Source organism: Nyctibius grandis, chromosome 3 (assembly GCF_013368605.1).
Source record: "Nyctibius grandis isolate bNycGra1 chromosome 3, bNycGra1.pri, whole genome shotgun sequence".
NCBI lineage: Eukaryota > Metazoa > Chordata > Aves > Nyctibiiformes > Nyctibiidae > Nyctibius > Nyctibius grandis.
The window spans coordinates 38,026,723-38,170,901 of NC_090660.1; the positions used below are offsets into that span (position 1 = coordinate 38,026,723).

The 144,179-nt window shown below is 37.9% G+C and overlaps 1 protein-coding gene and 1 non-coding gene across 3 annotated transcripts; both read right to left on the bottom strand.

The window, feature by feature from the left end:
* Positions 1-16,487: 16,487 nt before the first annotated feature.
* Positions 16,488-120,350, bottom strand: PTPN3 (protein tyrosine phosphatase non-receptor type 3). Of its 2 annotated transcripts, XM_068395956.1 has the most exons (26): positions 120,213-120,350; positions 107,609-107,716; positions 107,426-107,468; positions 106,273-106,351; positions 104,730-104,774; positions 103,749-103,801; positions 93,454-93,574; positions 88,145-88,232; positions 82,829-82,917; positions 77,497-77,560; positions 71,152-71,324; positions 63,201-63,335; positions 61,503-61,679; positions 49,465-49,488; positions 47,055-47,253; positions 46,014-46,091; positions 44,971-45,027; positions 39,824-39,980; positions 37,888-38,054; positions 34,958-35,048; positions 34,629-34,690; positions 33,578-33,724; positions 29,359-29,487; positions 22,814-22,959; positions 22,010-22,145; positions 16,488-18,039 (listed from the first exon to the last, which is right to left on the bottom strand). In XM_068395956.1, the coding sequence occupies exons 1-26, from the start codon at positions 120,348-120,350 to the stop codon at positions 17,962-17,964; spliced, it is 2,784 nt and encodes a 927-aa protein (XP_068252057.1). In that variant the 3' UTR covers positions 16,488-17,961. The 2 variants fall into 2 exon arrangements, with proteins under 2 accessions (XP_068252057.1, XP_068252056.1); XM_068395955.1 differs by lacking the exons at positions 61,503-61,679; positions 63,201-63,335; positions 77,497-77,560; ... (7 more) ...; positions 107,609-107,716; positions 120,213-120,350 and having other exon boundaries at positions 71,152-71,306.
* Positions 43,005-43,111, bottom strand: LOC137661676 (U6 spliceosomal RNA). Its single transcript, XR_011047899.1, has one exon. It is a non-coding gene; the product is annotated as a U6 spliceosomal RNA (small nuclear RNA).
* Positions 120,351-144,179: the final 23,829 nt, after the last annotated feature.

Here is a 144,179-nt window from a genome sequence, read left to right on the forward strand (position 1 = left end):
GTTTATCTTTATTTATTTATTTTACACTTGCTGGTTTGTATCCCTGGATATTCAGAGCGCACGAGCTGGCTCCCCACTGCGACACCAGCCCTACAAAGTATTTCTTTAAACTGCATGGTAAGAGTAAGGTTTACACGGCGCCCTGGGGTTCACAAACGCCACATGAATGTAAATACACATTTCTGCGCGCACATGAAAGCTCACTGCAGTGGCATTCAGAGCTGTTTTAAAAATAATTATCTGCATTAGTCATGGGGTTGAGCAAGGAAGGCTTTTATAAAGGCAGAGTTGTCAGCCTCCATCCACACATGGTGAAGCGTGGGGAGGTGCAGGCAGAGATCTAATCTATTAAACCGGTTGATAAATACCTTATACCATTCAGCATGAAAATGAGCTGTACAATGGATGTGAATTATCTTCTAATTTTATTAGACAGGACCTCACAGTACAATGTTACTGACAAGGCAGTAAAGCTTGGATTGAAACTCCCAAGAAGTCAGACCCTTTGCTGCACAACTGAACAAGGGAATTCAGTGCCTACTGTTGGTACCACAGGTCTTCAAGGGACATCTGCAATTTGTTTCATACAAAAAAAAATTTGTTCGCAAGCTGTTGGACATGAATACTCTACCTCCTCCTACAAGTTTTGCCCAATCTTCCCTCATGTAGATTAAAATCTCTTTAGCTAAAAAAACCCATATCCACCACAAATGAAACATTGCAACAAAAAGTACTTTTATCAAGATATTCATTATGACTACAGAAAAATTTTTTAAAAAAACTATACCCACTCAATCAACCTTTTATGCCTTTCCTAAAGGAAAACCATAAGCACAGATGAGCTGACTGGGATCTCCTGGGACACATCCAAACCACCCCAAAACACAACACAGGGCCACAAATCCAGGGGGCAGGAGTGGCCCATTACAGGTCACCAACGCCCTTGGGGTGATTTGCCAGCCGTTGCCCTCAATGGCTCCTTTGCACCTGCTTTAAACCATCTCCTCATGGAGAGCGGGGTGTCCAGGGACAGGGACACAGTGTGCCAGCCCCTGGGGCAGGGACCAGGCGGTCACTGTGCCAGGGGCTGGTGAGCAGCCTCTGAGTGCTGCAGCTGCCTGAGGAGGGACACAAGAGCCTGGGGAAGCTCAGGTGAGAGGCAGGAGGCTGAGAGACCTCAGGGATCCATGGGAGGAGAAACCTGGTGGGTGGCTGCAGGCTGTTCACTGCGAGGGAAAAGGAGAAAGGTGCCAGCTTACAGGCTGCTGCACCAGGCTGGGCAGGCAAGGCGCGAGTGGCAGGCGACATGAGTCACTTGCCATAAGTGATGGGGACATAACAGAGGAAGATGGGAACACCTGGAAGTTGTGGACTGTTGTCCAGAAATGTGGCTACTTGCAAGTTATCAAGAGACAGAAAATCGTCGGTTAGATTCCTCTCCTCTTAACCATCCCTGTCATGTTACCTTGGCTCAATGCACCAAGTTCCCCTCATCTGACTAAACCAAAAAACTGACAACCACTGGCCACTGAAAAAAAACAAACTGACCTCAGCTTTTTAATTGTTCCACCCCCAATAAATAAGAGAAAACTAACAAACCTTTTCAACAAAAACTCTAAATTATCTGCTTTTCCTTTAGCAACCACCTACAACACATGCACATAACTGGTGGCTGCATTGCAGACGCCATCTGTTCCAGCACAACAGCAACTCACCCACTTCTGCCCACTCGGCATGACCAGAATGTAACACTGCATGCTGTGTGCGCAGGGGAGGCACATGTGTTGTGAGTGATGGAGGAGAGCAAACTAGGATAAGGAAGGCACAATCACTGCTAGAGGGGGAACAGGGTGCAGCTGAGATGAACTCTCTCTTCAGGAGGATGCTGAGTTGGCTACTCTCAAGAAGAAGAAAAAGTTCATCCTGGATGGACCAAATGCTTCACTGTCTTGTAAACTGTTTAGTCCCGATGCCACCACCCAACCCTATTGCCTCCTTACCACCAGCTATAGCCAGTAATATAATTGTTTTTAGTGTGAAACTTCTCCGGTGCAGAACTCCACAGAATATTTTTCCACAAGTAGGGCATCCCGTGGAACATGCGGAAATCATTCTGGGAGGTGCCATCAGTGCTGGCATAGGCAGACGACCACAACTTTGCCTGCAGGTTCAGTTCCCTGATCTGACAGTTTTGCTCTGTGGCTGTGAGCAACACAGTCTCTGCACCTAATCTTACCCATTTGGAAAACAGATATAAATAACTGCATCTCACACTACTGTAAATCAAACTTTGCTTGGCAACAAGATACAAGATGTTCACAGTACCTTGTCCATGGGGGGGCTATACAAATATGCATTCTCTTTTGCAAAATTTCAGCTACTGCTACTTTCCGGCCCCCCACCCCATCAGGGAATGCAAGGAAGCTAGCAAGATCCTTGCATTAGGAAAGTAAATTTTTTTGTATGAACTTTTTAAACAATCAGCACAATTCCACCAAGGTCCGGTTTCCATGAAGCAATAGGATCACAGTGAGAACAAGTTTTTTGCCCAGGGTTTCAATTCTCTTTCCAGAAAGGGCTCTGCACTACGTGGGCTTCCTCTCAAGGCATGTTGCAATGCTTTACTTCCAGTTTCTATGACTTTCTTCTTTCTTGCTTGCTATACTGGGATAACCCAGCCTCCATGCAATACCATTCCCTTTGCACTTGGATGCTTCAGAAACGTGCTCAGTTCACATGGCTCAACTTCTGCTCCTAAAATGTCTGCTGAAATTATTTAGTTTCTGTTATTGAGCAGTAATTACAGAAGAGTACATTTACTTGTTTTCTGTTATTTAGCCTGACTAGAAGGAGGATGTCACACATCAGTTTCCTTATAAACCATCATTTGGTTGTGATCATGCACATGTAAACTGTTTTGTCTCTCCTCTGAATTAGCTTGAAAGCTCTCTGGAAGTGGGATTGCATTTAATACTTATTTGTACGGCATCGAGCTCCCTAATTGCATCAGATGATAAACTTGAATAATAATGGGTTTGATTAAGGAAACAAGACATGATACGTAAGTCAATCTGTTTAAATATATGCTGAATGCAATCATGGCTACATAAAGTATTTTATTTTTCCTATTCTCTGCCATCTAAACTCCCTCAAATACCAGGAAATCACTTTTTAAAGTTATTAGCCTTAAAAAAGTCCTCAATCTACATAACCTTGTAATGACAAAAAAGCAAAACAGTTTACACAGATGGCAATAAAGCAAGCAATATTCAGTTTTAATTGAACAAGTAAATCTATGCATGTGTTACAGCAATCTGCAAAAGCAAACACTAGCATATAAATAATAAAACCAGGTTAAATACAGATTTTTTCAATAGTTTGAATCAAGTTTTTACTTTACTACAAAGATTACTGTGGCACAGTAGAAAAAAGCACTCCTTATTTATATTACTTGTATTGCCACCTTCATTTTAGACTTCCTCTTTTAATTCTGTTTATGGTTGAGATGTCGAACAATTTATGCCTTCTCTGCCCTTTTTGGAGCTACTTTTGTTATTCATTGATATGTTCTATTTTTTATACATAAATGCACACATACACATATATATCTATATATACACCCCTTTCCTACCCACTTGATAGAGAAAGATACAGTATTTGAAAGTAATGCCAATTAAGCAAATCCTTAAGACTCCTCTTGTAATAGCGGTTGCTATGATGGGGTTTCTTAGTTATACAGCTCAGGAGCTTGAAACTATTTTCTCCTTTTTTAACCAGGCCAGTTCTGAGTACTCACTGCTGTATCTGTCAAGTTGAGTAACAGAAGATGGAAGAGGAAAATAATAATGTGACCTGCATGAGGCCATGAAAGAACAGACAGCTTTATAGGAGGGAAGAAACCTTTCCACACCAAAGGGGGCTCCGTATGGCTCTAGCACCCCCCCTGCCACAGGGACTGCAGCTGAATTGCCTGTTTTCCTTAGTAAAAATGTAAGGGAAATGCGGAGAAGGAAGAGAAGGAAGAAGCTCCTTGCAAATTGTCATCCTCCTGCTTCTGCAGAAGGTCTAATCACACTTTGGTCCTGTAGGTATTCTGTGTGGTATCCAGGCACTGTTCGGTCCTAACTTTACTTGAGCTGGAAGTTCTGCTTCTTCCTCAGTTCCTGCTTTAACCTTCAAAAGTAGGCACGTTACTTCACCGCATAAGGAAGAGCTCCTACAGAGAGGTGGTATATTCCCAGCTGCGTGCCTGAGACAGGTAGAGGCTCTTGCCCATGCTCTGACATTTCATTTGATGTAGCAGGCAGAGCTACAAAAGTAAAGTAATGGAGGTGCAATATCACAGTAAATTTATGGTGGGCAGTTCTTACAGAGCACAAAAATGACATTCTCTATTCAAAATGCAAGTGTCCTCACCAGTAAGATTTCTGAGGAACACTTAAGCAAAGAGAGCAGATTTTATTGTAATGATATTTCTTAAACTAAAAAGTAGGCATAGCAGTACAGGTGAAAATAGTATAGCTGTGACTCTTCTGAACAAAAAATGACACTTGTAGTCGGTCAAGATACAGCAACAAGTATCTTCAAAGGCAAAACGCATTTCAGGTTTTGGCATGTAACCAGAAGGCTGGAGTCACTACATCCTTTCAGGCTAAGTATTATACATAAGCAAGTTGGCTCCTTTTGAAACCAGTGAGCTTATGCTAACCTGGAATCTGTGTAAATGAATGCAAAGCTAAAGAGCTACACTATACTTACATACATTTGTATGAACATGCATGAGCAGAGCTATCCAGAGCAGAGCTGAGGAGCCACATACTCAAAAAGGACAACAAATTGGTTTGTAGTTTGCGAGGAGTAACATTCAGTATTTCACAGAATCACAGAATCACAGAATGTTAGGGATTGGAAGGGACCTCGAAAGATCATCTAGTCCAATCCCCCTGCCGGGGCAGGATTGCCTAGACCATATCACACAGGAACGCGTCCAGGCGGGTTTTGAATGTCTCCAGAGAAGGAGACTCCACAACCTCTCTGGGCAGCCTGTTCCAGTGTTCAGTCACCCTTACAGTAAAGAAGTTTTTCCTCAAATTTAAGTGGAACCTCCTGTGCTCCAGCTTGCACCCATTGCCCCTTGTCCTGTCAAGGGATGTCACTGAGAAGAGCCTGGCTCCATCCTCTTGACACTTGCCCTTTACATATTTATAAACATTAATGAGGTCACCCCTCAGTCTCCTCTTCTCTAAGCTAAAGAGACTCAGCTCCCTCAGCCTCTCCTCATAAGGGAGATGTTCCACTCCCTTAATCATCTTCGTGGCTCTGCGCTGGACTCTCTCTAGCAGTTCACCGTCCTTCTGGAACTGAGGGGCCCAGAACTGGACACAATACTCCAGATGCGGCCTCACCAGGGCAGAGTAGAGGGGGAGGAGAACCTCTCTTGACCTGCTAACCACACCCCTTCTAATACACCCCAGGATGCCATTGGCCTTCTTGGCCACAAGGGCACACTGCTGGCTCATGGTCATCCTGTTGTCCACTAGGACCCCCAGGTCCCTTTCCCCTACGCTGCTCTCCAACAGCTCTGTCCCCAACTTGTACTGGTACATGGGGTTGTTCTTGCCCAGATGCAGGACTCTACACTTGCCCTTGTTATATTTCATTAAATTTCTCCCCGCCCAACTCTCCAGCCTGTCCAGGTCTCTCTGAATGGCTGCGCAGCCTTCCGGCATCTCAGCCACTCCTCCCAGTTTGGTGTCATCAGCGAACTTGCTGACAGCGCACTCTAATCCCTCATCCAAGTCATTAATGAATATATTGAATAGAACTGGTCCCAGAACCGACCCTTGCGGAACTCCGCTAGACACAGACCTCCAACTGGACTCTGTCCCGCTGACCACTACTCTCTGGCTTCTTTCCTTCAGCCAGTTCACAATCCACCTCACTACCCGATCATCCAGACCACACTTCCTCAGTTTAGCTGCGAGGATGCTGTGGGAGACCGTGTCAAACGCTTTACTGAAATCGAGATAGACCACATCCACAGCTTTACCATCATCTATCCACCGGGTAACATCCTCATAAAAGGCTATCAAGTTGGTTGAGCAAGACTTCCCGTTGGTGAAGCCATGTTGACTGCCCCTAATGATCCCCCTATCCTTGATGTGCCTAGAGACAGCACCAAGAACAAGTTGCTCCATCACCTTTCCGGGGATGGAGGTGAGGCTGACCGGTCTATAGTTACCCGGGTCCTCCTTCCTGCCCTTTTTGAAGACTGGAGTGACATTCGCTTTCCTCCAGTCCTCAGGCACCTCTCCTGTTGCCCACGACTTAGCAAAGATGATGGAGAGTGGCCTAGCAATGACTTCCGCCAGCTCCCTCAGCACCCGCGGGTGCATCCCATCAGGGCCCATGGATTTATGGACATCCAGGTTGCTTAATTGGTCCCTGACCCAGCCCTCATCAACCAAGACAGATTCCTCCTCTATCCTGACTTCTTCTGAGGCCGCAGGGGTCCAGGGCTCCTCAGGACAGCCTCCAACAGTATAGACAGAGGCAAAGAAGGCATTCAGTAACTCCGCCTTCTTTTTATCCTCTGTCTCCAGGGCCCCCACCTCATTCATCAGTGGGCCTACATTGCCTCTAGTGTTGGCTTTACCTGCAATGTATTTGAAGAAGCCCTTTCTGTTGTCCTTGACCTCTCTTGCAAGGTTTAATTCCAAGGAGGCCTTAGCTTTCCTAGTTGCCTCCCTACATCCTCTGACAACAGACTTATATTCCTCCCAAGTGGCCAGCCCCTCCTTCCACGATCTGTACACCTTCTTCTTCCACTTGAGTTTGCCCAGCAGTTCCCTGTTCAACCATGCAGGTCTCCTGGTACCCTTCCTTGACTTCCTACCTGTTGGGATGCTCTGATCTTGAGCTCGGAAGAAGCAGTCCTTGAACGCTAACCAACTATCTTGGGCCCCCTTACCTTCTAGTACCCTGTCCCATGGGATTTCCCCTAGCAATTGCCTGAAAAGGCCAAAGTTGGCCCTCCTGAAGTTCAGGGTTGCGATTCTGCTAGCTATTCTGTTCCTGCCACATGAGATCCTGAACTCTACCATCTCATGGTCGCTACAACCAAGGCTGCCCTCAACCTTCACCTCTTCCACCAGACCCTCCTTGTTAGTGAGGATCAGATCCAGCAGCGCTCCTCTCCTAGTTGGCTCATCCACCATTTGCATCAGAAAGTTATCATCAATGCACTGGAGGAACCTCCTGGACTGAGGATGGCTGGCTGAGTAGGCCTCCCAGCAAATATCAGGGTAGTTGAAATCCCCCACAACCACCAGGCCCTGTAATTGAGAGACTGCTCTCAGCTGCCTGTAGAAGGCCTCATCACCCTCCTCATCCTGATCCGGTGGCCTGTAATAGACACCCACAACTGTATCACCCCTGCCAGCCTGCCCCTTAATTCGCACCCACAAACTCTCAACTCGCTCCTGATCTGCCTCTGGACAGAACTCAATACATTCTAGCTGCTCACTCACATAAAGAGCAACTCCACCACCTCTCCTTAGCGGCCTGTCTTTCCTGAACAGGACATAGCCATCCATGACCACATTCCAGTCATGCGAGGCATCCCACCAAGTCTCTGTAATTGCCACTAGATCATAGCCCCCCGACCGAACACGGATTTCTAACTCCTCCTGCTTATTCCCCATGCTGCGTGCATTGGTGTACAGGCATTTCAGGGAGCGAGCTGGGCACACCGATTTCATCCCAGATTCACCCCCTGATTTCACCCCAGGGGGATGGGGGGCCTCCTGGTCTACCTCAACACTAGAGCATTGCCCCAGTGGTGCAAGCCCAGCTACCACCCCATCCCCCTTCGAATCTAGTTTAAAGCTCTCCGAATGAGCCCTGCTAATTCCTGTCCCAGAACCCTTTTGCCCCTACGACATAAACCTTTCCCATGTATCACTGTCACGCCTGTTGTCTTATAAAACCAGCCATTATCAAAGAACCCAAAGCCCTGCCTGTAGCACCAGTCTCGTAGCCAGGCGTTAATAGAGAGAATCCTACTATTCCATCCCACGTCATCACCTGAAAATGGAAGGAGGGAGGAGAAAACAACTTGTGCCCCAGACTCTTTCACCAACCGTCCTAGGGCCTTGTAGTCTTTCTTCATCCCCCTCAGACTTTAAATGAGAATTTATCAGGTCTCAAACTCAGGGTGTTTGTACTGATACAGAAAGCTCTGAAGGCCAAAGTTAACCTTAAGCAGGACCAAACCCATTAGCAATCAATACTCCTACAGTATTCTGTAGGCTACATTGATGTATACAGTGCTGTTTTTCACAACCCCCCTTCATCTTGCTATTATGATCAGCATTAGTGATGCCCAAGTCCACACCACCATGTGTGCCAGTACAACCTGAGTGCACCCAAGACAACTGCCCATTATGCTTGAGAGACAGAGCTAGTGCTGAGGAAACTTCTTCCTATCAGTGCCAAATAATTTTTTTTAAATAGTAATTGATGCATGGAAGAACTAAAGGCTCCTGTTACGGACAACGTTGCATCTTCTGTGGGTGGATGTTAAACTCAATGAAACAGGAAAAATAAATCAAAATACCTCTGGTTTAAAATACAGGGTGTTGCACGTGTCTGAGCTCCCCAATAGCAGTGTCAGACTAATACACAAGATGGCACAGGACTTTACACAGAGTCTGGCCTTTTAGCATGCTCCAGTGAAATACTGATGTCCCTCATCCCTGGAGATGGACCTGGGAAACTGAACTGGCTCTGAACCCAGAGATCAGCAGCAGTTATCTCAGTCTCCCCAAACACCTTTCAGTTATTCTCACATGGTGCTTCTTTTTAACAAACTGAAAACTTTGAATTTTGTCATTCAAATGAAGAAACAAGCCTTCTTAGCAGATTAGCAGTTGCACATGCAACCATTGCCTATTTATTTTCTAGTACATGGAAATCAATTTGGTTACATTATACAAGGACTCATCAAAAAAGGAAGTTAATTCCAAATCAAGATGAAATCGGACATAATTTTTGTTAGTCAAAATATTTTGAGTATTGTAAGGAAGATAAGCTAAATTGGGTCACTGCTTGAAAAATTTTATATCACTGAAATATGGCATCAAAAAGCTATACATGAATATAATACGTGTATTGGGAAATGCCAGTTTGACATATACACCCAACTGTTAAGAATTCAAGCAAGACTGTCAAAATTCAGGTTCTCTCACCAGTGACTGACTGCACGTTAGGAGTCTTTGACATGAGTTACATAAAGACACCTCTTCCTCACTCCGGCTCCCTGGCAGAGCACCCCGTTCCTCTGTGGGGTTGCTGCTACCATAAGGATTTTAATGGATTGCCTTGTGTGTAGGAATGGAATACCTTGGTGCTTTGCATGAAGTCTGAAATCACCCTTAACACCAGGCACATTAAAGCCCTCTTTTCCCCACTAGCAATCAGTTGCACAAATCTTGACAATACAGCCATGGGCTTGGAGGTTACTTCTGCCTTATCTCCTCCTCCAAAAGGCTCTTCTGCACCCTAACCTGCTAACAAGCTGCGAAGACACTGGTGCATCTTTCTGTAAGCTGTTTCATAGTGATTTCCAGCAAAACCTTCATCTTGGTAGCTTTCTATGCACCTATAAGAGGTTCCAACCTGCATGCATATCCCATGTCCGAGCTGCCCAGATGGTTATTTTTGGCCTTGTACTTTCTTTCACCAGGATTTCATTGAGTTCATAGCTTCGTCATGGAGGATTATTGGCCTCAAGCTTAAAACGACTAATCAGTAGGCAGAGCAAAAAGTGTTTACTAACAACCATCCCAGTTCTTAACCAAATCCCAAACATATTTTAAGGTCAATGCTCTATCCATCTGGTAACACTGGATTCAGTCTTCAGTGTGTTTTCTAATTTGAAATTTATAAACTTGCATTTTACATACATATGTAAACAGAAATAATTCAAGAACAGCATCACTGGGCTCTGGTTTGTTGTGAAAACATGACAATCACTCTGGAGCAACAGAGGGTGCAGAAGACATGACTACTTGCACACCTCTGGGGAGTACCGTGAGGACATGGGAAATCCCAAAAGGAAGGGTGGTCTGCACATTTTATACATAGTAGCAAAAAAGAAAATCTGCACTCAAACAGTTGTTTATGGGGCCTTGTATGACATCAGTGCAAAGGCTTATTGGTCTAATTAATCAAGACAATCCTCTTTCATAATAATTGTTGCAAGTGAAATATTCCCAAGAATTTGTGGCTTACTTGGTTGCTTTACTTCTCCAGCAAGCTATTTATGAAGGAATTACACACTGTATGTATACGGAGCAGACACTTTCCATACGTGTTTGCTTGTTCAGATAAAATTCAAGCTGCAGCCATGTGTGATTTTTTTTTTAAAGGATTAAAATGGTCAGTAACTTTTTTATGCAACTCTTATTTTCTTCTTGAATAAAGTCACAGTAAAACCATATAGCCAAAAATGCTTTATTTCACCATTAGCCATATAACCAATAGGCATAAAATGGTGGCTTTAATGTTTTGTTCAAAACAGTTCCAAAACCCAAGAAAACTATACTGAAAACATTAACCAATACTTTATTCCTATAAAAATAAAAAAGAAAAATGATACATTCATTTCAAGAAGTGTCTACATTTTTAAACAATAAATTAAGCTTTGTAATATCAACATCAATTTACATTTCAAATGATTTAGAAGAAAAGTACAGCTTAGGATACAAAATAAACTCTTTCCCTACCTTCCAAATACATCAAATACATTCTTTTATTCCTTTAATGCACTGGCACCTAAGATCTCAGAAGAAAAAACTATAGAGTGCTACAGAAACAACCATTTAAAAAAAAAAAAAAGCCAGAGTCACTGAATGGATATTATCGTCCAAGCTTTTTCTACATCTCTGACAAAAACGCTAACTGAACGTATATGAAAATACAAACTTAGTCACTAGAATAGTGGAGTCTCTTGCAAAGCTTGCAAAAAACCCCAAAACCCAACTTTGGCTTTCCCAACTGTTATGTCGTTTATTCCAGTACTGTTAAGCACATTTTCACATCAGTTGTAATGAAGGTCAGTTTTAACCAATACGTCGTTTGTTATTATGAATGCCTGGCAGATTTTCAAAGCCTTGCTAGGACTGTCCCCAATATTTATCTTGTGTCTCTCTATTAAGGTTAGACAATGAAGTGTGAAAACCTAAATAAATTATGTTTAGTACTCACTGCACAGGTCACTGGAATATAAGCATTGATACTTGTCATTTATTTTGCAAAATCTGGATTTGAAATATATTTACATTTGAGCACATATACTAATTCCCAACCTAATTTCCACAGACAGTAATTGAATTTCTATTAAAAACTAGGAAAGCAACTGTTATACCAGGTTTTCATTCATGTGTGCGAAGCTCTGAATTAGAAGGGCACTGATCAAGAACAACTCAACTGCCACCATGCTAACCTGCTGCTTAATTGAAGCCAATGAAGCCCATGAAAATTAACACTGCTGGTCTGAGCTTTTTTTTCCTCCTAGAATGAACGTAGGGCTTCACTGTTCTTGCAAACTCATACAGATACACTTGATCTTACTTTAAACTAGACCGCTCAGGTTAGATAATACAAGTATAATACAAGTACAACACCACTAAGGTCAATACAGACTGCTGATTTATTGAGCAGGCTTTCAGTCTCTTCCCTAAGAAAGGAAGCCCTTTCTCCTTCCATCCTGCAGCAAGGACTTCTTGAACCAGGATTGCAACCAACCCTTTACAAGAAGTTGAAAAATTAATCATGCGGTTAGGTTGATGTTGACTTTTCTGTGCTTTAGTGGCCATACTGCTTGCTAGTTGAGAACTAGTTTGGTTTAAGACTACATAAGATGTAGCCACAGCAAAGGAGATAGTTCTAGCAGTTTGCCTTTTTTACAGAGAAACTATTTTTCCCTTGTAAAAGGTATAAGCATGTTTTGTAAAGATTTTGGTAAATAGTCCTTCCTTGCTTGAAGATTCAGATTTTTTTTTTTTTTTCAGAGCATCAATTCTAGCTTAGTACAAGAAGACTTCCTGATGCTTGGGTGAGAAAGCTCCAAAGACTGCCTATTTACAAAACGGTTATTCTGCAAAAAGCTGATAGAAATATGCTGCTAGACTGGTTTCAGTGTAACTGATGTTAGGTAATGGATTTAATAGACCTAGCAAAGCATATCTTTCCTCTTGGCATGCATGGCAACCTCAGTTACCCGGCCACATTTGAGTTCCATTTATGTTTCAGAAAAGGGCACCAAATGAAAACAGCCAAAATAATTTTCAGAAGGAAAAGATTTCAGTTTGTTTAATGTTACTTAAAAGCACAAAGCAGTAAATGAGGAAAAAGTCCAAGCTGAAATTATTTTCTGTGTCAGTTTGACAAAAATAAAATCCCATCAACATTACGGTTCTTTAGTAAAGAAATTGCTCCAAGAGAAATGATGCACTTAAAACATAGAAAAGTGTTCTGCAAAAGGAAAAAAAATCTTGAATTTCCTACCCCTACCTTATCTGTTAAAAACATTTTCATCTTCACAAAATTTTTTTAATAAAAAAACCCAGGTCTTCTCTGCCCTTACCAAAACATTTCCTACACGCTTTTTCAAAATATCTCTATGATTTTTGCCACTGTTAGCAGCACTGTTTAAATTCCTCAGAGAGGAGCTCAGTTCAGGCTGGTCTGAACAGCATGTTGCACCCTCAGCAGGTGTAAGTAACATCATATCTTAAGCAACAGCAACATCACTTAGCCTGCCTATGACAAAGCCAGCTTTACAGTTGTGGGAAACCTCAAAGTGTTTTTATGGTAAAAGGTAAAACAATGACAACTCAAGAAATGACATCATGAAAGCCAAGAAAACAAAAATTGAGCAACTCACAGTAAACTGAAGTGTTTCATTAATGTCTATTAAAATCAATGCTTTAATATTTTAAATAAGAATTTCATTAAAGATTCAAAACCTGCAGCTAAACTCAAAATAGCACACAACCTATGACTCTTATCCAAGTAGTCTGTAACAAAATTAGGAGAGTCAATAAAGGCACATTCTACTCCCCATTCCCAAAGCCACCTCTTGAGATGAATTTGTCTTTTAAAAAAAAAAAAAAAAAGACAATAGTTACTGGTCTCTTAACTACAGCCAAATTAAACAAATAGTGTCAACGGCCCACACAGTTTGCTTTTTCCTTCTTGGTCCTCAACAATTGCTCTTTATATCAGTGGTCAAATCAGACCACTACTGTCACAGGGTTATTCCGAGCCAAAAAATGGTTAAATCTATCAATATCATGCGCTACTCCTTCCTTTTCATTTGGAGAAACTTACTACTTCTTTTTAAAGATTACAAGTTTCAGTGATTGTGGATACTACTGTTTGAAGCTTGTACAGCTACCGAACAACTGGAACATTAAATATGTTAAAGTATACTAAAACCAAATCATATTGCATTAGATTGCTATAAACTGTTAATATAATCCTATTGTTAAAACAGTCATCTGAGATGGCTTAACACTATCAGTGTCAGAACTTAAATGCAAGAGAATCCATCTAATCAAAATATTATGTTTTATATAATGAATTAATCACTCACTTGGATTTCAACTGCCTTTGAACAAAGTATTTCATGACACAACTTTACCTTCTATACAGTTTCAGTTAATAAATGCTTTTAACCAAGTAGACTAATTGCAGGTTACCAATTAAAATACAAACATTTCCCAGAGCACATTCTTTCTGGAAAGGCTTTATGTGAAGGAGCAAAATAAACATGCACTTAAATGCTACATTTCAGGATATAACAATAAAGCCATTACCAGTGAAATGACTATGTTTAAATTTTAATTGATCAAATTTGAACCATGCGTGTCTATTTTCAACATTTTCAATCAATGGACCATTTATGCATTTAGTTTGACACATAAGAACACTATCTACAGGGAAGAATTTTTGTTGTAAAATAGTATCATAGAATGCTTGTAATAAAGCAAATGCATAGTTCATTAGACATTTCAGAGCTACAGTTCTTTTGAAACATATATATTTTTAACCAAGTATTGCATGTAGAAAAAAGGAGGGAAAAAAAGAGAACCAATTGTTAAAAAAATGAGCATATATGAAGAGCTATTGCTGAATTCTTAGGTACATTTTGATTACATATAATTTAGTACCAACACCTACAAGACAGGATTATTGACAGCAAAACCCTGGATTAAAAAATAGTTTTCGTGGTTTTTTTGTGTGGTTTTTTTTTTGTTTTGTTTTGTTTTTTTTAAACACCACCACTCTTCAAAGTTTGGTTGTATTTTAATGATTCATATTTCATACATCCTGTTACACAAAAGGCATTCATGGTTTATGGCACCATTTTTCTTACTTTCAATACATGGTAAGAACTGTCCCTCCCACCTCCGTCTCAGAAGTGTTCCCCTGTGATATTTCTGAAGACACTCTGAATAGGCATTTTAGTTACTTCTGTATCAAATATAAAGCCACTTAGTTAAAATTTGTTTAATTCTGAAGAATAAATGTTAGTGTATTTCACAGTGATGAAAACCTCAAAGGCTTATTACTCCTTCTTCACCCATCGTCATACTAGAAATTTTGAATAGTTATTGTCATGATCGCACAAGCATAGGCAAAATCGAGGTTAAACGGTTTATGAAGGTTATACAAAATCTTGACTTCACAGCATTTTCTGCTATTTGTCAATTGCTTGACAGTTAAAAATTTTACGTTAGGAGTTTTAACTCCCGCTGTACCCCCAACCCAAAAAATCAACTCTGTGCCTTTTTAAGCTCTTAATTCTTGTGGAAACAAAAGCCAGCATTAAGAAGATGTTTTCATAATTATGTTTTCGTTGCAAGATCAGATCTAAGGCACACATCATTCAGTGCAAAGTCATCACACACTAGAGAGAGAAGACAAAACCCCCTTCATTCTCCCCTACGGACCCCTACAGGTACATGTGCAAAACCCAGCAAGACTGAAATAAAGATGGACACAATGTACAAGATATTTGCGTAGTTAATATTTGCTCTATGGTTTACAAAAAAAAAAATCAAATATAATAGAGATTACTATATTTATAGCTTTGAGCAGTCCCTCAGTGGCCAGCAATTTCAAACGAGTTATTAAAATCCAAATAAGAGTTCACGAATGGTATTACCAAACCCATCCAAGTTTACCAGAACAAGAGCAGCATTTGTTGTCACAATACAACCATCATCATTTAAACACACACATACTAATGGAAGTCAAGCCTATACCATGTATGTTGAGACTGAAGTTATATATGGAGTAAATTTACAGTGTTTTGGTAAATACATATTCAACATGAAGAAACATAAATAGCAGTAGGAATATAGCAATAACCTTCAACACAAACAAACCATAAGTTTAATCAAGTACTTCCATAAAAGAAACAGATGTCACAAAGAGATGCTCTAAATATTTTCTTATTATTTATTTTCTTGCTTTTTTGCCTCCTTGCCTTTTTCACTTCTTGACAAACTACTAATTGCAAGTCATGCCAACTGCAAGGGATGACTTTGAGACCTGGGCACAACAAAACTTTAAAAAAAAAAAAAATTAAAAAAAAATGTTTTAGCAGAAAGGCACACACATAACAAAAGGGAGGCTTTTGTTACCTACCCACCCAGCAGGCAGATTCCTTAGTGCCCACTACTCCTCATGTGGGAAAGAGCCACTAGGTTTTCTAACTGCTCAATATTCTAACAGCAGCGGGCAGCCTGCGCTCATGCAACACTTTTCCAAGTGCATTTTTCAAAAAGGCTTCCCAAGAAACATGTGCACATCCAGTATCATTTTACATTTGGAGTCAGACAGATTGAGTGACCTGATGAAGTTTAGCAAGTTGAGGGTGAACTACAATTACTGTCTCTTTCCTTCCAATCTGTGCCCAATCAAAGAAGATAATGATCCAAAATTTTACAAAAACTTCAGCGAAAGTGAAATCTGGAATTCAGTATATAAGAATAAGAACAAACCTATGCACTTTTCAATCTAACAAAGCCAAGAAGCTTTCCTTGTTGCCAACTACCCTGCGTGTTCCAATTAACACTCTTCTGATCAATAAATAGTAACCAGGTATCTTCTTTACCTATAACTAATAATGTAATCTTGAAGAAAGGACCAAGACTACAGAAGACAAGAGTCGGCAATTTAGGACATCCTACATTCACTTTTCAGCTGTCTCCTGAGGAAAACACACAACCTTCTGGTAACAAGAGATGCATATTGTACAGATGCGGCAGTTTCTATAATGAAACTCCAGATATAAATGATAATATCCGTAATACAAATCATAATTCTAAAATATATCTGAATATGTGTGTGTATATATCTATCTCTAAAAAGAAAATTATCTCATTTTCTTTTATACACATATAAACATCTGGTTAATATGCCCCATAAAAATGTTTCCTTATTTAGGACTAATATTTTAAATAACCAAATTTTAAACAGTCCCTTAGAATATTTTTTTAAACACTACTCAGAAACGAAGAACTATCTCAGAGTATTCAAAAAGCACACACAAAATAAATTAACAGCATACAAATGTGGTTATATTGTTCAGAAAGTCCAATTCTCCCATTTGAAATGAAATGGAGACCAGTGTACCTTAGGGTGAATTATCCATCAATGTCCAAATTCATTCTCTCTTTCCATGTAAATCTTCGTGTGAATTTAGCTATGTTTCCATAAAGCAAGAAACATGGTAAATGCGCAGAACTCTTGCGAAAGGGAGTCGTGTTTCACTGTGTAAGAGCAGCTTTTGCTGAAGGGCAGCAAGTCAACATTTTATCACCATCTGAACACTAGCAACACCTGTGCCCTCGTAAGCTTCACACCTTGAATTAGCAGCAACATACTTGATGGGTTCAGTAGTAATTTTTCTTCCAGTATTGGATTACACTACTTTGAATATACAGTAGAAGTCTAGTACTTGTGTGCAACAATAATCCACATTTATCATCTGAGAACTCATAAATACACATGGAAACAAAGGTGAAAGAGAATTAAACCTCATTTTGAGTTAAAATGTTTTCACTCCACATACAGAAACAGCAGTGAAAAACACGTATAAAGGAGATGGACAGCAGAAACAGAAGAAAAAGAGTACAATAACTAAAACTATAAGTAGGTCATTATTAAAAGGGCAAGTTGCAATTAAAATTGATCAACAGAAGATGTACACTGTACCATCTGCATAAATGCTTAAATGCAGCATTATTTTGCACATCACATACAGTTGATGTGATTTCTAAGCAGCATATTATAACAGCTGGCATACTTACTAATAGATTTATGGTAACTGAATATTTAATTTCTCCAGCTCTTAATTTACAGTAGTTATGCATTAGCCTTTGAAGCTCTTTGTCAGCCTTTTAGAAGTCCGGGTTACATATCCATGACTATTTAGCGTCTTGATAAGAAAGTTACAAATATTCACCTTCAATGAACTTTCATACAATACAAAGATATTAAATATCTTCTTAAGCAGAATAATTTCAATACTATTAGTTTTCTTTTTGCATTTTCAAAATAAACACAAGGACCTTTGTAACTTCCAAAGTGAAGGTTGTTTTAAGGCAGTAAAAGATCTGTATTAAGATTTCCATGATTGTTTATGGTGTCTATGTGAATAAAGCATATTACACACAATTGCTCTCATATTTATCTACATGACTTCGTTATACTGTACATGATTTAGCAGTCTTCTTGAGAAATTTAAAGTGCCACAGTTCAAATGTGCTCATCTGTCTTTTCATGGGCTTCTAGTCCATTCTAGTTGCTTTCAGGAATGAGCCCTTGCCTTACTTAAAGAGAAGTCTTTTTAGGGGAAAAAAGAATTCATCCTTCTCTGCTGTGCTAACTAGAATCCAGTGGTCGAACCAATCCTTCTTTGTAAACACGAAGAATAGCTTCACAAACAAATTTGTATTGACTCTGTGTAAGAAAGAAAAAACAAAAACATTTATGGATGTCTAGTTAAACTCCTGATTATATGGTAGTATTTAATAGGACTAACAGTCCAGCTGCTTCTTTTTCTCCTGGACTATGACAGGAGAGGAGATACAAAGACGGAAGGAGAAAATCCAGCTCTCCTGGCTGTGTTCACAGTAAAAAAAGGTAACATTTACTCTTCTTTGAAGGACAAGCATTAAAAATCTCACACCAAGGAAAACACAACCCCCAAATTTAAAAGAATACATGCTTACATCTCAAGGAATAGGATTTATATGTAAAAGCTATGCAAATTTATATGATTCTTCTGACTTTAAGTTCAACTGGTTATTTATGTTCTTTATACATCTCATCTTTTTTTTGGTACTGTTACCTGATTATTACAAGTATTCTAACCTTGCCAATCCTGCAGTTTTGTATTACTGGACACATTTAAGTTTTGTGACCAAAAACACATTTAAAGTTACCATATAGGATACATAGGTCCAACTGCCTTGCTAAAAACTTTTTTTTTTTTTTTTTTTTTTTAAAACACCTACACTATTCCAGAAGATGGAGTCACTTTATTTTCAACTTGTGATCAGACCACACATCTCCTTTTGTAACAGAAGGGGATCAAAACCTTTGGAATTAATATTTTTGAAGAGTAGCAGCCACATTAGTTCTGTCACCCAACATTTTGAGATTATTTAGTCCTTATAAAGTCTTCACAAATTAGATGATTAGTGTTTCTTTTCTGAATTATGCTATTACAAAGACTATTTCTTCCATGATCTTGTGATGTACCTATTTGTTAAAAGGAATTAGCTTGTGAGCCTCTTTCTGAAAAGTGATACAAGGAGACATTAGCAATAGGACTAGTGTAGAACTAAAAATCCATGTAGCCTTAATAAATTTTTATGACTAACACAATCCTGAGAACACAAGATGATGGAAATTTAAAAGAACTTACTAAGATCAAAGCATCTCTCCCCTGTTCTCTGAAAGTACCTTTCACTATTGTCCAAACCCCAAAATGAACACCTTTCTCCAAAGCTCCATGTCATATATTCAGAGAAGCTCAGCTTCACATTTTCTAAATCCCTTTTTACACCTTTAAAATGTTCTCCCAGCTGCCCTTGTATGTCAGCTCTCATCAGCTCTCCAGGAGCATCTGGAAACTTTCTCCCAATATCTCCCAAAGGACAGAGGGCTAAAAGACACAGCTTGAACTGTGAAGGACCTTAGGTCGCATTTAAATACCAGTAGTTAAGAATGTTATTCTTGTCCATAACCTGCAATACATTTTCTCTTAAGTACATAAAAACTTAAGGAAAACTGGGGGATGGAAATTAATTTCCTGCATCTCGATTTTCCTGCCTTTTCTTTCAACTCTTCAGTCAATTACTCCCACCTTCAATATCACTCTGTTCTTTTGTCTTTATTTCTTAATTACCTTGACTTTTCTCTTCATTGTTACTGTCATTTGCATATTTCTACTGCCTGAACAAGTCAAGTGTGATATTTAGCTCTGTTCAATACTTCTGTTAACTCCTTTGTGTGATCAAGTTACTGAAGAAATAAGAACAAACAATTCAGCATTGCTTCCTCTGACTCAGACTCTGACTACTTGTTTTCTTTGCTCTTATCTGTTGTATGTATCCCTACTGCTCACTCAGCTGATAACTAGTTCTATTACGTACGTCCTAAAGCACTGCTTTCCGTATTGTTTAGTATCTCTAATTTCGATTTAATGGAATGTAATGGTTAGTTTTTCTTTTTTTTTTTAATTCTTTTTTTTAAATGAAAGGCCATACAGTTACACAAATTTTGTTGTAGCTTTATTATTGTGGTCGAAACTTTTGCTTTGCTGTTCCTGATGACCAAAGTACAGGTCTTTGAGAAACTACAGCTTTCACATGATCAACAGCAGACACTAATCTGACCAGTTAATAGCTCTAGTGAGTCCATTCTTATTTACTGAGTATCCCCTTTCTGATGGTAACTCACAACATGCATCTGGCTATGTGTATCATCTTAGAATTAGAGCACGCACACACAATCCCCACAGGGCAGCTGAACAAGCTTCAGGCAAGGCTATTACAACTGAACAATCCCTAATGGATTCTCCCAGAAGCTCTAATCTGAATATCAAATATGAGCAGTGGGGCTAGCTCGAATGCAGGCATGGGAATGTGATAGAGCACCCAGGACATATCAAAATGTTAACATGCAGCTCTTTGATATGCTCCTTTCTCACAGTTGAGCGCTAGCTTCTGTGTCTCATTTACAGCACAGTATGCCAATTCTGCTCATTGGCTTTTCACAACAGTATCTGCATATTTGAGAAATAAACAGTGAATTTCCTTTCACAGTATTGCTGCTACAGATCACCCCTCTCCTGATTTAGTGAACTGTGGAACACCGCCAGCAAGGTAAAGAATCTTATTTTAAATACTGAGTTTTCCACACTCTGGGTCTGATTGTCAGTGTATTTATCATTATTCTCCATATTCTTCAGTTATGTCAAACTGTAGAGTGCAAGAACAATTCCTGCTGATTCCTGTTGTAACAGGACGTACTCGGCCTTTTGGCAAGCTGAAGTTTACTTCAGGTTCCTATGTCTGATTCCCAAAAAGATGACCACCCTGTAGACAGTTTAAGCCTGAACTTGCTCAGTTCATTTTAGAAACTGAGGGGTGCAGACAGGTACAACTCCAGATGTCAACATTCAGCTTCCTTAACCTTGAGGCTAGCCTTTCTCTTCTCATGACATCTCATGTCATAAGCTCAAATTTCATTTCTGCAAGGAACAGGCAGGGGACTCTTCAGACAAATCCCTCCTCAACCATACAGTCCTGACGCACTTCCAGAGAGTACACTCATACTGCAATGAATGACAAGAGTCCCAGCAGCGTGCATGAACAATCTCTGCTCAAAGAGCACTCCGTTACACAAGCAACTGTAATTCCTGACACTTTCACACCCTTTGATAATGCAAGGCTTTTTCCCCATCTAGTCAATCATAATGCTAGCACCGGTAGTCATTAACCTGTTAGTGAATAGAATTTGTCTTTTCAAGTTACCCTCTTCCTTCCTTTGATCAAGTAGAAACCAAGGCATTTTCTTTTGAAGATGAGACACAGAAATGCCCAAGTTAACTGTTGACTTTATGGGTATAAACCCCTTTACTTCCATTTTTCATAGAGCGTTTAGCTCTCTGAGGTAATCCACACTTAATATTCTGTCTCATTCAACTTCTATTCAAGAAAGCAGAGCCTCCCATCCCTCATCCTTGGTCTCTAACATGAGCATGTTCATTTCCAAAGCTGACACAGAACTGTCCTTATGATCTCAAATTTGAACTACTTCTATCTTAAAATCACCTTCTACTTTCCTATTTCAGTTATTGATACTCCCCAAGTTTTCCTGAATTTCATTCTTGCCCTTTGTTTTTCCAAACTGGAGTAGTGGCACAATTTTAGAAAATACATATATCGTTCCTATCAAATTTCTATCCCTAAAGTGGCCTCTTGAAAAGCCACTTCCTCTCTTCAAATCATACCACAAACACTTTAATTTTACCTTCAGTTTAATAACTTCCTGTAAGGCTCTGTACTAGGAATGAAAAGGAAAAAATTATTCTAGCTTCTCGCACAGAATGTAGATGAAGGACCATAAACAGATGATTTGTGCAAGTCTGACTGTACATTCTAGCTACTTGCAAGGTATAGAAATCAATTATCTTTTAATGGCAAGGTAAGAAATATTTACAAAGAAGTTAAATACACATCTCACAAGCAAAGCAGCCTTCGCCACCACATTATGTTATGCTAAATGTAGGATGCATGAAATATAATGGCAACTAAAGACTCATACAACTAGATAATTTAAAATTTTTTTTGATACATTTTAGAACTGGACAAGTGCAGTGTATATACACAGAAAATGAGGCTTCCTCTCCATCACTTACTGATGTCTGCACCATCATAGCTCGCTGGTCTCGCATTTTTCGGACAATATCCAGTGGATAAACAGGTTGGTTTCTTTCAATTAAGCACATGGCTGTTTCCATAGTGACCAATACACCAGTGCGACCGATTCCAGCGCTGTGAAATGTAACAGAAAAATAGTCTATAAAATTAGATTTTTGCAATGCAGCAGATTCATATCACAGTCTTAATACTAGGATGCTAAATAGCCTTAGAAATTACAGGAAGAGCTTAATAAAATTAGAACAGAGTGCAAAGCTTATCTTTAAAGCAACTTCAGTAATATTTCCTACCAATTATTACAAAGAAAAGAATTTTTATATAAATAAAACTAAAAACTCACTTAAAGTAAATGGATTTTTAACAATTATAATTGCTTACAAATCTAAATGTACTGGTTTGGTATTTTTGACTAAAAAAGGTAAGAGCTAATTGACTGCTTTTTGACAGTCACTTAAACAGCAGAAAAAAGCTTTGCAGTACCATTCAAAATGAGGTTACAACGGTGCTAGAGGATAAAAATGGAGAACTTACATTACAGATTACCAGCTCTGTGATAATTACGTGACTAAGCCATTTCACCAAAAGGTTGCAGGAGAAAGGGAGAGAAAAGAAACTTGTCCTTTAGATACAACACCAGTGCTTCTGTTCTCCAACAACAAACACTGGTATTGCAGTTTAACATTTTCATCTAATTCAAGGAATTGTATTGAAGACAAACTTTTCAAAGCAAATACTTATTCTAAGGCTGAACCAAATCTATAAGAATTTTAAAACACAAGTACCTGCAGTGAACAAGGACCGGCTCATTCTCTACTCTCTTTGGCCTCATACAGGTCACAAACTCCAGGAAGTCCATGGAGTCATCAGGAACACCATGATCAGGCCAAGCAACGTACTGGAGATGGGTGATGGTGTGTTGCTGTTCTGTCTAAAATACAGTAAAGTTTTCGAAAAGTGTTCAGTAACTCCTGTATTGATGTTTACTAGACACATGTCATACTTTTCACAGTAAGCATATTCTGCAGGTGCTGTAAGATGCATGATAAAAAATTTCTGTCATTTTAAAATACAGAATGAAGAATGAACATATAATTCTTAGAATGTAAAAGGCATAACATTTTCTAAATAAATGAGGTACCAAGCTTAACTTCTGTGATCTAAACAGATTTTCTGTTTTTTAATTTATTGACTGTTGACCTATTATACCTTGACATCAGTGACTGCCCTGAGGTAAAATGCTACAAGACTTATGCATAATAGTACTATGTAATAGTTTAGAACAGGATGGAAGAAACAGTTGAAAACAGCAGGAGAACTATTCAGAACAACATCAAAATAACAGGGCCTTGGAATTGCACAATCACAGCTCAATAGGATGCTAATGAGACTCTACGTACACTATAGCATTGAGGAATGCTACGCTGCACACTGGTTCAATGCCGTAAGGTGCGTATCATCTGTTCATTACCTGCAGCACATTAAGTCCTCCCATAAAAAAAAAACGAATGCCATTTTTATCTTATTATGCAATCCAAACCAATCTCTCAAAGTACAGTTGCAGATCTATTCTAAATATGCATGTCTATGTGTACTTACAGATTCAGTTATAATATAGTTGCCTGCAAGATCTGCTAACTCTGGTTTCTCTTAGAAAACAATATATATATTGTTCATACATATTTGACGTACATACATGAACGATTTCTGTATGACCCACAGAAGAACATTTTTCCTTATGGAAGCAATTTAATTAGTTAAAAGATTCTGTTGTATGAAGAGTTCTTTTGTCATTCAGTTATACCTAAAAAAACCCAGTTTTACAGAAGTTCTTTCAGTTTAGCTCTTTGTTAACTTTGATTATGAAATCACTCAGTCATCTTTGCCTTCAGATTGGGCTCAACTGCCACGTTACAGATGTAACCAATGACTAGGGTGGGAAGGAAAAAACCTAAGACACTCCTGAGCTCTGCTGCATCATGCAATGAGGGTATCTCACCCTTTACAAACTGACACAAGGCTTCACATTGTTCCTTTATTTCTCCCACACGTTTAGCAACAGTTAAACTGTTAGCTGCATTTTATCGATGTCCATTACTAGACTTAACATTTGACACCCTACTGAAATGAAACTGTCCTTTATTGCTGTATTAGTCCATAAAAGCCGGCCTTTCCCTAGTGGTCCATGCAAGAACGTTTTCATGATGCTAGTGATTTTAAGAGGCTTTTTTCCTTTTCTCTTAAGTGCACAACTACTGAAATATATGGCCTTTAACTGCTTGCTTTCCTCTTCCACTTGAGGAAGCAGTTCCACTCCCAGGAAGCAGGCTAGTAAGATACAGAAGACAGAATAACTACTGCCTATGTACGAAGTAGAGTCCTAGGAAATGCGTTTATTCCAGTCAAAGTAATTGCAGAAATTTACAATTGGCTCCAGAGACATGAAAATAAACAACACAGCTCATACTTTGCTTCTAAAAGGCAGAGCCTGAGAAATCATAATTAAAAGGTATAGCACAAGGCCCAAGCGGACAATGTAATCTAACATTAATGACCAAGCTTGCTGTAATACAGATTGTATTGGGATCTATCATCCAGGTCATTAAAAGACCCCACAACGACCAGGATCTCTGCAAGAAAAAGCATGGCTTTTTGCTACTCAGTTTTGCTGCCATTATGTAGTTGAGTTTGATCAAATGATTACACTTTAAATTTTTCTGAAATGCTACAGATTGAAAAAATACAAAAACATGACAAGAAAATGTCATTAAGTCCTCTTTTGCAAATCTGTGCATGCTTACTCAGAACCTCTTCAAAAGGGAAATGAGATAACTCAGCAATTACATGTAACCGTTTGAGCTGATTCTCTTAAATCAGACACACTTGAATTACAGCATTTGGGTGAGACAAAGACCTGATTCATTCTAAAATTATCCATGAGTAACTATCCACTTAGCTTCCATGTGCATCAAGAACTTCAGGCCATGCATCGTGGATAAGTGCCAGTGGCACACTGAAACACCTAAGAAGAACCGACAATGATTTGTAGCATCAAAAGCCATTTTAAAAGCTTAGAAAAGAGGAAAGAGTTAACTATTAATTTTACTTATTAGTAATCCAGGCTGGAATGTATTAAGAATTGCTTTTTTTTAAAAAAATAGTTCATAGACGTTAAGTACAAGCATATTACATAAGACTTCTTCAGAGTAAGAATACACTGTAGGAACACAGAATTAATCCTCAGAGCTGCTTCTTTTGGTGTGATCATCATCATTTTTTGTTATGTACCTTATTCGTCGCTAGAGACCAACATAGCTGTTTGTTAATTGTTCCAGGTATGCCTCGAGCTTCAGTATCGTTTTCTAGTTATTTGTGTTTTGATATAACCAGTTTTGATTCTTTTGATTTTTCTAATTCTAATACTTTTATGTCTCACGCAGAAGATATAAAATCAGTACTATGATGAAGCTATTTTTAGTGTTGGTTTGGTGGTTTTTTTTTTTTTTTAAATATAGAATCTTCAAGTCTTTACACTCATAACGAAAGTCAGTTTAAATTCAGAAAATGTCAGTCAAATACCACCACACATGGAAATAACTGGCATTAGAAGACCATCATGGTTACTAAACTCTAGCACTCATATTAAAAAAATGTGCTAGAATTATAGTTACTAGTCCCATAGTGTGCCCCACTGTACATGTCCTGTTAACAATACTTATTTTTAAACACACTATTTCTACCAGACCCTGCTTCTTTGTACAAGTCTGGTAATGGAAAATAAAGCGGTAGCTTCTCATTATACTCAAGGTGCTGTCCAAACCTTATTCTCTGCAAGTCAGCTTAAATCCTCTCCACAATTTTTTTTTTTTGCACTGAGATTTTCAATGACAGTCATTATTGTAGCTTCCTAATGACTGATAAACGTAGAATTTATCTTTATAAAATTTGGCTTTACTAGTCCTGTTTTACAAGTCTAAACTTACAGAAAGTGAGACAGCAAGCTGTGGGTTGCTCACAGCCCAGTTGCTAACTTTGCCTAACTTGACATTATACATCTTGTTGTTACAAAAACATTTAAAGTTTTTTGCACTCACATGGACTGATTTCAATTGAATTTGTGTAACTGGTATTTCCACAAATCAGCTTAAAAATGGTGGATCCAAAAAAATGAGTTCAAACAACTTACAGACTCCAGCGACACTTCTGAATTACGTAATTTGCCCCAGTTCATCGTTAGCCATTTGGCTGACATTCAGCTGCTTCACAACACTGACCCACATTTACTTGGCAAGCAGCTACAGAGATCTAAGACATCTTATGTGTCCCAAGTTATTTGTTACTGTCCTTCAGATAATGCTTATTGTTGCTGCAAAGATGTCAGCCAAAAAAAAAAAAAAATGCCCTTGTACCTACCCCTCCTATGCAAATGCAAGGCATCTTACTGCAAATGCAACTTCATGTTTAATGTTGCAAGCAAAAGTTTCAGTGAACCAATCTAAGAATCTTTAACATGAGCAAACTCAACATTTTCTCCCACAAACTGTTGTATGACATGTATCTGGCAAGGAAGACAAATGGCATGGAAAGCCTCAGCCCAAACAATTAAGATGTGTAAAAATTACAGAGATTCTGTTTTCAGCTGTTTATAGCAGAAACTGCTGGCAGGATAGTCATTTACATTGCTGCTTTTGTTTCATCTAATATCTATTTAACACAGTCACTAGAAGGCCTACATGGCAGTCATTCATACACAGAAAGATACCAGTCATTCTTCATCTTGCAATTTTATCTCCCTTCAGCAAACAGCAATATCCTTTCTTAGCAAAATAGTTTTATGCTTAATTTTCCATTTGTTTGAATTGCTGCATCAATTTATTTTCTTTTTTTTTTTTTTTCCAAACCATCCCCTCCATCATTGTGAAATCTGTGCGACTAAATTCACAGGAAACTCTTTCACAAATATGCCTTTCCAACAGAAATCAAGTCTCTTGCGAGTTTTGAAGCTTTATCCATCTTACTAGTAAAAGCTACTTGTCTTCATAAAGACCAGTCCAATGATGCTCACACTAGTTCAGGGAATAATAAAACCTTGGTTTGAATTCAGATGACTTTTTATGTATTCTTCCAAGAATATAACAACAATATCTGTGAGAGGTAGTACATACAAAGCTTTGCAAAGTCTACTCAAACACAAGATGCCTCCAGAAGAATACATCTGGTCAGCTTTAAGAAAGCAGCTCAAATGGTATGTAAAACTAGGAGATACTTCAGTGTTTCAGATAGTTCTTTTGCTATGTTTTAACAAGCTACAAAGGTTTTTGTTTCCATCTGAAATACCAAACGCATACAGAGCTATCAATTATTAGGGTCATATTTTTACTATATGGGTCAGCTCAATGTTGAGTGTTCTTCTGAGTGTAGCCACTTTATTTAAGTGTACAAATAAACTATCCTTCAGTGGAAAAAAAACACCAAACAACAAAACCAACAACAAATCACCCTCAACACAACCTTCCCCTCACCACAACAAACACACATCCACCTAGGACTAGCTTTAGCATGCTTTTGTCTAACCTAGATGAAACCTATGCAAGCATAAGCCTTTTCATTAGAAAAGATGTTCTCAACTGAGAGCTATCATGAGACAACTTACACAGTTGAAGATCCTTGCAACTTTCACATCTGTTAACATGTCTACGATGACACACTATATTCTCACTCAACCTTTATCTCAAAAAGAATTAACTTGTATTACAAAAAAAACCTGACTGCCCCATTCTCATTATGAATTTGACTTATCACATGCTAGTAAATTGACACCTGAAGTGAAAACACATACTGAATACAGTCATAGGTGAATTTACTCAAAATTATGTACCAGTTTGATAAATACTAACCAATAAAAAGTATAAAAGTACTAACCAAACAAGTATTTGAAAAGAGTAAACTAAAATTTACAAGAAGCACTAGCTAACCAAATTTAATTTGCAATCAACTAATTTGAGTGACAGGGACTAACAGTTTGTCTACATATACTCTGCAGTACTGCATTAATGAGGTGAATTTCTTCAGTGCTGACACTCAAGTTTATCACTTACAGATTAATCGGCTGAAAAACAGAATCAAAAATCATGCTGCTCCTGACTGGATGGTTTCTCACAGCTAGAAACTGAAACGCTGTAAACCATCTTAACTGAAAGACCTTTAAGTACTGGCATCTTACATGTTTATGACTACAAAGGAAACCTTAATCATGTTAAAACAACTTTGGATGCACTGTCAAGTGATAGATTCAGTTACAAATTTATGAGACTAAAGGACTGGTTATCTTACTGTAAGATCATCAATGAAATGTTACATTTTGAAATAGATGTTTCCTTTTTCTTACTACTAACAATTCTAGTAACAGTAAAATCTATTTAACTATACAGAAGTTTAAAAGATTGAGTAGTATTGGAACTGTAAATTAGCATTTGGTCAGTACACAGTGATTTCTTACACATGTATCTTATAATAGCACAAACCCTTTATCTTTTTAGAAAATACTTGTGACCACAGAATTATGGAAAAGAGATGAAGGGGGAAATATATAAGAAATGTAGGACAACTTACAAACAAAAGCCAAACTTCATCCTGTATATTCAGGTTATGGGAAGTCTAGATGTGATCTGACACAACACAAGCTGATATGCAAGAAGTATTCCATGTATTTAACTTTCGCTTTGCTTTATAACCCTTCCATTAGCATGAAGTATTAACAGCTAAGGAATGTAAGTACCTTACATAAACTGAGCACATCTCAATTGAGATATATAAGGATTGTTTTGCTTTTTGAACTCTGACTAAAGACAATGAAAAGGAGCTGGTGAGATTCTGCGTCTTCTCTCAAAACAACACTATTACGATTCACTTCTTTGTTAGCTATTCTAGCTGCAAGTGCCATTAACCAAGTGACCCATATTTCATGCTTGAAAGTGCACAGTTACTTAGAAAAAAATCATTGAAATTCGAAATACTTGTGAGAGTGACTGCAAAACTGTCTACAGAAAAGCACTAAAGTTCGTCATGAAGCTTATTAAAATACCTGTATAGCATAATGTATTAATGTATTATAGAACTTCAAAAAGTATGTTTTTGAAGAAGCTCTAAAGAAATAATCACACTATGTTTATTCATACAATATATATATATTCTTTTTATAAAATGTGCATATATATACACATGCATATATCCACACACAGAGATGCACAGACATGGAGTCTATATCTACCTATCTATACATGTATTCATTCAGCTTGCCTGGTGATAATTAAAGATAATGGCCATTTACCTCAACATTTGTGATCACCATTTCTCTAACAACATAAGCAATCGTACAGTCTTCAGAGTGGCATCTGACACGAAAGTTGCCATATTCCATTACGTCTGGTGGATCAGGCCAATACTGATGACATTTGGTCTGTAAAGAAAATTAAGCACACATCAAGACTGCGTACAAGCACTTCTGCTTCCAGCCTCCTTTCCTATGCTATGGTTCAGGGAATTCAAGTAGCGATATAAAATCTATTCTGGTTTGTTGGTGAGGTGTTTACATCCAAATTGGAAAATAATATGACAAAATAGGCTAAATTATCTATAAACTTTTGTTTTAGTCATTTATAATAAAAATACAGGTAAATTGGATGCAAGAGGCTTTTTGTCCAGTGCTTATCTGCAACTGACAAAATGACTTCTCAAGGCATAATGTAGGAGGAGAAACCAATGGATTTATTCCATCTTAAGAAGAAAAGTGTAGGGGGAGAATTTATAACTAACTTCATCCATCTACTAGCAGCTTATAGCGAAGACAGAGCCACACTTTTCTTGTAAGTGAACAATGAAAGGACAAGAGGCGACTGAAAAAAAGATGCTAACAGGGAAATTCTGATTAAATGTTGGCAAAAATTTCTGTGAGAATGGTCAAGCACAAAAACAAGATGCCCTATGAAGCTGTGGAACCTCCATCCATGGAAATAATCAAAATTTAACTGACATGATGCTGTGCAACCTGCATGAGGAGTGGACCAGATATCTCTACAGGTCCCTTCAAACCTCAGTTACTCTTAGACTTTGAAGCAAGATCGTGCTGGGATGCAAAAAGTAGTGCGAACCAGGCTGTGCCCCCCTATTCCATCACTGCAGTCTCACGGCTGAGGAAAAGAGCAAGGTGGGGATCATTTCTGTAGACCCTAAGAGATTCTGCACAGAGAGAGGGAGCAGGAAAAGGAAAACCCACAGCACTATCACCCCTTAACATGCACCCCCCAGCATGCCTGGTACTTGTCTGACTGCTTCCATAAGAACGGTTTCCCTTCTCCTCTCCCTGAAAGCAAGTGATGAAGGTAATGAAGTGACCCTAGCTATCTTCTAAAGATTGCTTCCTTAACTTGAGTATTAGTTTTCAGGCCACTAAGAGCTACGAGTTACTTCAGTTTTTAACAGGAATTCACTGAATGGGAAAAATGTCTTCATCTTCCCATTCAACTGTATTTTGTGTTTTAATACAAAAACATTTTTAAAACATATTAATGCTTATAAACATCAGTAGCAAGAATACTACATAGAAAGTTGTTGCAGGCACAAAAATCCGCAGTAACTGGGTCATAGAATGAAAGTCGCCCTTCAGGCTTCCTAGGGAAAATTTAGCTCATAAACTCAAAGAACTGATGAACAACTTTAGTTCATGTGTGTGTCATTTGTCAGAGATGCATATTTCTTCTCTATGTCAGATGTAAGACTGAAGACAGAGATCTTCTCTTAAATGGCTAATTGTATCTAAGTGCTAAAGTTATAAACAAAGGCCCAGAAACATACGTACTGATGCATTAAAGTGTAATCTGCTCTCTGCCTCAGACAGGTTTCATGCAAGGCCATAATGGCTTAACCTTCAAGCCTACCAATGTGTGACAAGCGAAGTGTGCAAACGGACCTGATGTATTGTACATGCAGTTTGAGGTACACCAAAATACACGTGAGAGCTGAAGTGGAATTCAGTATTAAAATTACATCCATGAAATACCCTATCTTTTTTAAAAGAAAACAGATCAATGAATTCTGCATACAACCATAAGGAATTATTTTCTCTCCTGTCTTCTGCTGCTGATAGTAAAGAGGCTGATCTTCGGATGCCTACCACTACTGCTGAAGTTATAAAGTTTTCCTTTTTCTGGTTCACCTTCTAAAAGGCAGATAGATAGGCACATCTAGTCAGTGTACATGTAAGTTTTGTAGAAACAATCCTAATGCTAATATCTATTCCTCATTTTAGAAGGTAAGCTTAGAGTAGCACTGATGACAGAAGGTTTGTCACCTTATTTCCCATCTAACAAAAGGCTGAAATGTTGTGGAATATACTGAACTTGAAGTATTCCAGTGAGATACTAGTTCAGCGAAATCCTTGTTCACTGAAGACTGCTCAAGTTTGCCCATCAACATAAAGTTTCCAACATTTCATCCCAGTAATTACATATTCTCATCTTCCACTTCTGCAACTCCAGTCTTGTAAATAATTGCCATCATGTAACAAATATAAACCAAGCGGTTTCCAAGTACAAGTCCACTGGACTTATGAAAAAGGTACCCTAAAGTCCAGTTGAGCTATAAGAAAATCCAAGGGAGGCATAAAAAACCATCTTGACACAACTTCACATACACTGTACTGACAACTTTATTTAACTGTGTGCGACCAGAACAGCTGAGTTATAATTGTCCTCTTCACTGCCTATACGTTTTAATAATAATTGTTACCTGCTCCAAAAGAAGCCCAACAAATTGATATTCCCAACACATTTATATTTCAGCTTTAGTTAATTTGGTTTCTCTACCAACTTATCAACATTGCTTGTGCCATCTATAACATTTTTTGTCTGTAACTTCTTTTTAAACTAATACAGAGTGGCAAGAGCTGAAAATTTTGAAATGTTAAAATTTCTTAATTCTACCTTTCTTAGGGCTCAGTTTTCAATGGTTTGAAATCCAAATTTTAACCATTATGCCTGAAACTTTTACTGTAGTAGTTTATCTGAAATACTTTCTGCTTTAAATTTAAGCCAAAATATTACATCCATTTCTAAAAAATGAACATTACTGGGGAAAAAAAAGAAGTTTTTTAACCTATAATACAAATCTTAACAACATTGAAAAGAGATAGTCTAGAATCTTCCAGGGTTTGGCAGAAGGTTTGGCATTTGGCACTGAGGATACTCTGGCAAGAACATACATCTTTTTCCACCCCTGAAAATTCACCCACAAACTGGGCAAATGTAAAACATCTCTGAAAGTAAACAAAACTTAGAAAAAGTGTCTGGTGTATAAATGTACAAGAAGGATGGTTAGAAGCTAGCAACAAATTGTCTTGAATGTTCCAACTCACTGGGCAAAGTATAGACCAGTATTAACCTGCGTTTCTCCTCAATACAAGCTATTTTGACAGCAATACAGTTGAAAGATGAAGGGAGCATTTTCATACCAGCTGATGTTTCAATAACGTCTGTCTCCATGAATAGCTACATAACCTGGCCAATGGTTAACATTTGTTGCTTTCCAGCTTTCACACTTCTTTCATACATTTCAAGGAGGAATTACAGTGTTACTTAACTGTCCCTACTTACGTCTCAATCATTATGCTGTTTAAGACCTAAAATACTTGCTCTCTTGCTTTCCAAAATAGTTTTTTGACTGGGATCCCAGGTAAATTTTACATTGTAGGATAGATCACATAGGAAATATAAATAAAGGCTAGAGTAAAGGCATATGAGAGTCATCATCTTCTTCCTCTCTTAAAAAAAAAAACTGTTCAGTTTTCAGCTTCTAAAACTCCAAACCCAATCCCTTTACGTACATTAATCATATAAAAATTTAACCTTTAAAACTACAAAGGATACTTTAAATAAAAGTACAACAGAATATACCAGATATTGCTTTAATTTTCACTGTATTATTCTGAAATTAACGGAGCACTTGAATTTATTTAAACAGAATTAAAAGAATTTTTTAAGCAGAATTAAAAGAATTTTTTAAGCAGAATTAAAAGAATTATCAGAACAATTCTAGGAAAGAACCTATGACATAAATAAAAGTAAGCAGTTTAAATTCTGACCACCAGCATGCTAAAACTGCAATAGCAGACTCTTGTTTCAAGCCAGACTGCAAGTTTTGCTCAACCTGCTCAACACTTCCAGATGTCTGCTGAATCATTAGAACAACTGCAACATGGAGCCCAGTTCTCAGGGGGTGAAAAGGACAGCACATAGTACATGGCTGATCAGCAAAATTGAGTCATTGCAGTGACTTCTGTTTATCAGACTGCTGGCTTGTTTTCAACAAGGCATAAAAAAAGAAAGCTGCAGAGTATCTGTTCCTCTAAGTAATTCAGAAAGCCTGGCCTTCAGAGAAATGATTCAACAGAATAAGCTGGCCTATTTTAGGGTTATTTAATCATAACAATGGGGAAAAAATTTAAAGGCACACAAAGTACATTTCTTCAGCATACAAAGAACCTGAACGCTTACCCGTCCTCGTTCAGTGAGAGTTGTTAACATTATGATCAGTGACAACTTGTGATCCCAGACTACTTGCCAGAAGTGTGCACATGTGTGTGGAAGAGGCCCCTGAGTAGCAATGTACCTGTTCACAATGCCCACAGAAGGAATTTCCATCTATAAAGAGAAAGAAAAATCCTATGCAAAGTTTGCTCTCACTACTCAAGTACTGTTTTTCTTTAATTCAGCATTTCATTCAGAGTTGAGTGAAGATTAAGGTGGCAAGCTGAGTAATAGACAATCAAGATCACAATTTCTTACAGGAAAAATCTTTAAATATTTAATTTAAACCAGATGTATACTATAGATACTATAGTCCTTCATGCTGAACTAGGAAGAGATGATTAACAGTGAAAATGTGTTTGAAAACTTGAAACTGCAAAGCTTTCCAAATTTTCTTTAATATTTAGTAAGGAATAATAGCAAGGTATACCAAAGGTACACCAGCAAAAGCTGTTTATTGCCTGATACTAGACACAGTAAGTTAATAATTGATTCTGTGATTTAGTTGTTTAACTTGAGTATCTGACACAAACATATATATATTTTCCTCTCTTCTCCCCATTTCCCAGCCTACGCAACATGATTTAGGGCAATCAAGGCTCTGTTTTGTCTTCTGGGTGCTTCATAGCATAGTTGGTAGGCCGTAAGTGGTCCTAGAGGGAGAAAGGCTTAGTTTTAAGCTATAGAAGACAGCCTCAGCATTTGCAGTATACGGAAAGGTAGAACAATTGTTTCTGGTTAAAGATCCTGCACATATTGCAGTGTATACCACATGCTTGCATCTACTGTGTATCAGGACGGCCACTTGTTTCCCAAGAGACGCTTCATCTTTTACATTATAAATCTTTACATCTTTCACATTTACAAATCCCCAAAATATAAAATGAAAAGCCCTTATTCCTTAAAAAGGCTAAATTTAATCTATTGGCTAAATTAATTAATCTAAATTAATCTAAAGGCTAAATCAAATCTATTGTAACATCGAAAGTGGGCAAACGCAGGTTTCTGTATGACTTACATTCACATAATTTGCATTAATGTAATCTTCATCTCCTTGCAGTATTATCCTTGTGGCATCATCTGCTCAGAAAAAAAATAACAAAGAGGGAATAAAATTAGCAATCAAAGGGCATGCTTCCCTTCTATTAAGTCAAACTGAGGAATTCCAGACACACAAACAGCAGAATACAAACCAAAATAGATAATATTTTAGAAAATAAAATGAACGATTATACAACTTTGATTATATAATTAAGTCTTTATTCAAAAAGATCAATACAACAGTTTTACAAGCTATAAGTTAGACGATTAAGCAAAATACGCAGAAAGTCTGTACTTAATACTCACAAGGTAGAACGTCTTTGTATCTATTCTTGTCCATATTCTGAGGTACCTTTGCACATGTAACAGCCAATCCTGGTTTCTTTCTATAAAGTTGCTGGAAGACAGAATGAAAAAAGGTAGGATTTTGAGGGATGAGATTATACTATATACAGACTAAATAGATTCACATGAAAATACATAGACTGAAAAAAAAAAATCAGAATTTATTTTCTTTAATCTTTTTCCTAACCATCTGCAAAATTCACCTGAGAGACTTTTGTATTTTTTTAACATGACAAGAATTTCTGTTATTGCTAGCCCATCATCATCCCTAGAAGAATTTCTAGGAAAAAAAGAGAGGAAGTGTTAAGAGTCATGGACATAAACTGTTTCCCTGCAAGGTTGCCTTTTTATAAATTTGTGTGCCAGAAAGAAAACAGAGGTTGAGGGTGGAAGAAGTGAGCAATAAAAGACATCAGAAGAAAAAAAATAGCTCCAGACTGATGTTTTCTGGAGTCAACTGTAATACAAAAATTCAAACAAACTTCTATTCTCTGGACTAAAAACATTACATTCAATCCTGCAAATACCTGAAAAAACAAAGCTTCAGTGTATCACAATCTCTTAACATGTGACTCCCCTTCTTTTGGGCCAACCCCTATCTTGCAAACTTTATCTGAGTAAATGTAGCCATACAAGTGTACAACCAAAAATAAATTTTAAGGTCAAAATGCATTAAGTGCATCGTACAAGACAACAAAAGGTACAGAGGGGGGAAAATAACAACAATAACTACAAAAAAAAATAAAGAATGCAATTATACAACTGCAGTTTTTCTATATTAAATATACATGAAAGCAACTAACAACTGAGTTATTAACCTGGCTGTGCCAGAGTTTTATATACTTCATTGAACATTTACCAAAGAGCTCATTATATCTTACATGCTTAATTCAAGATTTAGAATATGATTCCATACATAAAATGGAATGAAACAAATAGGAGGCTAAAATCCCCTACTTCTGCTGAGAGAAAAGGAAAACACACAAAAAGTTTATGCTACTATGACATTTACTGCATCCTAAAACTCAGCTCACCACATTTTTTAACTTGAACAGCTTAAACAAGCCATGTGAGAAGAGAACTTGGTAATATATGTAATAACTGAACAGCTTCTATCAGTTACAACTCATGTTCCATTTTACTAGAGCCAAGCTGCGATTTCTGCTTTTTTTGGGAGACAAGGAAGAATAATTTAACGTTAAGTAACAATTCTGGAGCTTCATTATTGTTGCCTGGCAAAAAGTCATTTGCCATTGACAGACTTCTTAAATTCTGGTTAACTGGAGGAAGATATTCTGGAAAAACTTGATTGTATTCATAGTCTAATGGCTAATTATTTACTATTTTACTAATGTGAATGGAGAGTTTGAGAGCCACCAAAGCTGATGAGGTGATGCTGCAGTTGTCTCTGCTTCTGAAGATCACTAAACAATGAACTCAACGAAGGAAGGTCAGTAAGCTGTCCCCTAGTTCATTAGATTTCAAAAAGGTTTTGTGCTTTTTTTGTAACATCAGTAATATCCTTTTACAAACGCTGTCAGGAAAAAAAGTCATAAAGGATCAAATATTCTATGAAGATTATTACAGGAACTTTGTGTGCAAATTTAGTCAACAAGTTTGACAATTAACAAAGCACTGAAAGGCTAACTTATATCCTTTGAGTTACTGTCTTAATAGTCAGCAGACTCATTGCTATTGCTGCATTGCAACCAGTGCTGTGGATTTTGGAAAGCAGCTATGAACCATAGTCTACACTTCCTTAAAAAAAGGGGAAACTTAACTCTCAGAAATCTTGGGGGAAAAAGCAAACCTCGAAAAGCATAGTTATGCAATAAGCAATACCACAACTCTTCAGCCCCCACCATTAAATCTTATGGCATTTAAAACAACAGTTAAGGAAAAATATCAAAATGGGGAAAAATTGTATTGCTGTTCTACAAGTTTTCAGCATCAGAAAGGGTTACTCCAGAACACAACAATGTGAAACTTATAAATCATAATAACCAGGCTTTCTCCAAAGTTACTATAAATGCTTGGATCCACAGCAGCAAAACAAGCACAAACATATATACACTGTACTCCCTTGCCACTAAAGCAGCAGCTAAATTATCTTTTGGAATTTCTTACACTAACACTGAATGAACTATAAAAATTATATAATACAGTTTAATAGTGTAGAATAAACTATAAAAACATTTTATTAGTCAGTTTTCTATGATATTCCTTGCTAATATGTTGAAGAACATGACAAATATGAATGCATTAATCTATACAGCAGTTCTTCCAAGTCTCATCCTGTTTACAAGGGAACCTCACCTACAAAGTAATCTGGCCAAGAAGTAACCATCAGTGTTTCAAATAATCAGGGAGAAACATCACAGAACTGTACATTACAAATGTCCTGAAAGTGGGAATTAACATTCCAACACTTCCATATCAACGTCTAAGAGAAGAAGATGGAATAGTGAAGTTGCTCTTTTTAGTCCATGAAAGAAGTCCATGAAAGAAGGCAACACATGAGAACTTGAAACCCTAACTTAAGGTATAAAAGATGTTTTAGGAATGTCACTGAGTGGCATGGAAAAATAAACAAAGTACAAGACTGACCTCTATCAAACCCCACTATTCTACTCAATAAAATAATTAAGACTAGAAACATGTTGATGAAAACACATTTTTCTCAACAGATGATGTTTTATGCAAGACTGATAACTCATTCTTCCCTATCTTAAGTAGTGAAGGGTGAAACTGATGGGCAAGTTGCATTCTTGCTTCTTGAGATAAGACTGAACGGGAGCAATGAGATTTCCAATTAATTAAGCTCTTACATTACTTGCTGGTCACAGCTATTGGTCTATATTAATGGCATTTGAGAGCTGAGTATTACCTACCTCAAACTGAATAAGGACAGTCCCACTTTCCAGCCCTTTCCTTAGCTGCTCCATAGACTCCTCCAGTGTATCACCACCATATTCAGAACAGATAGGAACAAGAGATTCTGGGAGATTGTGGGAATCAGCTTCATCTTCTGATTTAGGCTCCACAAATTGTTTAACTACTGAAAGATGTATTGAAAATTAAAATCCGTTACATACAGCATTAATGTGTTTCAATACATATTAAAATTTACCAGCTTGCAAGAATAACAGTTTGCAAAGACAAGGCCTCAGGAAACCAAACAGCAACACATTTAACTGCATTTTTTAATGCACTATATAACTGTAGAAACTACTAAGAGTAAAATGTCCTTATGACCTTTCAGAAAATGAAACTCCTCAAGATGCCTATCTATGAAGGCAAAGAACTTAACTTCCAAGCACAAAGGTTTTGCTGCAACCTTGTGTTACAGAATGAACTGCTGAATAAGCTAAGGAACCACAACATTCACCATGGTAAAAAACAAATGAGTTTTGCCTAAAAAAGTTTACAGCATAATTAATGGAATATCTCTATAAGAAGCTTATATAAGTTTGGACCCCCAACACTGAAAGGAACACAAACATACTTGCATTGTACTCCCTTGCCATTAGAGAAGCAGCTTAATTATCTTTTGCAATTTGTTATGCTAACATTGAAGGAACTAACTTAAACTACAAAAAAAAAAATTATTATTCAGTTTTCTATGACATTCCTTGCTAACATGTTGAAGAACATGACAAACATTAATGAATTAATCTACACAGCAGTTCCGTCTCTATGAAAGCTATTGTATCACCAAATGGGTCCAGGTATGGTTATTCTCTGCAATGGTCAGAACGGCTCATATCTGCCAAACTTCAGAAAATGGAGAGCTGTTCATACTCATGCCTATACAAACGACTGGCATGGGGCCACAGGTTTATCTTTAGCTAAGAGCAGACTTCTCTTATCTGCAAGTAGGAAGGGGATTAGAAAAGTTAAGGGAAGATCAAATACTGCATAGAGCCAGTGGAAAGGCCTGCAATAATAGGAGCAGGACTGTCCAGGGAAAACAAGACCAAGAGCCCATCTGTCTTCCTATAAACACAAGAAATTTTAAATAAAGTAAATGCTACAGAAGTACATATAATTTAGGCAGTTTTATTCCCTCCTGTTTCCCAGTAATGCATAATCCCTTCAGGTTTTTAAGTCTTAATGTAATGAGAAACTCTGTGCAAAGCGTGTCCATAATCATGTGTGTTAAGGTCTTACCATAGCTTTTAAGGAAAGTAAATAATAAACTCAAGTTTCACATCATCTGAAAGCTCTCGGGATCTGCATGCGTTTACACATGCAGCAAGCAAAACTAAGCTGGATGGGTTCCCAATATTTCAAATATACAGGCTTCAGACCCTGCATATTTCAGATTGTCTCCTGTTCACTGGCAGTAGTTTAGCAAGTAGCCAGCACAGGTCAAGCTCAGTATTGTCACAAAATGTCTATTGTAAAAACTGAAAGAAAGAAAAGAAGAAAAAAAAAAAAAAGCAGCTCATTTGACTTGTTTCATTGTGTAATTGTGGTGGGGAACAGCCCATGGGTATTTGCAAACCCACTACTGGGGATTTGTGAAATTATGCTATACTTACTCAAAAAACCCCAAACTTTTGCAAGGGACTATTTGTTCTCACAGATTTTTAGACTTAAAAAATAACAAGAAATTCTACATGATAGATTCTTTGTTGCAGTGGTAAGAACCCATATAGTTAAAACTGTTTGTACTACTAATTTAAATGCAGGGAGATCTACTTTTTAGCACAGACCTATTCCCAGTGCAGAGAATACGTTTATGCAAACAGAAGAGGGTCTACCACCAAGCACAAGAGCAACAGTCTCAAAAACATTAAAAGTTAATAAAATTAGCCCAGTTACCTTTCCGCCTGACCAAAAGTGCAAGCTCTCTTGTGTGAGATTCTCTGCTGGCTTTTATGAACATGACCACCTGGTCATGAGTGTGCTCTGAGATATCTCGGCCATTAATTAATACTATCTGATCACCTTCATTCAGTTTTGGAATGCATTTATCAGCCTGTTTTAAGACCAAAGAAACACATTAATGTCATTGCATCCAGTCATGTAAGCAGGAACACAGCAGGATATTAAGTTCATCATGTAAGCAAAGTCTTCAGAGTTCTCCTGACAAGGTTTCATCTTCTGTATTAGAAGGTCTATCAAAGCATTCAGATCTAAAGCTGTCTTTCTGGCTTCAAAGCCTCTCAATGAAGATGAGAAACAGTTCAAACAGCATATTGATAGCTATAAAAAGAATTTGTATTCATCAAACAGACATCATCAGATTGCTCTTAAAGATCTAAATTTCAGACTCCAAGCCTCAACAACCGCTGGTTACAGCCATTTGCAAATGAATTTCTGGAAAAAGTGTTTTGGGCACGTAAGATAACATGCTTCAGTTTTTATGCAGTGAATACTGAGAAATCCAAACATGATTTTGATGAACTTTTTAAGTAACATGACATTCCCCAGGCAGGCACTTTTTAAAATTTAAAGAAATCCATACACATTTCATATTTTTGTTATTTATCAGATTCTTGTTTGGTTGATATAAAATGATATCTACAAGTATATAACAGTCTTCCTCACTTCATTCACTGAAAGTTTTAACAAGAAGACACAGGTAAGTACTCAACCTATAGTGCTCAAGTACCCTGCATTTGTGACAAATTCTTTTGCTTCATGTGCTGCAGACAACACTAAAACAAGGTTTTCCCCATCTCAAATGAAAAGTTACATTATACCTTGTCTTGGATACAGCAATTTAGATTAACCGCTGAACTCTAGATTTTGTTTGGCTTTTTTCTGCCACACTTCTTAGCATGCTTAGCTCTAAGTCCAGTGCAAACAATTCAAGGTATGGCCAGGATATGATGATGATGCTACGAAGACGATTAAGGGATTAGAGCATCTCTCATAAGAGGAAAGGCTAAGACAGTTGGGAGTGTTTAGCCTAGAGAACAGAAGGCTCAGAGGGTCTTGTCAGTGTATATAAATACTTGAAGGGAAGATGCAGAGAAGATGGAGCCAGGCTCTCTTCAGTGGCGCCCAGTGACAGGACAAGAGGCAATGGGCACAAACTGAAACACAGAAGGCTCCATCTGAACATCAGGAGACACATTTTTACTGTGATGGTGACTGAGCAGTGGAGCAGCTTGCCTAGAGATGTTGTGGAGTTTCCCACCTTGGAGTATTCAAAAGCCATCTGGACACGGTCCTGGGCAACTGGCTCTAGGTGACCCTTAAGAAGGGGGTTGGACAATATCACCTCCAGGTCCCTTCCGACCCTCTATGAGTCTGTAACATGAATGTGCAGGATTCTACAACCTTTGAGTGTCAAGTAGTGCAACAATTTTATTTTCATTGCTATCCTAAGTTTTATTTTGTCTGGGAAGTATCCAGCTACACAAGAGTGATATATATACACTCCATTTCATTTGTTATATGAATGAGACATAGACCTTTACTGTTATTTTCTATTCATAATTGTTCCCTGTATTTCCTTAATGCCAGCACAGGTTCCCTGAACTTTATTCATCCGATGTTATTAGCCCTATCAAAAAACCATCACGAACCCCCCAAATGTGAACAAGGTGTTCTAATTAGACCCAGTCCTGGTTATGCCTTGCACTGATGGTTCCTAAAGTACGTTTATCAGTGATGTACTATATTACCAGGTAAAAAATAGGAAGAGTTGAAAAGGAGAAGTGATAATGAAAGAATCCACAAGAGGCAAAATGCAGAATAAAATTAAAAAAAAAAAGAGGCAAGGACATGAAGAAGAAAATAAATTGGGAGCCACTTGTGTCAGAGAATAAAGTAAAAGGAAAGAAAACTTAAGACGTGTATGAGTGCCACAAAACAGATAAAGGAGAAGAGAAAGAAGAGAGAGAAAAGAAAGATGTATCCAAAAGGAAAAAAAATCCAAGCAGAAAAGCTGCTTAAAAATTAAAAAAGGAATAGTTTCCCTCAACTTTTTCCAAAGAAATAAGGAAAGAAAATAATGAAGGATAGGAAAGATTGACAATGATTAATAAAAAGACAAATGTAAACAGAAAAAGAATGGGAATTAGGAACAGCCATGGTGTTCAAACACTGACCTAACTAGGTATTCACAGCTCCCCAAAAGCTCCCTTGCCATATTTTGTACAATTTCCAAAGGCAAGACTGAGGAATGCAACTATGCATGACTGATATAATCACTCTGAAATATTATTGTTTGAAATATAAATTATTGTCTCTGAAATATAATTATTTTAAAAGGTAAGTGATATAAAGATCACATCAGGTCAGTCTAGGAGAGTCAAGCAGTCAACAAGAACATGGAGGGAATGGTTTCTGATCTCCTATACTTGTCTATGATTTAGATTTCTTGGCTGGTTGCTGGCTATTATTCTTTATTACAGAAGGAGATTAATATCTTTGCTCAAAGAAACTTTGTTAATCATGTGACATGTTAATGCCTCAGCTCACTTACTTGAATCATCTGACTATATAAAATATATCTTGAAGGAGAATTAATTCCTTCAATGCAAGTATAATTTGTAGATTTTTCAGATACTGAGCTTTTCCAAACAATTAATTATGTCAAAGGCTTCCTGTCTTATTGACACACCCAATGTTTCATTTTATGCTAATCACCTTGTTATTGCTCCAAGAAGCATGCATACTATTTTTCAATGAGAAGTTCTATTAAATAAAACCATAATGACTTCTTTAGCACCTTAGGACATTAATACCATTTCTGAAAAAAATCAGTACAGGACTTGAGTCAAGAAAAAAAAAACAGATGCAATAAATGGTTGCTCTTTAGATTTAATGCTCCCTACAACAACCTTGGCTACTCTGTCCTACAGTCTTCCCAGCATACTAGATTGCTGCTGTATTAGAGGGAATTTTTAAAAGAACTTTAGGATGTTAAAGGGAAAATATGGCTTTATTTTGGTGAGTAGAATTGTTTCCCCTCCTCCACAAAAAAATCATAGAATCATAGCACCCCTTTGGTTGGAAAAGACCTTTAAAATCATCAAGTCCAACCAAAAAAAATATGGAACGCTTCACGAATTTGCGTGTCGTCCTTGTGCAGGGGCCATGTTAATCATCTCTGTATTGTTCCAATTTTAGTATATGTGCTGCCGAAGATAGTACAGATCTTCTTCTTGTATGAAAGTGGGAAAAAGTGACCTACAAACCTGAGGAATAATCTTAGCAAATTATATTACCAAACAGCATCCCTGAGGACAATTTACAGTGTAATGAGTGAATCTAGAGCAACTTAAAATAGTCGCAAATACAATGAAGGAAACGGCTTAACTTGAACTTCCAAATACCAGCTACATTTCATTAAACAGTCAAGAACAGGTGAAATTTAGTTTATGGAATATTGTTGTATTGGATAACTGTTATGGAATGTTGTATTGGATAACTGTTTCCAATTTATTCTTTGACCCTTGATAACTTGCTTGGTTGGTGGCTTACTAGGGTAGAGACCTAATTGGTCACTTGTATCTATGCCTATGCTACTAACTGGAGACACTTAAATGAAGTGTGTAAGTTAGAAGTCCAGTCCTTTTCCAACCCTAGTGAAAAAACAGATCAATACCTCCCAGAAAACAATATGAATCTGCCAAAGGAAATCATTGCCTCTGGAGAAGCATCTTTCATTCTGTAACTGTGGAATGAGCTTGTTTGCCCTACATTAACTTCAGTATCTCAAATCACCCTTAAGAAGTTTGGTAAGTTGACCATGAAAAGTTTTTAAGGACTGTTTTATTTTCACACTGTGGATTTAAGTTCTAATGATAATTTCCTACTACTCTTTTATTCAAATAATTATTGCAGTTCATAAAGGAGTGCTATGCACTGCATAAGTAAAGCCACAAATCATAAATGTGAAAAAACCAACTTCTCAATCTGTTTTAGCTTGATTTACATCATGACATTTGGATATCAGTCCTGTAAAACTTATCAAATTTCAAAAGTCTACAAGATGCAGAGTAAATCAGATTTTTAGGATTAAGTCAGCAATGTTACCTATCAAGTTTGCACTGAAATTATTTTATGAAAGTTGGAAAATACACTTTGAAAGAAGGTGAGTGAAAAAAGATTTGAGGTGAGATAACATATGTCCTCACAAATTTATGTACTAATTATTTAGAAAAAAAGTTACCAAGATGTTATATTACTATTAATATTTCACAATCCAACAGAAGAATTCAACGGCTGTACTGATTCTGATGAACGTTGCACCTAGTCCATAAATATTTCCATAAGCAAAAGTCCATGGCAAAATAAGAACAGAGCAAACATATTCTGCACTCCCGCTCCCCTGCCAAGTACTCTCCCATCCTATAAGTACTTTTAGCCCTAAGGATTTCCTCAGCCTACTGTGGTTTGTCTATTCAGTAACTGTCAGTAGGTTTTTCTCACAAGTATTTGTTCTCTCCTGACCACCCACAAAATTATTTTAACCACAGCATCCTTTGTCAAGGAGTTTCACAAGTCTACTATCTTATGCATGAAGAACTACTTCACTAAGCATGAAGAACCTGACTTTCACTAACTTAATTTGGTAGCTCATAGTTCGTCTACTGGAATTCCCTGCTCACACTGCTCCTAATCTTGCAGATCTCTACCACATCTCCCTTAAACTAGTTCTTTTTTTCTAGGCTGCAGGGGCTCAGACTACTCACTTCTTTAATGAACACTGTTCCATATCTTCAGTCACTGCTTTTGCCCCTCATCAAACATTTTCCAGTTCAAGATGCACTTTTTGAGATGACAGGGGGAAACAAATATGCTTTCTACTGGTATCTTGTTTGAGTAACACTTCCAGATCTTTTCATCTGTGATTTAAGAAACCACTGGTCAAATAAATTTCTAAAGAGAACAGCTCAGCTGCTATCTCATACTGGTTACGGGTTTCCAAATTCCTATGTGTATGGACCTCTGTGAGTGCTGGAGGGAGTAATAAAGGAAGGGATTAAAAACCTTAAGAATTTACTTACAGGTGATCCTGGAGTTATTCTTGATACCACTAACGGCATTTTTTGATCAACACCACCCTAGAGGAATGTCAATTAAATAACAACCATAAATATATCATTATTATAAGCATAAGCAGCATTTAAAACCAGTAATCACTTTTTTTATATATAAACTTTATGCTCTATCATTATAGGCAGGGTTGGCAAGATTGAATTTGCATCAGTAAATGGTGGGGGGAATGTGCAGTGTCTTTACCAATTTCCAGTAAATGAGACTGTCTTTGCTTGCCCGTCTATTTTAAAAGGCAATAAACACATCAAATGCAGCATTTATTCTAATCCCACCCTTCAAGCAAGCCTAATTCAACACTTGAACTTGCAAGATGGACAGTGTTCTTAGATGTTGTGATGAACCTGCAGTGGATCAGGTAGGATCAAAGTTCCAGACAACTGTACTCCCTTACTCTCTTTACATGATGTTCTATCACTACCCCACCAATAAATGCCCAAGGTGAAAAGATCACACTATGCCCCGATTTTGCTATTATGGCTGCTTTACACTACTCTATCTGCTTAAATGGAATTTCAGTGAGGGAATGTCAAAAATTTACAATAGTCAATTATCAGCAGTAATTTCCATTTCCTTCATAAATTAATTTTCACCTTTCCAATACAATTTTTAATGGATATATTCAATTGGATAGCACAACTATTTAACTTGTTTTATAGTACAGAGGTCAAATTTTCCAAAAGTTGATGCCTTAAATTAGGCTTCCAAGTTCATATTTAAGCAGCCAAATAGACAGTCTGCTTTGGAAATGTGCCATACCCATAGTATATGCAAGTAAAGAAACACAGAACTAGTAGGGGCTTATTTCTGTAAATGTTGCTTTAGCATTTAAAGATTAGGCTGCCACTTCTAAAAACTCTGGGTCCATAAGAAATTCCTGTAGAGTATACTGCTTTCTCCAAAGCATTGCAGAAAAAAATGAAAAATAATCATAAAGTCAAAGCATAGTATCTCTATAAAGCATTTAAAAATAACGAAAAGATTGCTGGTTTACCTTTAGATTAAATCCAAACTTCCCATCTTCATCTGGTATGATACGCACCAAAAGTAAATCTCCCTCAACTAGGTCATTCTGCAATATACAGAAAAAATAAACCAAAACTTTTCTTTTTAAAAGAAAATAGCAGCAAATTAGAAAATGGTGCATCCAAATTTAGATCTGCTGAACAAGAATACGTAAATCCACGCTTAAAATAGGAAGCTAAGGTTACAGAATATACTCATGATTGTAACCTTTTAAATTGTAAAAATAGCAACACACATAACAGCAAATACGTTCTCTGCTTGCTCTGTTTAACACTGTTACTCTCAGCTTTTTCAATTGACATCTCCTATTAAAATTTTCAGCGTGTTGTCTTTACGAAAGGTGACTTAAAAGGAAAAAAATGTTAGGTGCAACACATTTGAATCAATTCTACTCTAAGGACTATGAAGTGACTACTTTTTCCCCAGTTTTTCTCCTGTAAATGGTTGCATTGGTATCTTCTGCAGGAGATCCACAAGCCAGAAGGACTAGAAGTCATTAGCACCCACTGGACAGGCAGGTTAGGAAGCTGTTCAGCACCACTCTGGAACACGCTGGAGAAAGGGGAGGAAGGATCCACTACCATAACGTCAGCAGGGAGCAGCTGCTCTCTAGCCAGTGAAGAATTCAAAGGATGATGTTTAGCCATCCTAAAGAGGAGATGCCTGGGAAAAAACAGAGTTGTGCCTGCTATCAAGACATACAGCAGCTTGATTTATCTGATCTTTCCTTGGGGGAATAAGATTTAATGATGTAAGTATTCCCATTCCACTAGGAACTTCCCCTGGAGAAACCTGGACACTATGGAAATCAGTGTAGTTGGCAGGCTTGCCTATCATACTGTGTACACAATCTTGGATAAATTTGAGTAGTAAGGTAAGATTTATTCTTATTACTGTATAAAATATGCTCATCCTGGAATATAACTACACTTTTTGTGCGTTCTTAATCTACAGTTCAAAGCTACATTTAGCACTAGTTTTGTCTTTGAAAGCAGGCAATTGAACATACCTTATCACAGTAGTACTGACTGGAATCTTCTGTTGAGCTACTTTTTGTAACGTTGTCATATGTTTCTAAGAACTGTTTATCGACTCCTTCCAATGGGTAAGAGCCAGAGATGTTACCAACTCCATTGGGAGACTGAGCCAAGGCTTTAGGTGAGGTACGGGTCAGAGAACTCCGTGTTGGACTGTTTCCCAATATGTTCCTTCATTTAAAAAGGACAAATAAATATTACAAAGGTATCATTATCCAGATTTTAGAATTTATAGTAAAACATACAAATGTACTGCCCAGCTACAAGAGCAAGCCAACTTTATACTTCAGATTTAACACCACTTCTTGAGGTGCAAGGCAACAGGATTGGAGTATGATCTAAGCCTATCATTTGATCAGTGGACATCCAGAAGAATGGACAAAACAAAACTAGAGTAGCAAAAACATTTTTAGCAAAATATTTGGATGTTAGCAGTGAAAGGCACTGTTGCAGTGGTACAGGAAATCACAGTAACTTGAAGAGAGGTGAACCTCAGCAGAAAGGCACTTCAGTTGCCAATCCTACCCATGAAAACCTTTTGCCATGATTCTACTCTCACTCTTGCAAAGCACTTGTGTTTCATTCCTCCCTCTAATGAGTGCCATCTCAACCTTATCCCTTCCGGGAGAAGGTGCTTCACAGAAAACCATGGTAAATTGTCAGAGAAATAGGAAATGAATTGACAATGAAAGGTTTAATGACAGTTAATATATTCTGTTGTTGAGGTAGCTACAACCATGAAGAAGGACCCAGAATTAAATGGGGGTGCAGACCTGGCCTGGTGAGTCAAGAACCTTAAAATTCAAGGATAACAAAAATGGGTAAATAAATTAACACCTAGAATCTTAGAATTGGCCAAATTGCCTGGTCATGCTCCAGGACCATTCAAACATTCATTCAGCTACATGCCCTCTTCTGAAGAGGATGAAATGCAGACCTCTATCCAGTACTATCCAAACCCCTTCTTTAAATGGATCAAACTCAGAGATGACATACACACGAACTGCTCCGTCTTTATAAATACCACATAGTACGCTGTGAAAACCTGTGTCCTGGGGAAAGCTCAGGTATAGCTCAGACACTGTTTCATATTACTAACACACAGCGCTGTCTATGGCAAAAACTGAGTCCTAGCTGATTGTATTACCCCGCTGCAGACAGACCTTTCACTTACATGACAGATCATCATGCTCAGTGGCAGTACATCTTGCAAGAATACTCTGAACTGCTACTGACAGCCCAGCACTGCAATGAAGTATATTTGATCCTTGGAAGTACACAGGCTGTTAGTTGTTTATTGCTGTTTATCCCTAAAAGCAACATCAAATTCTCACAGGGTTAAAGTAGTCAAAGTATATGCAAGTAAACCCTCGCACTGAAATTTGTAAATTCAAACATTAATCTCTGCTCTGGTACTAGTCTAACTATATATGTGAGCTTTTCTGAACCACTTCCAGCAGCCACTGCTAGTTGTCAGTGAAGAAGTTAATACTACACTATAGAGGAATGTAGCTTAGGCTTTTAACATACACGATGTGCATTGCAGCAAACTTTAATAAGGCAAACACTTATTTCTTGGCTTGTAGAGGTCTGACTGCAACAAACGTAAACGTTCTGAAAGGTGCCATCAGGCAAACTTATTCTTGCCATAATATTTCTGATGTTCAGTTATATTACATATACTTGACAATGTGGATGAAGTGGTTTGTGCAACACTTGCAGAATTTTCAGTTGTAACAGAAAATATTTTTCAGTGTTCGGGAGATATTATTCACTTGGTGCTCTCAATAATTTGAAAATACTTTGAAGTACCCAACTATAATGACACTTAAAGAAATCATACTGTCAAAATTTTGTTTTTATCTAATAGCTTCCAGGACTTTTCATGATTCCCGTCAGGTCAATGTTAAGCAAGCAGGAACACTGTACATGTAAATACACCATAGTAAGTTTTTCAGAACATAGTAACTTAAAAAAAAATTCATTTGCAATTTGAGATTACAGTTCACAATGATTTTCCAGTGTAGAAAAAAATTTACAATACCAGAAAAATATGACAAATTATTTCAGTTAATGACTTCTGGCACTATATAAAGAGTCACCAGATAAAGTTACCAGTAGGTTTTTGCATCGTTAAACTTTTACAACAGTTTTTAACCAACAACTTTGTTATTAGTGATCAAGGTGTATTAGGACTTAAGACCTCCCACATTCTGATCCAAAACCCTAATTTTTTTCAAAAAATCTACAATCGTCATTGGTTTATACATTTATTTCTATCTTCTAACAATAAAAGACTATGAAAAATCAGTTCAAGTTATGTATTTTATTACATATCTTAAGGCTAAAGTTTCTATAGTACAAAGTTTAAAGAAAACTCACTTTGGTGATTCTTGTTCGGATGACCTGTTTAAAAAAACAAAAACAAACCAGTACATGAACATAAGTAAAATCTTCAGGAAAACAAGAACTAAACTCTAATAAAAAAAAAAGCCAAAAGGTGTGCTCACAATAAATTAAAGAATCGTTAATCCTGAGATGAAAGTCTGAATCAGACAGTTATGGAATTTATGAAACACTCAACAAAAATCCCAGGGCAGCTCTAACTGCTCACTTCCACTTTTGGCACAAGCCCAACTATAGACAACACACATCTGCTATCGCAACTTAAACTATGTAGGCAATTATTTAGCAAGACACACTATATCATTTAAAAAAGTTTTAGATGTAGATCACAATGACTACAGATGTCACTGGCTGTATTTTGTAAAAACTCAAATGTGGCAAAATCTTTATGTATAGGTAACAAGAAAGGAGCACAGGCTCATGAATTTTCTCACACATTCTCATAATGCAAGCACAGAACAGATGTTGACAGAGAACTTTAAGACAAAGCATAATGAAAGCAGAAGCAGTTACACAGATGAGAACAATCTAGCACAGAAAAGAAATCAAAATTTGCAGTATACAGTATTTTCCAAGGCATTCAATTAGCTTCATCAGAGATCACCTGAAACAGTGAGTTAAACTATATTACATCAATTAAAACAATAGATATGATACTAAGATGAATTTGAAAGTAAAGTTTAGCAAAAAATTGCTTGCAAAGCAAAGAAACTGAAGGCAGATGGGATAGCTTCACAAATTTAATTAAGTAGTGACCAAAAAACCTGGAGTGATATAAGTCCATGCTGGAAGAATACAAACAGAAAATAGTTTGGTTTGGATGTAGAGTTGTTGAATTGTCAAGTTACAAGAGGCAATTCACAGTATACAGTTAAATTTTCAATTATTGCAATTATTGTTCTCTAAAACAATCTCAATACTAAGAATTATGTAATACGTTTCATCAAAACTACAGTAAAAATAGCAGCAGTATCAGTCTAGTTAAATTTCCTTATATGTATGCTACAATATGAACAAATTCTTCCCTGAGAAGCAGAGAAGGTGCAGCCTGATTCCCTAAGAATTTGTGCAGGTTTAGGTTGTGTGCACTTCTTGGGTTTTTTTTAAGCACTAAACTTCTTCCTTCTTTACTGCAGTGACACTCTTCTTGTGCTGCCACTGACATTCACCCCCACTCTTCCACAAGTGCCTCCTGTTCTCCTTGTTTGCAATCTCCAAAGTATTTTTCCCCGCTAAGTGCCAGCAGTGCACAGCAGATCCTTTGGGAACGTGCATTCGCTGCCTGAGCAGCCCACATCTAAATGGAGCAGACAACCATTGAACTCGTACTGTAATTGCTCAGTGAGAGGAGAACATCAGTTTAAAGATTTTGTGTTTTTTTTTTCCTGCCTAGTTACTGACTTTCACTAATCTTGTAGAAAACTTTGCATCTTCGAAAATTCCACTCCTACATTAGATTTAACTGCAACTGTCCAGATGTTTCTCAACTGGGAACAGAGGCAGACGGGCAGTGCAGTAATGACATAAGCCTTATTTCCTTAGGAAGTCATGCTGAATATAAATAAACATTGAATTTATTTTCGTTTAAGCTAATTGATTTCCTTGTCAGGGACAGAACAATGAAACTGTACAACTTTGCTATGTTTTGCCACAGCTCTATTACCAAATTCTGTGTAGAATTCATGTCGCCCTAAGTTAACCCTTTTGAAAGCCTTCATCAAGAATTTACACACTGTAAAATTGTGATGCAAATTGATGCAATGTCCTATTTTAATATATAATCTCCCCTTCTCCCTTCCAACAGAGTGAGGTCATTTGAGACAGAAAAAAACAACTTGGGCTTCCATTCATATACTGTGTATAAATATACAGCAAATTTTTCATCATCTCAGTAACACATTTGGAGACTTAAATGTGGGATATAAATTCTTAGTAATATTTGCTGAAGGTTTATCTGTTGAATTATTGCACTTTAATTCAAACATATCAGCTCTGGAAGAGTTACTGAATTCGTCTGTAACCTTTTAAAGTGGGAAAAGGTAACCAAAAATTTTACCTAGAAAGTGACCAAATTCAATGCTTAAAAGAATTCATCAGGGACAATGCAGCTGTGTCTTCCTAAAGTCCTTAGTAGCTCAGCATGCAAGAGCTGCAGAATTTTGCTCTGCAACTCAGTTAAATAGTATTTCTAGCATTTAATTATTCAACAATATGATAAAGTACCTTAAACATGAATAACTAGATGATCTTTTCTAGCTATACAGTATTCCACATTTTACAAACCTGTCTTCCTCATTTCACAACACACGACAAGGACCATATTTTAAGTCAATAAAGGAGAACACTCACCAGACCAGCCATTCAACTTTTTCATCGAGAAAGAGCGCACTTCCTTGCAAGGAGATTAAGCTTTCCATTGGTACAGCTAACGAGCAAACTCTTTAAAATTGCAGGTAATTTCCTTACTCCACAATATATCTAAAATGATGCCATTTCAGTCTTTCACTCAGTATGGACTGCTCTGTTGGTGATGATCTTTATAAAACTCTTGGCCCCAAAAAGTCTAAAACTCCTCTTCTGTCAGGAGGACAGCAAGGAAAGGTCTTAAGGAAAGACCCCTCCTTCCCTTTTTAGTGTGCCCTACCAGAGAACTCTGCTGTTCTGAGAACTGAGGATGATAAACTACAGCAGCGTAAAACCCCGAGAGAAAAGGGACAACTGAAACAATAGCACTGTAGCAAAACTCCCCCTTCATAAACAACTGAAGGAAACATCTGTAGGTTTTGCCCTTGTGTTGTTCTTGAAGTTCTTAAAGCTTCTTTTATTATAACACCTGCAGGGCTGGGGAGACTAAGTGTGCCAGCACTTCCATTATCAACTCTTTTCTGAGAACTCACCATTAAAACTGGGATTGTTATTCATAAGCCAAATAAGTGGAAGATATTTACAGCAACACTTTTTTTCTTCCTTTTAGAAAAATTTATATACAGAATGACTTGCACAGTTAATGTTCAGCATTTCTATGAATAGAAGGACTGTGTAAGAAGGCCATGTAGATTCTTTGTGCTGCATACCTAAGAGTACCATTACAGAAAAAACTTGCAGACTTCATGGTATACACAAGTTTTTCAGTGATTTTCTATAAATTCCAAACATTCACATCTGTAAGCTGCTGCCACCACCCATAAAAGGATACTTTCAGTTAGTCTGCATTGCCTCTATTGACTATATTCCAGTTTACTGACTTTCCATGAAACTTCAATGTATTCTGATACTCTGCAACCACTTGGCTTGCTGCAAAATTTGCCTTATCACAGATTTGCAATTCATCTTTGAGACTTTCTTTTTGGATGTGAAATGATTGTTTTTTTAACTGGCAAGGAAAATGTAGTACATTTTAATAAGGATTATATTTAAAATGAAAGGTTTACATGTAAGCAAAATATATACATGTACTATTTTCATGTGTATTTTAGTGGAAGAGCACAGTAAAACTCATAAAAATCTATCGGTAGTAGTCTTAAAATCCAAATCTGAAACTAATTGAAATGTCCTTACATCCATTTCCTAGTATTAGGAGGACATCTTCACTGAGAAAGACTGAACTACACAAACAAGGACAACGGACTCTTGTGAAATGCAGCAGATTTTGTAAGAACGAGGAATTGAACACGCCTGTATATGATTAAAAACTAAGGATAAAAAAAATAAATAAACAAAGTTATTTAATTATTTGCAATTTTCTACCAAGAGAGTAGTTACTAAGACTTAGCCGGATACCTCTGAAGGGTACTTTCATCAACAGTAGAGTGCTTTAAAAATTTTGTTCACAGAAGGAATTATATTTTAGTTAAAATAATAATGTGTTCCCATAGTACATTTAACAAGTCTCACTATGGAGCTACAGTTTATTGTCTATCAAAACAGTAAGCTGAAAGAATTGAACAAATGCAGCATACGTTCAGGAAATCTATTTTCAGTGCAATAGATGATGCATCACACTTACACCAGGAGCATATATGCATTTCCAGAAATTCATAGCACAGTGCAAGTGAATTTCCTTTTTGTATACTAGTTCATAATTTCATTTCCTTCCCCTCCAACTCTGGGACGGTACACATTATGCCATCTATATCACCAGCAAAAAATAGTTTTAGAATATAAATTAAAGAGGTTTATAGCGTCACAAGCATATTTAAGAGAAAAGCTTATGCAGGAATATGTTACATTTGTAACAAGTAACAATGTAGACTCAAAGTAATTTAGGTTGGAAGGGACCTCGAGAGATCACCTAAACTCTTGTTCAAAGAACAGCCAACATCAAAGTTAGATGAGAAGTTCAGGTCCTTGTCACGTTGCGTTTTGAGGTTCTCCAAGGACGGAAACACCTCCACTTTTCTGTCAGTGTGTACGAGGGCTTAACTAATCTCAGTGTAATTTTTTTTTCCCCCTACTGTTTTTTGAGCATTTCCCTTACTGTATCTTGTGTCCATTGCCTCACACATTTTTGCTGTGCACCTCCAAGAAGAGCTGGCTCCGTATTCTTCATAACCCTCTTTTGGCAGAGTAAGGCAACAATGCGACCGACCCCTCCTCAACCCCCCCAGCCTTCTGGTTCTTGTACATCATACGCTCACATCTATGAATAACTAGCCAGATTTATCTCACCAATCAACATATGACTTTAAATATAAGATCTACAATACCTCATCTGTCAGTACATTTTTCTTACTGACTGTTAATATACCTTATCACTTAGAAATGTGTTTTACAATAACCTCCTTTCTGGATAAACAGAAAATTTCACAGCTAATCTTTTCTGTTAGGCCACTGAATCTACTCTAAATAACTAACAAAACACTTGTTCCTACGCGGTCTGCTGTTCCAAACCAGACAGACATCTTTGGTTTATTTAATTACAGAGTGAACAAGAGAAACCGAATACAGTTCAAGTAGCAAGACCCTCCACACAGCTTTATCAGGTTACTTTTTCAAGTCAAAAAACCAGTTATTTTTTCCCTTAAAATAGCATCTTATATACATAGTTAAATGTATATATTCTTACCACAAGTACCCTTCCCACTCAGAAAAGTGTGTTCAAAAACATGAAAAAAGGCATTAAGAGGGCAAGCAACAGTTACCTTAACACTCCAAACTATTCCACTTATAGTATAAAAAACATTTAAAAAGCACAAACCATTAAACCTGAATTTACAAGGTCAAAAATAAGCTCTGCTCCTCATATAAAGGAGAAATTGAAATCCCGAACCACAAAGAAACCTGTTTGTTTCAGTAACCCTTTTCTTCTAACACCTTCTTGTCTGAAAGAAATACCAGCTTGCTTTAATGAGACAGAGTTCAGTTAACGGGCAAGTGTGGGTATTGGTAACAACGCATGGTCTTCCCACAAAGCTGGATTAAAACCTTACATCCATGAACAGGGAGAGAGTGGAGGATACTCTTCCCTTTTCACAGGGACTGGCTGAAAACCATGCAGCTCCCCAGTGCTGGGTTCTCAGAGGTTAAGAGCATTAAACAACATGATGGTTTTCAGTTTTCATTTCTTGACATTCATTCATTCACTTTCATTCCCCATTTCACTGTGAAGTGTGAACATCTGTATCACACCTCAGGCACCAGAAGATATTTGAGAAAAAGGAAAGGAACATACAGGGAAAATTAAAGTTCAAAGCTCCTTAAATACTATTCTGCTACATGTCTTTGTTTTCATGGCAAACCTTGGACCTTGGTATTTTAAGTTCACCAAGTGTTTAAAATGTGTATTATTGAAACATTTAAATCTACAGATTTTTAATCTACAACAAATACTTGAACATAAGGAAACAAGCAAATTCATTTTAATTGGTTACATTTTCACTTTCTTACTTGAAGGTAACGGCAAGCTAGTTTCTTTCAAGTTTTTTTTCTGTTCTTGTAACAGCTCATCAGTGAGGAATCCTACGCATGAACTATTGGGCATGATAAACATTAAGTTACTTTTTTTTTTTTAATGTTTTAAAGATATCAATACTGAGACCCAGAACTTGCACTGTGTATGGATGGTGCAGTCTTTCCAGACAAAACCTAACATCTGATTCAAGATCAAGCATGTCAGAGTACCTGATTCCAAGATGTAATCAGTCTATTGCCCCAGCTAAAGCCAACTTAGATTTGAAGGTTACTGCTTAGATCAAAGATATTTTTGGAATTTCCCAACTTGGTCTGGAAACAGTGTCACATACTTCAATATGACTACTTCATTTTCACTGTAGCCTCTTGCCCTCAAACGACACAGTAGCATACAGATTGCATTACGGTCATGGAAAGGCAAATCAGTAACGATGATTTGTTCCTCTACACCAGTGAGGCTTTCCTTATTCCAGATTTGGAAACTGTAGTGGTACCTTTATCAAGACAGACTGCAACAGTGGTAATCTTCAGGTACCATACCAGGCTAAAAAAAGGAAAAACTGCACATAAAAAGAATTCCCTGCACAAGTCCATCAGCCTGCCTTTAAAAATAACTAGCTGTGGTTTAAACCTATGACAATTAAAGGGAAACATTTTTCTAAAAGGCAAGCTCTTCCAGGAGCTCTACTCAGGCTACCTATTAGGATACCAGACTGTCAGAATAGGTTGAAGACAGGTAGCCTGTTGGTATGACACAACTTTGAAAAAAAAAAAAAAAAAACCCAACCAAATCAAAGCAGCTTTTCAGCAGTGATAACAACTTCAGAAATAATAAATCCTCATAATATAATTTACCTCTTAAAGAAAAACATAAGCCTTTGTATTCATAACTCTTCCCTAATGCACACTCAATGTTTAGGAAATTCTGAAGATAGGATATGTAACCTCACAGAACAGAGAGACATTTTCTATCTTGCTTAAAATAAGAAATGTAGTAAAAGTCAGTAGCATCAGTGCTTCAATGAAGAAAATGCAAATCTCTGAAGAAAGCCAATTTTAACTGGAAGACAGTTATCAAACAAGTGCACTTATTAGTATGTTTTATCCTAATGTTATTCTTGAAATCATTTTAAAAACAAACTAATAGTAGTAGATGTGCATATGCATGTAGGTATGGGATAAATATAGTGACAGAGTGAGTACAACATATAGTCAGAAGATAGACTGGATTACCTGTTCTGAACTGGTGAGGCACAGCCATAACAAAAAGTGTGGGATAACACAGAAAGCAACCTATGAGACTTCAGAAGGCTCAGTGTGGGCTCCATGTCTGTGTTAGTGTTAATTTTTCAGTGGCACTAGCAGTCGGATGAGTCGGACAGCAGGAGAGCAACAAAGTGAAGAAAGAACTGACATGGGAAGGTTTCTTCACAAAGGCTGGGGAGCCCTGGGCTAAACAAAAGTCCTCTTGAAGTCCTTCTCAGCACTGTCTTTGATTACAGTTTTTGTATGCAGCTGTGATTTGAGATAGTTGGCTTAGATAGTCAAAGCTATTCATGCCCTGTGAATAAAGCTTTATTTAATATATGCTAATTTGAGATTAGAGCAATTTTTTGTCTATAATACGTATGTAATAGACAGCTCCAATCTTTTCTGTAGACACTAATCTCAGAGAGAAAAATTGCTTCTTTTCACTATGTCTGAGCCTCAAATTGTACCTGAATGTGAAAGTACCTTAGATAAACTGGGTAGCAGAAGCAGTCTAGCTACACCAACACAAGACTCACAAGCTTGCCCTGGCTTTCTGTAGTTCATCTATGTGTATGGTTTGCTCTTTTTTTTAATTTTCTTTTTTCCAGTCACAGCCTGTAGGACATACCTCATAAATTTCAGTTAGAAAGTAAAACATTCACACAAAGCACAGTTTTAAAACAATCACTGTGTTCTTCAGAGAAACAATATAATAAATGACAAAATATTCTTGGCCCTCACCTCCAGCATGCCCATTTAAAATACTTAACAGTAAACATAGTTCTAGGTGTTGACATGTTGATACAGTAAAATGTATTTAAAGAAATGGAAGAAGAAATGTTAATAACTGATGTGTTTTATGCCCTCTAAACTAAGAGCTCTTCCACATAATTTGTTTTCTAAATTGTGTACTGTTTTACAGAAAGAAAATAGAACTTGATTGATTCCCTTAAGTGAGTAAACACAGCAAGGAAGAAAATTGATTATTAAGAAAATAATTATACTTGGTATTGTCAGAAGGAAAAAAAAAAAGGTTTATAGAGAAACAAGTGCAGGTGTATGTACTCTGCCAGCAGTGGTGATACCCACTGCTTCTGCAGTTCTGATACCCATCAAGGTTCCAAATGTGCCTTGGTAGGATTAGGTACACAGTAAGTCTTGTTATACAAGTTTTATCTATATATTTGTCTCAAAAAACACTATATCACAACAGATCAGTTTGAAGGTAGGTCTATCTTGGACCACTTGTTTTGACAAAAAGGACTTAAGACATTAGCCAGGGGCTGAAGTGAAATAGATGAAAACTATCCCCCCACCCCTGAAATGCTGATGGCAGCCTGAAAAATAGTCATATCCCGTGCTAACTGCAGCTTGCACAGTTTGAGCATCAGATACAGTAAATTAAATTGACGTAAACATATTTAGTTTACAAAAATCAAGCAGCTGCATTATAATTAAGATTTGAGGTCCCAGACATAATAATTCAGTGATTAAAGATGAGCATCTTACAGTTGTTTGCTAGTATCTCTCCAGAAATTTTCAGATTTTTTTTTCCTATCAAAGCTATTCATTAGTTATAATTAGCATTAACTAACACCTTTGCTGATAGTCTCAGATGGCAGGCTAGGCAGTAAAATAAGAGCCCTCTAAAGATAACATATGTTAGCAGGACTATGAGAAGCTACTCTTGGCTCGCCTCTAAGGAAAAATAAAACCAGATTTACAATTTCAGTATTTTTCCATAACGTTCCAGTCATGTTAATTCAAATCTACTGAAGACCAGCATGGTAAAAATGGGTAAGTTGGCTTTATCAGTACACTGTAAGGTGATTTATAGCTAATATCTAAATATTCCTGAAGTGTGGCAAAAGTCCAGGACAAGTGTTTGTCCATATTTAATATTGAAGTATGCAAGTTAAACTTTTTTCTTATAAAACAGATTCAGCTGATAGGGTAAAATTTCCTCTTTCAGTAAAGCATTTGGGGAAAGAAAGATTTGACTACATACATATACCTAATTTTACTTTACATCTTTCAACAAGGGGAGTGAGGCAAGTACCGACTAATATAAGAATATAAATGAAGAAAAATGGAATGTGGACTAACAAACTGTTGAAAACTTCAGTGTAGAGAAGAAACATTTTTTTTATTTGTATGGTTACAGTTGTTAAAAAGAAAAGTATAATGACCATTTTACTTCATGGAACTCTAATCATCAATACAACAAGGATCATTCATTCCATGCATTACATTCTCCTTCCTAAACATGAACTTCAAATTTAAATTCATCAGATTTATGCAAACATTTTTTCAGTTACCTGCAGAGTATCATGTATTATAAACATACCCAAGAAACCAAGAATGTGTTGAGGATAAGACACATAGAAAATTTGGTTTGTAGGAGGTAATAACAGTAATCCTCTCCCCGGTGAGTGATACTACTCAGATACAGCATAATCATTTAAGTGCTCAGAAAATAATGTGCTATTTTCAAATTTAGAACATCCTATTGTCACTGTCTGAGAAACTGCACAAAAGCAGGCTTTCCCACTCCATTCTCAGCAGGCACAGGAAAGGTGAAATAGGAAGGAAAGGAAAAAAACTACAGGGGAAGAAAAGAAAAGGGAAAATAAAATAAAAAACCCAACAATGTTCTAACTGGCAGGAGTGACAAAGGCAGGACACAATCTGCCAGTCACAGTACACAGCATGGCAACTTAGTTTTCTGTCTACAGCTTCGACCCTCACCATCTCCTCTTACAGTTTGCCTCATTATTTTTACTCAGAAAATAGTTCTTAAAGTGTATAATCTGTAAACGTTAAAACACAGGAAAGAGATGGCTTCCTATCTATGGCTATTCACAACATTTAGAGGCATCACTTTTATATATTGTCATGTCTATTACTGACACTACTAGTACTAAGGGTCATCTGACTTTCAGACAGAAAAATAGAAAAATAATTTAAAACACACAGAATCACAGACTGTTTGGGGTTCGAAGGGACCTCTGGAGATCATCTAGTCCAACCCCCTGCCTAAGCAGGTTCACCTAGAGCATGTTGCACAGGGTTGTGTCCAGGCGGGTTTTGAATATCGCCAGAGAAGGAGACTCCACAACCTCTCTGGGCAGCCTGTTCCAGTGCTCTGTCACCCTCAAAGTAAAGAAGTTTTTCCTCAAATTAATTGAACTTCCCATGTTTCAGTTTGTGCCCATTACCCCTTGTCCTGTCTCTGGGCACCACTGAGAAGAGTCTGGCCCCATCCGCTTGACACCTGCCCTTAAGCTATTTGTAAGCATTGATAAGATCCTCTCTGACTTCTCTATCCTCTCTGACTTCTCTTCTCCAGACTAAACAGACCCACCTCCCTCAGCCTCTCCTCATAAAAGAGATGTTCCAGTCCTCTAATCATCTTTGTAGCCCTCCGCTGGACTCTCTCCCATAGTTCCTTATCTTTCTTGAGCTGGGGAGCCCAGAGCTGGATACAGTACTCCAGGTGTGGCCTCACTAGGGCAGTGTAGAGGGGGAGGACAACCTTCCTCGACCTGCTGGCCACACTCTTCCTAAAGCTCCCCAGGGTATCATTAGCCTTCCTGGCCACAACGGCACATTGCTGGCTCAAGGTGAACTTGTCCACCAGAACTCACAGGTCCTTCTCCGCAGAGCTGCTTTCCAGCAGGTAAACCCCCAACCGGTACTGGTTACAGTACCACGCACCACAGTGACAAACTCTAAATATGCATACAACATTAATTTTTCCCTTCTTTCATAGAAACCTCTCAGCTGTGATGTAGTAACAATACTATTGCATTAAAATTTGAGGAAAACAGTTTAAATCCAGAGTTTAAAGCTACATTTAGTAGCTGCACACTGTCACAGAGGTAGGTGAGTCCTATCAGCTTCCATTAATACATTGCTTCTCAAAATACATCTTGCCTTAAAGTTACTACGGATCAATAGAAACCATTTTCCTTTTGTGACATTAAAAAGGAACACGCATTTTAATACACAGTATTCTCCCCAGCTGAAAGTTTTAACGTTGCTCTGTTTTCTTTTTGACACTGAACAATCAACGACTTTGTAAATTATTTCTGAAGTTAATATTGTGTTAATCTGAAGTTACTCATTAAGAAATGCCTCTGTAAGATAAGAGTGAGGCCACACATAGAATGTAATGTATGAGAAAACAAATAATCAGTGCACAAAAATAAGTGCTTCAAGCCCTGGAAGCAAAACTAACAATAGTTAGACCACTGCAGGGGAGAACAAAGCTGGTCCTCAAGGAATACAGCAAAAATGCCTCAAGGCAAAAAGAAGAAACTGCCTTCAGACTAGCAATCTACAGTTCCTCTGAGGAAAAAAAAGATAGATGACTGCTAATGTTATTATGTTCTTGTGTTTACGCAAATGGAGTACTTCTTTCAACTGATGATACTGAGCTGATGATGTGGAACGTAAGTGAACTCTTAAGGGTTCAATAAGTCTTCCCCAAAAAAAAGGAAGAGTTTATAACAGGTAGCAAAGGGTTGCAGAAGCTACTAGGAAACAGGTTATTACAGACATGAACAGGCAAGCCTTAATAGCTTCTCTAATTTCACTGAGTACTCAACTACTGAAAATTGTTTAGGGATGAAGGGTTGGTTTGTTTTTAACTTGTCGTTTTGTACCATGGCATTTGCAGTTTAGCAATTTGTCAAAATAAAGCTTATGCAAACATAAAACTGTTTGAACTCATTTTAATATTATAACCGATGATGACTGTTTTATACTAAAACTGTTTGGTTTTTTTTGTTTGGCGTTTTTTTTTTTTTAAAAATCAAAATAGGCAATGAATTGTTTGCAGAAGTCCTTACCTCCGCTGTGGACTACGGTTCTGAGAGAACTCCGAATCACTGTCCTTTGATGTTGGAGAGCCCTTATACGTATAAAAAACATCCTCTGTTTCAGTAATATAACTAATCTCATTTGTAAGGTTATCTACAGATGAGTGTCGTGGTTTACGAATTTCATGACGTAGTCTAGGACTCCGCCTTAAAAATAAGGAACACAAACACAGGTTGGTAGATCAGAATAATTCATAAAACTTTATCAAAGTGAAATTTCTATCCTATTGCAATCTACATCTCAAAATCTTCATGACAGGCCTACAGATCTCACTTTAAACAATCAATTTTTAAACATTTTGTATGGTATACTAGGCAATCACACACTGCTAGGTTCAGTACACTGAACTGATTTGTTTTTTCCCCCCCTCTAAAATGCTACCTGTATTGTTAAAGTTCTAATCATAGGATAATTCAGGTTGGAAGGGACATGGAGGTCATCTAGTCCAACCTCCTGCTCAAAGCAGGGTCAACTGAGGTCATAGCAGGCTGCTAAAGGCTTTATCTAGTCAGATCTCAAAAACCTTGAAGGATGGAGACCACACAGCTTCTCTAAGCAACCACTGCTTGGCTGTCCTTGTGGTAAAGCAGTTTTTCATTATGTTATGATAAAGCCTCTCTTGTTTCAACATATACCTGTTGCCTCATCCTCCCACCACACAACACTGAAGAATCTGGCCTCATCCTCTAGCTAGCCTCCTCCTAAAGTACTGTCAAGCTGTTATTAGGCATACAGGAAACCCTTTCTTCTCTAGGCTGAACAAGTGCAGTTGTCTCAGCCTCTCCTCATAGGGTAAGTGCTTCAGCCTTCTGACTGCCTTGGTGGTTGGTGGCCTTTGCTGAACTCGCTCCAATTTGTCAGTGTCTTGTATTAGTGGATACAAAATCACCTGCAGCATTCTAGATAAGGTCTAATGAATGCTGAGCAAAAGAGGGATAATCACCTCCCTTGATCTACCATCTATGCTTCTGTTAATACTGCCACATTGCTGCTGGACTTCTTTGCTGCCAGGGCATACTAGATAGCTCATGTACAGCTTGCTGCCTACGAAGATTAGCGGTCCTTTTCCAGAAAGTTGCATCACAGACAATACTGTTGCACTGGGTTTTTCCTTCCCTGTGCACTTGTCTTTGTTGAACTTCATACAGTTCCTATAGGCTGGAGAAATGGGCCAATCAATGTCCTTTTGGATAGCAGCCCTGCCCCTAAGCTTACTGACTCATCCCTCCAGTTTGGTGTCATCTGCGAACTTTATGAGCAAGCACTCCGTTGCTTCCTCCAGGTCATGAAGATGTTAAGCAGGACAGGTCCCAAGACAGACTCCTCCAGTACTCCACTTGTTATTGGCCTCCAGGTAGAGTATGACCCATTAAAAACTCCCCTCTGAGTCCAGTCATCCAACCTTTTATTTTTTTTTTAAACCATCTTGTTGTCCGCCCTTCCAGAACATAATGTCTTAACTTGGGTATAATATTTTTGGCAGACAGTATCAAAAGCCTTGCTAAAGTTGAGGTAAGTGACACCCACTCTTCTCCTGTCATCATATGTATTCTCAGAATAACAATGTATAAATATACATATACACTACGCAGTTATTCTGCTAGAGTACATACAATTAGAAAAGGTAGGAGGCTGGAAGGTATGGGAAAGGCTAAAACCGGATTTACCAATTAGGGGTAACAGGAGGTGATCGAGAAGGAAGGCTTTTGGTCTCTAGATGCTCAACAGATAAAGATCGTCTCATAGATGGATTCCAAACCATCCCACCTATAACTTTTCTGCAGTACTGGCTGTTTACAGACCTGAAAAGAAATGAAAAACTGTATATGAATTATTTTGCATAGAAAACGTGAATTAAATAAAATATGCTTATGAAAGTCAATTTCATAATTCATGTGTTTTAAAGAGTCCCCTGTGCTAACCCCTCCTTACTTATGCATTTGCATTCTCACAGAGCCATTTGCTGTCCTTCACTTGTGGCCATAAAACTGTTTGTTAATCCCTGCTACAATGCTAATCACAAGGCTGGGTAAAAAAAACTTTTTCTGAGAGCTATTTTTAACCTGTGTTTAAGATGATGGAGGGGAAAACAGGAAATTTGGTATGTCCTATTGGCACTGAACCAAGCGCCTGCAAAACATGGTTCAAATACAGGCAAAAGATTCTAGATGTTCCCTGTTAAAACGCATGAAGGGGTAACAATTCACTAATGGCTTCACTGACAGGACTACTTTAACCATCTACCTGCTGCCCCAGCAAATAAGAACTACACCAGACCATTCTCTGTTTCCAGAAGGAAGCCACATTTGGACAATGTGTTTCTTATAGAAATAAACCAGTAGAGAAAGAGCTGACTTGCAAAGGGGATCTCTCCAAGTCTGGACTGCTTCTTGAGACAAGAACCTGACAAGATAAGGGTTGCATCAGAACCAGAACCTCAGCTAGGAAAACAGTAAAAATATCTTACTAGTGGAATTATACAGCACAAAGAAATTTTTAAAGTATATCAAAACTGAGATAAACTAACTTTTATGCATCTTTTTACACAGTATTCCACAAGACAAGCAGAGATATAAGCTGCTCATCCTCAAGTTTACAGGCCTAGGATTTCTCCTTGTGGAAAAGAAGCAATTTATGAGTTACAGAGAAACCACCTTTGGCTCACTAAGTCCTGAGCTGCACATAATGGGTGGCTGGGATAGTGGAGTATGTGAGGACTTTACTATAGAGCTGAAATGTCTCAAATTTACATGTTTATGCTGTGGATATTACTCATGCTAATATCAAACCTTAAGTATGCTCTGCATTGTACTGCTTTTTGTTTATACAAGTAAAAGAGAAAAAGCAACCCAAAACTTTTTTTATATTTTGAAGTATTTTATAAATCTTGTTCATGATTTTAAAGTAAATTAATTCCTTCATCTTCTAAACGTGTACTTTTAAAACTTCTCCCAGTTTAAAAAACAAAGAGGGAAAACTTAATATGAAGTGTCTGTATGTCAGAATCAGTTACCCATATGTGTTTTTAAGTTTAGTAAACACACAGTCCATGAATTCAGGAGAACCTTTTGTCTGTATTATGCATTTTATTTCTGTAAGCCTTCTGAATACCAGTGACAAGGCACCAACTACTCTGGTCTTCTACCAAAACAAAGAGTTCTTTCAAAGAAGCCTTACATGGGTGGAACATGAGAAGGAGAGTGGAAAAAGAGGATGTATTACAAAAAATGCATCTTGAAGAATTCCATATATTTTGCATTAATCAACTTTACTTTTTTTTTTTTTTTAACAAGTGCCTGTTCCTGCATTTTCCAATGCAGGTGACTTCTGAGGTGCAATGTAACTTGTGTGATGGAAGCCAGAACCTATTTAGAACCTGATCACAGAATCACTTTAACAATATATGCTCTAGATGTTTCTGTTAAGGTACATAACATAAACAATCTCCTGAACTCCAAGTAGCTGCTCTTCAGATGTCAAATACGAGGATATTTCTCAGCAAACACACTGAGAGGCTGCTAATGCCTTTCTGGAACGGGCTGCAATATCTTGGGGTGACAGTTCCTTGCTCCTATCTATTACCGAGGTTATCCTTTATGAAAAAAATAGGTACATTTTTCACTTTTCAGCAAGGATGAGAATGCACCTAGGAGAGGTTATTCAGCATTCAGTCCGGAAATGCTGAGTGAACTTACCTCTCAGAATTTGGGAGATGTGATTCAGCCTGCCCTTAGAATAAGGCTTACAGGCAATTTATACAACTCAGCAGCCTAATTTAAATGAAATTTAAGAATTTAAGAGAATCTAGAAGGGCACAGAGATATGTGAGTAAGAAACTGTATTGAAGGGTTGCAACAACTATTTGAACTAATGCAATAAACACTATGATATCTGCCTCACAGGAGCATAAAAGAACATAGTACAAGCAAGCTACAAATTCCAGAGGAAAACTTTTGATACTTAAGGTGGGAAAACCTGAACGTAACCCCCTTCAAAGCTGACAGAAGTTGGATGAAAAGAACTACTGAAGACAAGTCAATTTTAAAACCTACAGGGTTGTATGGTGTGGTTGGTGGGGTTTGTGTGTGTGTGTTTTTGTATGTTTTGCTGTTTTTTTTTTAACTCAGTGCAAAATTTTGCTCCCTTTCATAAGGGAGAATACAAAATCCCTTTTTTGGTTGCATAGCTTCCACATGTGCTCAAAGTCATCCTTGAAATGGAATGCGGAAGCCCGTGTTGTCTCTTACAACATTCCACAATCACAAACAAGTGGGAAAGTAAAAATTTTCAATATGTGACAGATGACTTTGGAAGTGACTTGTTCACACCTTTACTTAAATCTTTTGAGAAAATAATTTGTTGACTGACAGTGACCAAGTTGATAGGGACTACTGAAAGTCTTCCAAAACTACTGTTGCTTCCTACGCACTTTAACAGTCTCTCATAGTAAAGGTTGCTGAGTCATTTCTGCTTCACGTACTTCCTAAATTTCACCCTTGTTGCTGGCATAAATGAGGCCAAAGAATGCATTAGTATAGAGGATGTCATTAAGCTGATGGAAGATATCACAATGAACAGTTCTCCCTAGAGATTCCTTAAGAGCCTAAATAAGCAATTCACCAGAGATAATGCCTGAGAACATGAAATTACTTGAAAAGAAGTCTTTCTTAGTTACTAAATTCAACAATGAGAACTATCCTGAATGCTACAGGCTATTAAGAGACTGTAACAGTAAATTTGTCAAAAATCAAACGTTTGGTAAAAATTGGAATGATACTAAACTGCTACTCTTTGGAACTCACACTGTTTTCTTTCTTAACATTACAAGGGCTGTGCAATGCCTGTGCGTGCACGTGTACATACAAGCATAAGGATTTTGAATCTGTTTGCAAATTTGAGAGAAATAAGGACTCCAGGACATGACAGTCCTACAAGCTTTGAGAAAGTCACCTCCTCAAAACCCTCACTATATGAAGAACAAGTTCATACCACCCCATAGAGGAGCTAATTCTAAAAATACGGATCTGTAAAAAGTTAGAAAACTACATTACTGTTCTTACAACTACTTGTTTTCACTTGCTTCAGCTACGGCCTAGTACCAGGTGAAAATATGGAATTCCGCTCCAGCAGAAAAACATGTTTTATCAGCGTTCTCACTGTTGGACAGCCTTCATGGGTTAACTTTCTTCATTTACAAGCAATGCTAGTCTGCTTAGTATGAATTTCTGCAGTTTCTAAAGAGATATGACAGTATGAAAAGCCAGCCAGCCACCAAAGTCTGGGAAGCTTTCTGAAGAATGATGACATCCTTCAAAAGTTGAAGCTTATCCAAACAGAAAAAAGAGAAACAGTCTGACAAACTAAATGTAAAGTCCAGTTAAACCGTTAAGGGAACACATTGCAAAAACCCCACAAACACCACCCACAAAGAAAACAAAACAATAAAATACTTCTCCAAAAATCATCAGAACAAATAGGCTTCCAGAGAGTCTACAGAGACTACAGATGACCGAAGGACCGCAGAACCCTCCAAAACTTCCCATTCAGAGAAGATAATGACATAAGACTTTCTTTTTCACTCACTATTAACATGAAAGATTTTTGATATGTTTCATGACATAATTTTTTTCGGGGGGTGGGTGGGTCGGACAGGGACGAGACATGGATCAGACTATGATGACACACCACTTGACACATTTGTAGCTGCATTGCTGATAAATGAAACAATAGAACAAATCAACACAATGAAAGAAATCACCCGGACTGATACTTATCAAAAAAATCTAAAATCCTCCTAGATGAAACAGCAGAACTACTTGAGCATAACCTCTCACTTCAAACTAGTCATTTAATCTATTCAGGATTTCAAAAAGGCATTTGGGCATTTGAGAAGGTCTCTCAAACCCGTAAGGAAACTGAGGAGCTACGGAATATGGTCCTTACTTGGAGGAATGACTTGTTTACTTGTGATGTAAAAGAGAGAATAGGAAAAAAATGTTTTAGATCTATAGTGAAAAAAGATTAGCAGTGAAGTCTTAGAGGGATATCTGTCAGGGGCTCTTCTGTTCAACATATTCACTAGTGATGTAGAGAAAAGAGTGAACAAAGTTTGTTGAAGCTACTAATCACACAGGATAGCAAAAATAAAGATCAATTGTGAAAAAATGCAGAAGGACATTACAACATCAAGGGACTAGACAATAAACTGGCAGATGAAGTTTAATGAAGTTAGGGTCCAGCTGGTGCATATGGGAAGGAACAATCCCAACTTCATATAGCAAAATGACAGGCTCTGAAGTATTACTTTCAGGGAACTAGATCTTAGATACAACTATGAAACTAGCAGCTCCATGACTAGCCAAGCCCAACGAGGCAAATAAAAATTAGAAGTGTCACAAAAGTGGTATCTTGAATACTTGGATGGGACAAAGTTTTTCATCTTGATGTTAGTAATAATCACAGAATCACAGAATCACAGAATGTTAGGGATTGGAAGGGACCTCGAAAGATCATCTAGTCCAATCCCCCTGCCGGGGCAGGATTGCCTAGACCATATCACACAGGAACGCGTCCAGGCGGGTTTTGAATGTCTCCAGAGAAGGAGACTCCACAACCTCTCTGGGCAGCCTGTTCCAGTGTTCGGTCACCCTCACCGCAAAGAAGTTTTTCCTCATATTTAAGTGGAACCTCCTGTGCTCCAGCTTGCACCCATTGCCCCTTGTCCTGTCAAGGGATGTCACTGAGAAGAGCCTGGCTCCATCCTCATGACACTTGCCCTTTACATATTTAAAAACATCAATGAGGTCACCCCTCAGTCTCCTCTTCTCTAAGCTAAAGAGACCCAGCTCCCTCAGCCTCTCCTCATAAGGGAGATGTTCCACCCCCTTAATCATCTTCGTGGCTCTGCGCTGGACTCTCTCTAGCAGTTCACCGTCCTTCTTGAACTGAGGGGCCCAGAACTGGACACAATATTCCAGATGCGGCCTCACCAGGGCAGAGTAGAGGGGGAGGAGAACCTCTCTTGACCTGCTAACCACACCCCTTCTAATACACCCCAGGATGCCATTGGCCTTCTTGGCCACAACGGCACACTGCTGGCTCATGGTCATCCTGTTGTCCACTAGGACCCCCAGGTCCCTTTCCCCTACGCTGCTCTCCAACAGCTCTGCCCCCAACTTGTACTGGTACATGGGGTTGTTCTTGCCCAGGTGCAGGACTCTACACTTGCCCTTGTTATATTTCATTAAATTTCTCCCCGCCCAACTCTCCAGCCTGAGGTCTCTCTGAATGCCTGCGCAGCCTTCCGGCACATCAGCCACTCCTCCCAGTTTGGTGTCATCAGCGAACTTGCCGACAGTGCGCTCTATTCCCTCATCCAAGTCATTAATGAATATATTGAATAGTACTGGTCCCAGTACCGACCCTTGAGGGACTCCGCTAGACACAGACCTCCAACTGGACTCTGTCCCATTGACCACCACTCTCTGGCTTCTTTCCTTCAGCCAGTTCACAATCCACCTCACTATCCAATCATCCAGACCACACTTCCTCAGTTTAGCTGCGAGGATGCTGTGGGAGACCGTGTCAAACGCTTTACTGAAATTGAGACAGACCACATCCACAGCTTTACCATCATCTATCCACCGGGTTACATCCTCATAAAAGGCTATCAAGTTGGTTAAGCATGACTTCCCGTTGGTGAAGCCATGCTGAGTGCCCCTAATGATCCCCCTATCCTTGATGTGCCTAGAGACAGCACCAAGAACAAGTTGTTCCATCACCTTTCCGGGGATGGAGGTGAGGCTGACCGGTCTATAGTTACCCAGGTCCTCCTTCTTGCCCTTTTTGAAGACTGGAGTGACATTCGCTTTCCTCCAGTCCTCAGGCACCTCTCCCGTTGCCCATGACTTAGCAAAGATGATGGAGAGTGGCCTAGCAATGACTTTCGCCAGCTCCCTCAGCACCCGCGGGTGCATCCCATCAGGGCCCATGGACTTATGGACGTCCAGATTGCTTAATTGGTCCCTGACCCAGCCCTCATCTACCAAGACAGGTTCCTCCTCTATCCCGACTTCTTCTGAGGCCTCAGGGGTCTGGGGCTCCTCAGGACAGCCTCCAACAGTATAGACAGAGGCAAAGAAGGCATTCAGTAACTCCGCCTTCTTTTTATCCTCTGTCTCCAGGGCCCCCACCTCATTCATCAGTGGGCCTATATTGCCTCTAGTGTTGGCTTTACCTGCAATGTATTTGAAGAAGCCCTTTCTGTTGTCCTTGACCTCTCTTACAAGGTTTAATTCCAAGGAGGCCTTAGCTTTCCTAGTTGCCTCCCTATATCCTCTGACAACAGACTTATATTCCTCCCAAGTGGCCAGCCCCTTCTTCCATGATCTGTACACCCTCTTCTTCCACTTGAGTTTGCCCAGCAGTTCCCTGTTTAACCATGCAGGTCTCCTGGTACCCTTCCTTGACTTCCTACCTGCTGGGATGTTCTGATCTTGAGCTCGGAAGAAGCAGTCCTTGAATGCTAACCAACTCTCTTGGGCCCCCTTACCTTCTAGTACCCTGTCCCATGGGATTTCCCCTAGCAATTGCTTGAAAAGGCCAAAGTTGGCCCTCCTGAAGTTCAGGGTTGTGATTCTGCTAGCTATTCTGTTCCTGCCACATGAGATCCTGAACTCTACCATCTCATGGTCACTACAACCAAGGCTGCCCTCAACCTTCACCTCTTCAACCAGACCCTCCTTGTTAGTGAGGATAAGATCCAGCAGCGCTCCTCTCCTAGTTGGCTCATCCACCATTTGCATCAGAAAGTTATCATCAATGCACTGGAGGAACCTCCTGGACTGAGGATGGCTGGCTGAGTAGGCCTCCCAGCAAATATCAGGGTAGTTGAAATCCCCCATGACAGCCAGGCCCTGTAATTGCGAGACTGCTCTCAGCTGCCTGTAGAAGGCCTCATCACCCTCCTCATCCTGATCCGGTGGCCTGTAATAGACACCCACAACAGTATCACCCCTGCCAGCCTGCCCCTTAATTCGCACCCACAAACTCTCAACTCGCTCCTGATCCGCCTCTGGACAGAACTCAATACATTCTAGCTGCTCACTCACATAAAGAGCAACTCCACCACCTCTCCTTAGTGGCCTGTCTTTCCTGAACAGGACATAGCCATCCATGACCACATTCCAGTCATGCAAGGCGTATGACGCACTCCAGAAATTGCCCTAACAAATTGAACAGAATGTGTATATGACACTAAGGGGGAAACAGTTCAAAACAAATCTGTTCTGGAAATTTTCTTTTTGGATCATTAGCTACATGACATTTTTACTTCCTAGTGTTTTTATAGCTCAAACTGAAACAGCAAGTTGAAACAATATAAGTAAGACATACTTATATTCAAATATCTTTTTATGAAAATATAAGAAAAGTTCTATTGTAATACTGCCACATTGCAGAAACTGAAACCACAGCTATATAACTTGTCAATTGTTTCACATACAGACTGGGACACAGCTGTGGGCAGAACTGAACTCTGCCACTCCAATCTGAGCTATCACTGACACAAATCCTCCCGTTCCTATCACAAAGCAAAACATGTTTTCACACAATACTTACTTTGCTGGATTTCTAGAACCCAGGGTCCAATAATGTGACAATATCTTTTTTTCATGAGGTAGTGACTTCTTTGCCTGAAAAAATGTGTGATGCTCTACACAGGATTTCCATAGATTTTTGCATGCTCTGTAATTTAGCATGTTGAAGGCAACAATATGCTCTCTGGATTCATTCTGTAACAGTAGGAAATACCATGTTTCAATATACACAAGCAGATCAGACATAGTAAACAAGATCATAAAACAACAATAAAACTACTTCTAGCTTAAACAGGAAAAAAGCATTTAGGAAAACAAAAAATCAGCTTATAGTAGTTTGAGCTGGTGATGGCCAAAAAAGCCCTGTGACTATACGAAATTCTAAACTGCAAAATGGACACTTTAAAAGTTTAAGCAAAACTGAAAAATTATTAAGTTTTCCCATTCCTAGTCCTTACAGTGTTAATGAAATATTTAAGTCTACAGTGGTAAAGACTTAGTATATACAAGTGTAATATTAAACAACTAAATATAGTTTCAGGTTTCCAGTCAGATTGTGACCTCCTATGACAAACAAAACTGTTTTAGAAGTTCCACTAAGGGTGCAAAAAACCCTCAATCTTTGAATTCAAGCTCTTAACATAAGGCTTCAATTCAATAATGTTCTTTCAAGAGCCACAGTATGCAAAAAGCATCTGCTTGATAGTCTTTTAGAAGATACTAAAGATGTTACCGGTGATCCATCTTGGGGGAAAGAAAGAAGATGTGATGGGACTGGAGCTGCTGCTACTGCTGTTCAAATCCAGTTCTGCTTTCTGGATGATAACGTGAGGCCACAAAAAGAAGATCAAAAGCAAGCAGAACACAAAGCTTTTGTGTCTTGGTGCAAGCTCTTACTTGCAACTTCAGTGCCAAAGTGCCAGTGAAACACAGGTGTAACACAATTGTGCCACCCGTGTTTATGCCCTCGCCAACTGAAGCACTTGTTGAGCTATTTCGGATCCCAGTGCTCAAGACTGTTTTGCAAAAGATATAGCTTTAGTTAGTTAATATAGTTATTGATGCAAAGAAAGTGGAATGAAAAGTAAAGCAAAGAGGAGAAAGGAAGATAACATGAGACCTGAGTTAATTTCTGTCACAGCTCAGCACTTCAGTAAAAAAAAAAAAAAAAAGAAGTTTTCGATTTCATCACTCATCTTTTCCAGCTGCTCTGAATTATGACTGAATTTTGACGTCAGCATATAATTAGGCAGGCAACCATCTCAGTAAAGCTCTCTTTCTAGCTCATACTTTGGAGAAAGTCAGGTTGCAAAGCCTTTTTATTAAAGGACTCAGAAAGACCTAATAAGGCACTTTCTCATACAGTCCAGTAAGAAACAGAGGTCCCACCTCGATAACACCTTGATTTCTAGTTGCCATTGTCTTTTTGTTTGTTCACAGCAACAATCCTACTGGGAAGTAACTACAGTCCATTTTGGCTGGAATAATCAACCTGTTTTTCTTTTATTCTTTTTATTTCTAGGCAACACTTTACAAATGCCATGTATCAGAGATCAATGCCATGTTCTGCAAGTCACTTTATGACTAGTTCAGAGAATCTGAAGGGCAAGTGTAGAGTCCTGCATCTGGGCAAGAACAACCCCATGTACCAGTACAAGTTGGGGACAGAGCTGTTGGAGACCAGCGTAGGGGAAAGGGACCTGGGGGTCCTAGTGGACAACAGGATGACCATGAGCCAGCAGTGTGCCCTTGTGGCCAAGAAGGCCAATGGCATCCTGGGGTGTATTAGAAGGGGTGTGGTCAGCAGGTCGAGAGAGGTTCTCCTCCCCCTCTACTCTGCCCTGGTGAGGCCGCATCTGGAGTATTGTGTCCAGTTCTGGGCCCCTCAGTTCAAGAAGGACAGGGAACTGCTAGAGAGAGTCCAGCGCAGAGCCACAAAGATGATTAAGGGGGTGGAACATCTCCCTTATGAGGAGAGGCTGAGGGAGCTGGGTCTCTTTAGCTTGGAGAAGAGGAGACTGAGGGGTGACCTCATTAATGTTTATAAATATGTAAAGGGCAAGTGTCATGAGGATGGAGCCAGGCTCTTCTCAGTGACATCCCTTGACAGGACAAGGGGCAATGGGTGCAAGCTGGAGCACAGGAGGTTCCACTTAAATTTGAGGAAAAACTTCTTTACTGTAAGGGTGACTGAACACTGGAACAGGCTGCCCAGAGAGGTTGTGGAGTCTCCTTCTCTGGAGACATTCAAAACCCGCCTGGACGCGTTCCTGTGTGATATGGTCTAGGCAATCCTGCCCCGGCAGGGGGATTGGACTAGATGATCTTTCGAGGTCCCTTCCAATCCCTAACATTCTGTGATTCTGTGATTCTGTAATCTATGACTGAACTCACTATTTTAGAAAACCAATGAGAATCTCAAGAGAAAGATAAGAAGGATTTGCCCCTTGATTTTTACATAGGCACTGCAAAACATTTAACTGATTGCAATCTTTCAGGCATGTTTTCCCTATATCTATTAAAACATTTTAATTTTTTTTTTTAAGAAGTAGGGTTTGTTATTTGAGCATCATACGTACTGGAATCAATTCATCTCTGTCATTTTGCCACAGTTGCTTCTAATTAGCTTATATAAAATAAAGTATGCAAGCATAGTGAAATTTTAACTCTGAATTTCTTGCAATATAAAAAGCATACATCACTTAAAGGCTGAACGACAAATGACATTTCTTACATACCCTCTGCTGACTGAATACCACTTGAAGCGTTTTACAATACTCCAGAAGACAAATTAAAGGAAGTGTATAGTTATTTTTGTTGGCCTGGAGTATGGTTGGATTCTGTGATCTTAAAGGTCTTTTCCAACCTAAATGATTCTATGATTCTATGAAATGATTTTATACCGGTCTTTCAATTGCCATAAAAATTAGTTTATCCAAATGTCTCAATTATACTGAAAAGCCATAGTGTAAAAGACAAGGAATTAAGTACATCTAATATTCTGCTTTTAAATTTAGGTTTGAAAACAGTAATGAATCATGTTGTCTAAGCCACAAGTGCGTTCTTCTCAACCGCCACAGAACCTTCTTAACAACTTCTAAGTGGGCGAAAAGTATAAATATGGACTTATACTAGGATAAATATTTTCAGAAGTTTCAGAAAAACGTAGTCAATTTTTAAATTAACAAAATCTTTTGTTAACAAAACCATGCGGCTCACTAACAGGCCACCTTGCAAGCTGTGCTATTAAATCTATGCACCGTTTTAAAGTAAAGAGTGTTCTAGCAGGATCCAAGGATCTAGTGTCTATCATACTTCTCAACTCAAGTTCCAAAAGATTGGTATTTTAATAGTTATCAAGAAATGAGGATTAGAGAAATTCGTGGCCATTAAGGTAAAGGGAACAATTCTCAATGGCCAACGTGAGTCTCTTGCTATTTCAGCATCAGGGAAGAACTTTGATCAGATGTATGCCTATTTCTTTCACAGAGAATTCAAAAAATACCTACAGCATAGCAAGTAAAAATATATTTTAATATGCAGAAAATGAAGATATTTTTAAGCATTAGATAAGCACATTGGATATAAAGTTTAATCTCTGGAAGCTTTAAAATGTTGCCTGTGAACCAGCATGGTTCCTATTCCTACCTTAAATCTTGCACTCTTCATTAAGTCTACATATCATGAGCTTTTATAGCATCAGACATTCATTGATTGATCAGTCTTGCCCCTCAGTCCTCATGTAGCTCTTCAGTAGAAATAAATATTGCATACTTCTATCAAGTATCTGATCAACAGACTGAAGCAGTGGGAGGGTAAAAGGGGAGGTGAGTAGCAGGGAGAGAGTGAGATGGTAAGCTGAGTCTTCAGAACAGGGGCAATATGGAAAGAAAAAAGGAGTAAGAGAAATAAGGAGAACATATCAGTGAAATGTGGCACATCCCAGATGACTGCAAATTCATAGCCTTTGGGAACTTTCTGTAGATTTTGCAAAGAAATCTACATATGACATACAAAACCCTGAAATCTTATAGCACTGTCACCATCTTTAGTAAAACCCTGCCAATGAATATGTAGTATCTGCTCTGCTTTCCCCACATTCTTCCCTCTTCCTCACTTTCAGCCTCATTTACCTATATCCTCCTGCGCTTCCCAGTAAAAATCTCATCAAAATCAGAAGACTGATGCCACCTCAATCACCTCACAAACACCTCAAGCAACCCACTGTTCTGGAAAAAAACCCTAGTAGTCCAGCTGCCCCACTGCACTGTGGCAGCAAGCTTTTCCAAGCAATACCACTAAAGTACTGTGGGCATGCAGATTTGCTGCCCTAAGTTTCAAGCAAAGGCAGCTAATTGACAAGGATGAATATATCTAGAGACTTAATAGCAAACCTGGTCTGCTTTTTCATATCTACTAAGAGTAAAAAGGTCATGTGGCTGGCCTTATTTTACCTACAGTTCTGTAGCTCTCTAAGCACGATACCGTGTACATTCCTGTATCTCAGTGGGTTACGAAATAAAGAACTATGATCACTTAAGAGGAGATTATTTAAAAGAATCAAGGGCCTTGAAATGTCATCATTTAACAAAAGCTTAACTGAACAAATTTTAAGAATGCTGCCCTTTTCAAAGGTGACACAGGTCTCCAGAAAGAGAAATTCAACTTTGAAAGCAGTACGGTGTTTATGCAATGAATACACATATTTTACATGATTTTTGAGTCCGGCAGCTGTTACATATTGACACTTTATTCCTCCGTATTCCAAAAAACCTGTAAGTAACTCTCAGGGTTCTGTTCCTACATTTATTCTCACAGACACATTTGGAAATTACTGTCAATTGCCAATAGTTGTATACTTGAAGATACTTCGAATTTAATAAGATTCCTTACCAGTGAATTTTTAATCCTCAAACCTACTAGAAGAAGGTAATACTTGTGTCATACAATTACACTGAGCGTAATAGAAATACAATTACACTCACAAGCTAGTAGAATGGTTTGCCAACCACTCATTTCTTCATACAGTGAAATATATTTGAACAGACTGAGACAAGTTTACACATAAACAATACGTTCAGAAACTTACAGCGTGCAAAAAACTTAAGACCCCTCTATGGTGGGTTAGGACACACTCGCTCAAATGAGAAAACAGTTTCATTTGTGCATGCTATGTGTGCAAGCATTAGTGTAGTAACACTATCTCTAGACACTAACTTTGTTTACACAAAAGCCCTGAAAATTAAGAACGTGTACATATACGCACGCTCCTCAAATTTGGAAGATTCTCACCAAATGGGGGGTGGAGGGAGTGGGGTGTGTGTCGCGAACCAAAAGATTAAAACACTCTCCTTTTGGGTAAAAGGAGCCTCCCCAGCAATCTGTGTTCAGCGGACCCTCTAATCAACGAGGGTCAAGAGGTCTTCTTGTAACAGAGCTCCTAGCAGTTCAAGAGCTCATTTACTACAGGAAAGAGCCTTCATAAAGTTTACATGTAAGTTAACACTTACCTTTTACTATCTATTTGAATTCTGTCCTCAACTGAATTAAAATATTTATATATCTGCTGGTCAGTAATTTCCATGTTTTTTCTGTCATATTAAATATTCTTTTCTCTTCATAAAAAGATAGTTTATCTGTTCATATTGTGGTAGCACAATACTGTAATCAAGATCATTATTTTTCCTATTAAAAAACTTTATACTAAAACTATTCTGCAAAAAGCACACAGAATTATGAAGATGACTCTTAACAGTAGAAAAAATTTACATCAGTTTTATCAGCTATCTTCACATATTTTGCCAGCTTCTAAAGTGCTCCATGTTACACAGCAGATGATGCACTATCCCCCTTTCAAACATCCTATCTTTCCACTGCAGACCTCTCCTTTTCGCCAGGTACCTTCCTTTCTCCCAGAATTTGGAGCCCCATAAGCAGAAGTGACCTCACAAAGTCCTCCTAGATGCGTTAAGCAGCTGTTTTAGTAGATTCACTACAGTGAGACACTCTACAGGGCAGAGAGAGCACCAAAAAGCAGCAGATGCTGGTAAGAAAAGGGAAATACGCTAGGTTACTAAATACTGGAGAAAGGATGGAGATCTACATTTCCCCCAAGTCTCCAATGGAGAAGAAACCTGCATGGGAAAGATACAGTCCAACAGACTGAATGTGGATGGATTCCGTGTTGGAAAGGAAACAAAAATGGGAAACAGAGTGAGCATAAAAGGACCACAATAACAAGGGCAAGTTAACAAAACAGAATTTCAAAGGCAAGTTAAAGACAACAGAGCCTTTTGTTGTCTTAACATATAAGGTGGAAAAAATCAACTGGAGCACTTGAGCAAAACAAAATGAAATGACTACTTACATGTTTTTGCCGTTGTTGTATAAAAAACTTTTTCCTTTTAAAGGAAATTTTTAATATGTTCACCCTAAAAGAAAGAAACAGACCATGAAATACTAAACAATGTTTAGAGGGGAAAAAAACAATAAAAAATAATACTGTGTACAGCATGCCTGAAAGATTATAGCCATTAAATATTCAATGAATAATATCCAGCCATCTCCTGTATTGAGTGGCAAATAGGTGTCAAGAAACTCAAATCAAAAATTTTAGCTAAGGAAAGGTCTTTTAAAAATTGAGATTCTTCCTCACTTACTCTTTAAATAGCTCACATAGGAGATAAATTGCTACCAAATCTATTCTTGCAGCAAAAACTTGATGACATCCTTTACTAAGCTGCACAAACGTTAAATGTGTCAAGTTCGTGTAACTTAAGAATCATACAATTGTGACTAAAGGAACAAAATTTAAGACTCTAATGACACGACAAGGTTGGTCATGCAACATCTGAAGTTTCCCAGACACTTCACAGAATTGGCTCCATAATGTGAAAAATATCATGCCCTTGAATTAATAACTAAACAAACATTGTAGTTAAAATCATAACTGTAGAAGGATGAAAACTGTAAGAATGAGTGTTAATATTTATTTTTCACTTCAATTATTAACATTGTTGCATAACTTATGTGGTAATTTTATACAGAACTGAACACCTCTTTTTTATAAAGATTTTCTAAGGTAAGGGTTACAGTTCGAATTGGTGCTCAAGCAATTTTAATTTTAATTATATGCTTATCAGTTTTGCTAAATTAAACAAACTTCTACATACCCACGCACCTTCCTACAGCAAAACAAGGTTGTCTAAAATGCTTAAATTTTCTCTACAACACTTCTCCTTCAATAACTGAAAACCCACACATTTTGGAAAAAGAAATCTGTGATCAGCTGGAATCATACGGGTGCCTTGGGAAAGCTATTTAAGGTCTGATCAAGTCATATCTGCCTGAAAAAACACCATGAAAGGGTTTTGGAAGGTTGCTGCCAAAAGCCTCAGAATATTCTCGTCAACCAATAATGTTTCACAGCACCTTAGTTCTCATCAGGTATGAACTATATTAAAGGTCATCTCAGTTCTTACCACAGTTTTTGCATTGCTCTCAGTAAGTGGGACAATGGCATATCATTTCATTTCCCACTGCCCATGAGAGAGATGCACTTCAATTATAGAGTGATGTCCCTCATTCATTCAGGACAGTATATCTGCCAGTTACAGACAAGAAATGTAACAGCATGAACAATCTCCTCTCCTGAACAAAAGAGGTAGAAAACTAAATGTGTGCCCATCTCTGAAAATGCTTTACTCCATCAATTACAGAACCACATAGAAACAGGAATTTCATTCACACCATTCTTTGGTGACCAGGCAAATTGTTGTTCAAGTAACTGGAAAGTTGAGATCATATCCACCTCTCCCGTCAGGCCAACTCTTGAAATACTTGTGCCATTTGCTACCTCAAACAGTAATAATCTGTACTGCTCATCTAAGAGCTCTGGATTCTGAACTTCCTGATAAGCCATATAAACTTTCAGCTGCATTTACTGAGATGCAACTCATTTACATACAAATCCTTTCTCAATCCTAGTGCTACTTCACCTGAACTAGTACCAGTCAAGTTTTGTACTTCTGGTTCTTTCTTACCACATAGATTAAACTTCAACAAGTAAATTTTTGGAGTCATTCTCAGCTTACACAGTCACTGTCATGGTCTGTTCTTACCCTAACGTATACCCAGCAGAAATGCAGGACACAGAAAACTAACCTTGCAGACTAAGCAAAAAAACTCTGCCCAACAACAAAAAGGTAGCCAGTTTTTAAAAAATACCAGAACTCTCTCAAACCCTCCCTCCTTTTTTTTTTTTTCCCCTCCTAAAAACATGATTCACGGCATGATCACATAATCACTTCAAGCTAAATCAGGGCTTTAAGTCTCTTTATTTTGACTCTCCTCTAAGTAGAGCATCCCTCTCAATTCAATTCATTCTACTCAAAGTACAACTAAACCTATTTAATTCAGTGACAAAGAACACTTGCTAATCTGACAGTTTTATTTAACATTAACTAAAAATCATTTGCAGTGTTACGCCTACAAGTTGAGTGAAGGTTCGCATATAGCACCATCCACAAAAAATCCAAGAGATTATTTAGATTTATTAAGTGCTTGAAGATGCCACATCCAAAACATGATCTGAATAGAATGCAGTTATTCTTATTCTAACTGGTGGCTCAGCTGCCGTTGTCACTCACTAATAATCTGTCCAGTGACTATGCAACATTCACAAATGATTAAATTTCACGGTTTACTTGTAAAACACTCAATACTTGTAGCATATTAACAATGACTCATCTCTTGGGTCCTGTCTTCCTGTCATTCACAAGGGTCAAAATAGATTTGTCACTTAGTGGGCAATAGGATTATTGATTTCTGATCAAATTGGTAGTTCTGTCCTAGCACTTAGTACTAACAGCTGGTATTTTTGACTTGAAGCAAAAAAAATGTTTCTATAGCTGAAAGTCTTATACTTTGCCACTGGAAGATACAGCAGGAAAGGTTCTGTCAAATTTGCTATATAAGACTCTGCCCAGTTGTTTTTTAAATTTTAACTAGCAATGTAGAATGCATTTCTCTAGCAGTTTCTCTGAAGTTTTTAAAGCAAAGAAACTGCATACACTGAATAGCATTTAATACACAACCTTAACTGCTGCTGATGTAGAGATTTCTTGTATATTTTTGCCATTAAGATAATATTTTACTTGCAAAATGAATTTGGAAATTATCACAAAACAGCTGAGCACCCTCAAGAATAACTTTCCAGAGCATATGAAATACTGTTTTAAATCGAGTTATTTTTTAAACCTGTCTTGACTTGCATTGCCTCTGACTGATCAGTCAGCTCCTTACGTAGGTTGGTTTGATTGAAAATCCTCCTTTTGCCAAGGCAGTACTCTCGCACTGCCTCTGTTCCTGAAAACTTTTGGTCCCCTTTGACTGCTACCATATGGCATACTTGTATTGTTGTCATCCACTAACACTGCACAGTATTTTACTTAGTTTTGGAAAGAGTGCTTTGACGGTGTTTGCTGCCACCTTGAGTTCCACAACATTTATGGTGAAGCTTGCTCAGTCTGTAGGAAAAACTACTTACTACAAATTGTGCTACATAAAAAAAAAAAAAAATACTGTCTCAATTATCTGATTTTTTTTTTGCATTCTCAAACATATACTGTTCTGTAAGAAATCTCCTTACCTGCACACCTTCAGCCCAACCAAGATACATTAAAATGCCAGGCATTACAGAAATACATCCTGCTTTGAGGTCTAAAAAGAAATAGGAAGTGTACACTACAAATATAGCACAAGGTAGTCTGCTCTGGTGACCTTCTTTGTTTGCTTGTTTTCAGGGGGCAGGGAATGGACACCATTCCCGCATGAAGAATTATGACTAACTCATTCAAGAACCCAGAAATGAAATATCAAAAAGTTATCCCCTATATAAGTGAGTTTTTGCTCCTTTCAAGTTGAGAAGGTATTTTTAGAGGGAGAGTAGGAAAGCTTGGAACAATTGTATTAGTTGTCAGCTAAAAATACTGCTGCCTAAACCTCGTATTTTAGAGTAGAAATTATTTGAACAGAAAAATCTGTGGGTTTTTTTTCCCCTCCATTTCTTTTTGTAAATGAGAATAGGTTTTTATGAATGATGTTTTACCATCTGTGTTTTATTCCTCTGTGCTCTCCAGGAGTAAAAGTAACACAGGATGTTGTGGATTCCTCGTCTTGTGTTCTATAAAGCTCTCTTTCCCTTCCCTAAAAATCATATAGTCCTGGATTTTAAAATGCCATCGCTATAGTTTTCAGGATTACTATTATCCATTCGTACCTTAGGTCACTAAGTTGGCACAACAAGACTTGCAGAAGACAGATAATGTGCCTCCAGCCGGCAGTTTTTAAAACCTGCAGCTGTTTAAAGCAGCTGAGAGATTGGCATATGAAAGGACAGAGCTCAGGGCACAAAGATGAAAGATAAAATTCTTTTATGCTTTAGTGTGCACTAGAGATGGAAAAATACAAGATGTCACTGTGCAGTATGAGCGCATTATTGACATACATTTAGGATGGTTACAGTACATCCAAGTGAGCTGAAAGACAACTCACTGTGAAGAAAAAAGAAAAATCCACAGACTGTGCAGCACATTTTCCACTAAAAATAAATTGAAACCTATTTTATTGCTTTCCCATAGGAAATACCTGTTAAGTTGGGTTCATAACAAAAAGATGGAATGACTCTAGTATTTAAGGAATATTGCTAAGCAGCACCGTTTTATATAATTACAGAGCAAAAAGCACACACAACCCATTAGAACACACTTTTCTGTCATGATTAAGAATACTATACCATCTTACTGAAGACATTCTCCAGAAAAACTGTTACGAATTATACAAGGAAATTATGCATAACATGCTAAAGCTATACATTATCAAGTATACAAAAAAATTTCATACTTATTTTAAAAAAGAAAGACTGGGAAAAGTTCTTTCTGATCCAATCCAAAAACCTTAAGGAAAGGCCCAGCCTCCACATAATTTCTGTTATCATTTTTTAGTATGGTATAAATAACAAAGCCCATAAATACTATAAATAATTATATCTTAACTAATTACTAATTTCATTCATGTTAGACATCCTGTGCACATTGCTTCTTCATAGAGATTATTTTCTACAGCACTATCATGCATTCTAATGTTTTCAGTATCATAGAATAATGCAAATCTCTCTCCCCCGGAGACTCCAAAACTTGTTAACATTATATAGCCTTGTTTGACGACATTTAAAAATTTGCCTAAATTATGTTATCCTAGTTCCAGTAAATCTGAAACTCTAAATAACTCATTTTACATTTCTTTTCCAAGAAGCAAATATCTTCTTGCTGAATGACAGAATAAAATCATCAGATCATTAGCTGTTGAGCTTTACTAGTAATACCAATTTAAAAAAAAGACATATTACTGGGTATAACAGCAGCACATCTCTAAGACCACAGGGTCCTCCTAATCATGTACTCAGACCTGTATGTGAATTAACTGGATCAAGACTTCACACAGTGCAAGGAGTCCAAAAGTCTTAGAGAATTAAAAGCCTAGGCAACAGGTTTCATTTTTTATCTCAATGCAAGGAAATACCCTGAAACCACATAAAGAACAAATGTATGTATTGTAGGCTGCTTTGGAATAAATGTTAAAGCAAACGGAAATAAGATGGAAAAGACCAGACATATTTATTTACTAGCAAAGGAATTTACCAGGGATAGAAGCTTGTGCAGATGAGTTTTCTATATACAGCAATTCCACCAGATGCAATCCCAATCATGAGATTTAGATTATGGAGATCCTGCAAAAGAAAAATAGTGTAAGAACACAGCTGCAGTTTGGTTCATTCCCATTTATCTACTTATACAATCATTTTCAACTTTTCTATTAAATTGCTACTTCTGAGGCAAAAATTCAATCACATTTGGATTTTTTTTCTCATGTATCTCTTTCCTTCAATGTTATCTACTAATTACTATGAACTTTCACTCATTAAAACAAGTTGTAATGTTCATCTTACTCCCCTAGATGTTCTTTAGGTCAGTATCTGACTAAAGTTTCAAGTCCAGCCTTATTAATTTAACCATGGGAAAAAAGGGGAAGTACTTTCCAAGATCATTCAGGTAAATGTCACAGAATTTTGGGAACTGAACACAAATGTCCTGATTCTAAGCTGTTTAAAAAGACAAAAGAAATAATTCCTTATTTTTTCAAAAAAAGGTCTTACCAATACAGACTGGGCAGGAGGCAACCATAATTCTGCATGTGAGAGTGTGCTAGAGGAATATACATGTGTACATGAATATTTGATACACCAAACTGAATCCATTTTAGCTAAACCAAAAACTGTGCATTAGCTCAACTGGAAAAATGCATCCATAAATTTACAATCCTTCATATGTATTGAGATACTCAAGAGGAAACACATGCTTACGTATAAGCAAACACTTGAATTAAAAGAAAAAAAAAAAGTGTGGGGGAGGATGCTTGAACGGACAATTTGAGTCTAAACCCAAACTGATGTTACTAAAGTTACAAATCTTCGCTTTCTATCAACACGTACTAATACATTATTACACAAATTTCTAAACAGAGCTGAACACATGCATAAACCTACATGTAAGGGTAGAATCCATTGGTTAAAACATCAGGTTTGCCTCAAAAGTAGTTTCAGACTATTTTGTAAAGGATGGCCAAGGGTAATGGATTCTCTTAAAGCTTTCAGTAGCTTAGCTGCTCCTCTAGATGGTACTCTGTGCTCAGTTAATATACTGTTTTCTTGTACATCCAATCCCAATTTCTTTATATTAGTAAGGTACAGAAGAATAGAACAGATAGCATGTGCTCTTAACAATACTGTGGAAAGTCTAAAATAAATCTTTTAAAAATAGTTGAATAGAAGCATGATACAGGCATATGAATGACGCTGAACCCAATTTGCAACATGATTTATAAACCACCAGCGAAATACCACTGCAGTTCATAGAGAATGAGCAAAACCTATTTAATACACAGTGCATTAACACTGAATACTGACACGATGACAGGAATACCATTCCTGTCCCTGAGAGTATAATAAAAGAAAATCCTTAGGTAGGTAGCAGTCCAAATACACTTAACCTCAAGGTAGCCCAGAATCAGCTGAAATGGTTAATAATCCTCAGCTACCTGCTGCCCCACTGCTACTGCTGCTAGAGGAGCTGGTTGAGTCTCCATCAGAAGAAGCTCCAGAACTGCCAGTTTATACCAGCATATTACAGTAATCCAGAATTGACACCCTTTTATTTTAAAACTTGTGGAGAAAATGGAAGTATTTCAGATTAACTGCATGTTATTTAGCTGCCCCTGCCGTGATACAGCCAACCTACAGCAGGGCAGAAACCTGTATTATTAGCACTTGGAACTTACTCCAGGTTCCTGCTTCTAAAAATCAGTAGTGTGAAGAAAAAACAGCTTTAGGAGAAAAAGCTGAAAACCTACATGATTCAGCAGAAATAAAGGATTAGCTAAACACTTGATGGGGATTAATTAGGCTAAACTACTCTTTTCTCTAGGAGCTTTGTCAGAACAAAGTTCATTCCCCATCTGCCTCTGCCCTAGTCCAAAACACTAATCTCCCATGCTATTTGTTATAATGAATTCTCTTCTGTCAAACCTAAGAAATCCAAAACCAAGATTTTGTACTAGCGTAAAGAAAGAGGGTCTCCCAAAAGAAAGATGACGTAGATGTGCAGTTATTTCCCTTTCAAAACATCTATACTGTTAAATTGCACAACTAAGAAATAACATGCATATATTTTTCTTTTTACCTGTTTCGTTACAGAGATAATAATAGAAGAAATTATAAAGATAAAGATGATGCCAGGCATCTAGCTAGTTAAATACTGATTCATATTTGATTTCATTTACAATTACCATCTGGATTTTTGAAGATATGGAAATACTATTGATTCTACAAATTTCCTATCTTCTTCTCTCTCAGTAAAAATGAAAGCTGGGTTAACATCAGACTAATTATTCAGCAGATGAGATAGCGGTCCAGAGTCCAAAGGAGATTAGGAATTCAAGAAATCTCAATACAGTTTTAAGGTATTGAATTCTTTCTCCTGAGTTTCTTAATACTACTTCATTTTTGAATGTTACAATTTTAGCAGTTCAGACTTATCCTTAGAGAAAAGCAGAAGTGTTTGCAGATGAAAACTGAGTTCAGATTAACTCACTAAGGGAAGTTTCATGTTTAGCGAGTTGCTAAAAAGAAAGCTCACACTCGACTTCTGCAAAATATTTAACTTTGTACCATAAAACATTACAATTAAGGAAACTAGATATTCATCTGTTCTTCAAGAAACATTATACAAAAGTATCCCACTCTCAACCACCAGTATAGCAGCACCATCTTCTTTTGGCCATTAGTATAAAAGCCAGGTGTTACCTGGTTCTTTTGCCATATAGAATCTAAGATGACCAAGATTATTTTAGCAGCAAAGGAAGAACTGAATCATAAGGATCCACAGAGATAAAGGCTTTCTAAGTGCCACAGTTTTGTAACTACTCTCTGCTAGCATCTGTTCAAAGCACTAGGTTCTGGCAAAACTGGAGGGGTGATTTAAGAGCAGTATTAAGTCCGGGGAGGACATCAAGAGGCACACCAAACATCCTTGCCAAAGCTGCTGTGTATTGTGATAGCCTCTGTCAAACAACAGCATATTGGGGGAAAGGTATCTAACCTTCACTACTCTAAAACTTCAGAAACAGACTGTTTCAGTAGACTGTTTCAAACTTCAGAAAAGTGTCATTTACAGCCAACATGTCATTTACAGCCAACGTGGGCTACCAGATGAGACCAAAAGTTGAGGAGTCTTCTTCTGCAGGTCTGCTGCAGCACAGGCAAAACAGCAAATGGAAGACTATCTCCCTGAAGACAATGCCGATAATGTGCATGCTGATATAATCCAGTACTGTCACTTTTCTTACAGGCCTTCAGAAGCATAATCAATAATAACATGTTGGTTGAAAGGTTTGCCTTGTGGCATTCAGTCTGAACGACGACTTGTAACCGATGTTTTGGAAGTATAGAACTCTGGAAATGACCAACCATACCTCTACTAATAACCCCCCTCTTCTCAGCTTTCAGCGATTTACAGGTAGAGGATTTCCTGGATCAGAAGCTTTTTATATGTTTAATGGTCTCCAGAGAATCATTCTTCCACTGATCTGCCTAACTGCTCTTGATACCTATTTCACCTTGGTCATCCATTAAAATAGAGGTAATCCCCACAGTTCAATTGCAGCCATATGGAAAAAGTTCCTTTTGCTTAAACCGGTCTCTTTCTAGGGAGACTGAAGTTCTTTAAATCTTTTACTACGAAAGCAGAAAAAAAAAAAAAAAAAATTGTTATTCACATTCTCCATGCTGTTCACCTGCTATAGAAGGCTTTTCCTTAAAACATTCATGATTGTTACCCTTCTCTGTACTTTCCTTATTCCATTATCCACTTTGTGATAAGGAAGGGAGAGGAAGAACAAAACTGAACATTCAAATTGTATCAAAACACAGATTTAAAAGGTGGCACGACATTTTCTATTTTGCTTTCTATTTCCTTCCTAGCAGCTTCTAATTGTCTAGATGTTCAGTTTAAGTGCTAAAAAAAACAGACCACTTCAAACATTTTCATCCTTCAAAAAAACTGAATTGTGATAAAAAGATTAATTTGGATTGAAACAGTAGCAAGATGGTCTGCATTTTAGCAGCCTGGAATACAGAAGGCTTTGACTCAAATCTGTACTTTATTTGATTCAGGCATGGACTGATCAAGTTAAGTGCATATAGGGAAATCTCAAGTGTGACAGTAAAGGGTTCTTCAGTGCAGCAGAAAGGTGACAGACCTATCTGATTTTGCCTTTAACAGCTGGCACTTAACAAGTTGCCTCTTCCAATACTCATATCCAATGGTATGAGCCTAGACAGTTTGTATTTTGATCACTTCAATTATTTCCTTTCCTTTGTATTTTTCCCCATCCTTAAAAAAGGCCTCTACTGTTTGAGCATTGTATTTCATGAATATGAATGTAATTACAGTGGCTTTATACAGAAGTACTTTTGGAATTCTTAAAAATCTAATGCAACGCTCATTTATTTGTGGTAGCATCAAGAAAAAACAGAAGAAAACATCATGCTGAAAGAAGAAAATGACCTTTTCTATCCCTTCCATGATTGCAGAAATTTATTATTTTTTTCATTAAAATTCTCAGTGTCAGGATTATTAACAAACATCAGAAAAATCTTCGGAAAAACAGTAGTCATCTCCATTTAGGAAATCAATCATCTGCACTACACTTCATTAGGTTTTTATATCACAAGCTTTATGCCAAAATAATTTTCTATTACACAAAAGCACAAATGGTAATTTGCACAGTAGGATGCAATAAGAAAAACAGTATTTTGAGGATTCCTCTCAGACAGCCAGTGTAATCAAACAATTAAATCCCAGTAGCCAGTGAAATACTAGCGGATGTTTCTTATCAATGAACACTCTGTATGTGAAAGATTTCAAATACATTTTTACTGATCATCTTCCATGCTGTTAAATACTGCTTAGATTTAGCCTGGAATCAGGGAACACAGGAATAAAAAAAAACCTCTATATTCTTAACACTGTGTTAGAAATTCAGGGAAAGTAAGCTCTTAAAACACCTGCCAACTACATCATAGCACTAAAAAAAGCATTCATTTTCTTTCATGCTAAGACATTCAAAAATTTCAGTAAAATTATTAAGTAAAATTTATTACAGTATTGAAATAATTTATCTTAAAAATTCATTGTTACTCCTTCAAGGAGATCTAGCTTCTTTCTTTGAAATTTCAGCACCTATGTTACACAGAAATTACTGAAAAATTACCCAACTCTAATTAAAAATAACACATGACAAAGTCAATACTTAAATGCTACTGTTTTTACTGCTATTAAGTTCATGTAAAAAAGGCACGTAAATTTTTTTCCAAGTGAAAAATCACAATGTAAACATACTCTACCACTGTGCAATTCCACTCCATAGAATTCAAGTGTTCGTGCTATATTTATGTAGCAGGACTCCGCTTCAGATTGCTTGAGGCCACTAAAAGAGGAAAAGAATAATATATGGATCATAGTCAAAAATAAGAGACATGATATTATATTTATTCCAAATGCAGAAAAACAGAAGAATCCCACAGCCTGGTGTCTGACAAATAAACCTCATTAACTACTGTCATGAGTTCTTCACTGGCGAAGGCCCTCCTAAACTCCTCTCAAAAGGTGAGTAAATTATACACAATGTTATTACCTTAGCCATTCTGGATCAGTTCTTTTTTCAAAAAATCATTCATCTCTGTTTCTGTTAAATGGATGAGGAAACAGTTCCCTTGTAAAAGCTTCCTTCATAATAAGAGGCTGTATCTGTAAATATTCTATATTGCATAGTCTCTCAGAAGGAAGTAATTTAGAAGAAAGATTAGAAACAAGAATGTACTAAAGAAATAAGGAGGAGAAAGAAGATTAAATAAATTAATGTTATGAAACTCACCAAGGAAAAGCCATCTGAATTTATCTACAATCTCTAAGTCCTAAAATACTTCTTTCTCCCATTGCTCGATGTGAAATGTGCTGCAAGACTTACAAGGAATCTATCTTCTGGTCTTCTAGAAAACTTCTATGATTGAGAGACTCTTTCTTCCAGAGACAAGAACTCAAAAATCCCCACACCTCCTCAAATGAACAGATTATATATCTTCATGGAAGGGCTACATGGAATCTACTAGGAGTTTTAAAAAACAAAGAATCCAAAAGTAACCCCTACCTAGATTGCTCTCCCATGTAGCCTACTAATTATTCATCTGAGAGGAATGCAATGTGGCCTAAACAAGATTCCTTTAGGCATGATAACGAAAGTAGCCCCTTCCAATAAATTGCAGGGCCAAGACCAGTTGAGAACTGATCAGACAAGAGGCAGCTCTAACCTGGAATCTGCCATAGCCTGCTGACACTGTGCTGTGCCCACAATCACCCTGGCCTCATAGCACACACCAGCAATTCAGACACTACAGCATGTTAGAGTCACTGTAAGAACAGAGGCTGATGGATGCGTGCAATATCTACACATGTCTACAGAGAAAAGACATCCGACATCATCTATCGTATCTGCAACTAAGTGCAGGTAAAAACAGCTCTTTGCTAGGTGAGCTTCCAAAACAACACACATAAAATTACATTAATCAAAAGCAATTTAAATACAACCTGTAAAAATCTGATATAATATACTGTTATGTTAAGAACTCCAGATACAAAAGCATTCCAACATAAAGCAGTCAATTCTCATTTTTAAAAGGTGCTTTACCTCAAAAGGTGGACATCTATTGCTTCCATTTAATATCCACCCTCTCAAATTCCAGGCCACAAAACACTGTGCCCTGAAACTGCCACTCTAGGAAATATTGTATCATGCTCTATGAAACTGAAAGTTACCTTGAACTGGAAAGCCATTGCCAGCTGTGTGGCTTGAGGATGTCACAATATTGGAAAAAAGAGCTATTTGTCACAATCCTGAGATAAACTGCTTACTCAGATCTACATCTACAGTGACTACTGTCACCTTGATTTTGAAAAAAATTAGTAGACCGTATCTCTTTCACTGTCACAGAAAGGTAGAGAAAAAAAGCACAAAGTGACCATTTCATTAGACAACAGGATGCTGAGTATAGAACACGATGTTTGCAAGAGTACATTATTTTCATTTATTAAATTTTGATCAAGAACTTTGTTCACAGAATCACAGAATCAATCAGGTTGGAAGAGACCTCTGGGATCATCAAGTCCAACCATTGCCCTGACACCACCATGTCAACTAGACCATGCCACTAAGCGCCATGTCCAGTCTTTTCTTAAACACATCTAGAGATGATGACTCCACCACCTCCCTGGGCAGCCCATTCCAATGTCTAATAACCCTTTCTGAGAAGAAATTCTTCCTAATGTCCAACCTGAACCTCCCCTGGCAAAGCTTGAGGCTATGTCCTCTTGTCCTAGCGCTAGTTGCCTGGGAGAAAAGGCCGACTCCCACTCCACTACAACCTCCCTTCAGGTAGTTGTAGACTGCAATAAGGTCACCTCTGAGCCTCCTCTTCTCCAGGCTAAACAACCCCAGCTCCCTCAGCCGTTCCTCGTAGGTCAGACCCTCCAGACCGTTCACCAGCTTGGTCGCCCTCCTCTGGACTCGCTCCAACACCTCAACATCTTTCTTGAAGTGCGGGGCCCAGAACTGGACACAGTACTCAAGGTGCGGCCTCACCAGTGCCAAGTAGAGAGGGACGATCACTTCCCTAGACCGGCTGGCTACACTATTCCTAATAGAGGCCAGGATGCCATTGGCCTTCTTGGCCACCTGGGCACACTGCTGGCTCATGTTTAGCCAGCTGTCAATCAGCACTCCCAAGTCTCTTTCTACTGGGCCGCTTTCTAACCACCCTTCCCCCAGCCTGTAGCGCTGCATGGGGTTGTTGTGGCCCAAGTGTAAGACCCGGCACTTGATCTTGTTGAACCTCATGCCGTTGGTCTCAGCCCATCTATCTAACCTGTCCAGATCCCTCTGTAGTGCCTTCCTACCCTCCAGCAGATCAACACTCCCACCCAGCTTGGTGTCATCTGCAAATTTACTGAGGTTGCACTCAATAAGATGGGGTTCATAAAGATGGGGGAAGTCTGTTGCATCCCAACAAGATATGCCTGCAGATTTTATTTCTCAATTTGCATACACCATCTACACCAGACCAATCAAGCCTTGTGCCTTGAAGGGCCAAGAAGAAAAAGTGCCTCAGCACACACATATGTTTTTTTCTTCTCGTTGTTACATCTCCCAATTCAAGTAGAGATGAAATGAAACTTTTAGGTCCCTAATCAGGTGGTAGTTACACGGTGAGATAAAGAGGCAAAAGGAAACCAGTCTTCATTTCTCTTTCCAATTTTTATAGCTGTTGATACCCAAAGGCTAACAAACATCACCTGGAATATAAGCATCATACGAAGTTTCAAATGCATCCTTTTCCTCAAACTGATGGCTAGATCTAGCAAGCACTATGAAAACATCACCAATTCGGATAATAACCACATCCTAAGACCTCAGGCTGCTTATGTACTAAGTAAAAAATGGTAAGAAAAACATTGTTAGAACAAACTACATAGAGAAAAATCCCCCTATGGCTTCAAGGATGAACACAGAAGGAAAATTTCTGAAGCTATACCAGTTCAATACGACAACAATTGCTTTCTCAACAGCTACTTACTGTCCACTTGAATAGTGTCTGATATGAACATGTTCATAGAATTACTTTCTCAGATTTTGCAAAAGAACATGAAAACTAGTTAAAAAGAGCTACAACACACAAGACATAACATGGCTTCAAGTCTGTACCGTGCTTCATCATTTCAGCCTTTTAATTTTCCTTTGTGAAAGTTTTCCAAAGGATAGACACTAAAGAATGAAAAAGAGATTTATAGGGCTGGCTTTGCAATCCTGTAATCTAAGAATGCCCATTTAAAAGGGATAATAATTTACAGATAGCCAATACGGTCTACAGCAAATATTATTTACTCCAGTTCAGCACAAATCTCATTCCAAAACAACACTGTTCTCTTCAAACTGTAAGAAGATGAATTCTTCCTTTCTGTCTTTCCTTCTCAGGCAGCCATTCTTGTCAAGCGTGTTACTGTTGCTGATCTAGTCAAAACCATGTCTCAGACATAAGTATTCACGATGAATGCCAAAGGAGGATTCAAGAAACTCTGCTAGAATACACAGTAATTTGTCTGCCTCTCCCTGCACTCTGAAATAAATAGGCCTAAAAAGTAAAGTCTCAAAAAAGGTGTGAAAACAATAAAGAAACATCTTTCCCTCTCCAGTCTACTCAAGTATTTTTATTCAGAACTTCAACTACCACCAACTATGTGAATTCAAATAGAGCAGTTAAACTTCTTAGTCATCAAGCCTTCACTCTACCAAAAACACTCGATGAAAACACCAATTTCACTGAAAGGATCCAGAAAAGAAAGGAATCTTTCCAACAGACCCCACCCCATCTTTGTCTGGACCAATGGTAACTTCTAATCTGTTCTCTGCAGGATATAATCGGCTTTATATCTCTGGCTATGACATCACTAAAGCCATCACTTCAATCCAACCATTTCAACACTCTTCAGAATCTTCGCTCAGGGGTCTCCAAGATGACCCTCTCTCTAAAGACAAGTGGATTTATTCATGCCTATCGACACATCCCCCTCTTAAAAATTGCTGAGCCTACTGGAAACTGCAAATTAATTTGGAAGGAGTAGAGGCCTCAGCTGTTGTGTTCCTGAACACGAACAGCTGGGAAAGCAGTCCAGATTAGTATGTCCACAGAGGGAACGGTTGCAGTTAGAGTTCAGTGGTTATCTCTGTTTCACCCCATAAACGGCAAAGCAATGTGCATGTTCTGGACTGCTAGGCAGCACACATGAAGTTCAGAATTACTTACTACACCCACTAGCAGTAAAGAAACAAGAGGGAGAGGTGAGACTACCAAAAGATGACAAGAAGATGAGGAACATCAGGGGGAGATGAAAATGGAGATATTTCAGAGTATAAATCAAAAGAAACTAGGAGAGTGGGGAACTAGCTTCTCTGCAGTAAAGATAGATAAAGATTCATATTTCATTTGCTCAAATGCTCACAGCCAATTTCTTCAGTTAGCATATTTGCATTCAGCTTGCAAGTATCTGGTCAACATCACTAATTCTAAAGCTGTAGTATTACAAGAGACAAATCACCAGGGTCAGAAAGAGTAATTAGCAGTAGACTGAGTGGAATAATCCTTTGTAGCCTTTATATTACACTCAGAAGAGTGAAGAGAAAACACTATGTTATTGAGGTGTTTTGTGGTGGTTTTTTGGTAGACAAGAACCTATAGGATTTCAAAAATGGTCAAATGCCCTTGATCCAAAAAAAAAAACCCAAACCAAAAACCACCCCAAAACCCTTAAACATGTAGTACAGTGTTCTAGATGGTTGTCATTAATAATGTATAATGCTAAGTGATCTACTGGTTGTTACATCTAGAAATTCATTTAAAAATGTCAGTACATTGGCACCATACTTTGACTGTGATTAGCCTAGCATCTACATGATAAAACTAAATATTTCATTTAATAGAAGCTATATGAAATAAAACTGTCTGCTGTATGGAACTACTGAGTATTTGAGCCTTCCTTTTTTGCTTCTTTCTTTTTTTTCAAAACTCAAGAGGTGAGAGAGAACTAGAAGTTAATGTTACCTGTGTTGCTCATGTAGTGATTCTACTTTGGTAAGAAAATCTTTATTCTGCTCCGGTATAAAGTTGTAATTTGACAGATATCCTGAACGATGTACTGAAGCATTATAGTCTCCAAGTTGTGCTGTATAGGAAATAAGAAACACATACACAAAGTTTCCATAGTTAATTAATTATTATTTAGAAGAAATCCCTTCTACTCATTAAACACACACACACAGACAGAGGGAAACACAGGAATTACAAACTATTACCCAACAGACAAGCAGTGTCGAACACAGGGAATTGTATGACAGCAGTGAAGAAATTTTTTTTTCCAAAATACGCTTACCATAACTATAATCTCAGGCACTGTATGACTCAGTACTTTATTTAGTTATTTATATAGCTCTACTTTTGCACCACAAGCTGTACCACCACCAGACAGGCAGTACATGCCATGCCGGCACAGACATGCAGTACTCTAACATTCGAGGAAACCAAATTGCTTCAGTAAGAGATGGCGAATTAAATCAATCTGATATACATTTACTTGACTATAACATATTAGAAGTCTTCAGCAAGATTTGTCACTTAGAAAGCATCTGCTCTTCACACTGTCAGGTAAAAATTGTTCAAACTACCAACTGTAGCTCTGTCCTAACTGTTCAACTGTTAATCTTGTCTCAGCTGAACATGAGTTACTTAAAGCACAAGAAACAACTGCTGATTTATATGTAACAATACCAAGCTGCTACCAAAAGTAAATACATCTTTACAGCCAAATAAACTAAAAAAAAACCCCCAAAAAACAAACCACTAATTAGTAGATATTTTTAAATAGTTACTAGATAAAAGCTAATTCTTATCCACAGTTGATGGAATATCTGAAAATAAATGAAAATATAAATGACCATAAATTTATAGCCTCAGTCTATGCAAGCTTTCTTTAAAAGCTAGGTCAGCATAAGTTTATATCCTGGAAAACACACACAAAGCTTTTACTTGTTATAAAGATGCCAGGTTGGGCCAGAAGGGAGGTTGCTTCAAAAAGTACTTACCTATGCCACAAATTTACCTAGTTTCAATTAAGCAAGTCATTCAAAACCCATATTTCATTAAATCTGTGCTTTCATGAAACAGTTGAAGAGATTAAAAACAAAAAACGATGATAAGTTTAAGCAAACAACTAGAAACTGTACTAATCTGCTTCTTCCCTAAGGAGCATGAAATATTTACTATAAAGCATTAAAGCTTCCCAAGTTTTATTTGTATGACTTGTAAATTAACACAAAAGAAAGTACTTGTATAGACTGCAAACCACGGCAGCATAGAAAACCCCTCAGCTAAATCAAAGTTTAACAGCATACCTTTAGAAACAATAATGTTACGATTATTTTCCAGAAAACACAAAGTATAAAAGAGTTTAAATGATTCAGGTTAGGGGCAGAGGGGGGAGAAAAAAAAAAAAGTTGTGGACTTCAGAAATAACTTAGAGCTACAATAACTATGGAGTATCTGTAATGCAGGAGATAATATTTGCCACTTACATATCCAAAAAGCATGATTTCTATGGCGTAGAAAACAGAACCACTGTGATACAAAACAATTCCCAGGCAAATGCAGTCAGAAGCTAATATAGTTGCACACCTAATTGTGAGCATCAAGGGAAATATTTAAGTGGAAAAGAAAGAGGAATTTAAGTAGTTTATTTTGAATACAGATGTTTCTTCAATGCTTAGCCCTTTCTTTTTAAACATAGCCTGAATTTTAAATTAGTAAGCAGAATGGCTAGCAAAAGACTAAATATTTACCATTAGAACTGAAACACGTATTTGGACACTTCCGTCAAATAACATATCTCTCAAGAAGAAAACAAAACAAAAACAATAACAAGACAGAAGATCCAGAAGTATAACAAGAAACAGAAATAATTTTTAGGAATACCTATATATTAACAAAAGTCCAAGTCTGTCAAGACCAAGGTAAAGACAGTAACACTAAAAACAATAAATATACATATTTTGTACAAAGTAGGTATGTTAATAACAGCAAAAAAAATAAAACACACAATTTCACAGATGACAACAGTTAATTGAAGACTTTTTCCTTTATTATTAACATAACCCACCTTTTTTGTGAAATATAGCCTACATTTTTAAGCTTTGTTGCAGCCAGCTTGAATTACTTCTTGTCAATTGGAAGAACCAGATTGCCAAGAATAAGACACCCTAATTGTCCGCTTAAATTTTATTTGCATTAGGTAAAAATTTTTTTTACTGTGATTTTACCTTCTCTAAAGAGGACAACTGCTGTTCCTTCATGCATTATGAGGTAAGGTCGTCTTGCTCATCTTCCAAATATGCAGGTTGCTCTGGTCTTTTTTCCTCTTCCTCCTAGCTACCTGAGGTCATGTCAACAAGGGGAGCAGTTTAGAGTACTACTTGCTTCTCCAACTCCCCAGCCAACTGTCACATTTGAAGAGAAACTATAAATGCCGATTAGTAAACATCTTGGAAGACTAATGATCTTGTGCAGGATTTTAATTATCCAAGTTGAAAAAAAAAAGTTAGGGCATATCAAGACCTCAGTAAGAAGAAAAACCCATGAGGTTTCTACCTCTGCTGGATTTCTCCAGAAGAGAGCAGAGTGGAAGGAAATGTTAAAGACCTATTTCTAATCTGAGTTTCTCCTGACATGGCTTCTGCTTTGATCACATGAGCCAGCAGATACTGATCCAATTAGGACAAAGTTACAGTAAAAAAAACCCCATATTTTACCTTTCCCCATTCTAGCCAACTGTTGCTCTTTAATTCATTGTAACTGGGAAATAATATAGAGTAAAATTAAAGAAAATGGAACCAAGGAGGAGTTAAGAAAAAAATCAGTTATTTAAATATCAGATTCTTGTATTTTAGAGTTCTATATTTAATATGAAAGGCTTTAAAGAAGGGAACGTGATGGACCGTTCATTTAGAATGCAATTTTCAATAAAAAGAGGACTTTTTTTTTATAACTCTTATTAAAAGAATAGTAATAGAAGTCCCATGTTGACATGCTGAAACAGCAGTTGTACAAGCTTTCAACATACTAAGAATTTATGAATACTTGAAAAAAAACAAATAAAAATATGGAGGTCATATACGTTGACACAGGATATGAACTGTCTATGCCATATTGTAGCCTAAACAAGTCATGTTTTCTTCAGACTTTGTAAAAATAATTTCTTCAGTTAGAACAATGCGGTGGGTATATGTTTGTGTCTCTTTCTCCTGGCAGCAGAAAGACTTTTGTGCATGAAGGCATCAAAGAAAAGTACTAATTAAAATGGAAAAAAATTTACACATTTTGCTAAGATTCAGATACAGAGGAAGGGAAGACCAGGAACAAGAGTATTTATGTAGCACTGACAGATTTGTGCAGGAATTCTATGCGTACACATGTATTTTCCCTAGACAGAGAAGCTTGAGTACCAGATATATTGCTGCTTTGGGGTGGGAAGGGAAGGGGGGGAAGAGTGTTTTATAGAGGGAAGATCTGACACACATAGGAGCAAAAAAAAGCCACTGATGCCAACAGCTCTTTCAGTAATCACCGAGGCTTCATTTATTTAGTGGTTTCTTCCAAGAAACCATTGGTCAGTCAGCTTACATGTAAGGCAGCAATGATCTCTGTCTTCCACTACCCCAAAGGGAGGGTCCAAGAAAGACAGAGCCAGATTCTTCTTTGAGCCTGGCTGATGACAGACAACAGAAATTTCAGCACTGGAAATGCAAAACTGAACTGGAAAGGCCCTGAGCAACCCGATCTGACTTTGCAGAAGCCCCTTCCAAGCTAAATTTGCCTGTGGTTCTTACTTACATGATGTGATTTTTGACATTCAAACTTCCTGCTACATGACCAAGATAATTATTTGTTCGGTTTCAGTTTTAGAAATTAGTTTTGTTGTTGTTTTTGAATGTCAACAGTATCAAAATATCACTATTTCAATCTGTCCCAGCTTTCACAGGCAGCCCCAGAAAGCATAATAACAGAAAAGATAAGCCTTTAGCTTTGTACAACTTACAGGGTGATCATTTTCTAAATCCCATCTATGTGATATCCTTCAAGGTACAGAAGACAAGGTGGTCTCCAATTCTACAAAGTTTGCTTGTAAATAATAATAAAAAGTTTACATACAAAGTGATAGCACCAGAACCTATTTCTACATATGGGCATTCTAAGTAACTACAGAGGTGAGAAGGCAAATGTATGAATGGTTCATTGGCTACGCATGATGGGGAATCAGTTATAAATAATATGGACAATTTGGTCCAAAGAAATGCCTACAAAAGCTAGTCCCTGGAAAACAGTTTAATATCAACTTTCTAAAGATCTGAGAAGTGTACCAGAAAAAAAACGAGTAGTTTCACATTGAATTCGTAACTTTTTGCAGGGTTGAATATTTCAGGTGATGTGAATAAAGCACAAAATGAACTGAGTTGTCTGGTTTTAAAAGATGATAATTACATAAGCAGATCAGATTCCCAGTGGAACAGAAAATAATCAAACAATGGGACAAATCTAGCATACAAGTTATATAACAAATTTAACTTTTATCAAGGAGTAAAAATCCTCAGGTACAAAACTGCAATCCAAGACTAAAATATAGTTAGGGCCACATGACTAGCCTCCAAACGAGGATAGCAATAGTGACTTACACGCTGAGGTGAGAGTGAAACATGATATTGAAAGTTAATGATGAATTTATCTTTATATGAACACTGAGGTACAAAAAGACAAGACACTTGCCATTCCGTACAGTTCAACCAGTTTAGACATTTTAAGTGATCACTTCCTGGCTCAAAATAGAGAACAGAAGAAAGATGATGCACTACATAGCATAAACGAAAGCAGTTACTGTTGAGAAACAGTAACGACAAAGTATTTGGGTACGAAAATGCTTCTGGAATCAGAAAAATAATCCACTCCAGCAGAGTTCAGTTTTGAAGAAACAACATAAAAACATAGATGCTTTATAAAAAGACACTAAAAGGGAGCATTGAAACAAGTAAAATCCATGTAGGTATAGAGATTAAAGATACCATGTTGAAAACTTATCAGAAAGAGACTTCAAAAAGAACCAAAAAAACCCTCATAAGTGGCCGCTGAGAGACGAAAAGGTGTTTCAACAAGTGGAAACTGTATACAAATAAGGACAAGAATATGAACTCTAACCCACCCAACAACTGAGTCAGTGAGCATGATGTCCCTCCTGGGCAAGTAGAACTAGCTATCACATGGATAAAACTAACCTGTTTTGTGAAAGGAAATAATGCTTCATACTCAAGAGCCCTTAAAAAAAGGTTCAACCTAGAGACCACTGTAAATAGCTGCTTATGATCACTTAGGACAGCTGGTCACTTTGTGGTAAGAAAGAATGAGAAATTAGGTATTAATAAAAACAAAGGAACGTTTGTAGAAAAAAAGGCCAATTATACATACATAATGGTGGTCCCCAAGTTATCTATTACCACTCCAGAATGCAAAAGTGAGTCATAGTCATTGTAATACCTTTTATTTTAAAAAAAAAATAAATAATAAAAATCAGCAGCTCAAAATCCAGCCAGAGATAAAAAAAAAAGAAAAAAAAATGAGAAAAGAAACAAATCAGAAAATATAAATTCTACTGAGTTGCTAATTCCTCATATCAAGTACAAAATGTACTTCAGAAGCCATACAGTCACTATCAGAAAAAGTATCGAGAAAAGCAAATCATAACCCGAAGTACAAAGACCATTCATTTTGGAAGAAGTATGGGGGTAAGGGCAAGGAATAGGATAAAAGGGAATAATTATCAGTACTCCCAAAACATTGTTTTGCAGAACTAATGCATCTAAACACTATGCTGATCTTCAGTCATGCATGTTGTCTCTCAGCATTCACTTCTACTTATTATCATGAGAATAATACTGTACTACATGGACCTTGGCCGTAGCTAACTGTTCTTTTCCCCTTTTTAGTTATGTTACACAAACATTTAATGGATTAATCCACCTTAAAAATGCAGAAGAAATGTAGCCACCTAGGCTACAAGGCACTGTAGAGAAAGTCAGCTCTTTCAGCTACAGTACTGGTCAATATCCCAATCTGGGGTTCTGCCCTGCAGACTGCACTGTATTTTGTTTTGAAGTGTTACATATTAAAAAAATTATCTGTGGTATAGTGGAAGAACACTGGAGAAACTTGAAGTAATGATCTCCTGAAGTGGCCTCTGTATTGCTCAGCACAACTGTAAAACATAATTAAGGGAAAACAGTCCAAAACAGCTGGAGAGCTGCTGCATATAAACTATCGGGACAGTCTTAGAAGAGCTGTTGTACAAATTGGTGTTAGCAAGCTCAAGAGCAGTAATCTAGACCACAGTGAACCATATGCAAAATGGGCATCTATTTCAATTAATTTCTCCAAGCAGATTCTTGTACTGGGAGTTTCATCACCATCACACAGGTAACACCCTGGTACTGCTCATGACAGGTACTGTAAGACAGGATAGAAGGTACCTGTGACTGAACAGTATTGCTGCAGGCTTCAGAAGAACAGATGGGACATGCACACAATCCTCAGAATACCCAACACATCTGGTAAATAATTTCAAACACTGGAAATTGAGGGCAAAGTTCTCTTTGTTCTTCCAGTCTGATTTTGATTCTGAGGCATAAAGGCTACAGGTGCCCTGGAGAGTAGCAGGAACCTGACTGACCTCTGAGCAAATCTCTCAGCTTACATGATGTTCTGAGCACTATTTCACTTCAAAAATCATGGGTGGGGAGCACATACAAAGAAAAATCCCCAAATGCTAGCTATGAAAAGAGGCAGGTCTCTGTAAATTAGGAAGTCTGAGGTTTCAGTGTAATTTCTATAAAAAGAGAGAGGGGCAAAATGAAAGCAAGTTAGAAGAGTCATAAAAGAAGAAAGTTGATAGGGGAATTATGTGGTGTGACTCTCACTGGGGAGCTGCTGTTGATGTTCCTCTAAACCTTACAGCCCACCTCCTCCTCTGGAATCCCAGACTTCTGGTGTTCCCCAAATTTTAACACGCTCACTTAACGCCTAGTTCCTGAGGGACTCGCACACTAAGCTCAACTTTCCTTGAATCCTCACCTGCACTATCCTTTCTTTTCTTAGAAGTGGTTAAAGCCCACTTGAATCCCAGCCAGCCAGCCAACCGCTTCCTGAACAAACTCCCATGGATAGACAGCAGCGTGCTAGAGAAACCCCCTCGTTCTCAAAGCAGAGCTGAGAGAGGAACAATATCACGGGAGATAAGAGAAAGACTGCTTACAAGAAAAACCCCAGCCATAATGAATCACTGAGCAAATGATGCTCAGGAAAAAGAAAGCTTAGAAGTATTCATAACATTTTTTTCTTGGCTTTGTTGCTGTGCCTTAGATTCAAGTCCCAACCCAGCAAAGGATTTATGCACATAAGAGTGTATTCCCACCAAATCCATGGGACTTCTTACATACCAATAGTTAGTCATTTAAATACTGCTCTGGAAATGGGAACTTACTACACAAAGTGATAGAAAACAAGTGGGGCCAAACCAGCTTTGTGACATTTTAAATAAAAAAGCGATACACACACTGCATAGGTCCCTTATTTAATTTTATAGACTGTACAACATTCCCATTTTGCACTAGTAAAAAACAGAACATACAATTTCACATTAGATTTTTTTTAGTAAGACAGTATCCTTCAGACTTAACGATTTCGACATTATTTGAAATGCACCTTAATAAGTTTGTCTTAAAAAAGGATTTCAAAATCCACTGATAAATTCTGTCACAAAGCACATTTACTGATAATAAACTAACAACTTATTCTTCAAGTGTCTGAACTGTATTCGTAATTAAGTTTAGTCATATGCTATTTAGAGACAGTATTCACACCCATTTGTACTCCCCTGTAACTTAGCACCATCAGACAACACAGGGTGTGCCACAAAGGTGCAGAGTAACAGGTCAGAGCTTTATGTCAGAACCGCAGTGCTGAACCTGAACACCTGTGCAAAGGCCAATACAGAGCAGCAGCACTCTAATGGCACAGCAGCCATCTCCACCAACTGTCCCTTCACAAAACTCAGACAAAGCCTGTGAAGGTCAACCATACAACTGCCACATGTGAAAACTATAGTTAAAAAGCAAGAGCAGAAATATCAAACATCAGACTTCATGTACAATGAATGACAACGTCCTCAGCCTTCCCCCTCAGTGACAACTGTTCCACCTTTTAAATGAATAACCATTAGGTTGTCAGAAAATGACTTCCCCCTTCTGCACACAAGGGAAGTTACGGTAGCCTGAAAACCAAGTGGCGGTAATAAGAAACAGCTCAGGTAGAACCAACCCATGGCAGCTTCAGACAATTGCTTTTTAAAAAGCACATACCTCATATCCAAAAACTTCAACTCTCCATAAAAAGTATGACTAGAAATTAAAATGCCAAAATAAATCCCTTATTTAAAACAATTTAAGTTGACAAGGATCCTAGCAAACATGACTAGACAGGGAGACCTACACACTCAGATTTCAGATGGTCTTTTCTACACCATCATCTTTAGCTAAACAGCAAGAACCTGCTAGCAAAACAAAAAAATTTTTTTTTTCTTTAAAGGGAATAGTTCTTTCTATTGAAAGTTTCATTCTTTGCCGATGCAGAGAAAAAATAGAGGTATCATACAAACAGCATCAGAAAGGCCATCAGCTAGCAAAAAAGAAAGGTGTGTTTTTTAATTAAAACACAAACAAAACAAAAAACCCTGGTAATAATAGCGCTATCACGAGTTAAGAAAACTAGGCAAATAGCTGCACAGCCAATTCCAGAATCCACCAGAACAGAGAAAGATTAAAACACATTAGCACCCTTCCATGGTCTTCACTGACCTTCTATCATTCTCCTTTAGTACAAAGAACTGCATTAGATATCCAATAGATATCCAAAAGGGGAACTCTCATAAAACTGAAGGGAAAACAGGAATTACTTTGGGATTTGGGGTACGCTACCTGTAACGTATTTAATTTTGAAAACCATGTTAAGCCCGACTTTGTGATAAAATATTTGCATTCTTCAGTGTACCTTTACATTTTTGTGCTTGAGCACAACTGGGTCAGAAACACTGCATTTAGCAATCCTAAAGGTTCAGTGTTTCAGCCTTCAAGTGTGCTACTGTGCCTCAGGGATACAGGAGCAGTGACACATTTCCTTTGGCAACAAAACTTTGCCTACTATGGAAAACTTGTTCTGGTTTCAGTCATTCTTACTAAGCTTGAATGTGGTTAAAGTTTCATTTAATAAAAGGGTGCAACATATGACATACTTAAGCATAAAAGTGAATGTTTCATAGCCACTTGGGATTTTCATAGATACCAACAGTTTATCACTTTCTCATTTGAAAACCATATTTTAATTACTTAGCTTTGTCCTTTATTTCAAGAAAAAATTACCTCAAGTATTTCTGCAGACCTTGCTAGCATTTCCATTAAAAAATAGGATAAATATACATCAGCCAAATAATTACACAACTATTCTAGTATGCTTTCCTCTGACAATCATTCTTACGAATATACAAACTCCACTAAACCCTCAAATGTTTTTCGGGTTTTTTTTTAATGAGAAAGGTCTTCCTCCAGCTGTGTTTTCACTGTTTAGGTTGCTTGTAAGGCATAAGATCAGGCTCCATTTTGGTTTTCCTACAGAAGATATTTTTTCTAATACCACCCTCAGAATTTCTTTTTGCCAGCTGTAGGCAGATGAGGATATAAGTTCTTGTATGTAGAGTCGCCTTAAATGTATTGCAAAGTGCCAGACAGTTTTACCTATCTAACAAATCAAATTCCCTGAAAAAAACATTACATAAGAACGTTGGAGTTTCTTAATCATGAGTTTACCTTCCCCTTAACTGTTCTCCAGATGATCTCTTATTTCCCTGGAATGCTTTCCTGTAGCTATTGTAACACACAGTAAGTTTCCTTATTTTGTTTCCAATGACAATGAAAACCCGACTTTTTTGTCAGCAGTACAAACACACATAAATAAGAACAATGTTACTCTTGTATCAACTTTTTTTTTGACAGACCTAGCAAGCATGCTTTTTCTATTTAGACTGTCTGAAGGCTGCTTTAATAACCTGCACCTTCTTTACAAAGCATCACCTGTGGCATTTGAATATTCCGCACAGATAAGGAAAGAAAACTTGCCTTATTTGTCAGTGCCGAACAGCAGAGAAGGTAGTCGGTCAAATACATTTATTAACAAAATAACAATTGGTTATTACTTACATTGTACTGCATATGATGCCAGGACAACAGCAGAATTAATGGGGCATGACAACCTGGAAAGAGAAGAAAAAGTTTTTATTTAGACATAGACTGTATAAATGTATTGTTAACAATGTCACTGCAATTAGTTTAGTATGTGAAGACTCATTTACCTTCATAGAGTACCTGATTTTTTCTGACAAAGTTTGATTGTCAAAGCACAGTAGGACTGGACATTAAAAGCTAGTTGCTGTGTAACAGCTTCTTAAGTGAATGGAAGAAACCAGTCCTAAAAGGACATGCTTGTATTCTTGCTGGATGCTTATTCAGGAAAGCAAAAGAAGAAGGGATTTTTATGGGGCTCTGGACATTATTTCAATAGCTGCAGTCTAGTGTATTTAAAATTAGACACAAACACTAAAATTAGCCAAATGCCAAGCACAAAGACAGCTCTGATCTCATGACCAAAACTGACGCCATGGAAGAAAAAAGCCAACACCTAAAGGCAATTTACATTTGGCAGCAAATACTCAGACCACCTTTTTCCTCTTTTTTTAAAAAGTACAAATGCACAGGAATGGCAGGCAAAGGAACCACTAGGTATATGCCCACCATATAGAGAATACAACCCTGAAATCACGAGAAACAATAGCATAAACTGCCCTCTGCTACTCCCTCCTGATAACCACACCAGACAGCGGGTGCCCACATTTGGAATACCCTGCCTGGCACACCATGCCTTGCATAAAGATCTCTCAAGTTGACACTGTACCTGCAGACACACAGCATCTCCTACAGCTCATTTGCAACAGACTTCTAAACTGTTCTTAATAAATGAACTATCTGAAAATTTGTAACATGTCCTAGCAATATGATTTTCTTTTAAAGCAATATTTCACAAGGTACATTTTTATAGCAACAACACCCTCAGAAAAAGGTTTTTTTAAAATTTTATTTTATTTTAAAAACAATTACAGAGAAAGTGAAGATTCTTCTTATTACCTTCCTTCCACAATATCAGTCTTCAATTGCAGGAAGAATAAGTGCCTAGAAAAGATTTTTTGGAAAACAAACAAACAAACATACATTTATTTTCACATTTAAAAGGTATGGTTTAAATGGTTACATGTATCAGTTTTATTTTATTATATTTCCTGCCAAACTATACAAACAGATGAATAAAGCTTAGCACCATTTACAAATATGCAATCACACACCCACTCACTTTCACAACAGTTTTTGAAGATCTTTGGCAGTCTGTACTACAACTTCAGGACCACAGTATTAACGCCACAGTGAACATTACAAAAAACAAACCATTACTGAACTGGGCTCTCTTTCTCCCAGGAATATTCACCTTGGATGTAACTTTGAGGGAAAAAAAAAAAAAAAAAAAAAGACAAAAAAACAACCAAACAAAAAAAAACCAAACTGTGACAGTCTGTCTTGGAATTACTCAACAGAGGATGAGACATTTCTCAAGTAGCATATGCTGACAAAAAGCTCTTCAACAATTCTCCAAGAGCAGTTCAGTCTTGCTCTTATTACTGTGTTTGACAATGTTACTTGATAGTGATACTGGAGAGTTGGGATGTGAAGAACCATAAACATCACGTCTTTGAATAACTTCAGTTTAAAACTGCAGAACAGCTTACAACTGCATGATTAGCAAATACCAAAACAGGCCAACAGCTAAGTTTTCTACAAAAAATGTCATTTAACATACTTTACTACTTATATTCTCAAGTCACTGAAATTAACAATGAAAATCTTACAAAAATGTCACAAAAATGGTACAAAAAGTGCCAGATTAATTGGTTCCTACGAATTCTAAATTCCGAATCGTATGCACTGAACAAAACAAGTATTCGGTTAAAGTCTTGTGACAACTTAATTGAAAATTGCTTATAATTCATGTACCCACCACCCCAAAAACTCAGAGATAGGTTAAAAAAGAAAACTTTCAAGGTCTGCTATAAACTGAAGCATTATAGATCTTTGTATGTTACAAGTAACGGGCAAACTAGAAAACAAGAACTGTTATCTGTTCTCCCTGAAACAAAATAAACCCCACCCTCCCACACCCTCGACATTAAATCTACTACACATGCTTGAAACTGACTCAGTGTTGATACGCAACTTCTACCATAGACTTATGGCATGCAGACAGTGTAAACATTGAACTTCCCTATTTTTTAATCATTGCATCTGAATAATTAAGGGATCAGAAAAGGAGAAAAAACACAATATGCAAGTACTTTAAGCAATGAAGTACTAAAAAAAAAAAAGGAATCCAAGGTGCAAATAAACCAACCGCCATCTTTGTATTAGCTTATACTCCGGCTGTATTTTGGAGCCGTGGGCTGTGTATAGCAGACCATTCATTACAAGCATCACATCAAACTGTTAATCCCAAACACATTTAATACAAAGAGTTATACGAAGTTATCTACCTAATAAAGCATAGTTTGCCAAGCTGTGGAGATGGGGGAGGATTGATTTACACATTCTTAGTTCATGGAAGCAAACATCAAACGGAAGTTACCTGGTTTGTTCTTGCTGAAGCGTGTTAGGGTCAGGTATAAAAAACCTTACACGAAAACGAAGGGTGCAGGGAAAACCTCCTGCAATATTTTAGAAGAGCAAATAAATTTTTTGTTTATAAAAGAAAGAGCCCAAGGTTTTTATTTCTATATTTATAGAAAAATTACATGAACAACCACATGCAAATCTCATGCATTCTTCTCATGAAACTAAAAGAAGCCATCAGAAGACTCTCCTGATCACCCAACACCAACTATGAGATGAAAATACTCTCAAATATTGTGATGCTTTCATTTAAAGTACTTTTTATATGCTACTTTACATAAAAGGCATTATTTAATGTTTGCCTCATAGATATTAGAAGAGAAAAAAGCAGCAAATATATTTGAAGCTTCTCAATTGGGATAATGCCCAATTCTATCTTACATATAAATACAAGAAATTAACGTAAGTTCACCATGTTAACTTCATGTATTTTTACTGCAATTCATAAACCATCTGCAGCATACAGTAGAAATAAGAGAGCTTAAAAATACAGCTCAAGTTTCACAGCACAAATTGGGACAGTGTCACTTAGTCCTCCTAAGCTGCTACCTGGCAGGGTCATGCTGGCCAGCCTGTCCTTGGTAAGCATTCTCTGTTACTCAAAGGTGTTTGTAAACAAGATGTACTAGAACAACACATGCACTTGGAAGTGTGTGGTGTCGGTTTTTTGTTTGGTAGGTTTTTAATAAAAACAAGCATAAAATTATTTTTTTCTTATTCTACTTGAGCCAAGAAATTGACAGAACCTATACTTTAAACTCGGTCCACTTCCCTCGATCAAAAACCCTCTTCTTTATCTTCTCTATCAGGAGGAATTTACTAGCACCATGATATGACTACTGCTTTCATGACCATGACGTCCAATACTGTTCAGAAGCCAGGTTTAGACGCTATTTTAGCATCAAAGTTAGTGACCTATCAGGTCTTATTACTGAGGTAGCAGTAAGAGATGTAGAAAGCTCTGCTGAAAAGACTGGCAGAGGTAAGACACTTACTTTTAAAGAAAATCTACTATCTGGATGCACCAATTTACAAGAACAGTCTAGTCATAAGAACACAGAAAAGCAGGACTACACAGTTACAATCAAGATATTAAAAACAAGTCTTACCTTTTAACTGTTTTCTAATGGGTTTGTTTGGCTCAAGCCATCGCTGTAAAATGAAAAACTATTAGATGGGTTAAAAATATTTACAAATAAATACTATTTATTTACGTGTATGTGTGCATGTATATGTGTGTATACATATATGTGTGTATACATGCACACACATTTATTATTTACTATACTTACAGGTGAATCTACCAAAGTTTCATTTTGCTGTAAACCAAAATATTCCTTCTCCGTCACACCCAACTGGTTATAGGTCATATCCAACAAAATCTGTCCAGTGTCTTGTTTCTGAAAAAAAGAAAACTTTAGAAGTGAAACTCTGGAACACTTTTAAGACACAATTAATTGAAATAAATTTATTTTTAAAAAAATTGTAACTCATGAAAAAGAATAGCTGCTAATTCATTGGTTTAAAGTTTCTCAGCAACAAGAACTTTATTCTGATAAAAATATCTTTTTTTTTTAAAAAAAAGGCTTTCTTTCCAAAATCTGTTAGGCATGTGAAATCTCATAATATGAATTGACATGAACTCAAGCCCTTGAGGTCAGTGTCCAGCAATTTAATTTTAAGCAGACAACCTCTCCCTTGACCACAGTCTTTAGCAGCAAGGCTATTCTCCAGAGCTGCAGCCTGCAAGGGTGGCTTACACCCACATGGGGCTGCTCTGGCCCCTGCTCTCACCACGGAAGCAGCAGGCTCAGTTTCCACATCAGCTGTCAGAAGGCAAAGTCAGTACACACTAGGATGGGGAAAAAAAAAACTAGGACGATGCTGTGCTCCAGCCATAAGATCCTGCATTTCAGCCTGAACTCCCACCTGCCCCTCAGCCTCCGCGCATTCAGCTGCCATTCAGCCACCCCACTTTCTGCCTAGACGCCCCTCAAGACAAGTGTCACAGAAGAACTGATGCAACAGGGAACTACACAGGCAGCGGAGATCCAGAAGCGTCAGCATGGTTATAATTTTCCCCAAACCAAACAAGTATCTCCATGCCATGGCATTGTGGAGAGCAGATTAACCAACTTCTAACAAAGAACACCGTGAACCAATTCTATTAAAAAAAAATCCAACCACAAAAGCAAACAAACAAAAACCCCTCAACAAGATTGCAAACCTAAAGATGTTAATACGTAATAAATAGCTTGCAAAGCTGTATGGCATTTTAGGTCTAGATATTTATATAGGAAATTGCTGGACAGAACAAAAATCAGGTCCATTTGCTTGGTATCTTGTCTATTCAAAAAAGTATAGCAACCTAATTTTTCAGATGACCTTCCAAATCTCACTCTTAAAAGCAGAAATAAACTGCACACGTGAAAAAAAATTGCCAGAGGAAAATTATTTAGACTGCAAAAGACAAACACTTTGTTCTGAAACAAATTTCTTAAAAATTAAGTTCTGATTTCTTAAGCAAATTTCTTAATTTCTTAAACAATCTCATGAAACAAAGGAGTTATAATGTATAAGCATGATAGCAACCACATTTTTGTGGATGGCCCCAGTCTTAGTGCATAAGAGTGCTCACTTAATAAGCCAAGAACACAAAATTGTATTCAATTCTCTTTGTCTAGACTTTATTATACAACATGCAAGTCCTGTTCAAAAGACAGATTTATCTTTTTTTTTTTAAACATGGTACCACACTGTTGTAAATGAGTGCTTTAAATAGTAATATATTCCATAGTCTTCCCTTATCTCATAAAAGCATTCTTCCTCTTTAAAAGATGGGAAAAGAAGAACAAAGATTCAAGCAAAAGACACCCACTTGGCTACCTTATTTTGGAGGACTGAATATTATCCAACACTTCCTACTGCTAGAGCACAACTCTTGGTAGCTCATTTCTGATTTGAATGCTCAGTCTTTCTTCTCCAGATGCAAGGTAAGGTAACAGTCCACTATTGGCCTCCTGCGAAAAGCTGTGCCCATTTCTCTGGAGCAAAGTCACGTATGAAGAAAACAATGTAGGCAACACTTGACTGTCTTATGTATGAGACTACCCTTTCCCCTTCAACAGTCTCCCATCAAGCTTCGCCAGGTGAGGTTCAGGTTGGACATCAGGAAGAATTTCTTTACAGAAAGGGTTATTAGACATTGGAATGGGCTGCCCAGGGAGGTGGTGGAGTCACCATCTCTGGATGTGTTTAAGAAAAGACTGGACATGGCACTTAGTGCCATGGTCTAGTTGACAGGGTGGTGTAAGGGCAACGGTTGGATTCAATGATCCCTGAGGTCTCTTCCAACCTGGTTGATTCTGTGATCTTGTTTAACTTTCACAACAAACACTTGAGGTCTCGCAATAAATGCGAGTTCACTCAAGCCCTTAAGTTTGTACAGCCATCAAAAGCAGCAGCTCTGTCCCCTCCCTTCTTCCTGAGCTGCACATTCCTACTCTCCTCCTTTGCAACAGGCTACTGTTCCTTGGGATATTCAAACTATGGCACTGATCAAACCCATTTTTTTTTCTGAAGTAGTGTGGACCTAGATCCTGCTTAGAAACTGAAATCTCAGTGACAGGTAAGGACCAAGCAACCAAGCCTTGCTCATCACACAGAGCCACGGTGCCGTGCATCTGTCAGGCAGTTCTGTTCAGCACCAACAATGAGGTGGGCTCCGCTACGAAGACTTGAGATCTGTTATCAGACATTATCCATATATGTACACAAGAGGGCCCTATGAAAACAGCAGATGCCACCTTAACCCTCCAAAATAATGGGCATTTCCTGACGTGAATATGTTCATCTTTAGCACTGCCTTACTGTACATACCATATTCGTTTCCCCAGGGTTGTGTTTTTATAAGCAGAATGTTAGAACACTTTCAAGTGACATCACATGACACCTGCACAACTCAGAAGCATAATTGCACATCTATGGTGAATACTTCTGACACACGCTAAAAGAGGAACTGACATTAATTACAGGGGATGAGACATACACTTTATCCAAAGAAAGCATTCAGGCATCTCAGGTTTCATTACAAATGGGGCAGGAGAAGACCAGAGAGGGCAGATTCTTCTGCTAATTTTCTCTCTGAATTTCAACACTTCTGACTCCCTTCAGTCTCCTTTCTTTGCAACAGCATTGTCTCCTAATTCCCTTCTCATTTTTCATGCTTCTGGTCCTTCACCCCAATTCAGATGCCTTCACCTTCTCTCTCCCTACCCTCTCACAATTGCATCCTCCCCTCTCCCCCAGCACACATGAATTGCTAAGCCTTTTCACTACTTTCTCTGTAAAGAAAAGCAAGCTCCCTGCTACAATATTCTTGCTTAGCAGCTGCAGTTCTCTTTGCAATATTCCCATGGGTCTCCCAACCCTAAACCCAGCTGCTCAGCCTGTACTCATCTCCTCCACCTACATCCCTACTATTTCCTTCTCTTCCTCCTCTCCACATTTCCTATCAAAAGCAATTTCTGACACTACTTTTCTGTGGCTCCAGTTCTTGCTCTCTGGTATTAAAAGCACAAAGTTTCTTCCACAGTGCCTAGATCAAACACTCACTCCAGAAATCTAAGCTAAATACAAAATGTAATTTTAAATTGTTAAAGTCTTCTTCAGTTGTTAAAATTCCCAAAGCTGAAGGTTTTTGCTGTTTTTCCTCAAGAAAATCTGTATTTACTCAGCTTTGGCTTTGTTTTAAGAAACACCTGAATTATTTTTCAGCCTATATACCTAAAAATAAAGTTACCACATAGCTCACGCTGCACAATCTTCAATCTATTTAGCACATAACCAGTTTTGAGATCTAGGTGTAAAGCGAGGCAGGTAGAGCATGTCACATCACTGCTTTTGAATTTTGACGTCCATTCCAATACAGTCCATAGCCACAGAGTACTCTAATACTACAATGTGTCAAGTGCTTTACAACACATTGTATTTTCACTCCCCTCTGGCACAAGAAGAGGGCAAAACAACATGAACACCGCTCAGCTAAACTGGGCATTAGAACCAAGTCCTCCTTAACCCTGTCAACCATTACAGCAAGTAATTAAGACATTCTTAACAAAGTTCTTGCCTTTCTACAATGAGATAAATAAAAATAAGTACTTTCCACACTAGCCTATTCTGGTAGAATGACACAAGCTCTTAAGATAATCTTAAGAATTTTAATGTTTTTTCTACTCAAAATAAATATTTCCAAGAGGTTTGCTTGTTTCTACCCTGAAAATAAATCTCATTTATTTAATCTTCCTGACACTTACCAGTCCTTATTCTGGACTGTTAAAAGCTTTGCATCAACCACCTCATAACCACACACCATTCCCCTCTATTTAAATCTGCCTTGAAATATATTTCACCTTACGTTGGATAGGCCAAAAATTAATATTTAAAGCAGTTATAACTAACATCTATTACATTCTGCCTGTGCCACAACAACTTCCTGCTATACTCAGGGAATTTAGATTAGTTAAGTTTAATTTCTAGTAAGCTACATGATTTTGAAGAGAAAGAACCCTTTCATTGTTTTTAACGTCAAGTGCTGCCTAGAAGCTGGGGTGATCAAGACCCACTGTCCTAAGAACTGCATAAATGTAAGTGAAGACTGTTTGTTCTTTGAAGTGGAGGGGTAAATATGCAAGTAATCCTTTTCACTTTATTAACTTCAACAAGGTAAGTGGTACAAAGTGACACTTTAAGAGGACAGTGCAACATACAGCACATCTCCCTGTCCCTCTCCTCTGCAAAAGCTTTCCCCTCACTTTCTGGCAATGATAACCTCACAGTTAAGCACCATCTAAGCTTTTGCAAATCCAGTCTCACTTCAGACACTATACTCATTGCATCTCGTGCTGTTTGAGGTCATCCTTTCCTAATTTAGCCTGTAATGGTCATCCACCACCAAACAGCCTGTGTCCTTTGGTCCCAATATGCCTATGAGCTTGAACAAAGTGCTACACTCTCTTTTAATTTCCACACTAATTTTACACACAGCTAACTCTGTCCTTTCCCCTTCCTGGAATTTACGCACCTAAAGCTCTTATTCAGAGCATGCAAGATTTTGTTTAGCGAGAATAAACACAACAGCCTCTTCTTTCCTTAGGTACAGACTTTTGCAGAGCATCCTAACTGTACCTTCTATACTTGCCTGACTGGAACTTCCCTCTTTTGTCTTCGAGTAGACAGGATCCACATGTGAGATTCCCTGGAGCGTGGAATGCCAAGACTAACACTGTTAATACTTCCTTGACATTGGCTGAAGATTCCTGCCTGGTGCATATTAGCGCTCACCTTTTTCAGAATAACAGATGAGCAGCTCAGTCTGCAAACTACTAGTGTTCTCCTCCTATATTGTTTGCAAATGAAAATTGAGCTTCAAAAAACATTACCTCATCTTTCTCCTAAAGCTATTAGTTTACACTATTGATTTCCCTCACTGCAATTACTCCTTGGTTCAAGACAACTTATCTGCTACCTCATATTCCTGTGTCTTTTCTATTGTTAACAATGCCTCAAACTTTACATTTTTGATTTACTGAAAAAGATTCAACAGCAACATGTTAATGAAATTGATAGTCAAGAACTCCACTAACGTCCTTGCACTGTTTAACATCTCCTTTTCAGCAAGATCTACTGCTACCTCTTGAGTCAACTCCCTGCCCATCCTGTAACTCTTCTAGATTCCAAACACTCCAGCGCAGTATTTTCCTATATAAAGGTCATACAAAATATTTATCCAAGCCCACAGAGTTTTGACCCACTGCATTTCCTCTGCCTCAAAAATGACTTAAAAACAAACACGTACATGAGGTTAGTAATTCCAGCTCTAACTTTGGAAAAATCTCCCCTCCACTAAGTCTTTCCTTCAGCATTTATTATGAAGTCAGGCCCCACAAAGGGCTAACACTAACCTACAGCAAGCCTGCTGTAGGTCAGATCACTTTCTCACTGTCCTCAAAGGCATCATCAAATTTCATACTGTCTTACTGTTTTCCAGTCACAGAGTATACTGATCAGCCTCAATGTAAAACTAAATATTTGTTGCCAGCCTGAAACTTCATACAGCAGTTCTTTCAACATGCAGGGACACAGATTAGCACTAAACTGTCTTGTATCATCAAACAATATCCAGTAGGAAAACTTGCTGACAAAGATCCAACAATTCTGCATCATTGCATTTTACTACGAGTGGTTTAAAATTATAAAACTCACACCCACCATCAAAAAGAACCTTTAAGACTTGTATCTCTGCCCATTATTTTAAACATACCAATAGTAATTGTTGGTGTTAATTGTAACAATCATGTTCCTTCTCAAATACTGGAAGAAGGAGCTTAACTGAGATGGTGGGGAAGGAAAAACAGTCCTTACAATTTGAATTTCAAGTCATGCAACTTTTCTCATTATTACTGCCTAATCATTTTATTTCCAGAAGAAACCTCATTACTAAAAGCCAACTAGTCTAAAAGCAAAAATCACAGGTACTAAGACATACGCGTCAGCTCAGAAAGAAAATGCAACATAGAAGTGATCTGACACTGTAAATTTTATCCCTTGACAAAAGTCAATTTACTGGAAATTGAGAGGCATATGTCCCAAGTGGCCATTCCTGGTAAATGAGTCAAAGTAGAGCAATAATGGAAAATTCCTGCATGTTTATACCAAAAGTTACAAATAAATTTGCATTATTGCTCAATACACACCTATTAAACACACCCAAATATGGTGTGTGAGCACATTCTGTATATATTAGAATGACAACTAACATTCTCCCCATGTGGAAAGCTTATGCATTACAGCCTTAGAACAAGACAGAGGTAACATCAGAGACAGAAGTTAATTAACCTTATCACAAAATTTAAACACCTGAAATTTATTGGGAGGTTTCAAGAAAACCTGGATATAATTAAAATCAAGTGCAACACTCAGTATCACATGCAGTCAAGTCTTCATCTCAAATATGTTTTTGAAAGAACATTTCCAACTCTTAGCTTACGTGCACCTTCTGTTCTTTGCCTCGACTTTGGACATGTTCCATCTAAATACCAAAACACACAACGGGGGAAAAGACAAGAAAGGCCATTTCAGCCTTGCGGAGTTAACATACATTTCTATTTGGACTGTAAGCAATGTAGTGGAATGTGTCTGCCTGTACTCCCATGTGTACTTTCTTGATAATGATGACCTAAGAACAGCACATACTGCAAGTCATACTGATTAACTCTTTGTGATACCATCAATACAAATTTCAGGTTCACTAAAACTGTAGTACAAACACCTTTAAATAAAAACAAGGAACAAAAAAGCCTATGACTTCGCTACTCTGCCAAAGCCAAAGAGAAAAATGGCACTGCTTTCTTGAAATTAAGTCTTTATTTACAGTTGGTCAGGCTGCTGATATTCTTTGGGATAAGCACTTAATATGAACAAATTTCCAGGAATCAAATTACGCCGCTATTTTCAGGTTTCTCAATAGATAGAAAGTCCCTCAAGTTATTTCCATAAGCAAAATCCACCTTCCTTCTTCCTTTGCCCAGTTTTGGGATATTCGGTTTTCATTCACACTGTCTATGAACATAAAGCACACTTACATATACATGAATATTAGCCTAATATTAGTTCAAAGTGTAACATATATCCAAACTTGGAGCTTTCATACATCATAACCAGGTACCGCTAGTCCACAAACAACCAACAGAAAAATTCCCAACCTTAAGTTTCCACTGATAACACTGAAGTTCTTTTAAAGAGAAAACACTACACCCTACACTTTAAAAGAGGTGATCCTGTTCAGTTCCAATTCTCCAAACTCAGAGAGGAGAGAAAAATTCAACAGATTTCAGTAATAACAATAAAAAACTGAGAAAGTAAAACACTAGAAAGCATATTTACAACATTCACAAGACACAGTATGTCTTTTTATCCATGTATATTGTATCTACGTCTAGTAATTTCAGAAAGCATCTTCATTTTAATAATGTATTATTACATTATTAAATACATTGCTGTTCATTTGTCTTATGGATAATCATGCCATGTGATATGCATATTTAATTTCTTAAAAATATAGAATGATCAATTGGCCTGGCATCCAGAAACGAATAAAGTATGGAGCAAAATCAGATCTGTAAATCAATGTATTGATATGAGAAACAGTTTCTGTAAAGCAATGCAGAAAGACTTCACTAGTGGGGAAAATCTGTTCAAAGCAAAACTTATTTTCCTTCAATACGTGCCTAGCTGATTCCCAGGCTGACCACAGACCTGAATTACTCTTTGCTCACAGACGTAAAACTGAATGATGTTGGCAATTAAAATAAAAACACACAGTCAGACACAAACTTCATGAAGCTGAATTTTTCTGTTAACGTAAGCAGAACTTGGATACAAATTTTCCGCAGCTGGCTTCAAACCCTTTTGAGAACTGGACCTTGCGACACAACCAGAGCGCGGCAAAGCCTGTTCTTAGGCAGGCATCAAGGTTAGATAATCAGGAAGGGCCATCCTGGCTGACAAGCACAGGCTCCCTCAGTATCAGTATGAAAGCTCAGTACTCAAAGAACATAAATCTTGCAGTAAACCTCTTCCTCGCGTTAGCCCATAACATAGTGGGGTAGCCACGCTCCCTGCTTCTTCTCAGTAAAGCAATAATGGGTCCTGCATTACCCCTACGGCAGTTCAGCATTACAGCTGCAGTAAAGGAAGCCCTTCCGATTCCTAGATGAAGAAGGTAACCAGCAGGGATACCGTGGGGGTACGCTGAAGGCAGGGAATGAAATCAGTGGGGTCCGGAATTTCAAAATGGTTCCCATTTATCATATTGTACTCCCTGCTTAAAGGATGAAATGAGAACAAAGTTCCCTTGCACAGTGCTGGACTTCAGGCCAAGTGCTAAATCTAAAGCTGCATAAACACTTGTTAACAAGGAAGAATGTACTACTATGCATGGATTTCAAAACCTTTTAAATTCCTCATTTTTCAAAAATCCTTGTGCAAGGTCGGGAGGGCAATTAAGCCAGCTCACTGACAGACAAGGCAATCCTATAGGGAGTACTGCATCCCGTTCTAGGGCCCCCAACATAAGAAGGACATGGAGCTGTTGGAACGAGTCCAGAGGAGGGCCACAAAGATGATCAGAGGGCTGAAGCACCTCTCCTACGGAGACAGGCTGAGAGAGCTGGGATTGTTCAGCCTGGAGAAGAGAAGGCTCCAGGGAGACCTTCTAGCAGGGGGGTTGGAACTAGATGATCTTTAAGGTCCCTTCCAACCCAAACCATTCTATGATTCTATGCTGGAGATGAACAATGGAAATTGTATACTAATATGTTGCTCTTTCTCTTATATACCTACTCCCCTTGTACCCCGCTCCCCAATGTTAGCTACTTCATACATATATATACACGCATATGTATGTATATAAATATACATACATAGTATATAAAATATATACTAAAATATGAGACTAATTCTGTATATCAGAATGAAAATGATCTGTTATCTATCAAATAATTTCTATTTTAATTAACATCCAACAGATACAGCTCAAAAATAAAATCAGTCTGCAAAGAGAACTGTAATAATACCTAGGAAAATACAGTTTTCACGTGAAGTTTTGAATCTCCTATAAGAAATCATCGCGTAATCTAAGATACCCAACAACGCAGCTTCCTCAGCAAAATGCTTCTTCTCAAATAGGGTAAATTGGACAAAACAAGTATCATATACACAAATTCACACAATTATACTTAAATTCATCCACAGTTTTTCTGCATGGTCAGGTAATTCTAATGAAAATTGATTGAAAAGTGAAGGTATCTCCCTTGTTTTCAATTAAAAATGAATACTTTTAAAAACAGTACCGAAGGTTATAAACCAAAATATTTACAGAATAAAATATAGTAAAAATGTAGAGTACAAACCTCCATTAATCCCCTTTCCCTCCCTGCTCCCAGATAAAGAGACAACATTGAAGTACAAAAGACTGAACAGAACCGTCCTACTAAGTCATGATGTCTTCACTATTTACATCACCTTTGTATTTCAGAAAATATGTACTGACATCACTACAAGAACTTACAAGGCCTCCTCATTTTAGCACTACCAGTCCTTTGATGGGAGAAAAGGAGGATCACATCCAAATTTGGGAGTCCCCTTTAAATATGAATTACTTATGTGTAAGATAACTTCCTGACACAGCTGGTGAGTGAGCCAACTAGTGAAGGTACCCCACTAGACCTGTTGCTTATGAACAGAGAAGGACTTGTGGGCGATGTGGTGGTTGGAAGCTGTCTTGGGAATTGTGATCACGAAAAGACAGAGTTTTCGGTTCTTGGAGAAGTAAGGAGGTCGGTCAGCAGAACTGCTACCTTGGACTTCCGGATGGCAGACTTTGGCCTGTTTAGGAGCCTGGTTGACAGAGTCCCTTGGGAGGCAGTCCTGAAGGGCAAAGGAGCCGAGGAAGGCTAGACACTCTTCAAGAAGGAAATCTTAAAAGGTGCAGGAGCAGGCTGTCCCCATGAGCTGAAAGACGAGCCGGCAGGGAAGACGACCGCCCTGGATTAACAGAGAACTTTGGCTGGAACTCAGGAAAAAAAAGGAGAGTTTACAACCTTTGGAACAAGGGGCAGGTGACTTAAGAGGACTACAAGGATGTCATGAGGTTATGCAGGGAGAAAATTAGAAGGGTCAAAGCTCAACTAGAACTTAATCCAGCTACTGCCATAAAAGACAATAAAAAATGTTTCTATAAATATATTAGCAACAAAAGGAACACTAAGGAGAATCACCATCCTTTACTGGATGCAGGGGAAAACATAGTGACAAAGGATGAGAAAAAGGCTGAGGTGCTTCATGCCTTCTTTGCCTCAGTCTTTAGTATTAAGACCAGTTGTTCTCCAGGTACCCAGCCCCCTGAGCTGGAAGACAGGGACGGGGAGCAGAATGAAGCCCCCATAATCCAAGGGGAAATGGTTATCAGCCTGCTACACCACTCAGACACACACAAGACTATGGGGCCAGATGGGATCCACCCAAAGGTACTGAAGAAGCTGGCGGAAGTGCTCAGCAAGCCACTTTCTATCATTTACCAGCAGTCCTGGTTAAGCAGGGAGGTCCCAGTTGACTGGAAATTAGCAAATGTGATGACATCTACAAGAAGGGCCAGAAGGAAGATCCGGGGGACTACAGGCCTGTCAGTCTGACCTTGGTGCCAAGGAAGGTTATGGAGCAGATCATCTTCAGTGCCATCACACGGCACATACAGGACAACCAGGCGATCATGCCCAGTCAGCATGGGGTTTATGAAAGGCAGGTCCTGCTTGACTAACGTGATCTCTATGACAAGATGACCTGCTTCCTGGATGAGGGAAAGGCTGTGGATGTTGTCTACCTGAACTTTAGTAAAGCCTTTGACACCATCTCCCACAGCATTCTCCTGGAGAAACTGGCTGCTCATGGCTTGGACAGGAGTACGCTTTGCTGGGTAAAAAACTGGCTGGATGGCCAGGCCCAAAGAGTTGTGGTGAATGGAGTTAAACCTAGTTGGCGACCATTCACAAGTGGTATTCCCCAAGGCTCAGTATTGGGGCCAGTTCTCTTTAACATCTTTATCAATGATCTGGATGAGGGGATCGAGTGCACCCTCAGTAAGTTCACAGACAACATCAAGTTGGGCGGGAGTGTTGATCTGCTTGAGGGTAGGAAGGCTCTGCAGAGGGATCTCGACAGGCCGAATCGATGGGCCGAGGCCAACTGTATGAGGTTCAACAAGGTTAAGCACCAGGTCATGCACTTGGGGCACAACAACCCCATGCAACGCCACAGGCTTGGGGAAGAGTGGCTGGAAAGCCGCTCGGCAGAAAAGGACCTGGAGCTGTTGGCTGATCAGCAGCTAAATATGAGCCAGCAGTGTGCCCAGGTGGCCAAGAAGGCCAATAACATCCTGGCTTGTATTAGAAATAGTGTGGCCAGCAGGACTAGGGAAGCGATCGTCCCCTTGTACTCAGCACTGGTGACGCTGCACCTCAAATACTGTGTTCAAGTTTGGGCCCCTCACTGTAAGAAAGATTTTGAGGTGCTGGAGTGAGTCCAAAGAAGGGCAATGAAGCTGGTGAAGGGTCTGGAGCACAAGTCTTATGAGGAGCAGCTGAAGGAATTGGGGTTGCTTAGCCTCGAGAAAAGGAAGGCTCAGGAGAGACCTTATCACTCTCTACAACTAAATGAAAGGAGGTGTAGGGAAGCGGGCGTTGGTCTCTTCTCCCAGGTAACAAGCGATAGGACAAGAGGAAACAGCCTCAAGTTGTGCCAGGGAAGGTTTAGATTGGATATTAGGAAAAATTTCTTCACCAAAAGGGTTGTCAAGCATTGGAACAGGCTGCCCAGGGAAGTGGTTGAGTCACCATCCCTGGAGGTATTTAAAAGATGTGTAGACGTGGTGCTTAGGGACATGGTTTAGCAGTGGACTTGGCAGTGCTAGGTTAACAGTTGGACTTCATGATCTTAAAGGTCTTTTCCAGCCAAAACAGTTCTATGATTCTATGAGCCTATTCATAGCTGGTAAGTGATCACCAGATCTGTTTCTTTGTGGTTCCCATATCATACAGAAGACCTCTTTCCATATACAACCTACATGTCATGATTTTATGACATTTCAGTTGGTTGACTTTAAAGAAAATTAAAATAGCACTTTATAAATCCATTTCATAACCAGTAATTCTGGAATTTGTAATTGCAAAGCTACATCTTCAACATATTTTGGAAATCCCATGCCTCAGGGTCCCACATTTGATCTTCAGCTTTCAAACAAATTTCTATGTATTTAAAAAAAAAGCAGTTTTCCAAACTTACGTTGACTTTGAAGCTTTGTACTGAGCCATCCAAAAAGTGGACGTTACAGATTATCTCTGATCGGGTTTTCTCTTTTGGTAGTTCTGATGCTCGTATGTTATTTATCCTCCCACCTAAGGCTCGTAAACGGGAGTTCATAACTATTGCTGAATAACCTATAAAACAAAAATTACGTTTAATAACAGTTCTTATAATTCACTGTGTTTCATCTATGTTTTTTCAGAGAAACCCATAACATCATGAAGACCTCATTAAACCCCAAATACCTATAGTAACAAATGCTTCTTATAGAAAAAGAGTAAGTTATAAAATTAGCATGTTGTAAAGCAGAATATAAATGCATATATACATGAGTTTCCATGTTCTAAATGCGAGTATTCTAAAGAGAATTACAGGTAACCCCTGCAATGTATACTTAGATTAGTCATGGGCCATTGCCTTAGTTTAAATTAGTAAAAAACCCAAACACCTACTATAAAGCAGGAAAGCAATGTCAAGACAAGTTTTTGTCATCTGTAACTGGTAAGTCCCTCACCCCCTTATAGATTTCCTACCTATTTCTATATTTACCATACAAATTTCACTACAATAAAACAATTCTATTTACTCTCAACTGACAAAACAGTCTTGACTTAATGCAGATCACGTTCTGTCAAACAGCATTTTGTTTCAGCAATATATATACAAACACCACATGTAAGGCAACCAGAACTAACATTAAAAGCATGTCAATATTTTACAGCCTAGCATACATAAATTCATGAAGCCAGAAATTTATATCCAAGAAGAATAGCCCATTAAAAAAAAAAAAATAAAAAGTTGTTTTGTTGTAGTTTGTTGTTTTCTTTTTTGGAAAAATCTTTGTGAACACCAAAATTCTGAAAATCAGTTTTCACAAATGGAAGAAAAACAAACAAAAAACCCCCAAACAGAAAAAAGCCATTCATTGAAATAAGAGATGAATTAAATACAGTCAAGCCTGTAAACATTTCAAGTGTCCACTGGATCAGTTTACCAATTAACATCACAGCATAGAAAGCCAGCTGGCAACCGAAGCAGAGGATAGTTTTCCAGGTTAATTACCATACCAATTACCAAATCATACCTCACTTATTAGAGGCTAGCTACAAAGAGGCTTGCATCATATGAGTGTTTCCTAGACTGCTGGCCAAGCTAGACAGGACCAATGTCAGGACTGCCTTGCAATCTCCCCTTATTTAAAACATAGGCTGGCTTTTCTTTTAAGCAGCTAAAGAAACTGAGCAATTTAGAATTAAATCACTTAAAATTCTGAAACATCATATCTACTCACACATCACTATAAAAAGCAAACATGAAATCCACGAAGAGCCATGAAATGCAAAATTGTACACAGCAAAGGCAACAAAGCAGTGCAGTGATCCATCCTCACGTAACAATGTGTAAGCTATACTCAGAAGCGGCTAAAACAATTCCCTTCTCACAGAAAACCAGAAGTCAGACACACAAAAGCATTCAACAAGTACTCTCTCATACTTTTTTTTGTCAGCCAATTGATAGTTTGCTATTGTCTATTTTCTAAAATTAAAACTGTAAGTTGCCAAGACTCATTTATTTAACCAGCACATTGCATTTTTTCCTAGGAGATCAGCAGTATTTTTCTATTCTTTCCCAAAGTTGTGTTTTTTGGGTTTTGTTTGTTTGGTTTGGTTTTTTTGGTTTACTTTTGTTTTTTAAAGGAGGGAAAAAAAGAAGAGGTGATCTTTAGGTGAATCCTGAACAGTATTTCCATATAAACCACTGTACACTCCTATTGCTTTAAAATTGTTCTTGATATATAGTCTGCAGTTAATCATAGTATGTTAATTTTTTTTTAATCCAGAAAATGGACTTTCTTATTCAGAAATGGTTGTTGCTAAATTAAACATGCAGTTATCTAATTATCAAGGGTGTACAAAAAAGGTGAAGACAGATTACGACTGTAGACGAAGCCTTCAATCTCACATTCTCTAATTTTCTAGCAGCTAAATTTTAAGCTATTTTTTCAGCATTGCGTTCAACTTTAACCACAAAGCCAGGAGACTACATGCACAGTCTTTTCTCCCCTTTCCACCCTCAGAGGTCAAAAAAACCCTTTTCACTTGCAGAAATAGCTCTCTACCCACTAGTCACTGACAGGTAAAAGGAGAAAGTTATTCTTTGCTGTGGGCCAGCCACTAGATGAGGAAGAAGGTTTTTGGCAGCCAGATTCAAAGCTTCGTCAGCCTGGCCTTTGGGGCTTAGTCTGCATTGCGACGCCTAACGCTCTCGGAGCCAAGAGACTTCTCCGCTCTTGGGAAAATGCTATTTGACCCTTCTGCTCATATTCCCCAGCCTTTCTCATCTGCCACCCCCAATGCTTCCTATCTTACACTTCCATTATTCCCTTTTTCCAAGTACATTCTACTTCTCTTCCACCTTAGCTGGGCTTCAGCAGTGAGCAACGATCACAGGAGTCTCCAGCATTCAGCTCCTGATCTGCCTGGAAAAAGCAAGAAAATCTCACTCAGCCCCTGCGCTCCTACTGCAGAGCGTCCTGCAGGTTGAGCCATGCTTGGAGAACCTGTGAAAATTTTTATATCTAATGCTAATCACTCTCCAGCAGAGCACTATTTCTGAAAGTGTTACAATATAGCTAGATCTTGCTACTCACTTGTTCAAGCCTCAAATATAGAAGCCAACAAAAGAGCATCAGTAACATTTGTGTATATATATATGCTTGCTACCCAGTAATCAAAAAAAACTCAAAAAAACAAACTCTTTCATAACTGTGAAAAAATAAACCTGAATAAACAAAGTGATGATTTTTATTTAACTGACTGTGCATAGCAACACAAGTAATTACCGGTCCATTTCATACCAAGGTTCCTCTCTCTAGAAAGCCTAGCATGTCACCTGGATAACCAAGTCCATACTTAAGGTAGATTTAGTAGGCTAGGTTTGATTTTCAGATTATGGTCCCCTATGTTCTTCATAACTTAAACCCCTAGCATTTTTGCTCCACTTATGTATCAATTTCTACATGAAAGCATTATAATAATTTTACTACCATATTATACTCTCTAAATCCAAGCCCTGGTCTCTGTTGAATGGTGTCAACTAGACACAAGAGATGACAGGAATTTCACCCTAAAGCTATCTGTGACAAGGATGAAATTCCATTTCAAAGTTTTTCATAAAATAACGAGAATTGTGAATGCTATCAAAGAGATCATACAACATGCATTGTTATTGCTGAACTTCCACATGTCCTCCAGCAAGTCAGACGTGCTCTTTTCTATGCCATAAACCCATTAACAGTCTGTCTCCCAGCATCCATAGAAGCTATCCAAGAACTAACAGTAACACGTACTTACATACTGCTGTTCATTATAAAATCAGGGACGTGCTTAGTTTTATATTAAAGTTACAGTTGCTTTTTATGCTAGTTATTCAGTCACATTTGTTTTAACACCTTCAGGTTACATGCTGGATGCCCCAGCTGAAATAGTAACTCAAATTCATCACAAGAAATTCAAACCTGCTACTGTGATCAATTTGTATGGAGTTCACAAATGAAAACTTGGAATTCCTTGATTTTTGCAATTTTATGTCAAATCAAACCAGTAACACAGCTGAAGTTCACATTTTATGTTTACAGCATGCAAAGAGCCCCAGCTGAGGCTGTCCTTGACACAGCCAGCTGATCATGGAAACTGTGCCAAGGCCAGGATAAACAGTTGAGTGTTTGGACACCACAGCCATTAGACAACTGGAGCTCAAATGGCCTAATCAAGCCCCAGCTGGGAGTCCTGAGCAGAGAAAGCCAGACTCTCTGCTTCTCATCTGCATGGCCTTCAACTTTACTCTGCAGATAGGAAGCTCCTAAAGGAGCTATTTCACAGGTGTCACACCACAGGCACCAGCCTAAGTCATTTTGCCTGTCCCAGCTTAACCTGCCACACGCTCAGTAAGTCTGTAAGGAAACAACTTTGCGAATCCCTAGTCTAAAGGGCAAGGGAAGGAGAACAGAGGAGAGGTGAGCAGCTGAGTTAGTAGCACCTGCTCTACTACTTTTCTTCCATATACAACCTGAGTTTAAAGCTGTATTTTAAACAGGCTCAGATTACTGAAATGGCTTATCAACCCCAGTGAAATATAAAGGGGTACATGGAAGCACATGAAGCAACCTGCAATGGCAACTGCTTTTGGGATACATGGAGGGTCACTGAGATCTCAGGCAAGACCAGATGCCAGCTGCAAACACCAGCGACAGCCTCCAGGCCTGAGCAACCAGGACCAGCCATTACATGCAAATCCCAGCTCCAGCTTTGTAGCCTCAGGCAGCAGGCTAATTCACAAAACAAACAAAAAACTGTAAGACAAATTTGAACATTATCAACAAGAGAATAGTTTAATAATTATTCCCCTTTCCCTAAAATAAGCATCTCAAATCCAGAAACTTGAGAGTTATATTTTAATTAAAAACCAAATAAAACCACCCCCAAAACACAGTTATTTTCACCATAAAGTATAAAACAAACATGTGGAATTCTATCCCATAATCAAACCACACAACAGGCTTACAGGAGCAACAAATACAGCTACAGAAATAAGTTAATGTTTTCCAAGTACATTAAACACACTTCTGGACAAGTTTGGTTATGCATGCCTTCTCCTACAATAACGCTGCAGTCAAGCAGAACAAAACCAACATGTTTTCCTCATCTTTTGAATTGAAGACTGACTTTTAAAAAGACTTTTTCCATACCAGCATTTCATTCCAACTCACTTAGCAATTGTTGGTAAAGAAACTTATGACCTGATTCACAGTATAACTACCATTAACATGTTTGTTACCCAGGAATTAAATCAAAAGCAGATTTGCTGAATATATACTCGAGAACCTTCTACACATAATCACACCATATATAACTCTGAATAGTTTTTAAAGAAAAAAATCATCCATTACCACAATTTCATTGGGTAAATGGAGCTATTTCTACTCCTGCAAGCAAGTGCACTCATGTTTTTTCTAGAAGGGGACTACTGCACTCTAAGTGTTCTCAGAGTTTCTTTATAGTCATGATTGAAAATATATAGTTCCATGTTGGGCTCTTGAAAATTGTAAATATTGCAGAATATGTGGGAATGTCATTTATTAAAGGACAGTGCTTCTAACCCACTTCCATTGTCTGAGTGACCACCCCCAACAATGAAGGGAAAAATTGTAGTACTAAAGACATGGCCAAGTCTTGTATGTCCTTTCGATAACAGTTACATTTTATGGTTATCTATTGCTTTATTTGAAAGATATGAAATAAAGTAAATGGGAATACAAAGAAGTAAAATAAATTAAAGGTGTCTTTGTATCAATGTATAGCCCTAAGACAACCAACACAAATGCTTTTCAGCATGCATCAGCTTTCCCTATTTGCTGGTTAAACTAATCTCCCAAATTATCATCAGAAAAAAACAATTCTAGTGAATCTGAAATTTTTGTAGTAATCTATATTCTGATTATTCTTCCCATGTAGTTAAGAATTATTTGCACATCTCAAAGCCATATCTATCATCAATGCATCTTAATGAGGGTTAAATTATCCAGCCAGATTTTCCAAATAGAAGACTGAAGTTTAAAGCAACATGTATGAAATACAGCTTCTGCTTTCACCTTCTGCAGAGGAAACGCTTAATCTTTTCTACACTGCCAATGAGAAATTAAATGTCTCCCTATTAATATAAAATTCAACTTTAATATTTTGCAGGAAAATCCCATGAGGTATTTAATCACAATACAGTATTTTCAAGTTTCCATACAAATTACAGGGCATTACTAAAGCAACAACCAAAGTAAAAGATAAACTTTATTTTGAGCAATATGTGTAAGCTATCACCTGCTCCTTATCTATAGTTACTTCCTACAAACTTTTCCTGACATATTGGTCATAAGTTATATAGAAAGTAAATTTGGAAGCCAGAAGTATCACAATGTGATGAAACTTCGCATCACTTGAAAAAAAATCAATTAAACTATAAATACAGAACAAGCATGAAAGCCTTAAATGATTAAGCATTACAGCTTATGGTGTAAAAATACCTCCAAATTGAGATACAAAGAATAAAAAGCTTCTTGCAGCATCTTCTTACTTAGAAGCGGAATAAAGGCTACTATCCACGCTGAAAGTTTGTGTGTGTGTAGAAACACACAATCTCCAAAGCAGTAACTGCAAGTTTTCCAACCATCACTCTTAAGACAGACAATATCATTATAATAGAAGCTTCTCAGCCCAAAATTAAAATCAACATTAAAAAAAAAAGATTCAGCTTTCTTATATTTGCTTCCAGTGGCTAACATCTGTGATATATTCCAGCACAGCAAAATTATTTACCTGTCATATAAATAATAAATAGGTCTAGCAAAGCATTCTGAGAATGTTATCAAAAATTGCATGAACAAGGTTTCAGCCATTCTAGTTATCATCTTAAGTTTTCCAGAAAAACAGATCTTACAGGCAGAGACTCTTTACAGAAAATGAGTCCACTAAGTAAAACAAATTAAAAAAAAAATTATAAGCATAGGCATTTTAAAGTTATACCTTAAATAGGTATGAAGAGACATATATTAACATATATTCTTGCACATATTTCCAGCCCAGTATTTACCAGAACTAGTACAGAACAGAATAAAAAAAAAAAATTCTTCCATAGTAAAATATGATACCTCTTCTTCATCTGACAGCTCTTTATGCAGGAGTTTATCCACAAATAAGCCTTCAGGGTAGAGCGTATATATGATGATATCTCTATTTGCTTATTTAGAACGTACTTGAAAGCATTTTAGTTTCAATGAAGAGAGTTACGAGGAAAAAAGCCTCGATTTAAAAATGAAAACCAACCCACAAGTAATTTTGAATACTCTTTCCTTTGCTAACCTGCACAAAATTGGAAGCTAACTTTCTATTTTACTTTTAAAAGCCAATAAGTAAGTAGACAAACTGGATTGCTCCTATGTCTAGAAATCAGGTACCTACCTAGTGCTCAGCACTCACTACCTCTAAGAAGAAAATCCAATATATACAGTTGAATAAATTAAAAAAATCCCCACACCACAAGAGGTTAGGTGCTTAAGTAGCGCATAAGATTGAGTTATTAAGTGCTTTGCAAGCCTTCCCTGCACTTCATTTAGCTTTCCATTATAACATATCTCCGGTAAACTCGTATTGCAAAGTGTTTTCAAGAGAAATCCAGCTATATTGAACTCTGGATTCAGCAAGACCACACATGAATGTCAAAGATGGACTGAAGGAGGCGGGCGGGAGAGGAAATAAGCCTGAGTTTTAATTCTAGCATTACACTATATCTTGATTGACGTGTCCCTAGATCCCACTAAGCCAATAACATACTGAAGGTAACGCAGGCACTGTGAGAAGCTGCGAATACCTGGTGCAGATAAGCCATGCAGCACAGTAAGCCACCACTCGTAATGCAGTTCTGCTGCCTGGTACATACGTACACTCACGCAACCGGAGGGGGGACAACACCTCTGTTGGGGACCACCCAGCCTCTCGATGGATGGCAGAGAGGGACTTGACGACAGACTCAGCGCTCTCAAAATACTGTATAGGTGTAACAGAAAAGGCTTTACTCTCTTCAGACCGTTAATTATACATTAATATTGGTTAAGTTACAGAAAGCAGAGCTGCACTTACAGTGACAGAGTAACAACACTAAGTAAATGAATTATCCTTAAAAAAATGAATATTAATGTAAATTGCTTGTTCTGCATATATATTATATACATACTGATTCCGAGACAAGTTTTAAAGACAAAGACTCTACTTCAACTTTTCTGAGGTCCTTCTTCCTCTTCTCCCTCCCCTTTTTTCAAACAGTTTGCATTACCTTCATGCTACAGATTTTTGCCTGCAAAGTATTAAAATGTGCACACCTTCAGGCATACCAACAGTTCTTGCTGTTAAGACTGAAGAGGAAACAGACTGGCTAGCAATAAAGCAGGGCAGGCTGCTATTATAGGTTAATAGAGATTATTTGGCCAAAATAGTCATATTCTTTACATAGTCACAGTCTTTACAAGTGGGGACAAAAAAAAAATTATCCCAGCCTCTCAGCAACTAGTTCAACAGTAAGACTGGTTAACTGAAAACTTAATCTTGAAATCAGATAACCTAAAGGTAATTAAATTCAAGAAGAGCTTACTGGTAGAAAAACAATACTGACCCTCGATTTCAGTACTCAGGTTCTTAAAATCCTTTAATCCAGCTTCCGAGGAAAATACTTTGGTCGCATTTGCAAAGGATTAAATCAGATTGTATGAATGACCCTTCAAACTTCAAGGGTGTGAATCTGGTCATGCCAACTTCACTGATGCTGCTTTACGTACATAGAATTAAACCATGCAGCTAAGTCATGGCAGGATCCAATGTGTCATCTTACACAGCATGAAGCATGACTGTTAGACCTTTGATACTGGATTAGCACTAGTACAGAGATACCATCTACCACATGCAGAATGAGTAAGAGAGGAAAAACAAATGGGAGGAAAAAGCAACTGAAGTAATAGCAGAGACCTGCTCCCTACACTGTTCAAGTACTATAAAATACAGATGAGAACAAGACACACTTGTAATACTTTCACATTTTCTGTAGTTCTTATTGCTCATGTAAGAGATCTTTATGATCTTTAATTTTAAAAACCCATTTAGAAAATAACACCTTAAGCCAGTGTGTTCAGGGCAATAACAGCTCGTTGCTCCATTTCCTGCACGGTGCAAATCAAAGAATTCAGGAACTCTACGGCTTCCTCCACCGCCTGCCTCAGCTTTAAACAGCACCCATGGCACAAAAGAAAAAATGCAAGAGCTATCACTAATTAATTTCCTAAATAATGCCTTTTTAGGGCTACAAACAACATTGCATGAACTCAAATTAGAAACTGCAGATTGGAAGTCAAAGTTCACCTTCCTCAGCTTGATAGTATCTTAGGTTAACAACACTGAAGACTGTCAGAACACAAAAACTGAGTCGAAGTGGAAGCTGAGCACAGGATAGACTGAAGGATACAAAGGTAATTTTTTAAAAACTAACTGCCATGTTGTAAAATCAAATAATCAACTATGAAGCTGCATCCACACCTACAGTATTTGGGTAACCAAATAATGCCATTAGTTTACATATAATAAATTTTATGCCTTCAATTTTTCAAAACCAAACAAGTAAACATTCATCACAGTTTACAAACACAAGCCACTAAAATATTCTGAAACTTCAGGTATCAAATTAATTACCATAACAAAATTTAAAAACAAAAAGACCTCATATTCTATTAGCAGGCAATAAACTGTATTTCATGAAACTATTATACAGCAAATGAGAACCATCATGTCAATTTTACTGCCAAGTAAAGTTGAGATAATTAAGCAGAATTTTAATCATCTGCATTACAGATTCAGGAAGGGATGCAGAAAAACAAACAACCAAAAGCTCTCTCTAAGGATTAAAACAGATATATCCAAAACATACTTTGAGAGGGGAAATTCTACTGTTTCACTATATCCATAGTATGATTCTAGCTGGGCAGTCTAGAAACTACCTGTGCTACTTCTACTGATTTTGAAAACACAGAAAAAACCTTACAGTAAACCAGGGATTATCCACACAAATGTTATACTATCCACTAGGCTTGCAGGTCAACACTAATCTCTACCTCCCCTAGTGTAAAATAAATAAATAAATAGAAAATTCACTTTTGAGAAGTCACGGTGACAAAACTTTGCTGAGAATGTCAGAAAAGCATCAAGTCCCTGTACCATGTTCCCTATATGAGACACGCTGTTTTCTAACAGAGGACAACAGCTCAAAGTTACTATCTATGAGTTAAAAGACTACTGATCTACACTGAAATGACACTTCATTTGCTAATGCAACACCATAGCCTATAAATAAAAAAATCACAGCTTGTAGGTAATGTCGTATGAGTTGACTCCTACAGGTGTATTTAAAAAAACACCAGCTTTCCAAAACAAGCCTCTCCTCTTAGCACAACTGCATGTCCAAAGTAATTTTTTACCTATATATTTAGTCCAATAAAAGACCTCTTGCTACAATTTTTGCCTCCAATTAACACATTACATTTTTCATGTCAAAGCTACAGTTACCAAACATTTCATTCTTTTCAACAGGACTGATATCATCATACCTCGCATTTCATCCTCTTTCTTTAAAGAAGTTTAAGTTGTTTTTTAAAGAGCAGGAAAGAAGCAGTTTGTAGACAGAACAGAGCATAGACTCAACACAAGGCTGTGAATTTAAGCGTCCATATTCTATTTCTGATGTTGTCACTAATGGCATTTTGTGAACAGGTCACTTTCCTCCTCTCCAAATTGAACATGGATCATGACAGAAGTAATTGCCAAAGCACACTTTAAAAACTTGAAAAAGCAGGCAGCATGTTGTAGGTAACTGGACTGTGAATAAATAACTTAGGAATTTGTTACAGTGCTATCTACTTCCGTAGCATGACTGAAGAGGGTTTCTACGAAAGAACTGAAAGGAGCTTTAAGTCGCCATCTCAGATGCTGCCAGCAGTGGTGACAGCCATCTGTTGCCAAGGGGGGAAGAGAAGGAGAACATGGCCTGAGAATATTAATGCCACAGAAAGCTAACTCTACTTTTAAAGAAAACGGAAATTCCACACGAATTTCAGTGATGCATTGTTGCAAAATCTGAGAAATAGCCTGAATTTACAGATGACTGAGGTTTCCTACTTGCATGGGCACAGTTGACTAGATCAAGGTTGTGAAATTTACCTGCCACTTGAAAAGGGGATGAAAAGCAACTAGAAAATAAGAAGCAAGAGGAGCAATTTCAGAACCTCACCACACAGCAGTATGCAAAGTCTATACTGGTAAAATTCCCGCCTTAGAAAAATTTTGTGTTTTCAATGAAAGTTTACCTCATCTACACATTTAATCAACGGAATTGTGAAAAGTTTGGAACTGCTGGGATCTCCAGCTGCCTGAGGTTCATTTGAAGTATTCAGATATAAAATAAAGCCATTAGTAGTGATGTCTTCACAAGCTTACACACATGCAACATCAGAAGGTCTCCCAATATCAAAACCAAAACTGCATATTTGCCCATCATTACTGTAAAATATTTCTAATATTGCCCACACATTAGCTAAAACAGCTTTTATTGCTTTCACAAATCTCAGAAGCAGCCACGAAGACCAATGACAAAACTTTTCTGCTGCAAATGGTACTCAGATGACAAACTCAAACAGGTTATTAAGTAATCTTTAATTATATACTAGATTTTGATCAGAACTCTTGATCCTATACCAGACAAACCCAAATTAAAAGTTTTGCGCTGTTACCCAGTGTTTTCCATTGATGCTCATTACTTAATCTGCCTCTAAACACAACATAGGACTGTGTGCCATTCAAACTTGGGAAGAAAAAGTTTAATCACTGGCAGCAAAAACACCCAGTACATATTTTTTGCAAGAAAACATTCCTGTTGGAGAAACATCCAGATCTCAGAAGAAAACCCCTCTTGTAAATTGTGTTAATGAACAAAAAACACTCTTTAGAATTACTACGAATTATCTTTCTGCACCCAGACTTTTCTTTCAGACCTTAAAGCTTTACGCTTCATGGAACTGTTTTCTATACATTCATGCTTCATCTATTTTATAATCCATGTTCTGCCATGAGCTTTTAAAATACATTCCCTCAAGCATGACAGAGGACTTCCGCTACAAAGCTTATGGCCACAAAAGGTCACAAAAGGGATCTGGAACAAAGCACTGGAAATCATGCAGTTAAATCATAGAACACTATTGAAAAAAGGTAAGATAACCTAACCACAGCAATTCTTCCTTTAAGAAAAAAGGAGGCACACAATAGCAATCAGAAAACTAAAAGTTGTGTTATGGAAGGAACTTAAAACTGACAACCTAACTTCAAGCTATAAGGACAGGAGAAAAAATTTCTTTTAGACACTATAGTTGTATTCAATTTATCCTCTAGGACTGCTCAAAATGACACAAGTTCAGAAGATCCTAAAGTCTCACAAAACTAGTTTGTTTGAAGGAATTACACAAAGTTCTACTTCTAAAACTACAGGAAAGAGCTTGAAAATGTGTTGCAAAAGTCTTGCAACTCAGAGCGAGAACCTAAACAACATGATGAAATTAAAACACCTCCTGATACTTTGAGCATAACTGTTACAGATTCAGATTAGAAAAACTGAAGGTGTTCACCTATGAAGTTTATTTGCCATGTGAGGGGACTGGGGGAGAACATCCTCAGAAAGTTTACAAACATGTTATTTTTAAGTCTTCAAGAAGAAAACGCAAACGGACACTGTGAAAAGACAGCCCATGAACATCTGCACTTTGTAAACAGCTGTCATGGAAGAACAGTTTTCTGCTATTCTTTCCTCTCTATCTTCACCTTATCTTCCTCCCTGTTTATGACTAGCTAACAAATTTATATTTTAAGCTTACCAAAGCACACCTCTTTTTCTTCCCCTTTCAGTTTGTTGCAGAGACTTCAAAATGTCTAGGGTCACATCCATTTGTTATCTTCTATCTAATAAGATCAAACTGTTTGCCAGGACCTGCAGTGGCACTGACGGCATGCAGCTCTTGCACAAGCCCTCCTCCTGCACAAAGAGAACAGGCAAACAAAAAAAAAAAAGAGCAACACCACCACCCAAAATGGCTAGCTATTTTTCCAATCCCTGCACATGCCTGGGTGTCCTCCTTTAAAAGAAGAATGCAATCCTACACACCGTGAAGAAAAACATAGACTAAACATAGGACAGGACACGTCCTAGCTTGCAAACAATCTGTGCTTTCTGGTTTTCCATCAGCATTTAAACAGCGTATGCTTTAAACCAGCAAAATCTAAACATTTACATCTTTACATCCCTCTTAGGCAATTTTTTCATCACCCTGCAAGATTAACACGCACCTAGTGACCACAGCCTCCCAGACCACAAGGAAACCACTCTGAAAAGCATTAATCTAAAGTACATGCTCCCATGTCCTCCCTCCACCACAAAGGCACTGGCGGCTATCTTTTGGTCAGTTCCTTCCTCTCAACAAATTAATTCACTTAAGCCCCCAAACAGTCAAAAAGCAGCTGCTTGGGGAGCATGAGACACAGCTTCAGTGCCAAGCTCAGCCACAGGCCGCTGGCTGGCTGGACAGCCGGGTCCCTGGCAGCACGGAACACCTCCCTGGACCAGGGCAGGCAGAGCACCCTTCCGCCCATCATAGGGTGGGCGAGAATGTTGGGCCAACTTTTAGACAAACACCTGCTAAACCTTCTGCAACAAAGCTACCAAAGTGATACACTTGTTTTCCTCAGCTGTGTGAGCTTTTAATTAACAGTGCTGGCAAAGAGGTAAGTCTGCCTATTCCAGTTGCTACTAGTGATGTGAACAGGCACTGTTCTGACAGCTGGTGTCCAACACCAAATCAAGGAGAACATACTGGGAAGCTGAAAACCTGAGGGCAGTGAAGGGGATACCCATCAGGAGGCCAAGGGAAGGCAGCCTGCATTCACAGCGAGCAGGACCCATGCAAGCCACGACTGGAGTTTGGGGGAGTAAAACAGAGCGCGGTAGAGTCTGATTTTGGAAAGGTGATTCGGTAAAGAGCTGCTTGCTCTTGAGTGAAGTACTCCTTTGGGGTTTTTTGTTTTGTTTTAGGTTTTTCTGATGTTTTCTTAGGTTTGTTGTTTTTTCTTCAACTCTCCTACTGACATATAGTGCCTTTACAAGTAATTCAAGCCCACTTAGGTGTTTTTTTGTTCATTTTTAACACAGCTATCCAACAAATCAACATTTATAAACAAAGCTTCCTGTTGCTATCTGAAGTAATGCAAGTCTCTAGAAACTTGCATTTACAAGCTTGTTACAGCTCCCGTGCACAGCCAGGCTCACATAATTTACAGAATTAAGCAACCATCTTGTTTGAGAATGCATCTCTGTTATCCACCATATATCAACTTCTGCTGTTTTTCAGAGTTTTAAACTTGGAGGCTAGTTTGGTTTTTAAGTTTCAAATCACTTAATACACGAGACAATGCCAGGCATTTTTAAACACACACAGCCCAAACTTTGCCAAATAGATCTGACATTCCCCAATCCTTCCTATTTCAGCTTTTGTATTCCTGGCTGGCAGGTAGAATATTTTTCTACTTCCCGCAAAGCAATCTTAGCATGCTGTGGCAACTGATTACAGAGGAATGCAGGCACTAGGCCAGCTTTGCTGATTTATACTGAAACAGGAGCAAAAAAGGGAGAGTTTTGCTTACAGTGCTGAGATCCAGTATCTCTCTCCCAGTTTCCCCACCATTAGGCACTTTTGCATGGCAGTGATAATGAGTAATGCCTCCCAGCAGGCAAATTCCTCAAAACTTAATGTGGAAGGGCTGGGACAGGCGAAGAGGGAGGTGACTGCAGCACCTTATCAGGTTAGAGCTATGGTCACAGAACAGCTGCACTGAGAAACAGGACAGAAGTCCACAACCACTAGTGCTTTCTTTCCTTAGCGTTTCTTTCACAGCCCTGCAATACCTCAGAAGTATATTTTAAGGGAAAGGCATCAAAACAAGGACTACTTGAGAACACAATACTGTGTTTCTGCTTTTGCTTAAGACTAGTCAATTGACCAAAAGCAAGCAATACAGTAGATCAATGACAGACCAGCCCATTTCCCTGGAAAGAACTGATTGTCATGAGAGCTTTAAAGGAGAAATTAATTTGAAATCAATTCTTCAAACAATGTTGTCAAGCTTATTTTTCCTCAGTAATTGAATAAAGTATATTAACAACTTGATTTTAAAAGCTATTAGCTAAACCTTTACATAGATTTCTAATATTTAAGCTTATGCTGTGGATCAGTAACAAAGGTAATGACCCCTATTCCAGATTCCCTACCCTAAATTACACCTCTATAAAAAATACTCAACTTAGTTTATTTAATCTTAATTGCTTTCCTAGTGCAAAATGTACCTTGTCATGACCAGGTAAGTGGTCTGCTTGCCCATAAGAGCTTTCTGAATGTGACACCAATATTTACACATGCTGAATGCACTCAACCCCCACCTGATCTTTGGAATCAAAGTACAAATTCTGGCCTATGCCACATACCCTTTCCTACTATTAATAAAACCTAGAATTTCACCTAAGCAAGTTTGTCCCTTGCAAAAATAGGGTGGGGATTTAACTTGAGCATTAATGGGAATTAACTGCCAAATCCAGCCAAAACTTCACTGAAATTTATAAGCAAGGTATCTGACCTTCAACTAGGGTAAATTCATGCAACAGCATACAGTCCCCCTTTTGAAGCAATATGACAAGAACAGGAATCCTTTCAAAGTAAAGTCAATTTGCAAGACTAGACAGAGTAAGAGTAAAACAGTTTTGTTGGGGACTGAATGCAATGACAGGCTGGGTGCCTACCCTGAGCCAGCAAACACAAAGCAGCCAAAAAGAAGCACAGCAGCGTGCTTGAAAGGGAAGTCTAAGAGAACTTCACAACAGAGCTCTGGCTGGGAAGCAGTTCAAAATCTTGAGGAAAAATCACAAAGGGAACACCTCCTGGTTGATTCTTATTGCATTCATGAAGAAAGGGCTCCCCTTTCCATAACTTTCAAAAGCATTATCTCAGATAATGTTCAAAAGAAAAAATAAATCAGAACTGATAAGGCTAATTAAACCAATGATTAGTGCAGGCTCTGAACAGTATAGGGTGTTTCAAGTAGAATAAGCAGAAGACCAGACATGAGAACAAGTACTGGATGAATAAAAGCACAATGGGATGCGTTGGAACAAAGCAAATAGTAACAGGAGTATGAGAGCAATGCAGAGAGTGGAGGAAAAAGAAATTAGATAAGATAGTGGATAGGAGTTCTCTGGCATCTTTAAAACAGTGAACAAAGTTTGTTCCTAAGGAACTAGATCAGAGACAGGCAAAAAAAAAGGTTTAGGATGGGTGATGTTCTCATTTGTACAAATTCCTACTAGCATTTAAAAAAAAAAAAAAAAGGTTTAGACCATCAACTACTGTGAAATACAAGATAGGGGTTTGGGGTGGAGTTTTTTGTTGCAGTTTGGGGGTTATTTTGTTTGGTTGGGGTTTTTTTTAAATGCCCTTTGAAGTTTCAGCATCTTTTGTGCGTTTCCCTTCATAAATATTAGATAGTATGATTTCATGCTGAGCCTAAAATGTTTCCTTGACAGCACTGCTTTTTAGTCCTAGTCAATCTCAAACAATGTTATCTGCACAGTTGGGTAAGGAGTCAGATGCATCTCATTCAACTATTTGGCATTCTCTTACTGCTGACCACATATGCACATTACATTCTGTACCAGACACACACTACTACACTTAAATACAGATCTTAACTTCTGGTTTTCCAAACGGATAAAGGTTTGATCTGCTGAAGTATAAAAGATTTTGCCAGCGTTCACTTTTAACGCTTCCAGACCAACTCATCAGCTCCACCCTATTACCATCCCCAGAAAGAGAAGGAAATGAAAACCTCACAAGAACAAAGATGATAATTCTATCCATTAGCATTATTACAACCCTCAACAGAGATCATACTAATTACTTTCTTCCACCCCAAGCTTCCCACCATATTTCAGCATACAACAGTTTATCAAACTTTCTTCCTACCTCCAAGAACTTCATGCTCAATGACCAATATTGAACTATTAAGGGAAAAAAAATCTCAATATTGTCAAAGATGTACAAAATTAAACTAGTACACTGTAGTATACCAAGCTTGTAAGAAAGAAATGTGTAGATACACGCGGACTACGTGCATTCTTACTTGAATATGCTGAATCAGAGGAATCACACTGTAATTTGCTCCATAAGAAAACAATGTTAATATAACTGTTTTGATTAATTAATCAAACATTTCGAAGGAAAAAAGAGCAGGATATCAAAACAGCTGAAGTAAAGTCAAGTCCTTATGAGGCTATAGCACCTTTTCCTAAATTTATGAGTCCAGCTACTAGTGAATAAGTTTATTCCAGTTCCTTCTTCATCAACTCTGCTGTTACCAAGTCTAAGAAATCCAGTATCAAAATACAACCCTCATTACAAATGCAGTAAAGGAAGGATTAAAACTGTTTATGAGCAAAGGAGTGATGTATCTTTTGGAATAATACTGAAAGCCAAAATAAAGGAAATTAAAGGAAGAAAATATAAAAATTAATTTAGGTTTATTACAGCCAACTAAGACCTTATTTGAGGTATTACTTAAAAGCAAAAAAAACCAAACAAACAAACAAACAAAAAAAACTGTGTCTTTTTCTGAGTCAATCACACCTTTTTCAAAAAGTCAGAATGGGAGTTTCAGATGGCCACTTTCCTCCAGTTTCCAGCCCTGCAAATCTCTAAAACTGGACCACAAACCAGGCTCTAAACCCAAGTTTGGAAGCAAGCCCCGGCTGTGCTGGGCCCCCACTGCCCCCCGAAGCGAGTGGCTCCAGGGCCCTGAACCCTGGCACACCCCTGCCCTTGCTGCAGCTGCAGTCCAACGCCGTCAAACCGTGCCCTGCTGCTGCCACTAAAACTGAACATGAAGGTTCAAGTAACTCGTTAACCACGGGGCCATAATTCCCTGTCAGGGCACAAGAAGCCAGCAGTGGGCATTTAAAACTGACAACTTCTTTATTTTAGGGCTAGTCCATTTGAGGATCTTTTCCCCCCTTCCTTCCCTGCCCCACCAAGGGAAGCTGTCACCTAAATTATTATAATTGTAATTGTGCAAACAGTAGTTAATTATAAATCTAGCTATCAATACAGAAAGGTGACAGCACACCAGCGCCCGAAGCGGCACGATCTGTTTGAACACAGCCTGGGATGGCTGCAATTATGCTAAGAAGCCTGGGAAGAGTAAGAAACATCTACATCGAACATCTTTTCTCACAGGCAAGTGCAATGGAAACACCTTGCTCTCCACTTCAAGAACAATGGCTAGGTGCCAGGGGAAAAAAAAAAAGGTATGGTTCATCTAAATGCAAAGAAAAAGAAAGATATCAAACAATGAAAGAAAAAAAAAATCAACAGCAACAACCACCACAGGAGGTAAAAAAATTGAAAGTTTTTCTTAAGAGAAATGCTGACCTTGTAACTGTTTTTTCCCTGCTGAAATGCTTTTACTAGCTATGACAACTGCTGTGGTTTCCCTTAACGAAAAAAAAAAAGAGAGCCTGAGAGATGAGAGTAACAGCCATCTTCAAAGGTAAGGGAGAGGGACTCATTATAAAACAGGCTTATAAAGTATACCCACACATACATACCCAGCTTTGATAGCAAAGTTAAGCATTTGAAACAGTATCCAAGAGTTGCTACATAAACTCAACACAAATCATAACTAAGTCAAGTAGTCCCTACGCTTAATTTTACATGCAAGTCAGTCACAGGTTAACACACAAAGTGTTGAATATTTCAGTATATTTTCCCATGAAATAGCTTACAGGACTTTGTAATCTCCTGTAAGAGACACTGAAGTTCCATTCTGAAAGTCAGGTCTACATTTTTAGGTTTTCTGCTGCATTATACATATTTCATGTATTAGATACATAGACTTCACCATGCTAACACAGATCTTGGGATTATTTCCTGAGCCAGTATACACCAGAATTTCCTTGGCACAATTTGAAAGGCTAGTTAGCATGCTGTTACAGAGAATGACAAAAGAATACATCGACTTTTGAATGATTTCTACAGTGAACTGCTGGGACAAAACCAAAAAGACTTGTTGCAGGAAGCCCAACCACTACACTTGGCCATTCTGGTAAAAAAAAAAAAAAAAAAAAAAAAGAAAAAAAAAAAAGAAAAAAAGCAGAATTTGTCTGCCTCGAAGTGTCTTGAAACATACGTATCTCCACTATTTATACATTTGTCTTAACATGCTCAATTTGTTCTGCAACAAATACATCAATATATATATTATGTGCCTATGTATACATATATACACAGACACATTCAGCCATAAAATCATCTTTCAGGCATTCATCATTTACATGTAACCAATAATAAAGCAAAAAAGAGGTATTTGGTACTACTAGTCAAATGTTTTCTGATTATATTTGAAACTAGGTTTTTAAACACTACTCTAGCAGATGGTGTACATCAAGCAAAATTCTATAGAAGACAACCTGACTGAGAGGTCTTTCCTCATTTTAGACTCTGCTCTCACATAAATAAAGATAACTGGCAATCAGTATTATAGCTATTTCTCTAATATAGAACAACAGTGTCAACTCTCTTAAGGGTATCATTGTGCAGTGGTAAAGTTTTGCATTGGTGGACTAACTTATTTCTCAAATTTGTTTTCAGCAGAAAGAAAAATCTATTATTTTAACATGATTAATGTTGTTTTCATTAAGCTATCACCAATATTTTAGGAAAACATGGCTCTATATGACCTAGATCACAGAATCACAGAAAAATCTAGGTTGGAAGGGATCTCTGGAGATCATCTGGTCTAACTGTTCTTGAAAGTAGGGCTTTAAAATAGATTTTCCAAGGTCCCATCAGGTCAAACCTTGAATATTTCCAGCAAGAAAGACTCCGCCACTTCTCCAAATAAAAGAAGGAATAAACAGGTAGTTTAGTACACTAAATTTCATCCTCAAATTTCAACACACTAACCTAACGTATCACATTGTCCAATAATACAGTCTAAGTACGAAGTGAAGACTGAAATCTCTGTATTGCAGAAATTATCCAACACTGGATAACTGTCATGTCTTAACACGAGTAATGCATCAGGAACTGACAGGCATTAGAAGTTAATGTCTGCAGAACATTTATTTCAAGTAACTACAGTTTATGATATATGTAACTGTCTAAGTTATTTATTTATTATTATTGAATAATTTGGTAATATATCAGTGATCCCTTTTGGTGGCTACCTTTAGCACTATTCACTGTCCTACTGAGTCACACAGACATGCCAGGATGCCTCTGATCATGTACGTACTACTACTCTCATCCCTTAGGATCCTAGGCTGCTATCTCTCCAAGCCTGAGCACTTCCTCCCTTCTGCTCCCAGACCCCAAGCCTTTGAGTCCCACATATGCTTCCGTACCGCCATATGCTTCCCCCTCACGTCTTACTCAGCCATTAATTAGAGGATGTAGAGCGAGGCAACATAGGTAGTGGCTGAACCCAAGTCAAGCACCTGCTCACTCATTACCCTGTGGGCAAAACAATATATACACCTGCTGGGCCTCACACCGAAGCCCTATCCTTAGGGCAGGCACTGACCTTTTTATATAGTTCATAGCTTAATGTATTAAGACATTTTTGGTTTTTATATATAAAATATGTTGAAACTAATCAACAGAGTTGGACGTTACTGGAGTAGGGATGGACAACCAGTATGCTCTTTGGACAACAAAACAGACTCAGGAGTTGAACATTCATTTGATATCAACGTTGTTTTAGGTCACCTGACAGGACATCAAAGTTAAAAGTACTGAAGAAATAGAAACTTTCACCTTGTTCACTCGTCACACATCAACTGCCAAAAGGGATCTCAACGGATGGAAAGGAAGGACACTAATAAAGCCAGGCTTGTCACGCTGTCTGACCTTATCTGCTGGCGAGAGGCGCATTTGCCGATTGCCTTGAAGCTGCCATCTAATCAATCCAGTAAAACAGGCTTTTTTTATTACCCATGTTAAGAGTTCAACTCTGCCTTTTAACGTACAGCAAATGGTTTTAAAGCCAGTTTTTCTCTTCACTGCCAGGAAGAAAAGCAAACGAGCTTCAATGAATGACACACGCCATCTCTAACCAAGAAAGGCCATTGAACAATTCTGGGTACGTGCACCTGGCAGCTGAGGAATATCAATAGGCACAGGACTGACCCAGTGCTGTGACCAGCCACACAACCGAGGTGACACCTACGGAAACACTTTCTCCAGGGCATCTGTAACATATGGCCTACCTACAATGTACTTTTGTTTGGGGGATGGGAGGCAGAGGGAAAAACAGGGGCCAAAAAAAAAGCTACTTTTGCCTTTGGCAAATGATGTGATAAAAAAGCTACAGTGTTGGGCACTCGGCAGACTAAGCAAGATGCAGATTTATTTTCTTCACACCAGCTTAACACAGCTTGTATTTGTCTTTGACTGCTTGCTTTGACACCCAAAGGAGAAATTTTAAACCAGCTCTCTTATACTGGGAAAGATTTACTTCCTGGGTAATTAGAAAAACCCAACCACAGCTGACCCTAGTGCACAATACCAGGCTACTCCAAGTCACTCAAAGGCGGCATGCTCTGGTTAACAAGTAACAGAGTTTGTAACTGATAATAGTAACAAAATCTCTTGCTCTTGATAGCACCTGACAACAGAGCTAACTTTAGACCCCAGTACATCAGATTCTAGAGTCACTTGTTAAGACCACAGTTCAACTCATTAATTAATGTCAGCAGATGCTATTGGAAAAGTATGTTAGCCATCAAAACTCGTTTTATTAAAGGGTCAGAGTCCTCCTTCACAATCTAAGGAAAGCAGGTAACACGTTATGAGTAAGCTTGGTTTCCCATATAAAAAGATCACAACTCCTCTACAATCATTTTGCTCCAATAGGACTATTTTTTTAAAGAAACATTATTTATATCACAGAATCAAGAATTCAACACAAATAACAGCAAGTTATTCTAGTGATGAATTACCTTTATTACTAGGTCTATTCTGAATATACCCAGCATCATATTCCACTGAATCATGGTGTTTCATCACCACAAAACCCTCAATTGCTCACAAGTCAGATATATCTGTTTAGAAACCAAGTATAGTTAGATAAGTGACACATAATGTAAAACCAAAGGTACTGCTGTCTCAGAATCTGAAGCCAATATACTCAGCTCAATATAAATTAACATGTAATAAACAGTGTTTAGCAATTTACTACAGATTTTAAACTCTGTAATTGTGTTCTGTTCATATTGATAAGGAGAAATAACTAATTTTACTTTATAGAACAGAGTTAAGTGTAGTACTTCCATCGCATCAAAATGCAAGAATTTCACAATTAAGAAAAGAAAAGAAAAAAAATTCCCCCACTGAGAGAGGCAGGAATGTGTTTCAGCAGCCAGGCCACAGTGAAAACCTGGAGCAGGGTTTCCAGTAGTTTTGCTCTACACTCAGGTAACAAAATAAGGAATCCTTGGAAAGAGGCAACAAAGTTCTTCCTAGAATGTTCAGTGAAACACTTGGATATAAAAGAAAAAACAAAAGGGTCTCCCATCTTTACCTAAGGAGTTAGAAATTGAGTGCGTAAATTCACCTTCACATTATGTAATATATTGATAAGGAATTAAATCTCTAAGGAAATGGGGGAAAAAAGTATTCAAGGCACTGTATTTGTGCTTGAGCGTTACCAAACGTATGAAGCTTGTGTCAAAAGGGTAATATCACAACACATAGCCCTCCCTTACTATTAAGCACATAGATAGCTTCACTATAACAAGGTGTCAAAGGTCCTATACCGAATGCAACTGCGTATTTGTAAATAGCCAGGTGGGGGGGCATCATGGTTGTGAATTATTGTACAATAATGTAACAGAAAAGAACATGCTATTAATAAAAGCTGTCTGTAACCATTATGCTAGCAGATAGCATGTGCTTTTCTGGTATGTTATTCATTCCAGGGTGATACTACCTGATACACACAGTGTGCTGGCTAGAAGCAGAAGGCTGTTTAGTCAGTTAAGTGCTTCTGAATTGAACAGTAACAGCACGCTTACATGCTCCGTCAGTTATTCAGTACCTTTGGTGAAAGGTACCACATATCAGGACAGAATGAATGAAAAGTTAAAATATTTTTCTGAAAAGTAATTAAGTCATATCTGGTCAGAAAAGGCATAAGACAAAAGAAAACGCAACCTATCCCATTATTAAACACTGAATCACTTCCTAGTTACCCAAAAACAGTGTTCCACTTAATCCTGGAGCCTTATCAGCTCCCAGGTGCAAAACCACCAGCTTCCTTCAGATAGTATCTTCTTCTCCAGGTGTGTATTTTCCATATGAATCAGAAACATATATAACCAAAGCTGGAGAATAAACTTAAAATCCACTTAATTTAATGAACGGAAAGCTAAAATTAAGACAGCTGCTTTACTACAAGAGTATTACTGGGGAGTTCTGAAATCTATAGTCAGGGATTTTTTTTATCTCTTGCCACATCAGTAGTGAGCCCTGACTGGCACAGTCCCAGAGACGTTCTCTTATGAAATTTTCTGGCAACTACTTCAAAGAACAACTATGTTGCCGAACTCAAACAAATCTGAAAGCAAGAAGAATCAGCTGCTGAAGGTTTTTTGGTTTTTAATAAAAAAAAAAAGCTCCACCATGGCTGCAAATCTTAAAAAACACTTGTGTGCAGTCTTATTAAAAGCTACTGTTAATTTAATATACACAGAATACAGTGTCATCAGTATTTTCACAGATGAAGAGTTGCCCAATATTTATAAATCTGAATTTTCCCAGTGACACCTCAAATTACTTATTACTTTTGGAGTAAAATGGAAAGTATTGATCCCCTCCCCAAAATTGATCCCCACAATTACATATTGTAAAAAAATATTTGTAATTATATCACTGGCTTTCAAAATCACAACAAAGAGCCATCAAATGCTGCATTCCTTAATGACCAGCCTAAGCTGTGTCGTTCTACTATTTTTTTTTAATTATTTCATTAAATACATGAACAGTTTACGTTTTTAACTAGATATTCAAACTCACACGACTAAATTCTTAGCAACATTTTCAAATGTCACGCAAAACAAATTATATTTACAGAAACATGTTTTGAAGGGAAAAAGGTTTACGATTCTTAATACAACAGGATCTTTCTATAAAAACATTCCCAGAAGAGATGAACTCTTTTC

What these genes read in the sequence shown, in the direction of transcription:
- PTPN3 (XM_068395956.1), bottom strand. Translation starts at nt 120,350, where the DNA reads ATGAACTCCCGTTTACGAGCCTTAGGTGGGAGGATAAATAACATACGA. An exon ending in GGCATCATATGCAGTACAAT is followed by an intron (nt 93,575 to 103,748) that starts GTAAGTAATAAC and finishes TTTCCTATACAG; the next exon opens with CACAACTTGGAGACTATAAT. An exon ending in CTCTCACTGAACGAGGACGG is followed by an intron (nt 29,488 to 33,577) that starts GTAAGCGTTCAG and finishes TTTTCTTTACAG; the next exon opens with ACCAAATGTCATCAGTATTG.